Below are 144179 nucleotides of genomic sequence, written 5' to 3'. Positions count from 1 at the left end.
CCTGAATAAATAAAATACATTTTTACCACCTATTTGAAACTACATTTCTCTTCATCTTGCCAGGAAACCATCATTTCATCTTGAATAAGGATCATACTGCAATGACCCATGTGCTTGGCACATCTTGATTAAACTATTGTAATTCTCTATGTGTAAAATGAAGGCATCAAGGACACTTTGGCTTAAGCAAACCTCAATGACTTGCTTAGATGCAGAAAAATCAAGAATACGTGATACAAGACTTTGCATCTTCTGTCTTCCCATTTGGTTTCAGCTACTAAATCAAAGCCAAAATTTATCTTTAGCTCCTCTATTGGTTGAAGCAGACAAAACAATCTGCCTTTAATTCACACTCCATGAAGGCAACAATATATGCTCTCCTGAAACACTGCATTCACGTGCCACATATCCAGAGTTAAAGTATTGTGTTTGAAGCTTTTAACTATGGGGATGACATAGTGGAGGGGGAAATACTGAACCTAACCCTGGTCACTTTATACCACTCTGCAAAATGCTCATCTCTTTTTGCCTACCTCTAGTAACTGATCATACTCTTTCAGCTTCAATTCCCATAATGTCCACTTGGCCTCATTAGCACTGGTCCTCCACTTGATAAGGTAATTCCCTTCCTTTCATTTGCTAGTTGATCTATGCCTGCCTCTGTAACTTCCACTCCATGCTTCCAACAAAGTGGGTTGTTGCCCACGAGTTTATGCACTGATTTGTAGTTTTCAAGGTGCCACTGAACTCCTCATTGTCTATGGCAATATTTTAGAGTATTTGGGACCCAGGAACCTTTGAAATAGCTCAAATTATGGGGCATGTCCGCCCTGCTCACAAGCAGGGATTGCTGACTGTCCAACAAATTATATTTTCTTCTTACCTTAGTGCTCAAATGCTGTATGTAGGCAAAGTTCAATATCTTGTGGAGCACATGAGTATAGTCTTTACACCCACTTCAGTGGATGAATCAATGCTTATCCTGATCTGGTTCCAGCCAGCTGTCCTGAGGGATGCATATGTGTGTGGCTTTTTAAAGGGAGTTAGGCCCCTTAGTCCTGTTGGCCTATAGTCCAACAGAAGAACTACAGCTCAGTGAGGTGCTTGTAAGAACTGCTACTGTGAGAAGTTCCTGCCCAGCAGAGGCAGAGGGCATGTACATACTTAAACTAGGTTTCACTGAAGCAGGGTTAAGGTAGATAAGGGGTCAGGAGATTCAGAGCAGTGCATTTGCACTTGTGTATTATGGAGAAAAGCCCCCTGGGAACTCCATACATTTCAGGTCAGATTAATGAACACGAACAACACGTCTATATGTGTGGTTTCATAGTACACTTTTTTCTGCTACTACTTACAGGTTGGAGGAACCCAATTTTTGGCTTTCTCCATTTCCAAATTGGGGAAAATGTTAGTTAATAATTTCTATTCGTACTCCACCGATCACCATGAGATCTCTGTGCAGTTTACCTGGCTTGAATTAAAAGCAAAAATGCTTCCCTGATACAGGAAACTAATTCTTCATAACCCCCACAGCACCACAATTGTACAGGATGGAAGAAAAGGAAACCTTTGTTTTTGGATGAAAACCAATTTGTTCCTCTAACATGACCTCTTTGTCATCAGTCACTATGCGGTCAGTTTTTCAGGGATACTCTGACAACCAAATTATTATCACCAAGCACAGATGGACTTTCATTCGATTTAAAGCAGAGTATAGTACCTTTAAATAAATATCTCTCTGCTGCTTAACTGCAATGTCAGCATAAGACACACATCCAAATCCTAGTTTGGACTTAGATGTAGCATAGTTGACCATTAGCAAACCTCATGAATTAAACCTTCCTAAGTTTAGTAAAATAACTGACTGTAGAATTAGCTGAGAAGTTATTAAGATGAATGAAATCTGTCACATGCTTAATAATATAGTCTGTATTTTAGGTTATTAATTCATAAAGCATTAATACACATCTGCTAGTAATCTAGCCAACTACTGGATGTCACCTTTACTCTATTGAAACAGGAATAGTTCTTTAGAAGAACAAAACTTGTTTTTTTAAAATATCTCCGAGTCTTCACCAGCAGTAAATTTCAATTAATTTTCAGTTCCTTGTCTGTTCCGTAAGTGATGCACCATCCATCTGTAACCCAGGCTTCTTGTCAGTTGATTCATGTTTTCAAAGTAACACCTGTGTCTGAAGAAAATGTACCTCAGACACATACTAGTTCAGGATGCTTGGTTTACTGAAAGTATCTTGATCTGTCTAGTAAATGACCTATATTTGTACCTGGTATGAAGGGCCGGTGACCATTTTAATGTTATATTGTGAAACATATGCATTAACTTAATTGTATACATAATTGGAAAAATGGGCATCCCAATTCCCACTGATGTACAGAAATTTGTTCATAGCCCTGGCTATGAACATACACCCTTATAATCATTTATTGTAGGTACCCATCTTGTCAGCTAAATGACATAGCTTTAATGACCACTATGTCACTCTTGTAGAGCTGATAACCTATGTCATTTATAGTCTGAAAGCTTGGACTCCTAGCTTTAAAATGGCCTAAAGTCCTGAAACTGTTCCTTATTTGCTGAAGAGCAATTTACCTCCAAAGAGCCCCAGGATCATTGGTACCGATGTCCTATCCCAAAGTCCTACACAGAGTGCAACTTGGCTGAAGCCACGGACTGCATTTCAAATGTTTCTAATATAGGTGTTTCAGTAGTGCACACAGTACAGAATCCCAGGGCCAGGTTTTATCCATCAGAATCAATTTTGGACATTAAGGTCCTGTCTGCATAGTGTGGCAATGCATCATTTCTAAAGCACACTAATGTGTTGGGGATTACTTAGTCCACACAGATCTTGCTGTGGCTCGCTAAACTCACTCGTTAAGCACACAAGAATACTAGGGTATTTTTAGTGTGCACTGGCAGCAGGGTGTACACAAACAAATTAACATGCAACACATTAGTGCACTTTTTAGAAATCACACCATCTTAATACACATTCCCACACTCTGCAGACAAGTCCTAAGAAAATCTGATTAAGTTAATTGTCCCAGCATTTTACCACACATACCTCTGTTTGCTTCTACCCCACGCTCTTCATCTGATTCATAACCATTGTTAGGAACAAGAATTTCCTTAAACCAATTCTGTCACACCCCTTCAAGGTCTCAGGGGATGAGTTTCTGGTATGTTTCCAAAACCATTTATATAGCAGCATGGCCAATCACCATTCTCACCACTTCAACACCTTTCAGGCAGGTACATAAGTTGTCCTTTAGCTCTTTCTTAGGAATTCTTAGCTGTAACTCAGAAGAAGTGAGAAGATAGCTAGAGAGTTTAAATAGAGAAGCAACCCTCTGGAAGAACACCAGTTATTAAGTAACTACTCTACTTTTCAGAGTGGGCTTCTGCATATTCTACTTGTAGATTTAAGGTGCCTGCACTGTAAGTTTCACAACATAAAAGCCAAGTACAGAAAATCCATTCCATCAATCAACTATATTTTACAAAAATGGATTTCACTATATTAGATTTCTAGAATAATTCAAAAATTATTCATAAAAAGTAACTAACCATAATTTCTAAAAAATGTGAAATAATTCACTCTAAAAAATCTAAAACATTTCTGAAAGAAAGGGGGCAGAGGAAAATCACTACAAAGCACAAAAAAATTTAAAGTCAAGCTCTCAGGGTATGTCTACACTACCCCCCTAGTTCGAACTAGGGGGGGTAATGTAGTCATACGGAGTTGCAAATGAAGCCCGGGATTTGAATTTCCCAGGCTTCATTTGCATAAAGTCGGCTGGCGCCATTTTTAAATGCCGGCTAGGTCGGACCCCGTGCCGCGCGGCTACACGCGGCATGGACTAGCTAGTTCGGATTAGGCTTCCACGAGGCGTACCGCTAGTTCGGATAGGAAGCCTAATCCAAACTAGCTAGTCCGTGCCGCGTGTAGCCATGCAACACGGGGTCCGACCTAGCCGGCATTTAAAAATGGCGCCGGCCGGCTTTATGCAAATGAAGCCCGGGAAATTCAAATCCCGGGCTTCATTTGCAACTCCGTATGACTACATTACCCCCCCTAGTTTGAACTAGGGGGGTAGTGTAGACATACCCTCAGTGAAGTAGTTTGTATATGCTTCTATTTGATATACAAGGCTTTAGTCCAGATCTTGTATTGAACTTACTAAACACACAGTGGCTACGTCTAGACAGGCATGATTTTCTGCAAATGCTTTTAACAGAAAAGTTTTTCAGTTAAAAGCGTTTTCGGAAAAGAGTGTTTTCGGAAAAGAGCGTTTTCGGAAAAGTGAGCATTTTCGGAAAAAAGCACTTTTTGCGGAAAAGCGTCCATGCCATTCTAGACGCGGTTTTGCGCAAGAAAGCTCCGATCGCCATTTTCGTGATCGGGGCTTTTTTGCGCAAAACAATACTGTGTTGTTTACACTGGCCCTCTTGCGCAAAAGCATTTGATCAAGAGGGCTTTTGCCCGAGCAGGAGCAGCATAGTATTTCCGCAAGAACACTGACAATCTTACATGAGATCGTCAGTGTTCTTGTGGAATTCAAGCAGCCAGTGTAGACAGCTGGCAAGTTTTTCCGCAAAAGCAGTTTTTCCGCAAAAGTCTAGACGCAGCCACAATGTATAGAAGGAGATAACTTTTGGGGATCTGCTATATAGAGGAACATAATATTCTGATTTATAAAATATAAAAGTGACTGAATCACATAAGAAAGCCTGTTAAGGCTAACTTTTGGGGACAATTCAAAGTCTTTTCATTTTAATATTATATGCTTATTTAATAATAGAACAGGAAACTACACCAAAATATTTAAAATTGCAGTTTGTATGGCTGGGTTTTTATTATTCTGTAATCTTCTTCTAATGCTTTTCTTGTTCTCTATCTGTTTTGGAGGGGAGAAATTCACTCATATCCCATAACATGAACTTCTGCTAAAGCTCTGGTGAGAAGCAAATTGGAATTACTTCAAAGCTGGATGATTCTGAATCAGGAATGAGGTGTCTGGTAAAAACAATACCAGATGTTCCATACTATCATGTAAAAACTATAAAAATGGCTACTTATGCAAGAAAAACAAATTGTTCTGTCTACGCTAAGACAATCTGCCATTTTAATTAGTAAAATATCCCAGGGAAAAACCTAAAACAAATGGTAAATATGAATATGCCGGTGAAAGAGGCCATCAAATTGTCATTTGAGGTATATGCCAAATATACAAGAAGCAGCAGCAGCAACATTAGTTTGGTACCAGTTGCCAAAGGCCTAAATAGAAATAAGAAAGTGATCAACAGCAGCAGTAATACTGTGTGCCAGTATGTCTCCTGGTTAGATTTATATTTGATTGCTCTGATAAATCCTGTTCCTGAAATTAGATTGTGGCAGACATTTGATGTAACAACTAAATCTTTGTCTCAAAAGGCTGCATTTCTCTACTAACCCAAAGATGCTTTCAGCTAAAGAGTGCGGAGTGTGTACACAATGCATCTATCTACATTTTTTACTAAAGCCCAGAGCTGTCAGACCTGGTCTTGTGGATTCTTGTTTCCAAGGCTTCGTTTGAGCATCCACATGACATTCTAAAATCTGAATTTGCTATTGCTTAACCTCAAGCTCACACCTGTACTACACATCCATATTGCATTAAATAGCCATTCTGACTCAGATCTATAGCTTAAGCTGTATCCACATGGCAAAATGATAGGGCTTGACTCCAAGTCATAACAGATCTTGAGTTCCAACTTCTCACCAGCAGGGTCCTAGGACCTGAGTCCTGAGTGCCCCTACAGAAAGGGGGAAGGGCTTAGCCTCAAACTTGGCAGAGAGCCTGGATTTACTGTGCTAGGTAGACGTACCCAGAAGGAACAATCCTACTTTCCAACTAATGGAAATACAAATGCTGCCACTAACTTCTGGACAAAAACACTCCTATTGTCCATTCATTCATAGCTTGAAAAAGCAGAAGTTTGGATAAGTTTGCTGTACTTCAGCTGTTGATTATGGTGAAACAGGATGACTGAATTGTCAGTCACTGAAACTCTGCAGAAGATGACTGCTGTGGAAATACTATGAGTCTGAGTGAGAGCAGATGTGATTGGGGTGATCAGACGGTGAATGCAGCAGATGATTACACTGAGCATCCGAGGCTTGTGCATGGGCAGGCAACCTCCCTCTCTCAACCTCCACCATGGAATTGGTTCTCTCTGAAAGGAGTGGTTGGCTCAAGGACTTATGCAGTTCAGGTAAGTCTTGAAGATGTGTACTGGAAATGTAGGGTGATGGCATAGAAGAGGTTTATGTAAAGGACACATAAACATAGGCAAATTGCTATCTCACCAGTTCAGATGGTGTCCATGAACTGACTCATTCATTAGGCTAATTCATAGGGAGTATAAATACAAGATTAGAACACTTGCTGGTGTAAAACCAATGGGGACTATTCCGGTTTTTGGGAGCAATCATCATCCTAGCTTAGGAACAGTTCAATTTTCATTGTCTACAGCAAACTGTTAAAAGTAAATGAAGGATAACTTGGTTGTTTATATGTGCATGGAATAAAAAAAGCAAGAAGGTGAGTCTACACTTTTTTTAAAGCCGTTCTTTATTAGTCCATAGAATACTTTTGCTGAACAAAAATAGACTGATTTTCTTTACTATTTAGCTAAATAAAAGTTGTCCTAGAACCTTCATCAATGTTCTCTGAAATATTACAAGTTCGCCTATCTTGACCATACCTATTTAGTATCCTCCATTACTGACTTCTTCTTCTCAGTACTCAGAATTAGACAATGGAGAGGAAGTTAGAGGGACATAGAATTGATATGCCTGCCTTACAGAGAGTCCTCTCTCAGGAGCTGTTGAAGCATCACTGCTGCCCAATCCTATATAGGGCAAGGAGCTACTGAGAGCACCATATCACAAAGGTGCTTCTAGCGTATGGATTAAGTTTTGAGGTTTTTTTCCAAATGCAACCTGTTGAGCAGAAAATATCATCATGGAATTTTCAAACCTAGATATGTTTCCTGCACAACAAATAATGTTTTCTGTCTGCATTAGTTTAATGTTGCTTTTCCCTTCAGACTACAATTACCATTCTGTGAAACAATGACTGGTCTCCATAGTTATTCTGCAGCCTATATTTATGTAGAGATTTATCCAAAATGGGTATGTCTACACTACAAAGTTAATTCAAACTAACAGCCGTTAGTTCGAATTAACTTTAATAGGGACTACACATACAAACCGCTAGTTCGAACTTAATTCGAACTAGCGGACCGCTTAATTCGAACTAGGAAAACCTCATTCTACGAGGACTAATGCCTAGTTCGAATTAAGTAGTTCGAATTACGGGTTCTGTAGCCACTTAATTCGAACTAGTTGGAGGCTAGCCCTTCTCAGGTTGCCCTGGTGGCCACTCTGGGCCAAACCAGGGAAACTCTTCTGCCCTCCTTCCGGTCCCAGAGCCCTTTAAGGGCCACAGTCTGGCTACGGTGCCCGTGCCAGGTGCAAGCCTGCCAACACCCAGCCAGCAGACTCTGCACCTGGCACGGCATGAGCCAGCCACCTGCTGCTACCCAGCCCTCTGCCTCTTCCCAGGACCAGGCTGACGGCTCTCAGGAGCTTGCCCGGGGCTGCAAGAGGCAGGTGCCCACCTGGTCTAGTGTGGAGATCGTGCACATCATCGAGATTTGAGGGGAGGCCTCCAACGTCCACAATCTCCGCATTAGGCACAGGAAAGTGGCCATCTAGGGCAGGATAACTGCCAGCCTGGCCACCAAAGGCCACATGTGAACCCAGGAGCAAGTTTGCATGAAAATCAAGGTTGTCCAGTGAGACCCCTAACCCTGAGCCCTGAGCTTAGAACATAAGAACATACGAACGGCCGTACTGGGTCAGACCAAAGGTCCATCTAGCCCAGTAGCCTGTCTGCTGACAGCGACCAACACCAGCTACCCTGGAGGGGATGGAATGAAGACAATGACCAAGCCATTTGTCTCATGCCATCCCTCTCGAGCCTTCCACAAACAGAGGCCAGGGACACCATTCCTACCTCCTGGCTAATAGCACTCCCTGGACCCAACCTCTATGACTTTATCTAACTTCTCTTTAAACTCTGTTATAGTTCTAGCCTTCAAAGCCTTCTGTGGCAAGGAGTTCCACAGGCTGACTATTTGGTTTGTGAAGAAGAACTTTCTTCTATTAGTTTGAAGCCTGTTACCCATTCATTTCATTTGGTGTCCCCTAGTCCGTCTATTATGGGAACTAACGAAGAACTTTTCTTTATGCACCCTGTCCACACCACTCATGATTTTACAGTCCTCTATCATATCCCCCCTCAGTCTCCTCTTTTCTAAGCTGAAAAGTCCCAGTCTCTTTAGGCTCTCTTCATATGGGACCTGTTCCAAACCCCTAATCATTTTAGTTGTCCTTTTCTGAACCCTTTCCAAGGCCAAAACATCTCTTTTGAGGTGAGGAGACCACATCTGTACACAGTACTGAAGATATGGCATACCATAGCTTTATACTTCCTCTCCTTCTTCTTCCCCTGGCTTCCCCCTTCCAGCTCCCTCCTCCCAGGTTTCCGTTTCCCCTCTCCCACCCTCTCTCTTCCCCTCTCCCACCTCCTTTTCCCAGTCTCCCCAGAGGTTAATCCCTCCCCACAGTTTTGTTAAATAAAGAGTTTCTGGGGTGCCAGGGTGGCTGAGAGTGCTCCTTCTCTGCCACTGCCCTGTGCCCCTTCTCCAGGAGCAACCCCCCCTGCAATCCTGGCCACTGCGGGCAGTCTGTAGTGTGGCTGGGACAGAACAAACCCTCCCGGGGAGGGGACTTGCATCCCCTCCTTGCACTCCCCTATTCTGGCACAGTGGCCAGAGAATGCCATACCTGCATGAGCACTGCTCCGACGGTGGATCTCCGCATGCCCAACTGGTTTGCCACGGATCAGTAGCTATCCGGCATGGGGAGCTTCCAGTGGGCGATGGCCACACGCTTGTGGAGGGGGATGGCGGGCCTCATGTGCATGTCCCATCACTGCAGAGCAGGGGTGAGCCACTCACAGAGCTCGAGGAAGGTGTCCTTCTTCATCCTGAAGTTCTGGGTCCATTGTTGGTCTCCCCAGTGCTCCAGGGTGATGTGGTTCCACCAGTCATTGCTGGTGTCCAGATGCCAGATGCAGAGGGGCATGCTGACGTCCAGGTGCTGCTGCTGCTCCTGTATGGCCCCCAGGGGGGTCCGGAAGAGGGCCTGGGGGTTGGGATGCAGAAGATGCTGACAGGCAGTCTCCAGCAATTGCAGCCAGGCTGGCAGCAAGACATCCAAAATGAGCACCAGAGTGCCCAGGGGGCAGCTCTGGCTCCATGGTGCCGAGTGCTGTGGTGTCCTGAGTCAGGGCAACCAAGAGACAAAAATGCTTTGTTGTACATCAGCAAGGTAGGCAAGCAAGCAGGGAAAGCTGAGAACTGGCTGTTCGCGGGGGACCCTTTAAGCACAAGTCTCAAATAGCCTCAGACAGCAGCCACACAAAACAACTACTGACCTGATGCCGTGAAGGAACCAGTTTCAGTTGGCCTTAAATGTGATGCAGCGTCCAATCAGTGTGGATGTGCTATTTTGAAATAGCAAAACACTATTTTGAAATGCATTTTGTGTATAGATGTGTTATTTTGAGATATCTTATTTCTAATTAACTATTTTGAAATAACGCTGTAGTGTAAACATACCCTGAGGCTGTGTCTAGACTGGCCAGTTTTTCTGGAAAATCAGCCACTTGCCAGCTGTCTACACTGGCCACTTGAATTTCCGCAAAAGCACTGACGATCTCATGTAAGATTGTCAGTGTTCTTGCGGAAATACTATGCTGCTCCCTTTCAGGCAAAATTCCTTTTGCGCAAAACTTTTGCACAAAAGAGCCAGTGTAGACAGCTCAGCTTTGTTTTCCGCAAAAAAGCCCCGATTGCAAAAATGGCGATCGGGGCTTTTTTTCAGAAAAGCGTGTCTAGATTGGCACGGACGCTTTTCCGCAAAACGTGCTTTGCGGAAAAGCGTCCGTGCCAATCTAGACGCTCTGTTCCGAAAATGCTTTTAACGGAAAACTTTTCCATTAAAAGCATTTCCGGAAAATCATGCCAGTCTAGACATAGCCTTAGTGATTACATTCTGACCTACTCTGTGGGAAACCCAGGTTGAAAGTCTGTACACTGTCTGAGGGTATATCTACACTACCCGGCTAGTTCGAACTAGCGGGGTAATGTAGGCATACCGCAATTGCAAATGAAGCCCGGGATTTGAATTTCCCGGGCTTCATTTGCATAAGCGGGGCGCCGCCATTTTTAAATCCCCGCTGGTTCGAACCCCGTGCATGGGGTTCGAACCAGCGGGGATTTAAAAATGGCGGCGCCCCGCTTATGCAAATGAAGCCCGGGAAATTCAAATCCCGGGCTTCATTTGCAATTGCGGTATGCCTACATTACCCCGCTAGTTCGAACTAGCGGGGTAGTGTAGACATACCCTCAGAGAGTTTTTCAGGGAAGAAAATTTCTGCTCTGAATCAGGCACCAACTGAATTTCCAGAACCCTCTCCACCAGCCCACAGAGTGATGTGTATTCACAAGTTTGGGTTTTAGTCCGATTCAGAATTTTTAAAAAAATGTTGAAAGTTGCTTGTAAGCTTGAACCTGACCCTGTCACCAGCTCTACTCACAGACCTTTAGAACCAGAGATAATATTCTCTTCCAGCTTTCCAGAGAGGCATTGATTTTTAGCCTTGATTCACAAGATATTGGAAATTAAAGTGGTTCTTTCTTTTGTCATAACAAGTCCTGATCTTCACCCCAATATATATTCTTGATCAATTTGACCAATATTTGCAACCTTCAAAATTAATACTGCACTGGCAACTTTTATGTGTCTTCAGACCATTTGGTAGTAACTGTTTATTTTCCCTACTTTCTCTTCATCTGCATTCTATTATTTCTCTTATTATTGCCACCTGTATCATTTAATACTAGGGGACAGATTCCACAGCTAATGTCAGCTGGGGAAATAGGTAAATAACCTCTCACCTGTCTTTTCATTACTTCTTCAGAGGGTTTGCTCTCCTAAGTCTTCCCCCCCCTTCCTTTTTTGAAGGTTATCCTATAGAAATGGTAATATGTTTTGCTTGAGGGTATTTTGCAGAGTGATTTTTTTTTTGCACACTATTTTATTGTTTAATACCTCAGAGTACTCTGGTGTGGTACCTCAAATATCATACGACTTCATCTGAAAAAGTAAGGTCATGTTGTTCACACACAAGAATTTGGCCACAAATATTGTATGTGTCTTATCCTTTCATTTTTCAAGCCACTACAGAACACAGAGACAAACTGCAATGAAATGCCTGCCTTAGGATGGTGTACTCAAGTTGTTATCTCAAAGTCAGAGGAGCAGGCTTGTTTTACTTAGTATAAAATTATTCCCATCACTATTTTATTATCAGAATGGCTCTCACCAGATGTATCCTCCCCTCCTCACTTGTACCCTGAGTGTGAACAGTCCTGGGGTAAAGAGTCCATGGTTCAAATCCTATTTTTGGCAGAATGCTTTAGTCATCATCATCAGATCTTTATTAATCTCCTTGTGGAGTGTGGTAACCATGCAAATCCACTGATTAGTCCAGTTATCTGGAGGATCTGAATATTGTTTCTTTGAGCTGCATTTCAGCAGATAGATGGGCTGGCCACTGAGCCAGTCAATTTTGGCATACGGTTTCCTCAGTTTGAGGTCTTTTATGGTACATGTCAGGATTCTGCAACTTTAAGTATTGTGGCTATCTTGTGCTTCTCTGCTAATATGCATAATGAGGAAATGATTATCCAGCTTTATTCAAGCTTTCCTTCTATAAAGTCTTTGAAGCATCCTAATGTTAGATCAAGGCTCAATAAAAAAAGTCTTCATCATTGTGTAATGACTATCCATTCACACCTGTTAAAGATTTCACCCTAAGTGTTTTTTCTTCCTTCAGCTCACATTGTCATTTTGGGTATGTCTACACAGCAGCATTATTTCTGAATAACTAACATTATTCTGTAATAACAGAGAGTGTGTCTGCACTACAAGCCTTTATTCCAAAATCATGTTGAGCTGGAGGACTTCTTACTCTGATTTAGTTCATGAGGAGTAAGGGAAGTCGAAGGAAGACTCAGCACCTAAAGCCAAGTTAAGCCAAGTTAAACTATTTTGACTTAAGCTTCGCAATTGACGTAGCTGATGTTGTGTAGCTTAATTCGCCTTTAGCCCTGCTATGTAGACGTACCGTGTAATATTTAGAAACTCTGAAACATTCAAGCTTTTGAAACCTGCAGAATTTCTCCACCAACCACCTATCATTTAAAAATGCGTGTAATTTAATAACTTTTTTGTATTTAATCATCTGAACAGTGCTATCATATGTACAATGCTATAGCCATTCGTAATGTCAATAAAAGGCACATACACCATTTTTAAGCATGCTTGTTTTAGCTGTAAACATTGATTTAGCTGTAAACAATTCTCCTAGTTGTGCTTTTCAATCATAAAGTACTTTAGGGTAGATTAGATAGTTAGATGAGCCATTCAAGAGTCTCTTTTTCATTGCATACATAGTTTTTATACACAGTTGTCAGAGATACTCTACAGAAAAGCTCTACTTACTCTGGAGTGCAGCCAAATCTTGGGAACACAGTTCTTGATTATGTCATTTTCACTGAGAAGAGAACACTTCCTTTCATTTACTACATCTATATGATTTTTTTAAAAAAAACTAACATCTCTATTGTGATTTCAGTTTTATCCTACTGTCACTTCATGTGTTCATTCATACAAATGGAAAGCAGTGCTTCTGTATAAATGACAATATCCCAAACTAGAAACTGTACTCCATAAAATTAATAACTTAACATGGGACTGAGGACACAAGTAATAATTACAGATGTCTGCTAAATCAAATAAAGAAAGGACATTCAGACAAGGATATTAGTTGATAGAGTTTCAGTCTTGATCCTACCCTGTCTTTGTTTCACTTTTATAGAGTCTAGATAGCAATATGCTGGGTTCTGTAATCTCTCTGGATCATGCACTGGGTGAATCAGACACCTGTAAATACGTAGTGCAGAAGAGAAACAACAGCAAAGCTTCTGCATTAATAGAATTTCCTCCCAATTGTACGTGTGAGTCATACCATTAAAGCTAATTTCATTTTTCCCCTCTCCTTAATATAGCCTTTGGGGAGTTTTCTACAAGGCTACATTGCGAGAATAAACTGTTGAAATGAACAATATTTTCATCAAACTGACCTTGAAACTTTTTTGCTGTTCTCTCTCTCTCTTTTTTTTTTTTCAATTATACTTCTTTGCCCTTCCTGGTATGTCAGTCAGGACTTGAGAAGGGCTGCAGAGCTGAAATTTGAATCTAGATGTGGATTAGGTTTAGGCTAAGATTGTGTTTATTTATGTAGTCATAACAGATCTAGGGTATCTATTTCATGGTACAGTTTGTGAGCTGTTCTTGTTCGATGTTAGTGAAAATGAGGGAGGCCTCTTGATTGTGAAACTTCTGTAATGTCTGAATAAGACCCGGAGAATAGGTCTTAAATAAACTTAGAACCAAAATTGTAAGGGCAGGTATAGGCCTAGTATTTGAACTAGATCCTCTTCCTGAAATTTGCAGAGGGTTAGGTTTGAGGGTTTTCCTTCAATCTATAGTTTGGTTTATAAGTGGAAATGCCAGGAAATACTGATCTGAAAGAAACAAAGAACTGAAAGCCCCTCAGGAGAGCACACATGCAAAATATTGTATCACAATGGGAACAATAAAATGTTTGGATGCTTAGCTAAACAGTAACATCTGAAATTTAGAAGCTGTGTTACTGATGAATGCTATTTACCCATGACTGCATGACACCATGTGTCTGATGATCTTCATGTGTCTCACTAACTCCAACTCTCTCCAACCCAGGGCTACAGGGGCAAAGTAAATTTTCCTTGTTATGACTGTTCCTATCTGCTCTAGAGTGTGTTGGTGTGATGGAATCCCCAGAGTATGATATGGAACTATGAGACCACTGTGCCCCATTAAACCTCCAGCCTCTGCTGCCTTGTGGATACTTTGCTATTGATAAGCAGTAAACTCAACAGGAGCTGCAATCACTCAATCACACACCCAGCAAAGTTTCATGACTTATGAATTATACACAGGGAAACACCAGAAAATCCTCCTGCTTTGTATTTCAAAAATGTACAATCTTACACTAATCAAGACCTTTTTTGAACAATGTAAGCTCATTAATTAGTTTGCTGCTTTATCAAAGGATAATCTAAATACCCGTTTATTCCTCTTGTATTTAAGATCTTCAACTTGGCCAATGGTATGAAAGGGCCAATGGTAGGAAAACTGCTCCCATTACAAGAACTTTACTAGTTAGTTTGTCTAAAGATGAAACAATCAATTTATTAACTACAGAAAGATACAATTGAAGTAAGAATGGTAGGAATAAAGTCTCAGTTATGTAAGAAAATAAAAAGTCATTACACATTTTAAATCCTAAACTTTCAGACTATTTGAGATTTAAATCAAACAATTTCTCACCCCACTGAATGTTGCAGACAAATCACAGTTCTTAATACATAAGCTGAACTTCCTTCTTAGCCTAGGACCTGTCTCCCCTGTTCAAGTCTCTGTCTTCCCGACATTTTTGTTGCCTCCAGCACAGAGTGGGAGGAGAGAAATGGTTCCATGATGCCACTCTCCCTTTCTTTAATACTTTCAATTCATGTCTCTGGAACAATATTGGCCCAGACACATCCTGGTGGACCTTACTGAGTCAGAATTGAGCGATCCCCAATCTGTGGTGCTTGCACAACTGTCTTGAATTGAAGTGTCAATCTCATGTTTACGATTCTCTGCTTGTCAGTGGCTCAGGATGGTTGGTAATGCCTGAGTGTGGGTCTCATCTTTTGTTACCATTGGAGAGCTAGCTGCTGGAGTCTTCCGGACACACACATATTTAAAAAACAACTATATAGTAGAATATCATAACTCCATATACAAGGATGATACACTTTGACAGAACAATGAGTGTCATCACATCATGACTTTTCATAGGGTAACTTTACAAAGCACCTTTGTACACAAGATCATAATCCTACACAAACGTTGAGTATGTGGATTACAGGGTGCTATTTTAAGCATGTCACTGGGTGGGTCTAGATACAGACTGAAAGGAAAGTGCTTGTCACTATTGTGCTGTCAGTGACTCCCTTGCTGGCACTCAGAAAGTATGGAGGGAAGAAACCATTTGATTCAAATTCAAAGAAACTACCACCCCTGGCAGCAGAAGGTCAAGACAGAAAACTGAGTTCAGTGAAAAGCTAGGACTGGCTAGACAAGGAGACCAGAAATAAGTGCTAGATAAAATGGTGAGCTGGTAGGAAACTGGGACTGACAGGGTGAAAGGCCTAGGACAAGTTGAGGGAAGAGAAGACACTGAGGTTGGAGCAGCCCATGGAAGGATGGAGACTGGGGCTGAGAGTCAGTGGGGACAGAGAATGCAGGGAGGGTGGGGAACTGAAGACTCATGAGAAGGCAGGGAAGGGAACTGGGAGTTAATGGACAAGGAAACTAGGGAGGAGAAAGGGGAAGAAGTCTAGGGCTGGAAATGGTTGAGTCTGGGAAACAAGAGGAATTCAGAATAAGACTTACTGGGCAATACAACTGGGATGCGAAGAGGAAGCTTGAGGAGAATGGCACTGGGAAAAGGAGCAAGTAGAGGCAGTATTAGGACAGGGACCTGTTGGAAGGGACAGGGCAGAAGGTGTCAAGGTTGGATGGATTTGCAGAAAAGTCTGCATGCTCTCTTCAACAGCCTGGGATGAAACCCAAGATTCCTGAAGTCTGAACCCCAATATCTACATAGCACATTTGCAGCCCAGAAGCTTAAGCCTTACTAGCCCAACTCAGCGGACCTAATCAGATCATGTGTAACATGTACCCACAGTGCCTTCCAGGAGTACATCAAGCAATGGCCTAATGCCTGTTACGTATGTTTTCTCCTCCTCTCTGGTGTGTGCTGTGGAGATTTTGCATTAGAAAATTTACATAATATATTGGCTCACATCTTGCTCAGTTTGAGAAGAAAAGTCACAAATGCAGCTTTCACTTGGAGCAGCAGATGGGGAGATGGTGTTTAGATCCTGTGACAGAGTTCACTCCAGCTCTCTGAGGGTATGTCTACACTACAAAGTTAATCCAAACTAACAGCCGTTAGTTCGAATTAACTTTCATGGGCGCTACACATACAAACCGCTAGTTCGAACTTAATTCGAACTAGCGGAGCACTTAATTCAAACTAGATAAACCTCATTCTACAAGGATTAACGCCTAGTTCGAATTAAGTAGTTCGAATTAAGGGTTGTGTAGCCACTTAATTCGAACTAGTTGGAGGCTAGCCCTTCCCAGGTTGCCCTGGTGGCCACTCTGGGCCAAACCAGGGAAACTCTTCTGTCCCCCTCCCAGCCCCGGAGCCCTTAAAGGGCCACAGTCTGGCTACGGTGCTTGTGCCAGGTGCAAGCCTGCCAGCACCTAGAAAGCAGACCCTACACCTGGCACAGCATGAGCCAGCCACCCGCTGCCACCCAGCCCACCTCCTCTTCCCGGGATCAGGCTGGTGGCTCCCAGGAACCTGCCTGAGGCCGCAAGAGGTGGGCGCCTGCCTGGTCTAGTGCAGAGACCGTGGACCTTATCGAGGTTTGGGGGGAAGCCTCCACCATCCACAACCTCCGCACTAGGCACAGGAAAGTGGCCGTCTAGGGCAGGATAGCTGCCAGCCTGGCCACCAAAGGCCACATGTGAACCCAGGAGCAGGTTTGCATGAAAATCAAGGTGGTCCAGTGAGACCTCCGGCCCTGAGCTTAGAACATAAGAATGGCTGTACTGGGTCAGACCAAAGTTCCATCTAGCACAGTAGCCTGTCTGCCAACACCAGCTACCCCAGAGGGGATGGACCCAAGACAATGACCAAGCCAGTTGTTTCGTGCCATCCATTTCCACACACAGAGGCCAGGGACACCATTCCTACCCTCTGGCTAATAGCACTCCATGGACCCAACCTCCATGACTTTATCTAACTTCTCTTTAAACTCTGTTACAGTTCTAGCCTTCACAGCCTCCTGTTGCAAGGAGTCCCACAGGTTGACTATTTGGTTTGAGAAGAAGAACTTTCTTTTATTAGTTTGAAGCCTGCTACCCATTCATTTCATTTGGTGTCCTCAAGTCCGTATATTATGGGAACTAATGAAGAACTTTTCTTTATGCACCCTCTCCACACCACTCATGATTTTATAGTCCTCTATCATATCCCCCCTCAATCTCCTCTTTTCTAAGCTGAAAAATCCCAGTCTTTTTAGGCTCTCTTCATATGGGACCTGTTCTAAAGCCCTAATCATTTTAGTTGTCCTTTTCTGAACCCTTTCTAAGGCCAAAACATCTCTTTTGAGGTGAGGAGACCACATCTGTACACAGTACTGAAGATATGGTGTACCATAGTTTTATACTTCCTCTCCTTCTTCTTCCTCTGGCTTCCCCCTTCCAGCTCCCTCCTTCCAGGTTTCCCCTTCCCCTCTCCCACCCTCTCTCTTCCCCTCTCCCACCTCCTTTTTCCAGTCTCCCCAGAGGTTAATCCCCCCCAGTTTTGTTAAATAAAGAGAGTTTCTATTTTTGAACACACGAGTCCTTTATTTTTTACATCCGGAAGGGGGGCTAGGGAGGGGTAAGTGGAAGGAGGTGCGGGAGGAATGGGGCACAAGCCCCTGATGGGGAGGACTGGGGTGGCTCTGCAGGCTCCTCGGGGTGGAAGCTCTCCTGCAGGGTCTCCTGGATTATGACAGCTCCCTGATTGATCCCCCCCTGGATGGCAGCTTGTGGCAAGTGCAGCCGGGCTGATGGCCGAGTGCTGTGATGTGCCGAGTGTGGGCACTCAGGGCACTCCAAGCCAGGACTGCTTTGCTGTCCCTCATTGAGGTAGACAACCAAGAGGGGAACCCTAAGAACTGTCTGTCTGGGGTGGGGGTCGGGTCCCTTTAAACACAGCCCTCGGCTAGCCTGAGGCAGCAGCTCCACGCTCTAAGTCCTAACCGTATGCCCTGCCGGCACCTGTTCCAGCCAGCCTTAACTTCGGTTCAGGGTCCACTCAATGTGGACATACTAGTTCGAATTAGCAAAACGCTAATTCGAATTAGTTTTTAGGTCTAGATGCACTAGTTCAAATTAACTAATTTGAATTAAGTTAGTTCGAATTAGTGCTGTAGTGTAGACATACCCTGACTGACACTCCTACCTCACTACCCTCCTCTACCAGGAAATATCTATCTCCCATATGGATGAAATTTACTCATATTGTAGAAATTCCCATTGTAAGAGAGGTAAAATTATCAGACACTTTCTTCATCCACAGTTTGACATTTGTTAACTATCCTGGGCTCTGGCCATTGAAAATTTGGGAGATAGAGGTTGACACTGAATGGCTACGTCTACACTGGTATGATTTTGCGCAAAAGCGACCCTTTTGCAGAAAAACTTGCTGCCTGTCTACACTGGCTGCGAGTTCTTGAGCAAGAAAACTGATGTACTAATGTATGAAATCAGTGCTTCTTGCACAAGAACTATGATGCTCTCGCTCAGGAATAAGCCCTCTTGCGCAATTGTTCTTGCACAAGAGGCCAGTGTAGTCAGGCAACATGAATTTCTTGCGCAAGAAAGCCCAGTGGCTAAAATGGCCATCAGAGCTTTCTTGCGCAAGGGAGCGTCTACACGGGTATGGATGTTCTTGCTCAAAAGCACATCTCTTGTGCAACGACACATTCCAGTGTAGATGCTCTTTTCTGGAAGGCTACGTCTACACTGGCCCCTTTTTCGAAAGGGGCATGCTAATTTTCAACTTCAGAATCGGGAAATCCACGGGGGATTTAAATATCTCCCGCGGGATTTAAATAAAGATGTCCGCTGCTTTTTTTCCAGCTTTTCGATCTTCCTATTTCGAAGTAGGAATAAGAGATCCTCCGGAATAGGGCTTTATTCCGGAGGATCGGGCCAGTCTAGACACTTTTTTCCGGCTTTTCCCCAAGCCGGAAAAAAAGCAGCAGACATCTTTATTTAAATCCCCGCGGATTTCCCTATTCTGAAGTTGAAAATTAGCATGCCAGTGTAGACGTAGCCAAAGAGTTTTTGTACAAGAACTCTTTCGCAAAAGAGTTCTTGGGCAAAATCATGCCAGTGTAGATGTAGCCAATATGATTTGCGACATCAGTGAAGAGAGCAGAGAACAAGTTTGATGCATTTATATGTTTGCCTGTGTTGATGATGGGAAGTGCTGCAGTGCTCTGCACCAGCTGGAGTTTCCTAAGCACTGAAGGCTATGGTCAAATTGAGAGGTAACTTGGGTATAAATAACTGGGACAAGATGAAGCCTCCTAGCCAACCAGAGAAACTTAATCCCCTCCCCCACCCATGCAGACTCCTTTGCATGCAGACACACTAGCTCATGTGAGACTTACACTCTGAGTAGCCTGAAGCGGGCATAATTAAAACAGGGTGAAGATCATTTTAACTCACTGCCTTTAGGGAAGACTTGTCCTGTGTTTTACCCTTTCTGTGAACTTGTAAAGAAGCAATTAGTAGAATTTCACAATTGGGGACTAATTCCTCCCATAGCGTGAACGGCCTGAAGGGAAGGGCTATATACCAGTTGATTTGCTCCCAGTGAGTTAGAAGGAGATTAATGAGAGAAGTCCCATAGCATAATTACAAAATGTGGTGCCTGATCCTCTCAATTTCCATTGAATTCAGTGATAAAATGTTCAGGTCCATGTTCTACACGTATTTTCTCTTCTATCTTTAGAATTGTTATTTGATGTAGTTAAGTACTTCTGTCTTGAAAGCACGAGGTTCTGAACCATTTTTTGTTATTATTTTTTTAAAAACAGACTATTCTTCAAATGGGTTTTCTCAGGCTGTAAGTAGAGAGCAGCAGGACTTTAGTATTTGGTGTTCATTTAATTAAAATAGCAGTTTATTCTGAGCCTTAGAATTAATTACTTTTTGAATTGCTTCTCTGTTTTACTAACTCAGTGTTTAGCAGTTTTGCGACTGAATATCTGAACAGGAGTCTGTTCATTTTTAGAAAGCTGATGCAGAATATGTTGAGTAAGCTGATCTGTAATTGTCACATATAGATACGCACTATTCATCTTAAACATGAAAACCTCTGTGGAAATTTGCATTTGTGAGCTTTGACTGAAAGGTTGTTCAAAAGATCAAAATCAAAGCTAATTTAAACATTATTGTCCTAATGTTAATAAATTTTGCTCCAACAAGAACTTGAAATATAGCTGCTTATCCCTTCATAGACAAAGCAGTTTCCATTTTACAGAAAATATGTACTACAAAAGGAATCTTTGTACTACAGTAAATTTGGTTATAGAGACCGATTATAGCAGCTGTTTATCAAAGCAAGCATTTTAAATGAAAATTTATGAAAAGGTTTAATCATGTAACTACTCATTCATGTAAACAATATTCATAAAAGAATTATATGTATAGTTAATATCTTGGAGAGATTGCAACTACAACAAAACATTCAAATATCTTATTTCTGCAAAATATAATTTATGATGGCTTACCTTATTCAAAGCACCAAGTTTCATATCCGTTTCCTAAAAGCCTCATGTATGCAAAACAAGGCAAAATCTGCGTTAAATGAGAAGCTTGCTTTCTAGGCTGTTGTCTGAAAAATCCTTTCAACATGTACTATTCAGTAACAGCTCAAAAAGCTAAACCTCTTGTTAATGGGAAAACTATTAGCAATATTTTGTTTCACTAGTTTGCGTATAGCCTGTCTGTATACTTTGCTGCATATTTTGTTCCCTGGCACAAATAGTTGTCACTTAGAGTACTTCTACATAGCAACATTATTTTGAAATAACTAGCATTATTTCAAAATAACTTAGTCTGTGTCTAATAATGTTGAAATACTGTCAAACTGGAGCACTTCTTACTCCAACTCCTGTGACCCTCATTGTATGAGTAAGGGAAGCCAGAGGAAGACTGCTCTATTTTGAAATAAGTGCTGTGTGGATGCTCCCAATTTCAAAATAAGCTACGCAGTTGACATAGCTCAATTTGTGTAGCTTATTTTGAGTTAAGCCCCTCTGTGTAGAAGCATCCTTATGGTGAAAGTCAGGGTAAAACCAGAGTGAAAAGGTTTTTACGTTGGTTCAGTGGAGACAGGAAGAGGAAATGTGTTCCCTCTTCCTCTGCAAGAAAATGCAAGAGTTGAGGGAAGCTTCATGCTGTAACCCTATAGTCTATTTGTACCTATTTTGATGGGTCTGGTCCCATTGTAGCAACCCTATCATTTTCTTGGTAAACATGGTCATGGTGGACCACTCCATTGATAATCTCAATGCTAGCATCTGGAACTTCAAGGGACATCTGTCCAGACCACTGTGTGTGTGAGGCCCCCTTCACCTCACTCAGGGTGGCAAGTGTATATAATATTTAGTGATATCCAGAATGAGTTAATGATGAGTATGAGAGCTGTGGAATATGACTGGATGTAGTTTTTAAATCACTATGTAATAGTGACATATAAAATTCCTACTGCAAAACATTCATCCTCTTTTTTCCATGGTTGTTTTCCATGGTTGTTGAGTGTATTGTTCATGACTCAGAGCATTGTGTTGGAAAGGTTTTGTGATGAATAAGTAACATACTCAAGAAACATCCTTTAGGTTCTAACTAGCATAGAAGTGATTCCTTGTCACGTCTTTTGTCTTGTCACTTAAATGATTGTTACTTTAACCTGAAGAAAAGCATAAGTGTCCAATAAAATAGGGAATAGGAGAGATTTTCAAGTTATACTTTGTTACTTAAGGTGCTGCTTATTTCTGCATCAACAGAACAAATTAAATTCTCCATTTCAGAAGGGACTTACCACAATTAAGACCTGAATATATTAAAATATTTCCATTGTTACTGCTGCTCTCTCAGTCCAAATGAAGATTGCTTTGGCTGTTACATTTGACTGTTTCCTAAATTCACAAAACATGTAATATTACTCAAGCTTTAGACTGAATTTTGCTATGTTCGTGCAAACATCTTTACAAATCTCATATGGCCAGATATGCATCCCAAGTTAAGTACTGTCCAGAACTAATGCTAAATGTCTTTTCATTTGTATTTTATGGGATGAAAATTTTTGCAAGAAATACTATGGAAAATATTACTTTTTCCAGAGAATATTGTAAAAATTCTTATTACTGTTAAAAAAAAAAGGAAACATTTGTTCAGTCTTGGAACTTAGTTGTTTCCCATAAGTTCACAAAATTTCTGTAGCCCGTTACAGGACAAATTTAACTTTCATGATTTTGCTATTTCTACTGCAAATCCAGATTATTTATTTTGGGATCCTATTTTCTTAAATGCTACACACATAGTAAAAGATAATACCTGCCCAAGAAAGTCCAGCACTTCTATATTACAAGTTGATCCAATGAGTGATCTTTGTACATGTGCACCTCAGAATTTGACTGTACAACCTAAGGTGCAGAGGTGAGGTTTAAATTAGGATAAAATATAAAAAGTGACTGTGCCAAACAAATGTAGGAAGTTACAGGTAAGGAGGAAAGGACAAGGATAACACTGATAAGTGAAGACAGCAATGCATAAAGTTAAGGTTCCATGACCCTTTCTATTATCAGACCCTGTTTTTAAGAGCTTAGAACTTTGCCAGATCAGACATTCAACTGTTTGTGATGAATTTTCCATGTTTGGTGTTCACTGAAAGATGTATATATTTCTGGAAATTTTCAGCAAAAATGATACTCTCATGGGGGACTCTCAGAATGAGGTTGGGAAAGTCTTCATAGTAAGTTGGCAGGGGTAAGGTGCTCAGTTGCTCTGGCATCAGGAATATGTTTTTGCCAACTTTGTGAAATCTGGCTGTCAAGGCTGTTCCCCACTTGGGATGTTAGCATGTAACTGAATAGTGTAACTGCATCAAATTTTAGGGGTTACACGACTATTGGATAGTCCCCAGGGGTGGACTGGCAGTCAATGCCCTCCCTGACCCATGACTGGGGAGCTGCCTCTCTATCAGAGGCAGCAGCATGGGTTGGCAGGCAGGAGCCAGTCCACAATGGGAGCCGGTTTAAAAACCAGCTTCCTGCACAGACTGGCTCCTGTAAGCCACCCCACACTGTATCAGAGGCAGCAGCGTGAGGTGGCAACAGCTCCTGTCCATGGGGGTCCAAGATCCTTGTGGACAGAGGCTGCTCTGTGGGATGCCAGCAGCCTCTGTCCATGGGGAGCTCGGACCCCTCATGGATAGGGGCTGCTGACACAGCAGCCACCCCTGTCCTCTCCACCCCATGCTGCTATCTCTGATACAGCCAACAAGGGGGGGAGGGGGGCAAGCAGGTCTGCAGAGCCAGCACAAGTGGAGATCTGGCTTAAAAGCCAATGCCGCATGCCTGTTGACTTCCACCTGCCCCGTTCACCCTCAGCGCTGATACCTCTCTATCAGAAGCAGCAGCGGTGAGGTGGCAGGGGGTGGCAGGCAGATGAAACAGAGGCAGCAAGGGGGGGGGAGTGTGTGTATTCGACAGGATTAACCAATAAGCCAGGCTTATTGGTTAAACACGAAGTTGTCATTGACATCCCTATTCCCCACTAAGTAGCTTAGCGTGCAGAAGGTGGGGGCCTGCAAGAGACATTAAAATACCCTGCCACTAAAGGCTTCTGATTAAAAAAAAAAACTTCAACAAGTTTACAGATTCCTTGACTTTGGGTGGGTATACTGACACCACCCAAATGCCAAAACCCTTTGAGAACCCAAGAAGACGTCCTTGAGAATTTCTTTCTGTGGGGCAATTGCAAGCTTTTTAACCCTTCGTCATGAGAGAGCTTGAAAAAAAACCTGTAATTTCTTAATAGCTGACCATCCATCTCAGGCATGAACACAGAGAACCACCTACCTTCTAGGACAAAAGAATCAGATCATAGTCTTAAAAAGGTGAATTTATCAACAACACAAAGATGTATACTTCGTTGCTAGATGTTACAAAACAACTGAAAAAAAAACAGATTAAAGCACAGAGAATTGCTTCCCTGGGATTCAATGTAAAAGTTACAATGTATGGAGGGACACATGGGCTCATCACAGAGGAGTTTAACCAAACCCCAAAAGAAAGAATATAATGTGATCACATCTAACTAAACATTCCCTTTTCTCCTGTTTTAAACTCAGACAAAAGACTGAAGCAGGCAGAATCTGTTTCAATTCAGATCTCTCACTTTCTTCCCATTGGCTCTCCTGGCTTCTTGCCAAAACTCCATGGATACCCAGTGATTTTGAGTTTAACCCTTTCCAGGCAAGTTAGCTAACTGAATGCTGGGATGTCTAGAAAAGGGTAGTACCTTTCCCATCTATCACACTGGCCAAGTGATGCACCTCTGAATATCAAGAACAGTTACGCAAGAGGGCTTATTCTTGAGCAGGAGCGTCAGAGTTCTGGTGCAAGAAGCCCTGATTTTATATATTAGAACGTCAGTTTACTTGCTCAAGAACACACAGTCAGTGTAGACAGGCAGCAAGTTTTTGTGCAAGAGCAGCCGCTTTTGCTTAAGGTCGTGCCAGTGTAGACACAGCCATAATGAGGGAAATCATCAGGGTAATGTGGCTGGGTCTGCACTGACTGGACAGAGCTGTAAGTGGGGCATTTGAAGCGAGGTTGGATAAAAGACTTCTAGACTTCAACCTGCAGATCCTGAGGATGGTACCTTGCTCACAGGTTGTTTGTGTTATGGATTTTTCACTGTTTATGGGTGGTCTTGTGGGTTGATGCTTGCCTACTGTGATTAAACAGACTGTTTCTATCTCCGACTCAGTGCTTGGGAGAGGGGAAGAATTGCCTCTAAAGGCACCCAGCGGGTAGGTTGGAATTTCCTCAGTTTACTAAGGGGGGGGCTCGAGCCAGTTTTAGTCACCTTGTTGAAGGGACCCCCCTAGACATTGAACCCAGCCCTTCTGGTTGCCGACTGGCATCGGCCAAAGGGTTACATTTGAATAACACCAATATACTAATATTGGTGCTGTGGTGCATTTAATTTTTTCCTGGTATAAGGGGAGGAGGCACATTAGCTGAACAGGGCCATGTTACCTATCCACATGACCCTCTCCATTCCACATTATCTGGGAAATGGAGGACTGGGGGCAGTACAATTGCTGGAGGAGCTGCCACCACTCTGCCCCTTTCTCTACAGCCTCTCCCAGCAGGGAAAGCAGCAGAACCCCTGCCCCACACTAATACTTCCACAGTACTGTGTCTCCTCTGGCTGTGTACAATCACAACCCTGCCAGGGAACCGGGCTGGAATTCTGCTCCTTTGCCTGCTCGGAGGGGCAACAGAATGCAGGGGGAAAAGAGAAGAAAGTCAGAAGCTCCTCCAGCTGCCATACCACTCCCAGCTCTGTTCTTCTGATACAGCTCTGAGGATGGAGTAGGGACAGTACAATATCTTTCTGGGATGCTGTACTGGCTACAAATAACCTACTGGACCATACTGGCCACTTCCTTACCGGTACATTGTACCGGCTTACTTTCACCTCTGTATTGGTTTGTGGAAGACAAATGGGTGATCAAGTCTGGCATAATTAGAGTGCAAATGGAAAAATACATTAAATATGGTGGCTTATAGTCTAGCTAGATTTTTTAAATTAGCTTTTTAAAATAAAAGTTTCTGACTAAATTACAAAATCTCCTGTGTCCCTTCTCCTCTTCACACAATCAGGCCCAAGTCCTCATGTTCAAATCCTTCTTATCAAGAACAGGGAGAACTGAACTGGGCTGATTCAGCCTGGTGAATTCTCTAACCTGTGGGCAAAACACTAAATAGGAAGCTGCCTTTGACTCCACTGGTCATTTTGTGGTATTATATATGCTCCGAAACTGTCTACACAGCAGCATTATTTTGGAAAAAACACCACTTATTCCAAAATAACATAGTGTGTATCTACACAGTGAGCCCATTATTTCAAAATACTGGGCTTCTTACTCAGACTTCTGTTGTATGAGGAGCAAGGGAAGTAGGGGGAAGGTTGCTCTATTTCTAAATAACTGCTGTGTAGACTCTGCCAATAGTTGAAATAAGCTTTTTCGACTTATGCTACACGATGAGCATACCTCAAGTTGCGTATCTTATTTTGATACATGCTGTGTAGACATGCCCTGAGTGTCCTTTCTGGATTAGGCCAGGAGTGAGTGAGGTAGGATAACACCTAATTTATGGCTCCAGTGGTACTTAGCTCTGAGACAAACACCTGGGCTGTGTCTAGACTGCATTCCTTTTCCGTAAAAGGGATGCAAATTAGACACATCACGATTGCAAATGAAGCGGGGATTTAAATCCCCCCCGCTTCATTTGAATAAATATGGCTGCTGCTTTTTTCCGGCTCAGAGCTTTGCCGGAAAAAAGTGCCAGTCTAGACACGGATCTTGTGGAAAGAAAGCCTTTTCTGAAAGATCCCTTATTCCTCTTAAAATAAGGAGTCTTTCGGAAAAGGCTTTATTTTCTGAAAGATCCGCGTCTAGACTGGCTTTTTTCCAGCAAAGATCCGAGCCGGAAAAAAGCAGCAGCCGTGTTTATGCAAATGAAGCGGGGGGGATTTAAATCCCCGCTTCATTTGCAATTGCGATGTGTCTAATTTGCATTCCTTTTATGGAAAAGGGATGCAGTCTAGACACAGCCCTGGATACTTAGGCTGAGGTGTTGTATACATGATCAATGAGATAGGGGACTTTCATAGCAAAAATGAGAGATTTTAGAAGCCTCCAGAGTTGGGTGTCAGCTGAGCATAGATTTTGAGGCTCTCAGTGGCTTCTATGTTTTGGACATAAATTTATGAAGTGGGAATTAGGCACTTGAAATCCTTTTCTGAATTTGGTCCTCAGTACATTACAGGGTGAGTCCCTTCTACTCCATTCAAACACTCATTAAAATCAATAGAAAAGTTTGGGGTAAGAGGCTCATAGCCAGGCTGTGGGATATAAAGTGATTATGTAATGTTATGGTTATAAAAATAATACATTAAGCCACATGCAAATTAATGTATGAATCAAGAATGTATACTTTGGGCACATTGTTCATTTTTATACGCAAGATTTTAGTCTAAAGTAATACAACTCACCTAAAATTTTGTTATACCCGGGGGCTACACCTACACTGGCCTGATCTTGCGCAAAAACTCTTTAGCACAAGAGTTCTTGCATTAAAGTAGTTGCGCAAGAGAGCGTCTACATTGGCATGTGCTTTTGCGCAAGAGCATCCATGCCAGTGTAGATGCTCTCTTGCGCAAGAAAGCTCTAATGGCCATTTTAACCATAGGGCTTTCTTGCGCAAGAAATTCACGTTGTCTGTCTACACTGGCCTTTTCTGGAAGAGCTCTTGCGCAAGAGGGCTTATTCCTGAGTGGGAGCATCAGCGTTCTGGTGCAAGAAGCCCTGATTTTACACATTAGAACGTCAGTGTACTTGCTCAAGAACACGTGGCCAGTGTAGACAGGCAGCACGTTTTTGCGCAAGAGCGGCCATTTTTGTGTGAGATTGCACCAGTGTAGACACAGCCTAATATATTCCAATAGGGTCAAATCTCAGTGACCTTATTGAGGGTAAAAATTTCCATTTGAAATCAGTGGAGTTTTGGCAGGGAAAATTGTTCAAGATTTTTGTCCATACCAAGTTGCCCATGGGAAAATTTAAAATATATTATGGACTTCACTTTTGTCATAACTTTTTAAAAACCATGTAATTAATATTAAATGAGAATCCTCCCTTTTCCAGTTTGCTACTGAAACTTTATAGGTTGTTTAGACATTGGCTAATATAAATGCACTAGGCATTTATTATGTGAACTATTTGTATAAATAAAAGTTTGCATAGTGTGAGGTTTATGCTGGTCCAGTAAACCTACCACATTCCTTACCATACATATATTTATTTATTAGATTTTGCAGCTACAATCTACAAAATGTTAGCTAAAATATACAACCCAGAGGATGTAAAAGGTGAAAATTATCATGGCAACTTGAGGTTTACATCTAAAAATAGTCTACTCCAGCCAAAATTGATTTTTGCTAGCTTCTAATAATGGCACATCCATATACTTGCTTTTTCCTTCAACAGCTTCAATTTTTCAAAACTTATTTCTTGTAGAATCATGAAACGTATTTCACTGTAACCTCTAAGCTAATCACAGAATTCCTGAAATGAAAATACTGGTTGAGGAATAACCATGACTATCACATCATTGCTGTTAGTGTCCAAAACCCAGGCTCTCTACAGAGTGTTCTGGCTAATATGAATACACCCCATTCTGTAGGTGTTGTATGTTTCTCTCCTAAAAACTCCTTGAGGGCAGAGACTTTTTGGGGCACTCTTCATAGCATCCACACCAGGTGCTATATAACCATCAAGAAGCTAAGAGAGTTTTTAAACAGCAGACACCTGTGTGGCAGCGTAGAGAATGCATCTAGCAAGAGGGAGAGCATGGAAGCTGAGCGTTGTAAAATGTGACACAGCACATTTTCCCAGAACAGCAAAATCAGCTGTTTCGTGTCTGCTTGTACCTTAACCTTTTGTAAGTAATTATCGCTGGAAACTTAGCCATATGGATGTCTGCATTGGCCGCCTCTCCTGCAGGGCAATCTGCTTATGCACAACCTTATGACAGTATGTTTCTAAGCCCTCCCTTTTCCCTTCCGTTACATGTTGCTTCTCTGTGAAAGCAAGATCTTGCACATCTGCGTGAAGGAAGTTGATCCTCAGCTGACTCCAATACACGATGAGATTGATTGGGGAGGGAGAGCAGAGCGAGAGTGTAGCCCATTTGTTAACCGCTCCAAGCGCCTGCCGTCTTGGGTTTTGCCTCTGGTGAGAGGAATAACAAAAACCTGGGGAGTGTCAAGCGAACAATCTCCTTGCCAGTCTTATTCCTTAGCACAGAGTAGTTCGTTGAAATGCCGTGTGGCTGCTTGCTGAGCCCGCTTCACGCAGCAGGATTTGAAAACACACAGTCAGGCAAATGGATGGATTGATGGGCAAGCCTCTCGGCCAGGATTACTTCACACTCTTGTTGTGTAGCAAGCGGGAGCTGCCAGACTGCACATTTAACTCTCTGTGGCAGGGACTTGCCTGGCTCCGGGTCACACAGCAGAGCATCCCCGGGACAACTAGGAATATGAAGGGGGGGGGGGGGCAGAGAGGGGATCTTTGATACACCCAGGCTGGTTTGCTGGAAAATCACCAAGGTCTTCTTGCCAGTCACCTTTTGGGGCCTCCCAGCGGTGCGATTCAAAGATAACCCAGGGACCTGCGTTCCTAAACGCGATGGGGTTGTTTTCAGGAGTCAAGTCGGTCAGTCAGACGCCAGCAGTCAGATCGCTTTACCCTGCAACGCGTGCAGCCATCCAGTGTAAGGACAAGTAACTGTGCACCGTCACGCATTAGTCATTACCCCCCACCCGAATTGCATTTAAAAAAACCCCATAACAACTGGGAGGCAACTCATTTGGGGAATTAGCCACCCACCTTCTTCTGCAGGGCTGCTTACCAAGCAGAAGTGCAAAAAGCAACCTGCATGGGTCGTTTGAGAAGCCCCTGCAAATTGGCAGCGGTTGGAGACATAACGACGTTTGTATTTAATTAAGTCAAAACCCTCTTCTCTTCCCCCCGCCTCAGCTCAAACCCGACCCCCTGGCTGTTCAGGGGGGGTTCTGTCTTCTTTCTCTCCACTTTGCAGCTGGAGTAAGCGTGAGGGGCGCAGAAGAGAGGCTTTTGCTTTTGGCAATCACTGGGGGCTATGCGCGCTTTTTTCCTCTCTGATCTTGGCTATGCGGTGGTCAGGACTTTCCTCCGCCTCTCTTCCTCAGTCCCCCCTCCAACCCCGAAGGGAGAGAGGCGGAGGCGACATACGCTCCCTTTCCCTGCTTCGCGGCTGCAGCAGCAGCCGGTGCCGAGTCGGTGCAGCAGGACCAGGGGGTGGGAACTCCCCTCTCCTTCCCCACTTCGGACAAACACAGCTGTTGCCTGCCTACCTCCCTCCTCTCCCTCCTACGCGGGTGTCTTGAAGGTGCCAGGGAGGAGGCGACGGGGGCGCAGACTGGAGGTCCCTGGGTAAAAGGGGCTCGCGTTGCGGACTTCGCCCAGGGCTGCTGCGGTGGGAGCTCACAGCTACTGCCAGGACCAGGAGCGGGGGAGGAGACTGCAGTTCCTTCCCCCTCTTCCCTTGCATGCTCGTTTTTCTTTTTTCCCCCTCTCCTCTGCCTTAGTCTTCCTCTTCTCCAGATTTTCTCCCCCTCCCTTTTTTCTTTCCCCCAATATTTCTCTCGCCTCCCTCAGGGTGCTGTGTTGGGGGCTCAGAGCTAGCTGGGGAGGACGATCAGGAATGGGGGGTGGGCAGATTTCCCTGCTTGCCCGTGTGCTGATTGGAAGAGGCGATCGTGTCTGTGTCCGAAGGATTAACAGCTAAACTTTTATTTCTGCTTCTGTGCGCGCTCTCTGTGTAAGTAAATGGGGGAGCCTCCGCTTCAAGAGAGAACGCGGCTTGTTTCCTTTTTGCCAGCTGCAGCTGGTGGGGTGGGGAGCAAGGAAGATTTTCTGTAGGACATAAAAGTGCAGGAGAGGGGGAAAACCCCTCCTCTCCAAGAAGCTACAATCTCTTCCCCCTCCACCCACCCGTGGAATGCGTGGAAGAATCTCTGGGGTTTTCTTCTGCTCTTCACCCTGGACTGGAGGAGTGAGGGATCGCTCTCTGTCTAGCTAGCTCTCCAGCTAGCCCCGGGAGGATTTGAGCCGGTGCCCTGTGCTTTCAGCTGCTGGCTGCTCCTGCTTGAGACTATGCACCACGCAGAGAGGAGCTGCAAAAATGGATTTGCTCCATGTTAAGGGATTGCTTCTCTAATAAGGATTGCGTGGCCCACAAATATGACTAAATCCCCTGTTTGGTAAACCGCCCTGCCCCCTCCCCTTTGGGCTCCCTCCCCGCACCCCACCCCTTCAGAGGAGCCAGCCCGGGGAGCTGATGACGGACCCATTAATCCTTTCTTCAATGCATCAAAAGAGCCCAAAGGGCTGGGCAACGCTGGGCTCGCAGTCCTCCAGGAAATGCTTCGATCGGCTGTTGGTTTTGTATGAAACTGGTGATTAGGAGGGGGGGGGGGAGTGTTGAGCGAGCGAGCCCCCTCCTCGTTGGCTGCTGCCTCTTTCCTGGCCCCTTCTGATGTGCTCTTTGCCAGGTGCTTGTCCTACGGGCTCTTCCTCTGCTGCCTACCGCCGCCAGTTATGCAGACTCCCTATCGTCCTCCCCGGCTGCTGCTTTTGAGAGGCTTCAGAGATGATGGTGGTGTGGAGGAGGGTGGTTCTGGTGTGATGGGCTGGAGACGGTGGTGATCGTCTGGAGGAGAAAGGAAGGGCTCCTGCTACTCCCCTTCGCTGTGTGTATGTGTGTGGGCTTCAGTGTTTCTACTCCATCCTCTCCCCACCACTGGAAGTCCTCCCGTATCTAAATGGAATTAGTGGAGATCGAAGCCCCTTGTGTAAGGAACAGACATGATCCATGGGCGCAGTTTGTTTCACAGTAAGTATCTGCCCTGCTTGGCAGGGCAACAATTTTTTCCCTCCCTTTTTCCAACAGCACAGGTGGGGAGACATTGTAGGACGGTTAAAACCGGACCAACCGCTTCTAGGCGTGGGTTTAAACTTTCTCTCCCTCTCCCCCCAATGCAGTATAACTGAAAGAGGTGCAAGAAAGCAGCAGACACAGCTTGGAGTTTGCGGTGACACCTTCACTTGTTTATTGAGTTTGTGGTGATCGTGAGGGAGGAAGGACTTGACCTGTGATTACACAGAGCTGGGGTGCGAAACTAGCCGCTAAAGGGTGCCGTAGGGGACTGATGGATATTACCGGATAGACCATCTGTCGCTGTTTCAGTCTTGATTCAGATCTCTTTGCTTCTGGGATTCTCACCAGGGCTAATTCCGAGGCTTGGGCTTTCAACGCCCCTCCCCGCAGGGTCTTCCGACGCGGAGCTGAATTCTGCTCTTCTCCCAAATCACGCCGACGTTAATCCAGAGTGGCGCCGCCGATGTCAAGGGCATTACTCCGGATTAGCGCCGGTGTCAACGGAGATCTGCCGTTTGGCTCGAGTTTCAGGCGCAACTCGGAAGTTTACTTTCCTCCCCCCCCCCCCCCCCAGTAGCGCCCTAAAAGCAGCGCTCGGTATTAGGAGAGGTTTATTCTCGGTGCGAGGACGTGTCCTATGGGAGTTCGGAGAGCTCAGTGGACAGGAATCCTAGCCCTTGTTCTTGGTGAGGACTCGCTTCCCACGCTGCAGCGTTCTCCATCCCACCTCCATTCAGGTGGAGCGGGAGTCGGCTCTCGGGGAGCGCAGCTACGTGAAGGCGGCGAGCTGCGCACTGACAACGCTACGCATTCCGTAATAATGACCTGTCAGAACACAAGGGGAGTGAAGGAACGCGAGGAGATTTACACGGCTCCGGTTTAGCGAGTATCACAAGTATCCTCCGTACCGAGGCCATTTAAAACACGGTTGAGAATATCAGTGGGCCCTCTCCGGGAAGGAATGAACAAATACGCAAACTATCTTACCCATTACCAAGATAGCTTCCCCAATTATCACCTCTAATACCATTAGCTCACAGACGTCCCACTCTCCCCACCTCTAATATCATCAATTCAGACACTTACTTACCTTCCTTCCTCTCCCTCCCTGCATCCCCCTCCTGTTCTGAAATGTGATTTGTCCTTTTCATATGTGTTCATTTTTTTTAATTGTATCCTTTGGTATATATGGTTGTGACTATTTTCTTCCACTATTTGATCTGAGGAAGTGGGTCTGGCCCACGAAAGCTCATCATCTAATAAACCATCTTGTTAGACTTTAAAGTGCTACATTGTCCTGCATTTTGCTTCAGCTACCCCAGACTAACAGGGCTACATTTCTATCACTATTCTATGGCACAGTGTGACCATGGGGGGACCTGAAATTGGCATTTTCTCATTCCCGCCCCTGCCAAAAAAAGTGTGTGTAAAGGGTGATGATTTTCACTGAAGTATCTGAAACAATATCCCTTAATAATGTGTTAAAATATTCTTTACTTGGTTAGAGCTTAGATATCAAGCTACATTTTTTTTAGCAGCTGTTGGGGCCAAATGCTAAGCCTCTTCAAATATGGATGTATAATGGAATTGGTCTCAGATCCACAATCAGGAACTCAAATAAGCCTAATTACAGTTAGACTAGAAAATGGGGCTGGAGGATTGGGGGAGGAGAAATCAAGAAGGAATAAGGTAGATCTGCTATTTTTTTAAAAAAATCCCCAAACCTACATGATTTCTGAAAGGAAGTTGATATCCCCAAAACTCCCTGACTAGCAGTTTTGCCTGAGTAAAGCTTGCAAGATTGAGCTCGTCTTCTAGTTTTATTTATTTATTGTCTGTACTGCAATATCTGCACTTCTCCTGCAGTAAGAGAGGGGGAAAGGAATCAGGTTTTAAAGTGAATGTAATATGCAAAATATTGTTTGTAATCCAGTACACTTAAGTAAGAGAAAGATAAGCATATTCATCTTGAGATATTTCTGCACTGGCTAACATTCATTTGCTAGACAGATAAGTTATTGAGTCTTTGCCTTGAAGTTTTAATGGGCCAGCTTCCATAATTCTTTAAGTACTGAAGAAAGACATAGGTCTTTGTGGCAATATAAATATTTTTTGTGATGTTGGCTTTAAAACCCCCCAGTTTAGATTACTCAATGGGAGGTAAAGAGAGCAAGTATTTCTCTTGAACCAGTACAGTTGTGTTGGACACAGTGTCAGGATTAAGCAGTCTCCTTAAGCTTTTGTCTGTCTTTTAATTTCAAGTTTGTGTTATACAGTTTTATCATCCCAAACTGTAAGTATCACTCTCCATTTTGGAGCAATTTACTTAAGTGTATTAAAAAGTATTGTTTCTAATGGTTAGAATTGACAGCTGGGATTTAAGTGACCTGGATTCTCCTCTCATCTTTGCTACAATGTTCCTGGCAACCTGGGCTTGTCATCTGTCTTCTCTGTGGCTCAGTTCCTCCACCTATAAAGGGAGAATATTAATATTTAATAATGTGAGGTCCTCCAATGTAAGGTGCTAGTTATAAGGATAAAGTAGTGTCAAACATCTAGTAAGTGGTGTCTCCTGAGAGAGCTACAATGTTTCCTAGATTGGTGGGTTGAATTGAAGAGTATACTCCCTCTCCGTTGACTGATCAGTGGATTCCATTCTCTTTGTCTTTCAAACAGTATGTTAGTCAAATTTAGAAGATGCACATAGATTTAAAACAAGTAATACATAACAGCTGTCCCAGCAGAAAATACATTTACGCACATACCATTCAACCCTCACCTTCATGCAGTACTTGTTTTTTGCCCCAGTATGAATTGGGCCCCTCGTATGAATTCCCTGCCAGCGAATTCCTCCCATTTATCAGTGGAGGTAATAGGTTGAGTATCTATGATTGCAACTGCTGTGAATTTATGAGGATGGACAGAGAACTTCTGCAGTTGGTTTGGCAGTACAATACAAAATGAAAACCTTACACTCTCCATAGACAGATCATAGACAGAATTGCTATGTGCTTCCTCCATGGAACATTGCCTCAATGAATGAGCAGCTGCATTTGACACTAGCTTCAGATTCTTAATCTCATATACGTGTTGCAGTAAGGCTGTGGATGCCAGTGTCCGATCCATATCTGAAAAAAAGCTGCAGTTTTCTTGCAAAGTGCAAATGATGTATTTTTATTTTCCAACTTCTAGCTGTACAGCCAGTAGCTGATGGGGATCCTACAAGACAGCTGGCCAGGATAATTATGTGGATATGCTCTCAGTGCATTTTTTTTCTTCATCAATTCAGTCTCTGTTTGAGACTAAAAAAAAAAAAAGTTTAAACAAACTTCTGCAAGGCTTGTAATACACAACCTTTTCTGACCTAGAAATACAGATTTGGGTGTCATCAGGATACTGAAAGCACCATATACTGTGTTTTCTCTCCAACTCTCCTAATGGTTATACATTCTACATTGAGCACAAAAAGCGAGACAATAGACATCCATGTAGAACTCTATATGAAAGGGTTATTGGTGTAGATGGCATTTTTCCCAGTGCTATCAGGACAAAAAGGAAGCTATTCAAGAGCAACCCCTTTTTGAGTTTGCTGTGATCCATGAGTATATCAAAACGTTCTCATGGACAGCTGTATCAATGGCAGCTGATCTAAAATAATCAGGGTGGATACTCAATCTTTATTAATTACTGGGCTAGGAACCTGCGCAGTCTTTTTTGTATGGTGCCTGGGCTGAATGACATATGGATGCAGGTGGTAAAGACCTGAGTGTTACAGATATGATTGCTGTTCTCAAAAAAGTTACTCTCTCCCCTCTCCACGCTCTTCCCCCCCCCCACACACGATCCATGACAAGATAACTGTAGAGACTGTCAACATCAAGAGATCATTTCTTGTGACTGTTAAAACTCCTCTAAGAAAACTGTCACCTTGCTTTTCTGAAGGGCCATCCATTCTGATAATGGCTCCAGTATCTCCAGTCTAAAGTGCCATAGATTTAAGACTTAGCCTGCAACTTTTAGAAACTAGAGGAAGTATTTTGAAGATTAAACTCAAGAAATGAAAGACTCGGAAGATTTGATATGTCACCATGGATGCAGATATCTTGAACCAGCTTCTAGAAATTTTATCTGCCAAAAAAAAAGGAATATTCCTCACTGCAAGAAGCAATTCTCTCTGTAAGAGAGTTCAAATTAAACTGGATTTATGATTCTCACTCCCCACGTCACTCAGAACAATTCTTGTGCAGGGTTTTATGGATACTTTTGGTGGTGATGGAGAAATGTGTTTTTCTTCACTTCGTGCACATTAGTATTCAAACCCTTTGTAGGGCTGGCCCTAGGGAAAATGTCATCCTGGGAGAACTCCTGTTTTGGCTCCCCTGGGCCCTGTTACCTCCCCATTGCCTTGAACTTTCTTTAATGGCCTCACATCCCAGGCCCACTCTACCCTTAACTCTTGACCGCAGCGTCGTGGTTAGTCACCCATATTGCCCACTATAAGGCCAACCCTGTCTTTATACCTTAAGCTAATAAAGTGGATTTAGAGCAAGACTTGTGCCACCAACCCTTTATAACAGTCTGTATTGTCACTTTGTTCATAGCCATTACTCTACCTTTTTATTGATCCCAAATTTTGAGCATACCAAATAAATAAATATGGGCAACCCGGTGGCTTTTTGATTAATATTGATGGGGGCAGAAAGGGGGGGGGGAAGAACCCAAACATCATGAAATGTCTTTTCAAAGTATAGAGATGTCATATTTACTTAGACACTCCTATCAGGATAAATATGCTTACACTTGTAAATTGTAAACTCAGGTTTTTAGAAGTATCTTGTAATGCCACCACACAAGTCTGTTTTTGTATTGAGTCAGACATTGCTTTAATTGCAGGCAATAATCTCATGTTTTATATAACATATTTTTGCTTTTCAGTTGCAGCAAGTCTAATCATCCTACATCTGGCTGGGGCAACAAAGAAAGGAACAGGTATGTTATTTACAGGACATAACTGTCCAAAAATGGAGGGTGTTGATATTTAACTATTTCATAGTGTACTCATCTGTACATATTATTTTGCATCAAGGTGAACTGATGAAAATTAAAAAAAAAAGTTTTATAAATGTGCAGATAACTTTATAGGACCCAGTGCCTGATTTTTCAATGGAAGGCTATTCTGAGTGTGGATGACCCGTTTAAGCCCTTGGAGCCTAACTCTGTTCCCATTGAAGTCAATGGTAAAACTCCCATAGGCATCAATGGAAGCAGATTTAGACCCTTAATAGGAACATACTATCGTAAATAGCTATAAGTGTACTATAGACAAAAAAATGGTGTTTGTGATGTGATTCTTTTTTCCTGTTTTAAGTAGAAAAGCAAACGACTTCAGAAGGGCAGAAACCACTGCAGTGTGGAACTTGGACAAAATATGCAGAAGGAGGCATCTTCACTTCTCCCAACTATCCCAACAAGTATCCTCCTGACAGAGAGTGTGTCTACATTATAGAAGGTGAAAAACTAGTGACTCCCTTTTTACATTTTTTTTTTCTGTTTAGACTAACTGGTTTTCTCACAAACATCTTTTATCTCTCATACAACCTAGGAGTTTGTGTGTGATCATTCTAAACTTTTTGGAAAACATTTTTGATAGTTTGGTCAAAGAGGAGACCAGATTTAATGCAGCAGGGATTTTTTTTTTGTATCTTAAATTATTGCTTTGTGGGAAAGGTACTTGTTAGAGCATAAGTGGAATCTTGACGAAATTTAAAGCACACGGGTTGTCCATTGTTACTTAGGGTAACTCACTAAGAATGACTACAGTGTAGTTACGTAAATACACTCGGGAACTGACTGTACCTAAAATCAGTACCATCAAATTTAAACTTTCAAATGGATTTCTTTTAAATGGCTAAGTGAAAGAGTAAAAGAGAGGAGATTGAAGTCCTTAGACTTCAAATAGAAGCTTCTTAAGTATACTAAAACTGAATCGCAGAAGGTGCACATAAATAGGGAACCATGAAGGCGAGATTCAAAAGCAATCCAACATTACACTTTTTTATTTGGTTAAGGAGTTTCTGCAAACCAAACAGGTGCTTATTTTTAAAACTACAAAAAGTAAGGAAAAGTGATTCCAATAAAAAGGATTACATGCCATAGCAGATACCTTTGGCTACTCATTCTCCAATATCTCATTGTATCAAATCAACTGAGAAATTTACTCAAGTACTTTAGAATCCAGAAGTCTCAAAGCAATTAAGGACATTAAATACAAGCTACATTGTTTTTTGTTTTCTCCCTCTCAGACTTGGCTGCAATACTTGCAAATATTAGGTCTGGTAAAGGTAATAAAGATTGGGTATTGTCAGAGTTAACAATGCCAGAAAAAGTGACTACATGACCCCAGAAGGGGGAATATAAAGTCTGAGTCCTCCTGAGCCCTGCCACCATGGGTGTAGAAACCAAAGCCCAAGAGCTTCAGACTCATGCAGGGGGACTTGTAACCTGAACCCTGGCATTTAGTGCTGAAAGTCTTAGGCTTCAGCTTTGGTCTGGAGTGGTTGGTGTCAGGCAAATCTCTAAGCCAGCCCTGCTGACCCTCTTGAAACGCATCAGCAAACCATGCTGTGGTCCCAATCCACAATTGAAGAACTGCTGATCTAGATAGAAACACTTAGATATGAATGAAGTAACGTCGGGACAACTATGTAGATGCAGATGGGTTTCCAGTGAGATTTTCGAACCTACTGAGGTTTCCAGTGAGATTTTCAAACCTACCGAGGATACCATTGATTTCAATGAGGTTAGACATCTCTCTGCATACTTAAATTCATATGCACCTAAATGCTTTTAAACTTGGCCTGGAGATACTAGCAATATGCCATTTGATTAAAAAATTGTTACTGTATTAGGGGATTCAAGGGCAGCTAATGTTATCAATCTTTTTTAAACACGTAAGAGAAGGTGGGAGAGGTGTGTGTGTGTATCTGTGTGTATATATAATATAAAAAAATATTTGGACCAACATCTGTTGATGCAAGAGACAAGCTTTTGAGCTTTCTTAGAACTCTTCTTAAACCAGGTAGCAGAGCAGATCTTGGGAGCTCCAGACATCTGAATTTTTCTTTACCAGGAAAATTGATTAAAAACAAAAATTAGAAAACTATAAAATATCAAATTGAATATGATATGGGGACAGACAAGCACAATACCTATAAAGGAAAAACAGGGCTTTTTTGAAACTAGACTTGTCCTGCACAAGAATAGGTTAAGGAAACTATGCAGTCATGAAGTAACAGGTTAAGTTCTGTCAGGGATTAGAAATTGAGAGAAAGCATAAGCGTTAGGTCAATTTCCAACATGTAAAAGGCTATCATATTTTTTCCCATACTGTGATGTTTATGCTCCTAGAATTTGAGCTTCTTGCATACATTAATGAATGTATCCTCTACACCAGTTCCAGCCTTTTGATAGATCTTCTCCTCATTGGACCAAAGATGAATGGGACACTGTGCCATTTCTCAGCGTTACAAAGGATGCTTGTGGAAGAGATGAGAACAAAGTTCTTATACCTTACCACAAGACTATCTCTTTTTTTTTTCCTCTCTGAACAAAGGATTGGTCATTTGTTGTTTGAATATATTCATTTGGGGATCTGGACAATGGGACTGACAAAATATGCAGTTTACTTAAAATGATTTAGGATAATCAAAACTGTAGAAATGGGTTAAGAATTTGAGAAGCACGCTACTAAGGCAAATAGACTGCAGGATGCAGATGACATTTGATGTTGAGAGGTGCTGCAATATACAGAGTAAGGAATGATTTGAACTTGTGCAGATTTCTTGTCTAAACTAGCTGTAGTAACAAACAAAATACAAACCTAAGTGTCCTTGTATACAGTGTGCTTCAATTTTTTTTCTTATTATGAAACTATTGTTGTGGGGTTATTTTTAAACAAATATATCTGAATGCAAGGATATATATGGAATAAGAGGAGAGAAATTATTGAAACATTATATGAGATTACTGAATGGGGGAATCTTACTATCCCATGCTGTGCTGTGATCAATCTTGGTCTCTCTTGGGACCAGCATGGTTACAAAAACACTGCATGTAAGGGAAGGGGCGGGGGGTTCTGTCTGTGTGTGTTAAATGAAAGATGAATGTCTGGTTCACTTCTTAGTGCCATTTAAGCAGCATCCTTCATCTGTGATTGTCTATTCTGTGCAAGTATCTAAAATTTACAAATAGGATCTAGTAATGTAGAATTCTCATATTAGATCAGCCCACTGGTCCATCTTATTTGGTATCCTCTCCAACAGCAGAAACTTCTGACAACAGTATTGGAATCCCTATAACAATCACAAGGTATAAGGTTCAGATAGGCATTAGGTTCAGAAGCTTCAAGCTATCTCTGTGGGTGGTTTATGCCTTCATAGTCAAAGCACTTTCTTTACCTTTTATATTCTTATCCTATGTTATGTAACTTGTGACAATGAGTTTCATAGAATATAATATTCTGAAGTATTCATTGTGTAAAATAATACACAATGGGGCAATAAAACAACAGCACAAGTCCTGAAGCCTTTACTAAAGGCAAAATTTCCACTTACTCTTCAATGGGATTTAAGTGCTTCAGAATTTGTCTTGTGGTACTGAAATGATTTTATTTTACTATAAAAATGTAAAATAATGTAGCTCATTTAAAATGTGTGTCACACTTTAAGGACTGAAAATTTCTTTGATAAAGAATGTGTCCATAGTAGGTGCCATGATCGTGATCATGGGCACCTAAATGTTTGTGGGGAGTGTGTGGGTGTGGGTGGGAGGGGGATAGAATTCTGTTTGCAGAAGGCTCTTTAACCTTCAAAGACATAAGTTCCAACAAGTGAAAGCTGAAGCTACACAAATTCAGACTAAAACTGACATGCAATTATTTTAACAGTCAGGGTAATCATTAGAATAGTTAGGGATATGGTGGTTCGGCCATCACTAGAATTTTTTAAATCAATGTTGGATGCTTTCTAAAAGAGATGTTCTAGAAATTACAGCCTTGATGCAGGAATTCTGGCATCGAGGCCATGAGGTTCTAGAACCTGTGTTATGGAGGAAAATCAGAACTGCCATATCTGGCCATGAAAAATCTATTAATATGGACCTGATCTTGCCACTTTTATTGGGGAAAGAAAAATCAATGTGCTTATTAATTTCACATTGGGACAGATTCTGCACACAACTCTCACATGCACAGCTCCTGTTGGATAAAATTCACTCTTGGAAGTTACTGTATGTTTGCTTTTGTCAGCAATGAATTTCTCTTTGATTTCAACAGGAATTGTGCACATGGTGCAACTTCAAGGATGAAGTGTTTTATCTGTGTTAAATATATTCTGAGAGTGGCAGTCAAACATACAATACATTTCAACTTTTGTGCTGGAAGTGCAGAAACTTTTTATTCACATTTAGATCAATTCTATGATTAAATGCTTGCTTAATAAATAGGGAATGCTTGGAATCATTTTTATGAACTCGAATAAAGTTATCAAATCTTCCCATTTATATATTTTTGGATACTAATGTTGCTTGCATGTTTCATCTTATAATCAATACAAAATTAAAGGTCAATCTCTTGAGGCATCTGTCTTTTCAGAGATCATTAACTTTCTTACATTGTTTGTGTCAGATACAGGTAGTATGTCTGTATGTATATATTGTAGGGCTGTGATATTTCACTATAAAGAAAAGCTGTCTGCTTGAGTAACAATATAAGTGCATTTACACAGAATATTTCATGTGTTTTGTAGGATCTGAGCAACTGGAGATGTCAAGGATTAAGCAAATCCATTAGTCTTGCAGTAGCTCACAATTCAGGAGTAGATGTTTAGATCATTGTCTCACTTCCAGATAATCTGCTAAACAAAACAGATTTTTTTTTTTAAACTTCAGCTGTCAATTGCACAGACTAACAGCCTGCTCAGAATTAAAACCTTAATTATGTGTTTTGCTGCAACTGTTAGAACCAGTTAGCAACCAGTGTCTCTTCCCCCCCCCAGCAAATATATAACATCTAAAGACAGCACTTGTGTAAGCTAATTAGATTAAAAAGATGACAAGACATGTAAGCATTAAGTAGTCTTTCCATGTTGATAAAAGTCCCAGAAGAAAGATAATTATATAATTTTAAAGAATCTTTCTTAAGATGAGATACCAGAAGTATTTTTACTCCTATCCTCTGCCTTAATTATAAGCACAATTTTTATAGCCAACACAAGGCTTTACACATCAGTAAAAATTCCAGGATTTACCTTCCCACTAATGAATATCTCTTCTTGTACGTTATGGGGGAAAATATAAAATGATAGGTGTTACTGTGGCCTGCTTGGAAGCATAAGTGGACTCATTGTGTTATTGTGCAGCAAGCAAGGGAACAGGAAGGGCTTCATACCTAACTTGCTGTAAACAAAGAGGAAGTTTTGTAGAAATCAGTCTTGTATTTGCCTGCAGTATTTTACCAGAAGCAAGGATTTGGGCTGTGGCTTTTTCATTAGCAATAGCTATTTTTAGGAATACTTGAATCACTTGTTCTAGGGACATCAAACAATAAAAAAAAATTGTTTATGAAATCACACTATTAATATTTAAATATTTTTTATATTTTCAAATATTTATTTCACATAGAATACAAAGTGTACAGTATTCACTTTATATTCTGATTACAAATATTTGCATTGTAAAAAAGTGAAAATAAAATGTTTCAATTCAGCAGATACAAGAACTGATGTCCAATCTGTTTATCATGAAAGCTGAACTTACAAATGTAGACTTGTGTACAAAAACTGCATTCAGAAATAAAACATTGTAAAAGTTTAGTGCCTTAAGTCCTCTTGGTCCTACTTCTTGTTCTTCCAATTAATCAAATAAGTTTGATTACAATTTGCTTAATATTGTGCTGCCCGCTTAAACAGAATATTGTCAGATTTCGAGCTTTCACTTTAAACACAGTATCCAAGAAGACAATGCATTTTTAAAAGCAAAATATAATGTGGTCTGGAGCATCTAAAGGCCATATTATTCAGAAGACTTGGCTAGGGCCTCAGACCCCTTCCTAAAGTGGCATACCTTCTGCAAGAATTAGGGGTAATTGACCCCTCATGCTGCAGGGTGACCCTAGGGTGTACAAAGTGCTGCATCCCATATAGGGAAGGTGAAAGCTTTGTCCTCTCTTGTATTGGCTGTCAGGGTGATCCAGATGTAATAAGTGTGGTAGATGTTCCATCCTTAGTGCAGAACTCAGGGTGATTACAGTCCTTGCCTGACTACTCCCACAGGCAGTAAGGTGCTGTACAACTCTCTACGCAGAGTGACATACTCAGGCAAAAGAGTCTCAACCTGATTTAGAAATAAATAAAAGGAGAGAGAAATAAAAAAAATTCAAACCCTAAAACCATATTGATTTAAGATTCAGAATGCTGTTGTACAGAGCAAACTGAATTTTCCACTTCTTAGTCAAGCAGAGCTCCCATGGATGCCAATGGGAGTTTTAACTAAGTGCAAGGTGCAGGTCTGATTCTCACTTAGTCTCCCTTTATGCCACTTTGGCAGTGTAATTTACTTATCAATGACAAAGCGGTATAAAAAGGTCTTCGTATAAGTCAGAATCATCTCTGTGGCGTTTCTCTCTACGTGGAATAATCCCTGGAAATCAAGCAATGTTTGGTCAAGCATTTGTTTGACTATGAATCATCATTGGCAAGATTTCTCGTAGGCTGTATTGGCGTGATGAAGAGATAGGGTTCTCTATCACAGGCAGTTTAATTAAAAACAAACAATACATGAAATTAATGTCATGCTCCCAGAAGCAAAGGCAGAGGGCCCACATAGAGCCAGATTCTTGTCTTCCTTGGCACTGCTGATTAAGGAAATGCAGAAAGCTCTGTGCAACATGAATAAATGGCCCAACCTGAACTAACAATTCACTTTCAATTTTTGAAACAAGTCACTAGAAACTTGATAGTAATACATATGAAGTATATGGATAAAAGATATTGTTCAGCTCCTCCTTTTACATCACAATAAAGATAAGACCCATACACCAACTTAAAAATGCCAGGGCCTGATCTGGAAGTCCATAAATTGAGAGTTGATCTCCAGATATCTCCTTACATCCAACATTTACATGCAAAATATGGCCTCAGTTTTGCAAGGCTCTAATTACTCTCAACTGCTCTAGCATAACATTTAACAATTGATATAAAATCGACCTCATGTATTCAGTGGTAAAGATCTAAACTAAATTAATCTTTGATAAACAGAGTAACTTGAAAATATCACTAATTTAAATTTAGAAGATCTTTATCTTTGAAACTTTTATTCATAGTAATGAATAAAACATTCCTTATAGACTCTAGATTATAACATGATTGTGTTTTACTTCTTGTGTTTTCTCCTATTCACAGGTTATTTCTATCCCCATTACTTCCATCAACTATAAAAGCAGTTCTTTCTATGTAAAGAGATGGGCCCTGCTCTTGTTGACTCCACAGGATGAAAAAACAGGGATATGGGAGGGGGATAAGAGAAAGAAAGCTTCCAAAAAATCATTGTAAATTTGCCCTCTTGTTTTATACTTGTGTATCTATAATTAATAGCTTCTTGACTCTAAACTTCAAATTTGAACGTGGGTAAGGTTTTTTCAACTTTAAAATATGCTTTAAAATAAATGTGAAACCCATTTTAGATGAAAAATTTAAGTTAGTATATTTCACCATAAAGGGTTTCTCCTTAAATAACTTTGTCCTATATTTGAACTTTTTTCAGATTTTTTATTCAAGTAGATTTCCGTACATTTGTGCAATATTTATTCTTGTAGTCTCTCCTTTATGAAGAGCATTATCTCTCAAACTACTCTTATTGTCTGAGTTATCCCTTTGTATGTAATTTAGTGCGTTGTAGTTAGCATCCATTCTGAAATGAATAGTGAATGTTTCTCAGAAGCTCTCCCTTTTTAAATGACTGAAAAATGTCTGTGTAGGTTTTAGTTTTGCCACTTTTTTCTTACATTTTTTGTCACTCTAACATGCACTCTGCCAAAGGATAAAGGGGTGAGAGGATTCTGACCCCTATGTATCTCTGCATTTAGTTCCTGTACTTAAAATATGCACTCAATCCACAATTAGGCTCTAAAATTCTGATTGTGAAAAGTATGGTCATTCCTGCAAATATCCTTTTGACTTCAAAGAACTTTACCTATGTGTGCAATCTGGACATGACCCATTAAGAGGAATTTAATAAAATGGCTCTAGGAAATGTCTGATAGTTGAGGGTTCTCTAATCTACCAGAGGCATAGAAAGATCTAGCAGTTAGAAATCAACGCTGGAGAAATTCAAATTGAAAATAAGGCACACATTTTTTAATAGTGTAATTAACCATTGGAACAACTCCCCTAGATGGATTCTCTATCAAGTGCAATTTTTTATTTAAAAATTCTTTCTAAGAGTGATGCTGTAGTTCAAATCACAAGCTCTTTGACTTCATGTGCATATTACGGGGTGAAATTCTCTTGTCTTTAATGCAGGAGGTCAGACTGTCACAATGATCCCTACTGGCCTTAAAAAAATTGTTTAGTATCTTTTTTTTTTTTTATATAATCAACTCTCTGATCAAGTGATCTTTTTAAAGTATCTTCAAGATTTCCAGTAGCATATTGTTTGATTATTTAGTTAAGGTAACTAATTTTGCTTGCTGTTTGGGTGGTTTCATACATGATGTTTTCCTGTATTTAATGTTGTGTTTCAGGTGGTGCAATTATTTAAGGCCAACTTTTGTTTTAGGATTTATATACAGCCTCTCATTGACATCAGTATATCTGGGGACAGAATTTATCTGTAATGTCATACTCTAGTTCTAAAGAGAGAATTTCTCATTTTCACGTGCACTGAAACAAAAGTATATTTTCCTTAAGATTCCTGAAGAGAGATTGTTTCACCTTTTAATTGGATTCCTTCAGAATTTCTCTGAACTAGTTGTTGCCAAGTCCTATTTTGTTTTGCATCATGAATGGTTTTCTCAGCTTACTTAAAATAGTATTGAATATGCTTTTTCATAGGAAAATAATAGGTATGTAAGTTTAAGGTAGTGACATCTACAGAAGAAATTGCCATGTCTTTCAAATACTAAACAGAACCATTGGTTTAGGAAAAATATAATGACATGCAGGAAAAACTCATAATTTTTCAATACTATGGAAGTTAAAAAATATTAAGTTGTAACTCTAAATCTTTCTTTCCCCTCTAGCTGCCCCCAGACAATGTATTGAGCTACACTTTGATGAAAAATATTCTATAGAGCCTTCTTGGGAGTGTAAATTTGATCACATTGAAGTGCGAGATGGACCTTTTGGCTTTTCCCCAATCATCGGACGTTTCTGTGGACAGCAAAATCCACCTGTGATAAAATCTAGTGGTAGATTCCTGTGGATTAAATTTTTTGCTGATGGTGAGCTGGAATCGATGGGATTTTCTGCTCGATATAATTTCACACCTGGTGAGTACTACGTTTGGCAGAATGGTTTAATTTTTGTGGGTTTTTTTAATCGCTTGTTTTGGTAATAATGTATAATTGTGACATACTTTAATGTTTAATTGGAATATGTTTTTAATTTCAAAGAAAATATCAGCTTAGGTAAAATGATGCACAGGTTATCTATTTTTGCACCACTTTTTTTGACAAGTTATTTTTCAGTACATTTTTTACGCTTGCCACATAGTGAGTGGATGAACTCGTGTAACTGTAAAACATGCTGTTTTCAACAGAATACTAGTATAGGAAATCATTTAAATACTTTACAATGAAGGACATGGTTTATATTTGATTGTTACGCTGATTGAAGCTTTTACTTCAAAGTGATCAGCAATAAAATATTTTAATAAAAAAGGAATTGTCAGAAAATTACATTACTGCTTTTTCGCTTTGCTTTGTTGGAGAGGAACTACTATACCTTTGCTCGCTAGGGGAGAAAACTGGCAAATAGCAGCATGCATTCCAAAAGGAAATTTAAGTTCCAGTGAATAATGTGTTCAGTTAAGCATTCCAGTGAAAGACGTTTCCAAATCTCACTTACATTTATACAGCTATTACATTTTCTTTGCCAATCTGTCTATTAAACTTATTAGAGTAAATTCAAGATTTCTAGTTGTACTTCCAGTTAAATGTTGACTCAGATCACTACAATAAAAAGGTTGGTAGTGGGTTTTTTTTCAGCTACATTGTACTGCAATCTTTAGGATTTTATGGCATTCTATAGGGTATTTGACATATGGAGCAACAACTCCTATTTTAATATAGCTTTATCAGAGGGATTGTCAATTCTGTAACCAATGTTTCAGTTAAATTGTGTTGGTGCAGCAGTATTCTATCAGAGCATCAGCAAAAATCAGTCAAACACAAATTCCGCTTGCTTCCTTATTCCTATGGTACCACGGAATTCATAATTGCATGTAACTAAAGCAAGCAGGATTTAACTTCAATGAGCTCTACCCAGCTTTATCTGAAACAAGCCCAGGATATAACGTAAAATTAATAACTGGGTTTCAACTAGTATTAAACTGATGGGCATTGTCCACTTGTAGGGGGAAAGTATACCTATTGGACATGCATCTCACATGTACAATGGCAGTACTACTTATTGATGATGTCTGTGGGAAATTTTTCAGTAAGCTAGTGGCCATATATATCCATTGTTTTTCTATAAATTGTGAATAGAAAGAACAGAATAGAAAGAATATTTCTTGGGTAAAATATTACTGAAGATTAACATATGCTTCTATCTGAAAAGAGGATTAACTGTGAACTGTCAGTTGCTGAGATTCTGTGGGTTTCTCCAATATTCCCTTACCTCCATCTCAGAAAAAGTACTAAAATCTAGATCTCCATATTATTCATATTTCAAAGGGGCCATGGCACTTTGGTTGAAAAGGACAATGTTAGCACAATCCAAAACCTTTTTCCATCTAAAAACCTTCCCATCTTAACCCTCCGCCCCCTATAATTTTAGGTACCATGTTCTATCCTCATTCCTTTTCCACTAATGTGAGTTTATTTTCTGACTAAAGATCAATGCTAGTATATTGCTGTAGCAGCATATGTTTTCCAGACTTCAGGTGGAATAGCTTTTGTTGTTGTTATAGCCTTTTGTAGGAGGACTTAGAAAAAATAAGTGAGCTTTGGGAAGCCAGGTGATTGAATTGTGCCAGGATGAATTATACCTTTATTTAAAGTAATGTGTGTTGTCTTTATCACCCTTTGATTTGTGTATTGTGAAGGCTAGGGTTAACTGGATCCATAGTTGGTTATAACCCCTAAATCCCACCCTTTTTTAAAGTTATCGCTCCTGTGATAAAGACAAAGCTACATCTCTGGGTGAGGGGGGTGGGTGTGTGAGGTCTTCCTTATGTTATTAGATGGAAGACTGGGACTGAGAAAGGGAAGCAGAGACAGTCTCCTCAGGAACACAAGAGCAATACTGGTGAGGATCATAGACCCTCTGTTACCCACTTAGAGAGAATGAGGCTAGGATAATACTCATCCATAGTGCTGGCTTCCATGAAAGGTGATTTTTTTTTTCTCCCCTTCCCCCACTTCCTGTGTGTGAGGGCTCAGAGCTGGATTTCTGAAGATCTATATCCTCAATGTGTGGATGGGGAGAGGAACTTGGCAGTGCCACAATAAAGACTGACAACCCCCAAGGGAGTGTTGAGGGGGAGCAAAGGAAAGAGTGACTGGCTCATGTGCTTCTGTAAATTGTTTACCTGAGCTTTTAATGTCCTTGAAATTGCGCTCATCTTGGGCCATAAGAGTCTGACACTTGAGGTGGGGGGCGCGGGGGAAGTAAGATCAGAAAAATAACCTGACAGCAATGCTCTCTGTTTAAATCTTTGTTTTCTGCTGATTTGTTAGAGACACACTTGGAAAATAGTGGTACATAAAGAAATATAGGGGTTATAATGGACTGAAAATTGGATATGTGCTTACATTGTGGTTTGATGGCAAACACGGTAGATTCAATCAGAGCTTTGCATGCAGAGGCTTCACACAGTAATGAGAGGCTAAAATTTCTCTTTGTATCTGGATTGCCTGTACATTGCTACATTCTGTGCTGGTCATCTTGGTAACAAAACGATGCAGAGAAATTGAGGGGTATTTAGCAGCTTAAAACAAAGGTGATTATAACAGAGGGACAGATTTTATAAGAAAGATTTGAGAGAGAAATGTATTTAAGTTGATTAACAGACTAAACAGAAAACATAGCTGTTTTTATACTTGCTTGAAAGTTAGCATGAGGAGGAAGAGGAATTGATTAGGATGTCACAGGATGTATGACTAGGATAAAAGAGGTGATGTTAAGAAAAGAGAACTTAGGTTGAATATCAGGACAAAAAAAATGTGCAAATGCTAACATCTGTCAATCTTGGGAAATTATAGAAGTACCATTAGTTGAGAGATTTTTAAATCTAGGTTGGATGAAATACTGGAAAGGAAATGGTATTGAACAATCCTGGCAGAAGGATGGATTTACGAGTATTGGACCTTTTTTGTCTCCATCTTCTTTGATGAGAGAGAGAGAGAAAGCTGCCCTGCCCAGGAGGTATTTGGAAACCTACACTTTTATGCATAGACTCTTCTGGATTTGTGTAATATAAAGTCTTCTGTGCAAATTTTAGTAGGCTCTTAGGGATTTTATTCTTTAACGGGTTTTGCTGCTTTTCGTTTTTGGTAGGGAGAAGTGTTTTGGCATCTTGTGACAAATGATTCTATTGTCATACTATTTACAAGCAGTACAGTACTCTGAAATTATAAGTATAATGTAAGAATCTTTCAGCATGAAAAAAAATAGATATAATACAAATATGATTAGAAATACCTAAAGCTACCTGTATTTTTCTCATTAATAACTGGGAGCACTATTCAAATGACTGAATTTCATGAGTAAATTTTTTTTAAAGAAATAGTAAAGTAAAATGTGGATTGATAGTCATGTGTGCAGTCCCCTAGTTTTTTTTTATTTACTTTTGAAATTTCAGATAGTTGGGATTGAAAATAAGTGACACCACTTTTTTCTGTTAAATGTTTTATGACTACATTCTTGAGCAAACAGAATGCAAGATGGTTATACAAATGTTGCGGCATGTTGAGATATGTAAGGCATATTTTTAAATGTACCTATTCCGCACCTTCTTTAAAAATTTTCTATCTGCATAAGTTTAGGCATAACAAGAGCTCTTTGAATCAGTGAAGATATTTCTAATTCACAGGCCAGTGTTTTCACTCTTAAGTTTCATGGACAAAACTAATTCATCAAAACTGAATAATACTTTTTTACTCTATTTTTAGAGGTCCAAGCATTTGGAAGCTTCTGTTTTCTGTCACATTTTGATCTTAAGTCATGTTGGCTAGAAAAGGTCACATTTGGCAAGTCTCATGGTATTTCTTTTTTGCTGTTGTCTGATCATTCCCCAGGTGATTGGAATGATTGGAAGAAACAATTTCATCTGTTTTCTCAAGGCCCCTCAACATTAGGAAATTGACCTTTTGTTGAAGACATTTGTAAGAAATGGGTCCCTTGACTAAAAAGTCATGTCTCAACAATTGATTCTGTAATGGTGCACTTTGGTCAGTTTATACTAACAACTGAACTATTTTACGTGCTATTTTAGGGGTACCAGATGCTAACACGCATGCCTGAAAATGACACTGTTTCTTAGTGTGAAAAGATGCAGAGAAAAGATGAATTTATGTTGAGCTGTCTCAGGCCCTGCCTGTGTTTACCAGGGACTGATGCTGCCATTATCAATGCATCAAGGGTCAATTTAATGGTTATATCCACTAAATTTTCTGAAGAGCACTCTCTGGTTGACTCTGGCACTCCATCAGAGGAGAGCCATACAGTAAGTCCATGGGTGAGACTCCCATTGACTCAGCACAGTGTATATACCACTGTCAGTTGACCTAAGCTTTGTCAATACCAGCTACATTATTCACATAGGCTTACATTGGTAATGTAGGCAAGGCTTTACTTAGCTAGAATAGAATGGGTGTGGGTGTTTATTTTTTTTTATCCTAGTCTCTGATTCTTCAGGGGGCAGTGGCTTAAGATAACATGTTTTCTTCTCAGTCCCATCAGTTAGTAGAAACCATCTGCATTTTTATTTAGCCTCATTAATGTAAAGGTCAGTCGCACTTGAGTAGCACTTTGCAATTGCACCAGGTGTGCACCAGCATTCCCTGTAAGCTGTGTACTTGTGCGGCCACTTGGGAGAGATTCAAATGCCACCCAGCTCATTAGCAGAGTACCACAGTTAGGGGTTTTTTGTTTTTGTTTCTATTGATGGTATACATTTACACATGCCGCAGTGCAAATAAAATTTATTCCACACGTGGCTGGAAAAAAGTTAAAGGGAACATTGATGTGCATACATGTACCTATTTGGGATCATCTTGTTTAGAAAATCTTATTCCAGTAAGACCCATTAATAGCATGATGTTAACTGACTTATGGTCTAACAGCTAACTCCTATTATACCACAATGTAATTTCTTAATATAGACAACGCCTCTGTGAGCTGCAGTGTTTCGGACACTAAAATATAGCTAGTTTTACCAACCTAACATTCCAACATCTCTGCAGTTTCTCAACCAGCCCCTTTCTCCTCTCAAATATGGAGTTATCAGTCTCGCACAATTCTCTATACCAAAGTTAAATACTTTGATAAGACAAGCTACAGTGAATGTCAAGTTACAACAAAATAGTTTTAGACACCAGATCTCACTCTACACCTTGGGTGAAATCCTGGTGCCATTAAAGTCCATGGCAAAATTTAATCTTCAGTATGGCCAGAACTTCACCTTATGTCCAGCAGAGGCTGGATTTTCACCAACACATTTTACTGGCACCTTCTCTGGCCCCCTACCCCTTACTTTGAGTATTTTTCCTCCACATTTGTATTCAAGTCTATGCATGTCTGCATTTCTTTGGCTTTTTATTTTTAACTTTCTCTCAAAATAACCTTAAAACAATCAGGATATTTTTTTCAACGTGACCACTGTAGAGTTTGTGGGTTTTTCACAAGGGAATCTTTTAGTTATGAAGATCTCAGTAGTTTATTATAGATTCAGCTCAGCAGTTGTGAGTATGGTGTTAACTGCTGAGGTGGCTGTCTCATAACTGATGTAAGCTCCCCCTAGTGTTTTTGTTCAGCTAAGCTGGGTCCAGTCCTAAAAGCAAAACCTGGGCAGCTACTAATTCCAATTCAGTTTCTGGAGAAAGAAAGAACCATTATAAAGCCATGTGAACATGGATGAAACTGTCATTCACCAAGGGTTCACGATGAGTATGAAAATGTGGAAAATAGGTTAAGTGGAAACCAAACAATTTACTGAAAATCAGGGTCCACAAAAAAGTTTTCATGGGCAAAAAATGAATGTTTTAATATCACTTTAGAAGGATTTATGCTGCTGTAATGCACATAAATTCAAATAGTTACAAATAGCCTTTTTCAGATTACACATTTACAGAAGGACAACACACTACTTCAGTGTCCTTTAAACCTTATTTTGAGAGATTAAAAGGGGTATGGATGGATTAAAAGGGGTGATGGCTTTGCATATGGGAGTGAATTTCACTTTGGCGAATAAGGCATTTTGTATTTAGATGTTGTAATAAAAATCATGATTCAGCTGCAGAAAGTGTTCTCAAAATTCCGGATCAATCATGTACTATTCATTGAGTTCTGTAGTGTTGACCCGTATGTGAAACAGCTGCAAAATTGGGTCCTATGGCATTGCTAGCTGTAGATCATATATAGATACAGGACTAGATCAGCAGACCCTTTCATAGCCTTGTGGCAGCAGGCAGAAGCACACAGGAGAAGCCTCGCCTGTCACTAAAGCAAGTCCCAACGGTGGTTGAGTGGTGTTGCTGAAAATGCAAAGGGCCTATAGAACTACAAATTTCCACATTTTTTTAACTGGGTTTAAAAATAAAAACATGGGCATGGAAGCCACTGTTGTGATCAAACACCAAAGTGGTAGGTATTGCAGAAATACCTAAATCAGATGGGGAAGGTTATCTCATGGATAAGTAACTGGCTATAAGACAGGAAAGAGAGGATAGGAGTAAATTGTCAGATTTTTACAATGGAGAGGGGTAAATAGCGGGGGGTGTCTCAAGGATCTGTACTGAGACCAAGGCAGTTCAATATATTTATAAATGATCTGAAAAAAGGGTTAAACAGAAGTGGCAAAATTTACAGACAATACAAAATTACTCGAGAGCTTAAATCCAAAAGTGATTGCAAAGAGTTATGAAGGGATGTCTCAAAACTAAGTGAATAGTCAACAAAATAACAGATGAAATTCAGTGTTGATAAATGCAAAGTAATGTACATTGGAAATCATAATCCCAATTTTATTTTTATATATATATATATATATATATATAAAAAATAAATAAAAAAAATAAAATTTGGCATCTAAATTAGCAATGAAGAACAATCTTGGCATCATAGTGGATAATTCTCTGAAATTATCTGCTTAGTCTGTAGTGGCAGTCAAAAAAACTAACAACATAAGGAACCATTGGAAATAAAGATAAGACAGAAATGCCACTGCGTAAATGCATGGTACACCCACACCTTGAATACTGCTTTTCTGGCCACTCTATCTGAAAAAAGGATAGATTAGATTTGGAACAGACATAAAGAAAAGCAATAAGTACAATTGGGTTAAAATAAATGAGTACATGGATGATTTGGCTAATGTGGCCCTGACAGGGGTGTAACCCTGTGCTCTCAATGCTCCTAAGCCTCTGATTGCTGGATGCTGAGACTGCAGAGGACAGGATGGATCACTCAGATTGCCCCATTATTATCATTCCCTCTGAAACATCTGGCATCTGCAACTGTTGAAAGACAGGATAGTGGACTAGATGGACCACTGGTCTGATTCAGTATGTTAAGATTCATATACAGTATCACCAAAATTTTCCCCAACTTACAGAATAAAATAGAGCTTGCCCTACCGTATAGACTCATACTACCATGTTGTTTACAAAAGAATTGCATCCCTGTTCCTCAAAACAGCATGCTGACATTGCAAAAGAAAATAACTCTTGAATGAGATTAGCAATACATCTGAAAACACATCTGGCATCTTTAAAAACTTCCAATTTTAAGAATGAGCTGTGTGGGTACAGCAATGATCTGTCAGTGCATCAAAATATCATCATATTGCTCACCACATAAACTGCTTCTCTGATTATTTTTTTGAGGGGGGGGGGCAGGATTTGAGGAGAAGGGGAAGAAAGGGACAGCACTTGTAACCAGCTGCACAAATGTCAATAAAGTGCATAATAGCTAAACACAGTTTCCAAGGAGAGGAAGGCCTAAAACTAAACCTCAGATTTGAACAGCTCAGGGGCTTGTGGCAATTTTGATTTGTGAATCTGGACACACAGGTTAATGTTTGTCCATCTCTGTTTAAAAATCTTGTCTTTTCTCTCCTGTGCCTTCTCATTTTTCCTTCTAATATTTAATAAGCAGTTAAGACTGGTTTTACATGGACTGCATATATATCCCTTGACTGTCTGTGTTTTGTGGGTTTTTTTTTTTAAAAAGGCTTCTGAAAACACCTCGTTCTTAATAGCTATTTTCAGAGACTTAACGTGCACTAGCATAGTCATCCTGACTCAGGTAACTAGTTACCATTCCTGTTACCTCCCCTTTCTCCTCTTTAAAAGTCACTTCATTTCTTCTAAGACAATACTTTTAACCTAACATACAATTTAATAGATTATGAATACTCTTCAAAGTCACTTAGTTACAGCTCATGTCACTACCATATATGGCAAGATTTCCCTAATAGCCATTACCAGAACTCATTACTGGAACTAGCCCAAGATGCAAAGATTTTTGTAGCTTCATCCTGGTACTATGGGGAGTGTATGGTATTTCTACACTTAATGATGTGGATGCTTGCAATGAGTTTTCTGGAATTTGGACAGTTCTTCCTCCCCCATTTATCTGTTCTTTAAGAGGTTCATTTTTCTCTATGATGGCCTGTATCAACAAATAATCTCAGATGCCACTGAAGCTGTAAGTGAGGCTTGACAATTGACCTGGTTAAGTTAGGAGGCAGTGGGTTTGTATGTTCACTATGGTGTGGGTGTTTTTTTTGTTTTTTTTTTAATATCTGCTCATTTTTTCTTTTAGTTGCATTTGTAAATCTGGTATCTAACTCAAATACTTTGTTCATACATCTGTTTTGCATCTGTTTTTCCATTGACACAAACATGAGTTTCCTGCAATATCTTACTAAGATCTTGATTCAAGAAGATAGGGGCTATTGTGTGTATATGTGTGTGTGTATATATAGGTGGGAGATGAGAGATGAGCGTTCAAAAGACTATGCAGAAAATATTCCAGACAAGTATGGACTTTTTGAAAAGTAAGTATTTGTGTGGATTTTTCTGGGGAATCTTTACAAAGAGGTTAAGTCAACTTCCCCAACTCTGGTTATTCAAATACCTATCCTTTGAAAGCTATGCCCATAAGAGAGGGACACTGTTTATTACCTGGTACAGAAGGTCAGTCAAGATGAAGCTGTGTAAGATGTAACTGATCTGCCTACTGTGAGGCCAGGTGTACACTTACTGTTGTGATAGATGTAGTTCCTGTGGCATCTGAGATCTGTTGATACAGGCCGTCATGGTAACATAGCTACTGGTAACACACTAGTCTTAGCTTTCAAAGAAGAAGGGGTGGAGAAGGGGAATCTGTCTTGCTGTAGTATTCTGTAAGCTGGGCATCAGTACAGCCTGGTGGTTCCCACATCAGGAGGAAGTGAGGATGCGGGATCTCTACTAAAGAGAAGAGATATCTGGGAACTAGAAGCCTCAAGTGAGTGCACTTGGGGAATATGGAGGGGAAAATACAGGTGCAGTTACCCTGAAACTGACAATTTTTAAGAGCCAACAGGAATAGCTGTGGCTCCTTACTGTGGCGATGGGCCTTTTTTGACACTTTCCCCCCTCACTTTCAGTAGCTATACTATTGTTCTTAGTGCTCTGTGGCTGTTTTGATAAGGAAGTGATGTGTGCAAACTGTAGTGAGACTTAGGGGTGGAATTTTAAAAATTTTCTGAGAACAGAAGTCTCTTGCTGATATTTTGACTGCAGGCCTTTCTACACACACAGGTCATAATCACATCTATAAATTGGGATTAGCCACTGCTGAGTTGTTTGGTAGTATAGAAATCCCCAGTTACATATATTATTTTCTAAGTGTTCATTCCAGGCTGTATCTTGCCCTTTGCTCACATTTTTTCAGTATTTAGATGATTGCTAGTGAGCATTTTTGTTCAGCTTTATCCTTTAAAAGTATTGCCCTCACTAATTTATTCATTAAATAGCCTGTGTCTCAGTTATTAGCTGTGTGATATAGCTCTTTTGGGGATCCTTGCAAAAGCCTTTCTGTAAGGTGGCCTCTTTTAGTTTCAGTATGAAACACAACTAAATTTGGAAGCAGTAACAGTTAGGTACTTCATCACATGAATATCCTATTAATCAATCTCACTAATGTTGTTAGTGTGTGACTGCCTACTGACCTGTTGAAGCATTCTCTAAATGTAATTCTATCAACTTCAGTACATTTGAGTTCCCAAGGCTACTAAAGCCAAAGACCCAAATCATATTCACAGAAACTTTTAGTTGGACTTCAGTAGTGCCAAACCATTTTTAAACAAACTTTTCAAATGACTGGTAGGAGATTTTGATGTTTAGCCTGTTTCTCTCTCATATTTGCCCTATAACATAGTATATGTGCATCTTAGAGTCTTTAATATATTTAACCTCATAACAATGTTTCTTAATTTTCCATATGGGGACTTGAGAGACAACTAGTGACTTGCCCATGGTCAAACAGGAAATCTGTGAAAGAGCAGAAATCTGAACCCAAGGCCTCTTATGTACCTGGCTAGTGCCCTCACTACTAGAACATCCTTCCTCTCACCAAGCCTTTTCACTCTGTAAATTCAACTATAAGTTACTCAGACATACTCAAATTTAACTCAACATATATTAAGAGCAGGGAGTTAAGGTTGCAAGTACATTTTAGTAATGTGATCCCCTAGTCTGATTGCCTGAACATTTCAGGCCACAGAACCTCACCCAAACAACTTCTGTAATAGACCCATAATCTCAGGCTGAGTTTCTGTAAATCCTCAAATCCATGGGTCAGGAACACATCTGTACATGTTGAGGTCCATGGGGCGTGGCTCCACATGCTGCCTCTGTCCCATCGCTAACATTTTATTCCATAGTTGTCAGCCAGCCCATTGGCTCTGATGGCTAATGGGAGCTGTGTGTGTGGGGGGGGGGAGGCGGGAGCCTTCAGAGAGGCAACATGTCAGAGATAGAGCAGTGACTATCTCTGCCAGCAACAGCAGGGAGCCGCTTTGGGGAAACCACCAGAGGTGAGCCTCCCCCCTTGAATTTATTCCACCACTACTCCTACTCACAACAGCCCCTGGCCCACAGCTAGAGCCTGCCTCTTGGCGGCGATGTCCCAGTCAAGAGGCAGAGGAGATACTCCCTTCAGTGAGCGTTATCACAGGGTGGGTGTCGTGGTCACAGTGAGAAGTGAAACCCTGCCCCATTGAGAGACCCTTCTCCTCTAGTTCCAGTATCCTGTGATATGATGGGGCATGTCCCATGTAAGCCACTAATAGGGGAGAGGGCCAAGATGTGGAGTAAGCGAGGGTCCCTGGTCAGTGGGAAGTGCTCATCCTCCTCTACACACATGCTCCTTCTCCTCCTGCCTTCAAATGCACACACACAGGGAGAGGAATTCCCATAATCTCAAAGAGGTTTCCCGTGTTCTCCCAAGCACACATACCCTGGAAAGGACGTAAGCGTGCATAACTCCCCAAAAAGAATTTAAGAACAGGACATCATAATTATTAAACACTCAGTAACCTACAGTATGTAGCATTCTCTCTATATATCTGAAAAATACCCATAAAAAGTTGTTTGAAATAATTTTTCAAGCCATTCAGGATGCTGGCTTCCATGCAATTAATATTATTTTTGCCACCACTGTTCATATTTATGCTTTTACAATGTTCTAGTTACAGATTGTCAGAGTAAGAAAATAGTTTTATGAAATTATTGTAAATATTTTAAAATTATTCAGTATGCACATTATTCCAAAATTTAAGTTCAATCATGCATACTTTAGTGTGTTTGCATTTGCTATATTTATTACAAGAAGCTTATATTAATCAAAAGAAGGAAATCTATCAGACTTTTTTAAAATCCAGTTTTAAATGTGAAATTTGGTTGCCATATCTAACTCCCCAGCACATGTCTGCTTATGGGGCATGGGAAAAGGAGTAACTGCCCTGGGTCCTGGTGATTCAAAAAGGCCTAAGGCTCCTTGCCACTGCCACTGCAGTAGTGTGGTGGCTAGAGTCCTAGACCCTTTAAATCACCACCAGGGCTCTCCATGGCATTCTCCAGGGGCCCAAGAGATGCTGAATGGCTGGCAGGGGGAGGTTAACACCAATCTCACCCTTCCACCCATGATCACGCCCTTACAGGGAGCACAGACCTTGGCCCTGCCCCACCAAGCCCAGGGACTCAGCAATTCTGCCGGCCCCACTGCCAACACAATTTAACCCTTACTAGTCTAACTATTTACATTACGTTTTTTTCTGCCTGAAAACTGCATTTTAATAAACTTCAACTCTAATACAGACAGAATTATAGATGAGGCAAATTAAACAAGTTATATTATAACAGTACAATCATTGCATACAATTTTAGTATAATACAACAGCATAGTACTAGTCCATATGTGACTCCAAAAATATAATTCTCACCATGTAGTCAGTTATTTAAGGATTTATTTTCTCCTCTAAACTCAGCAATCACTTGTTGAAAAGTACAGATATTACCATAATTGAACTAATACAATGCCACTGGGCAGTTATTTTAGGGGACAATTCTATAGCCATTGAATTCAGTGAATTTTGTCCTTAACAGCAATGGATGCAGGATTAGGACTTCCACTGAATGTATCTGAACTGTGTGTGTGTGTGTGTGTGTGTGTGTGTGTGTGTGTGTGTGTGTGTGTGTGTGTGTGTGTTATAGAATAACCGAAAAATAACCACTTGATATGAACATGAAAATTCATGTCCAATATATTCCTTATTTAAAGAAAATGACGACAAGGCATACTATTTAAACAAGAACAATAAACAGAAGTAAAAATAATGTTCTGGATAGCTTGTTTTAGGATAAATATTTATTTCAATGCTCACTACCACAAAAAAAATTGACACTGGTGGTGAGTGGTTCAAAAACACTAAAGTGAGTTATTTATTATCGTTAGTTAGCTAGATAGTTACTGAATTTTTTCCCAGTGTGGAAAATTCTGCACTATTTTACAGTTTTTATGATGACTGAAAGACATAATGCTCCACCAACGTCTGTCATTAAGTCTGGTAATTTTGTCAAGTGTCCATCATGCAATATGATAGCACCTATCCCTGACTAGTACTCAGTCGGGACGTGTGAGAAAAAAATTTCAAGTCTATACTTGTAATCGGGCAGAGTTAGAACTTGAGTATATAGTCATTCCGGCTGAGCACACTAACCACTGAGTTATTTTTTCAAACTGTTATCAACAGTGCTTTAAAAAAAAAAAGGTGCTGGTACTCCAGGGGAAAAGTTGTTGAGCTCTGACTGGAGGTGCTGGTATTGCATCTGGAGGTGCTGGTACTGAGTACCGGACAGTACTGTCACAAAAAAGCACTGGTTGTCAAAGATAATGACACCAAACATTAAACTCGCAGCAAAACTTGCCTAAATCCTTCACTCTGCCCTTTGAGGCCCCATTGCCAAATCAGAAAATCAATTGTTATAATTTAACACACAGTCTAGAAAGACATTTTTACATGCCTGAGGATAAAACCAAGAAACAGTCACTTAAGCTTGTAACAACAAAGTAACTAAATCTGGCTGATTAGTAAGCACTTGAGCATGTGCTTAATATAAGACACCTGCCTAACTCTCAGTGATGTCACTGCAATTTAGCACATTATTGACACATTTAGCACAGGTTTAAGTGCTCTGAAGAATAGGATAAATTATAAAATTGGAATTCATTAAATTCTAAAAATACCAATTAAATTAATTAGAATTATTTGTTTTAAATTAACAGCCAAATTGTGAAAATATTTTTGCCTCTGAGAATTCCGCTATCATTTCTTCAACAGTATTTATCAAATAATTTTTCTTATGACTTATATAAATCACATGGGTTTAGGTTGGACATCAGGAAAAACTTCCTGCCTGTCAGGGTGGTTAAACAATGGGATAAATTGCCTAGGGAAGACTGTGGAATCTCCATCATTGGGGATATTTAAGAGCAGGTTAGACAGACACCTGTCAGGGATGATGTCTAGACAGTGGTTGGTCCTGCCGTGCGGGCAGGGGACTGGACTCAATAACCTCTAGAGGTCCCTTCCAGTTTAAGTGTTCTATGATTCTATGCATACCCATGCTATATTTACCTTTTCATTCACAACCGTACATTAATTCAGTCTTGTTGTACTTAATCATTAATCCCCAGCTTTTCCATATTCTCATGTACAGATTATTCTGTGTATGAGGGCAAACTGAATTTTCTTGGTGGATGAATCATCAGTTACTGATTTGTCTTTGTGCTATACTTCTTGTAGAAAATCTAGCCTTTGAAAGACATCTCCGAATTCTCTGTGCAATCTATGTGCAAGTAGATGACATTTACAACAACAGTATTTATAGCTAAATTCAATTACTAAGTTTTTTAGTCCTAGCACAGTTAGGACATCAGCTTTAATTATTTGTTGAAATAAGTAGTATTTATTAGAGCAGCAGTTTGTATTTATTTGCCCTTGTGCTGGAATTTGATAGTTTCACTACAAGTAAGGTTTTCTGTCAACTTTAAACATTATTTCCTTATCTTTGGTAATATCTGCTTTTTTTCCGTAATATTGCATTGCCGGTTGAGATTTTTAAAATTGGAATGGATAAAGCATCTGAGTAGATGGAACTGTAAGGAACATTCATTTGTTTACAATGGTATGTCTATATAGCAAATTTATTTCAAAATAACTTTACTAGCGTCTACACAGACAACCAGCTATTTCGAAATACATTCAAAATAGCGGAGCGCTTATTTCAAATTTTGTAAGCCTCATTCCACAAGGAATAACACCAAAATCAAAATTGCTATTTCAAAATAAGTGCTGTGTAGACATTTATTTTGAAATAGGGAGCCTCCAGCCTTCCCAGAGTGCCCTGGTGGCCACTCCAGCCTCAACCAAGAACACTTCTCTCCCTCCCCCTCCACCGGAGTCCTTAAAGGGGTAGACTCTGGCCACAGTGCCTATGCCAGCTCCAAGCCTGCCAGCCCAGAGTCATCAGTCACTGCCCCTGACCCAGTGGCCCCAAAACATGAGCCAGCAAGCCATTGTCAGCCAGCCCTCCCCTGCTCCCCAGGAGCAGTGTGCCAGCTCCCAGGAGCTTGCCAGGGTGCCTTCCTGGTCCAAGGTGGAGACCATGGACCTTATTCAGGTTGGGGGGAAGTCCCCAATGTCCATAATCTCCACACTACATGGAGGAACGTGGCCGTCTATGGCAGGATAGCTGCCATCCTGGCCACCAAAGGCCACATGCGAACCCCGGAGCAGGTTCGCATGAAAATCAAGTTGGTCCGGCGAGACCCCCAACCCTGAGCCCTGAGCTTCCCTTCCCCCTTCTTCCCCTTGCTTCCTCTTTCCTCCTCCCAGGTTTCCCCCTCCCCTTTCCCACCCTCTCTTCTCCCCTCTCCCGCCTCCTTTCCCCAGTCTCACCAGAGTTTCATCCTCCCCCACCCAGTTTTGTTAAATAGAGAGTCTGTGTTCATGAAAATGTGTATTTTATTTGACATCAGGAAGGGCTAAGTGAAAAGACGTGAGGGAGGAATGAGGCACAAGCCCCCAGTGGGGCAGACCAGGGAGGCTCTTAGTGCTCCTCAGGGTGGAAGCTCTCCCTCAGGGCCTCCTAGATACTGACAGTCCCCCAATGGACCTCCCAGATGGCAGCCTGCAGAAAGTGCAGGCAGGCTCGCAGCAATGCATCCAAGAGAAGCACCAGTGTGTCTAGGGGCTCCATGTGTACTGCTGTGGTGTTCTGAGTGAGGGCAACCAGAGCACGCAGAGAAAAAATGCTTTGCTGTCCCTCATCAAGGTAGGCAAGCAAGCAGGAAAACCTGAGAACTGGCTGTCCGGGGAGGTCCCTTTAATCACAGACCTCAGATAGCCTCAGGCAGCAGCCACACACAATAAATTTTGACCTGGAGCCCTGCCAGAACTGATTTCGGCTCGCCTTAAATGCGATTCAGAGTCCACTCAGTGTGGATGCGCTATTTCAAAATAGCAAAATGCTATTTCGAAATGCATTTTGTGTGTTGACATGCTATTTTGAAATAACGCTGTTGTGTAGACATACCCCAAGAGAATGGGCTGGATGACCTATTATAATTTACTTGTTTATCATTTACTACATAGTACACACAGTTCTTGTGCTCAGCATTGTACAAACATCCATGAAGACATGATCCTTTCTCCATTTATTTTTTATCTATATCATTTATATAATCGTAGAAGTCTAACTTTTTTTTTATTTGGATCTTTTGGTTATAGAAAAAATCTTTAGTTTGTTAGCAATTACAGAGTGTAAGTTTTAAACTAAATATCATGAAGATTCCTTGTGTCCTCCTAATGCCTTCTTTCAGTATTTTTGTAGCTAGTTCTACTAATTCAAATCATGGGTGTAGAGAAGCATGGCTGAGGCCCAGGAAATTCACTGGTTGCAAAGTGCATTGTGCAGGTTTCCAGATGTGCAGGTTGGAACCAGTGAGGCCAAATTTTTTCTTTGATATAAGTTAGTAAAACCAAGTTGGACCTACATTCAGTCAAGCTGAATTTGGTCCTGTATCTTTTCTATTGATATAGAACAATTTGATAACATAATTTTAAAAAATCAATGAATATGTTTATAAAATCATGAGTTTTATGAAGCTTTGAGTCATTGTGACAGGTATAAAATTCACGATGACATGTTCACTGTTTGAGTAGTGAATGCAACACATTTGAAAGCAATAATATAGTACCTATTTATACCAGGCTTGAATTTGACTCACAGGAAAGCTTTTCTTAAAAAAAACAAAGAATCCAAAGCCCTGCAGGGATGGATGAATGAAAAAAACCATTTATCTACAAATCCATTTTATGTGCTTAATGCTCATCATTTCTTCTTTGAGTGGTCCTTCCAATCTGACTACAAAGTGAGCTGATGTTTGTATTTGTATAGTACATTGCTATAGCAATTAATACAGAACCTTTCATTCAAAATATTCCTGTGGTGTGAATATAAACCCTGAACTATAACTGTCAAGAGCATTAGACTTGCTTGCAGAGAGCCATTCTTTAGGAATAAATCTTCATTTAATGTTAAAATGCATACCGTAATCAATACAGCAAATATTTGCTACCTCTTTAAAGTGTGTCAGGATCTTCAGATTCATTAGGCTACAATGACTGGACTTAATTATATGAAATTTGTACTGTTTTCATTATAGTCTAGAATTCAAATGGAAAGAAGTATCTTAGTGTTTGTGCTAGAATTCATTTGTTGGTGAAAATTAAACTTCAGTGAGAAGGTAATGAAATTCCTATGAAAACTTCAAAGGTGTAAGCAATTTTAAAAAATGTTCATGACCAGCATTTTAAAAAGACTGCTTCAGAAATCATTACATGTTAAAGATTTAGCAAGATTATGTGAATACTTTGACAGTTCAAGTCTAGATCTAATACCTTGTATGGCCTTGCATTGAGTTTTTTGAATTCCTGGACAATATTATAAAAATTGTACTGCCAAGGAATCCTAAAGAACTAGGATTTTTAAAAAATCACCGTCAAGCATCTATTATTAAAAATCCTTACTAATATGACAAAAGCAGGCAGTGTAAAATGTATTATTCTAGTCACATATCAGTCCCTTAGATGACACTGAAAAGACAGGAGATGTTGTGTAACAGGACTTACAAACATCATTTGCCAGATGTTATCTAGTAGTTGAAGCTCCAGAGGCAATGTTATCAGATCTGCTGGTTGCAGCATGTGAGTTAAGAAAAGATTGTATGATACTATTACTACATGGATTCCTCCCCCCCTCCCCCCCCCCCTTTTTTTACTGTATTTATTTTATTTCCAATACTTGACAATTAAGAAAGGGAATAGACACAATTTTCTGGAAAAGTTTTTGTTCTAGAATTCCTATAATACAGATTTCATTATAGGGATTAGATAATCAGGTACTACTAGTACTGACCATAAACTTGAATATAAAGCTTTATTTCCAAAGATTCTAATTTAACATTTATATGAAAAGTGTTTCTGGATGAGGGTGGCTTAGTAGTTTAAATACCAGATTTGGATAATTAGAATCTCTTGATTCTATAATAAAATTATTGATAATATTGAATACATATTTAGATGTAACATAGATTTGTGTATCTGGCAGTTCCATTATAATGTTTATATATGAATCAGCAGCTTGTGAAATGCTTTAAAATTAAATGGGTTTAAAATGTGAAATATTATTACTAGAGCTTTAAATGACTTTTGGATCAAGTTAGGGAAAAATCCGGTTGTTTGGCAGTCAAAATCCTGAGCAGGTCAAGTGAAATTTAATTTATTGCCTTCCCACTGGAAGCTGCTGACCTACACTTAAAACTCCTGACTACATTGACAGACTAAAATGTTTGACCTCATGCTGAAAATGAAAACTGGCTTTCTTCCTCAGTTTCCTTGTAAACACAACCAAAACAGCAATTTGCCTGTCCAATCCACCACTTCATTAAACTTATTCTTTGTTTCTATTTGGCCAGTTGAGTTCTATATAATATTTGGTGAAGAGTCACATACAACTATGAATGCATTTTTTTTCCCAAAGGGCAATATTGGGCCATAATTGCCATTTAAAGTGTTTTCAATGGAACTGAAATGAAAGATCAGTTTTCATTTTCAGTCTTGGGTTGGTTACACCAATCCAGCAATTCCTAAATCCAGGTTCAGTTCTGGGTTGATCCTGATTTCACTGAAATTACTTTTTGACTTCAATGGGAACAAGAGAATCCCTAAACCAGCAGCTTCTGAGAGAGAGGTAGCACACTGAAACAGTTCGATTGTAAACAATCATTTGTCTACCCCTGCCAGAGGGGATGGCCACCAAAGTTTAAAATATTGGTATTTGCATTTCTAAAAACATTTAAAACTGTTTTTCAAGTTGTGATTTAAGGGGCTCCGGAGGTCCATTGCGGGAGGGACGTCAAAGGATACCGTTTGAGAACTAGGAAATGGGGGTGCTGGGTTTCTGTCGGGTCCAGGAAATGTTATTGTTCTAATAAAGTGGGCTACAGGATGTAAAGGGTGAAGAACCCTCAATTAAAAAATCCACTTAATTTTTTAAAATGCAGCTATTACAGCAGAAAGTTATAGTATAGGTCTATTTTCCTGTTTATGCAAACATATATCTTCCACTGGTACTAATGAGAGTTGCTCACACTATTATTTTATTACTCAAGCAGCAGGCAAATTGTACTTTGTGCAGGTATAAATTATTTTTATATTAGCAAAATATGTAGTGATATATGCCATAGGCATAAGCATATCAGATAAATGAAAGGAAAAGATTTCACACGTTAGACCAAAAACCCCGTTTTTTAAATTTTTATTTTCTTTTTAATTTAGTTGGATGTTCTCTTGTTTCAGTATTGTGAAAGCTGCCACTATGTATGTTCTATAATGATAAAGAAATTGTAGTGGTTGAATTAAAAAAAAATTTGATTCTAGATAATTAACCTAACATTAAGATGTACTGTAATAAACTGGCTAATGTGCTAATAGATTTTGGTAAGTTCCTGAAGGACAGTCCTATCCTTTTTCTTTTTTATCCTGTTACAATTCTCACTGTCATAAGGAAGTGTGGTTTATTCCTTGTTTACAATGATCATGATTTTATAGACCTCTATCATATTCCCCTCTCCACTTTGTCATCTCTTTTCCAAGCTGAAAAGACACAGTTTTATGAATTTCTCCTATATGGAAGGTGTTCCTTACCTCTAATCATTTTTGTTGCCTTTTTCTATCTCTTTTCTTATTCCAGTATCTATTTTTTGAGATGGGCAAAATAGATCTGCATGCAGTATTCAATATATGGGACTATCATGGATTTATATAGAGACAGTGGATATTTTCTGTGTCATTATCTATCACTTTCCTAATAATTCCAAATATTGTTAGCTTTTTTTTTTTTTGAGTACTGCTGCACATTGAGTGGATCTTTACTTTTCTTGAGAGCTATCACCAAGGACTCCAAGATCATTCTTGAGTGGTAACAGATAATTTAGACCCCCACCACCATTTTTTATGTGCAGTTGGGAGTATGTTGTTCAATATGCATTAGTTTGCATTTATCAACATTAAATTTCATCTGCATTTTGCTGTCCAGTCACTTGGTTTTGAGATCCCTTTGTAACTCTATGTTCTGGCTACGTCTACATTGGCAAGATCTTGCGCAAATACTCTAACGCAAGAGTTCTTGCGTCAAAGTATTTGTGCAAGAGAGCGTCTACACTGGAATGTGCCTTTGCGCAAGAGATGTGCTTTTGTGCAATAACATCCGTGCCAGTGTAAATGCTCTCTTGAGCAAGAAAGCTCCAATGGCCATTTTAGCCATTGGGCTTTCTTGTGCAAGAAATTTTCTTGCACAAGAACAGTTGTGCAAGAGGGCTTATTCCTGAGCGGGAGCATCATAGCTCTTGCACAAGAAGCACTAATTTTACATATTAGAATGTCAGTGTTCTTGCGCAAGAACTTCCCATCAGCGTAGACAGGCAGCATGTTTTTGCACAAAAGCAACCATTTTGGTGCAAGATTGTGCCAGTGTAGACACAGCCTCTGGCTACCATGAGTAGTTTTGTATTTCCAATATACTGTTTTACAAAATTATGATAAATTCACACTTCTTAATGCCATAATTATTGGTAAGGAGACTATTGCCACCTTGCTTTGGTAATGTTAATCTGTTTTGTGGTTGTACTTTGTATTCTCACAAGTAAAGTTCATAAGAAGAACTCAAGCAGATGTAAGATGATTTACACAATCTCCTGGAAGATAAGAGTTAAATACCTTGTTGCTGTGAGCTGGAATGAGGTAAAACTATTCCAAGTACCAGTTTGTTCCACCTTATGCTGAACAGAGAAAGTAGTACATGAGAATAGAAATGAGAAGAGACTCATTTTCCTATACCTTAAGAATTTTTGGGATTCCATAAAATGTCCCTGTTCTTAACCAGACATGAAACTGAAAATTTCAGATTTTCATGGACTAGCGCAGCAAATCAAAACACAAAGTGTTGGTCAATCAACATAAGAGTTATGGAGTTTAATGGCTGAAGGCACACCCAGAAAATCTGGTCTGAGCTGTCTATCACTGGTCACCCCACCACAAACAAGCTGCATGCTAAACACAACAACCAAAATTATGCCAAAATAATAGAAAACTCGGGAGAGGGATATATTATGTGCCACAGGTAGAAAATAAGATGGACCGAGGCACTTGAAGGCTCCCTGTGAAGTCTGGGAAATGCGTACATTAGTTATACACAGATAAATGTAACAAAAGACCTGCATCCACACAATTTAGAGGAAGAAGAAGCTTTGATCACTATCAGCCTGCCTGATGTGAAGTTCCTTCCCAACCCCAAATATGGCAATCAGAGACAAAATCAATAAATGGTCTGGTATCACTTTATAGACTAACAAAACATATAGATGGTATCATGAGCTTTCGTGGGTACAGCCCACTTCTTCAGATGACAGGAGTTTTCTCTCTAGAGATGGTCAGAGAGACCTTATTCATGTGAACAAAAACCAGCCAGTCAGGCATGAGAGAGAAGGCTTTTTGCCACCTAAGAGCTTTGGCCCATCTGTCCAATGTCCTATCTCAAGCTGTGGCCACCGTTGAGATGATCTTTTTTTCCTTTTGATAGTTATGAAATATTTTCTTTTGAATGTGACCTTTGTTCCTCTTTTGACAATGCGAATAAAGATTCCAAATTAAAAAAGTTATTCTGAATGAAAATACTGCAACTGTTCATTTAGAAAATAGCTAAATGAATTCTGAAACCTTTTTCAACTTTTTTTTTGTTAAGTCATGTGGTCTGTTGAAATGGACTCTCTTCAGCCAATAATTTGTTTTGACAACTTGTCAGTTGTCAGTGAAAAGGCATTTTGTAAACAAAAAAATTTGCAAAAGATCTCTTCCTTATAGTTTGTGGAAACACTTCTGTGCTCTTGTTCAGTGCCTGGGGCTTTTTAAGCTTTGAGGAGAAATGCTAGAGAACTGCTGCTGCAGGGCCTTCCCATCACCAAATGATTTCAAGCAGAAATCGATGCAATAGCAGAATGCTTTATGCACAATCACCAGGGAAACTGTGCAGTTTTGGAGAAAGTTGTACTGCCACAGATACTGGAATTTAAATGCAGAGGATAGGGGTCTCCCTGCAGATATTTCTGGAGTTGGTGAAAATGCATTTCTTTTCCTATCTGGTCTGGCTAAACCTTCCTTCCACAAAATGCAAAAGACACAGAGTTTGAAAACTAAAGGTAAACTCATGGAGTTCAGTAGCTGCATTTGTCTTTTCTACTAAGAGATTGTGTTTGTGAGGAAAGCATTTGCATCTCAGTGAAGTAGAAGAAGTCTAGACCTCTTCATCTATGCATGTGCAAATTTCCAGATAGACAGTAAAACCACATTTCCTGTGATTACAAAAGTTTTTGTTGTAAGAGTTCTACTATGCAGTATGTCTGATAGTTCATTGTGCAGTTGTTGGATTTCAAAAAATTAATTAACAAGCATCACATAGAGTGCCTTCAGGTCCATAGGTTTTTAGGAGTTATGGAATCTTCACCATTTAGCTTGCTTCTAGATTAAGAGCAATGTCTATTTTAATTGTCTTGTCGCAAACCAGTTCTTCTAGTCAAATACACAGAGAGGAATTGGAATTACAATTCATCCACAAATTCAGTTCTCACTTTGATCATCATCTCCTCAATCAGGACAATGAATGACTGGGACCTTACCAACCTAACATTCAATAAAGGTGCCAAGAGCTCTGTGTGGATTCTTGTGTTAATACCCTTTCATCCTTATCTGCTTCCTTTTAACTATCCAATCTTCAGGTGTTTATAGGCACCAGTTCTGCCTACTTGTTTTTCCCTTTGATATTTTCATTCCCTCTGCTCCTTGTTTCCCATACCCTTCTCTTTATCCTCCCCCCCCCATCTCCCTTCTCCCCTATATATTTTGGGTCTGCACATCCTAAACTCATAACTCCGGTTATCTGAAGAAGTGGGCTGTGCCCATGAAAGCTCATGATACCATCTACATGTTTTGTTAGTCTATAAAGTGCTACCAGACCTTTTGTTGTTTTTTAAGTTTATCCTGTACAGACTAACTCGGCTACCTCCTGCAGCTATTTGAATCTACTCTGCTGTAAATTGTGGTGTCATATGATGTGGCAAATATATATCTTTACGGAAATTATTATCAGGGTAGTTAAACATGTATGGGATCCCTTGAAGTGTTTTCAATTGCAGCCTTCACTTGAGATCAAAAGTTCATTGCGGGTTGCTCTGCTGTGACCAACTGAGGTTAGAATAAAGGAACATTCAAGGCTGGTGTCTGCATTTGTGGAGACTTAGTGGAATAGTGCATGTGTGTTCCTATTAAAGTAGGGGAAGAAAACTGTGAGAAGCCCCAAATCAAGCTATTTGATCTGAGGAAGTGGGTCTGGCCCACGAAAGCTCATCATCTAATAAACCATCTTGTTAGTCTTTAAAGTGCTACATAGTCCTGTATTTTGTTTTGATTCCTTTGGAGACTCTGTTTTTGCCATAGAGCTCATAGTTGGCATGAAGTTGTTCTTATTCCACACTAGATGGCACTGGAGCATCAACAGGAAGCATCTCACTGGCATTTTAGTTTGTCTCTGCTGGGGTCATTGGTAATCCGTAGACCCGGCTTTGCCATTTGAACCCACTCAGATCATCAAAAATATGCTTAGCTATTCTAAACTGTTAAATTGGACTAATTATTTTCATCTGTAGCCCTTCAAAGGAATTGTGATGAATTTATGGTGTGTGCTGTTTATAGGTTCTTATTAATGTTATCTATAGTCCTAAATCCTTCCCTGTATCAGACAATTGGGAGAGAGCCATTTCCTTCCAATAAGTAACCAAACAAGGTCCCATCAGTAAGTTACTAGCAGTATGGAAGTGGCTCCAGTGCCAAAGTGTGCACCATGTCCCTGGGAATTTGATCTACAATCTAGGGCAAGTGCCCAGATGTCAGTCCAATTAACCTTTGTTCTGCTACCACCAGTACATGCTAGACTTTGGCAGCACTCCCGAGCAAATTGATCCATCTGAGTGAAACCATGCCTAGCAGCTGCCTATGGCAAACTACCTTGTGTCATCTATCCTTTATTGTAGGATGTCTTGTGCTGGACATGTGTAATTCACACATCATTTGGGTGAGGTTCACTGTCCCATGTAGCGGCACTTATTGTCTCTCTCACTGTAAGGAGTCTAAGTTTGCTCTACAGTCCTAGATGAGGGTAAGATGACCTTTAGCGCAGGCTGTAGAGCCTCATACACAGAGTCCCAGGAGTCCCAGGTTCTGACCCACCTGTCAGTTATATAGGCAGGCATCAATGAACCACTATTATCACCCCAACCATGCCCTTTTCTTAGGGAAACTTAGAGCTTTTTCCCTTAAGCGAAGGAGTCGAATCTTGAGCCCTGTTGGTTCTGGGATATTAGAATGCTGAAGGTACAAAGCTCATCCATTCTCCATAATATACTTCATATAACACCATTCAGATATGGTTGTATAAGGCCTTTGCAGTTGTCTAACACTCTCCCAGGTCAAGTTCAGAGTCCATTACAGGACACCTGTGGAGTGGGAAGTTATCTTGAAGAGGTGCTCAGTATGTTTGCTGCCTCCCCACTATCCACACATGGGTGACTTGCTCCCCTGTTGATTGCCAGTCAGGGATGTTTGGCTCCAAGAGTTATCTATTAGGTCAGGTCTGATCTACACGTAACACTGTAGCTAAATTGCTACTTCACTTAGAAATGTGAAAAATGTTCACACCCTACATGGCACAGCTTGGATGACCAATCCCCTCTGTAGATGCAGCTAGGTCAAGGAGAGAATTATTCCGTAGAGCTCCCTATTCTTCAGAGAGGTCAGTGAGGTACGTGAATGGAAACCTCCCTTCTGCCAGTAAATGAAGCATCACTGCCACAGAGGCACAGCTGAAGTACCATTGTTGTAACATAGACATACAGATCTTTGAAGTAGAGGGAGCTTGGTTCTGGGCCCCCCGAAAGGGTGGGGGCGTGGCAGAGCTCAGGGCAATCAGTCCTCACTGCTGGGTCCGGCAGTGCTTTACAGGGCCTGGTGCTCTGGCTGCCACTGCTGCTGTGGTGGCAGCCAAGAGTGCTGGGCTCTCTTAAAGGGCCAGGCTCTGGGACAACTGCCCCCTTTGCCTCACCAGTCAGCAGCCCAGGGCACACCTCCCCGTAATTTTTAGCATGTTCGTACAGTGGGACCCTAGACTTCGTCCCCTTTCCTTCCTCGCAGTAGCCTGAGGGCGTGATCTTACTGCCCCTGCAGTCTGCTCTGCACTGGGTCCTCATGGAATTATTCAGCTTCCCATGGCTCCCCTTTAAGAAGCTACATCTAACTAGGCCAGCATACAGGAAGCTAAGACACTGTACACACACACAAAAGATTAAACACCGGCATGCAATTACCAGCTCCAATGATTTTAGACATTTTCCAGGGCTTCTGTTGAAGAGAATCATAGAAATGTGGGGCTGGAAGAGATATGCAGAGGTCATCAAGTACAGCCCCTTGTGCTGAGGTAGGACTTAGTAAACATGTTACATGACATGTAAAATCCAACAAGAACATCCAACCTGTTCTTAAAAACCTCCAGGGATGGAGATTCTACAACCTCCCTTGGAAACCTACTTCAGTTCCTAATTACTCAAAAGTTAGATTTTTTTTTTTTTTTTGCTAATTGCTAAGTCTCTCTTGCTGCAGATTAAGCCCTTACTACTTTTCTTATTGTCAGTGGATATGGAGAAGAGCTGATCACAGTCCTCTTTATAGAAGCCCTTAACATATTTGAAGATTGTTGTCAAGTTCTCCTTGCTCATTTTTTCCCAAAACTAAACATGCCCTTTTAACCTTTCCTCACAGACCAGATTTTCTAACCTTTTCATCATTTTTGTTGCTCTCTAATTAATCTACATCTTTCCCTAAACCCTGGCACCAAGGATTAGTACCACAGTATTCCACCTAAAGCCTTACCATTGTACCTGTTACAGCCCGTGTCTTTGCTTTTAATGCACCCCAGGTTATTAGCCTTTTTTTTTCTTGCAACATTCTTGACTCGTTCAGTTTATGATCCACTGTCATCCCTGGTTTCTTTCAAGCAGTACCACTATTTAACTGGCTATTCACCATTTTGTGCTTGTGTGTTTGACTTTTTCCTTCCTAAGTGTGGCACTTGACACTTGTATTTATTGAATTTCATCCTTTTGAATTAAGACTACATTTCTCATTTGTCAAGGTTGTTTGGAATTCTGACCCTCAGTCTTCCAAAGCACTTGCAGCCACTCCCAGTTTTGTGATATGTGCAAATTTTATAGGCATACTCATCACTTCATTATCCAAATAATTAATAAAAATATTGATAAGTACTAGACCCAAGACTGATTCTTGTTGGAACCCCAGTAGATGCACCCTCTAAGCCTAACAGCAAATCAATGAGAACTATTTTTTTCATTAGTTTTTAGACAAGTTTTGCACTCACCTTTATGATTTCATCTAAACCACATTTCCTTGGTTTGTGTATGAGTGTGTCATGTGGGACTGTGTCGAAAGCCTTACTAAAGTCTAGAGAGGTTACACTCAACCACTAGAACAGTAAACATGTAAAAAAAAAAAGTCAAGTCGGTTTGGTATTAATTGTTCTTGACAAACCTATGCTGCCTATTCCTTATAATGCTATTATTCTCTAAGGGTATGTCTACACAGCAGTGTTATGTTGGAATAACTGACGTTGTTTCAAAATAACATAGTGCATGTCCACACAGGAAGCCATTATTTCAACATAATATTGAGATGGAGGACTTTTTATTCTGACTCTTGTCACCCTCATTTCACGAGGCGTAAGGGGAGTCAAAGGAAGAGTGTTCTTCCTTCGACTTCCTACTGTGTAGACAGCACCAAAAGCTGAATTAAACTATTTCGACTTCAACTATGTCAATTGTGTAGCTGAGGTTGTGTAGCTTAATTCGACTTTTGTCCTGCTGTGTAAATGTATCCAAAGGGTGCACAAGCTGTTTTTTAAGTATTGCTTCTAGTATCATTTTCCAGGGATCATTGTAGGCTGACTGGTCTGTAATGCCCCAGATGTTCTTTGTTCCTCCTTTTAAAGATGCATACAATATTTGCCCTTCTCAAATCCTCTGGGACCTCACCTGTCCTCCCTGAGTTCTCAAAGAGAATTGTAGCAGTTCTGAGATTGCTTCAGGTAATTCAGGTAGTTCCATAAGTACTCTAAATGAAATCTTGGCATTGAAGCATGACTATACAACTTCAAAACATGAAACACCAATAACAGTCAAAATTTGGATTTAAGTGATTTTTTTAAATTTAGTGTGGGTAGTTAGTTGCTTCACTTACAGGAGTTTCTCTTGTTGTATAGGTTAATCCCCTTATTTGTGCAATTCACAAAAGAGATGTTTTCTTTTCAGGGCTATATATGAATTGCTTCTGAGATTGCTTTAGTGTGTGTTCAGTTGTCCCTTTTAAAATCTTCTGAATGGCATCAGTTTTACAGGCTGTTGTCTTGCAATATTTTCTTTGAATCCTCAAATGCCAAGTGACAACCACATGAAATAACTTTAAAATAACCCACTAGTCTATATTAAATTGTGCAAGCTCTGATTTTTACATAGGAGAATTTCTATTGGAGAGTGTGGAACAGATTACATGTGTTGGAAATAGTTCTTTTGAAAATTATGGAATAAGATTACTCTTAAAATTAAGTGCTAGCCGTTTGCATATTGAGTTCCTATTTTGTGCCCTGTGTGTGTGCATATTTAAAATTTGCTCTCTGAAAAGTTCCATAATAGACAAGTACATGTAAGTACTAGAATTTTTTACTAGCTGCTTGGTAGAAAGCTAGAATACTTATTTATTATCAATTTTTTCAACCAGGGAGAAATGAAATGGTTATTGTCAGCACATGATTTAATGAGTAAAATGGAATGGTTTCCTTATTTATCATTAACAGCCTACTATTTCCACATGGAGAAACTAGATGATATGGTTTATTTACCTTTTAAAAAATGAACAAATTGGTAAATTTTTATTTATATGCAAGTGATAACCCAACTAACAACTTTAGTAAGTTTCTGCTCTTCCTTGAGTAGTTCCTTGATGGAATCTAATGTTATGATGCTTGTTGTCATGAGTGATGTCTCCTTTGTGACTTTTTTTTATGTAAAACTTTTCTTGTAGTCCAGCACAATAGATAAATATCTAGAGCAGGCATCATGGAATCTGTGTTGTGAGCTCATTCAGAAGTTAAATTTGGCATATTTTGTACTTCATGGAAAAAATTGACTTGATACAGAATTATTTTGGAGAGTTTGATTTGCATCTCTCTAATGTGACATAATAGTTTTACATTTTTGTTGCAGAATTGTCCATAAGATTGTCGCCTTATAGTCTGAAACTTGTTGAAGTTTGAAACTGCAAAGTTGCCAATGTATCACACTCTTATGAAGTACTGTGTATGTGTGTGACATCCACTTAAGTCAGGAGGAGTTGAGGACACTTGGCACTGCCTAGGATTTGTCTCTTGATTTATTTTATTATGAATAAGAGAGTGAATCAGTCATCATTCTTTCCATATATATTTGATTTGTAGTAGTTCATTTAATTGTGAAATGGGCTGAAACACCATTCACTTTACAAATGCTTATACACCTCTGTTCTTTCAGAAACCATTGCTGCTCCAGTGATTACTCAATTCTATCCTTTTAAAGCAAACCCAGTATGCTACAAATCCTTCCATTTATAGATCAAATGCATTCCTGCACCTTTCCATGGAGCTACTCTATGCTATATCCCTTCTAGAGATTCCCTCAGTTACTTTCTGATGCTCTCCAGTTTCCCTTAGAGGTTCCTCTGTCCTGTTCTTCTCCCTTGTTGTGCCTCCTGGATTTACTCATTGTTTCCTCCATCTGCAAGCAACAGCATGTTTGTTACCACTCAGAAGATCTGGCAACTCAATATATAAATAACTTAACAAAGGTTCTTCTCTGCTTTACTCTGAGCAGAGCTAATAACGAACAGCACCATCTGTTTTATTAAATCATAAACAGCAGCCTTCAAATATAAACCATTTAGTGTGATATTTAAAAACAAACAATAAATCTGCTAGCTATGGGTTTTCAAATAACAAACTGTTTGAACATGGTTTACATTTCAGCATCGTTTATAATGTGTAACTTCTATTCTGTGTTGTTGCTTTATTTATTATGTATTTGTGCCTCAGATGTTTATAGTTAATGGAGCTGATGTGAAGTAGCATCTGGGCACCTTAGTTTTTCTTTAATCTCAAGATCAAGCCTCATTATTTTGCTCCAGAAAAGCTACAGAAGGGCACATCTTTCAAAAGTCCTCTGCATTCACATCTCCAGTATAAGTCCAGGGGAGCTGCAAATCTTCAGCATCTCGAAATCAAGCTCAAGGAACTTCCACATGAGTTGATTTAAAATTTAGAACAAGTGAGCCTGTACTCTGGCTCTGATTGGACTTGATACAAGAATTACTGGATGAAATTACTGGGCCTGTGTGCTATGCAACAGATCAGGACAGATGATCATAATGGTCCATTCTGGCCTTAAAATTCTATAAGCCAGTGAAAGAAGAAATAAGTAAGACACAGGAGAAAGTCATCTAAGGAAACAGCATGTGGGGTGAGTTTTAAATCAAGAGACTACAGCAGAAGTGTCATACTTTATCTTGATCTGTGCTAGTCTCTTCCAGTTGAGTCATTTTTTTTTAAAAGGGTAGTTTCATTTTCTAGTTGAAAATCTTCACAGAATCTTTGATCAAAGTACAGAATTTTTCCAACTCTACTTCTGTCTAGGGCTTACAGATGGAAACCTTTGTTTTCTAGTGTGTCATCATATATTTTGTATTCCTTCATGTGATACTTTATCCTCAGGAAATTGTCCCCACTTTCCTCTTATCCCCACTTAAAAGTTCTGGGACAATCCAGAGGAGGGTTGAGAGAGGCTGTGAAGGACCTATACTCAGCAAAAGTAAACCACGGCCACAATGACCCTCTTCCTTCTGGAAGCATCTATGGCAATCCTCAGGCACAGTGTGTGTGGGGGGTATGAAGGGTCTGACTCTTGGGGTGTGTCTAGACTACATGCCTCCTTCGACGGAGGCATGTAGATTAGCCAGATCGGAAGAGGGAAATGAAGCCGCGATTAAAATAATCGCGGCTTCATTTAAATTTAAATGGCTGCCCCGATCTGCCGATCAGCTGTTTGTCGGCAGATCGGGGGAGTCTGGACGCGATGCCCCGACAAAGAAGCCTTTCTTCATCAACACAGGTAAACCTGGTTTCACGAGGCTTACCTGTGTCGATGAAGAAAGGCTTCTTTGTCGGGGCATCGCGTCCAGACTCCCCCGATCTGCCGACAAACAGCTGATCGGCAGATCGGGGCAGCCATTTAAATTTAAATGAAGCCGCGATTATTTTAATCGCGGCTTCATTTCCCTCTTCCGATCTGGCTAATCTACATGCCTCCGTCGAAGGAGGCATGTAGTCTAGACACACCCTTGCTAACTGAAGACAAGAAATTGATGAGGCTGTGCTAGGCACTTGTACTGAACTGACTTATTTAAATCTTATTATGAATATTCCAAATAACACCTCCCCCCTTTGAGATTAAAATGAATACAACCACCTGCACCTGAGTCCACACTCTGTCTGAGACAGGGACAATAGGGAGGCTGTTGATTTAGAGCCTCTCAGTTCAAGAGCAAGATGCCTCTGCATAAGGGGTGGATGTAATTTTCTTCGACAAGGATTTGTGCATCAGAGTCCATCTTTGCCAGGCCCTTGCCATTTCTCTCTCCTGCCCACATCACTATCCCCTCCCCTTACATTGTGAGGGGGCGTCTGTAGCAGGAGATGACAGAGCCCCCTCTACTACTCAGGAGTTCCCTGGCAAAGGAAGAATTCTCTACTGTTCTTCTCCAGGCAGAATGTGACACACATGCAACACGAAGTGGTCTGAAAGATGAGAATCCCACCCATGAAGATTTAAAAGCAGCTATTAGAGAAAACTGAATGACTGCATTGTACATCGGACTCTATGATTTGTATGTTAATTTGAGTTGGTAGTTGAATTAAATATATTCCAGTTATATAAATGTCTTGCTATCAGCTATAGGCATTGATATGAAAATTCATTAACTAGCACATCTAATTAAGTTTAGCATTGTTCTGTAAAATGTCTTCTGCTTAACAATTAATGCTGGTTGTCTGCTCAGATATGTCTGTGCAATCCCTTTAGTTTATGGGCATTTACCTACGATTATATTCTGAAACATCAAAATATAATTGGAGAGAACACAAATGCATACAAAGCAAAATATGCAGTTTCACAAGGTGTTTTTACAGATTTAATTTTTAAAGCCAATATATCATTACTGGATCAGTTAACTAAACATTCTTTCTTGTTGTGCTTGTATTGCTTGACTAGGCCTAGTTGAGATGGAATTGCAGAAATTTTGCTCCATTTCCATGTTTCTGAAGATGTTTCATGCTTTTGATACAATGAGACAATGAAAATCTGAGACAATGTAATAGAATCTTTCAAATACACTAACTCATTGGACCAAACTCTCCCATGGCTTATATCTTGAACTATCCCAATCAAGTCTGGGCAAATCCTGAGTCAGAATTCTGAAAAGTCCAGAAGTCATTGAAATGGGTTTCCTATAAGTATTTTTCATCAATATGAGACCAAATCTTATGAATTTTGACAAAAATAACAAAACCAGCTGCTTCTTTTTTCTTGTTTTTCTTTCTCAGGAAGATAGAGACAGCCTCTGGAAAGCTGGAACATGCATATCAAGGAGAATGATGATGCAAGATACACTATTCCTAAGCAGTGACTAATCTAATCTAATCTAATCTCAAGAGATCATCTTCTCTTGAAATATTTTAGTCCCTTTTACATATCAGTTTTGGGCTTCTCTTCAACAGCATCATCTTACTGTGCCAAACTTTGTGATATGTTGATTTGCATAATGTGATACCTGTCTACTGGGAAACAGAGCGAAGACCAACCTTGTTTCACATAAGTCATGTACTTGGCTAGGAATAGGATACAAAGTGTCTCTGAAATTTGAAAGTCATGTGTGTGTTTGCACTAAAACAGCAGGCTGCATTTATATTTGTTAACTTTCTTCACTGAATGTAGTCTCTGGAAAAATGGTATGGCATGTATGAAAGGGCCGATTTTTTTTGTTTGGTTTTGGTTTTTTTTGGCCAAAACAGTGCAGTAGTTGAGCCACTATCAACTAGGGTTGCAGATCATTCAGATATCCTAAACTATTGTGTAAGGTCTTCTAGCCATGGTGACTGTGTTGTGCAAGGATTTGTGAAATAGATAAGGGGATTTGGCATGGAACATATGGAGAGAGAACCACTTGCATGTGATTGCTGCATCAAAACCTCAAAAGGATGGCTGTCTGATGCTCCTGCCCCCTATTATATCCTGAAAAAAATCTTTTATTCAGTGCTAAGAGATGGGTCTGGAGACCAAGAAAATTATGACCATAGCAAATTTGCATGATGGAAAATAAGAGTTTAATAGTAAAATATTGCATATTATCAATTGTTGCTGTGGCCTTTAAAAGTTTTGGGGAAATGTGTGTAATTATTTTTCCACAGTTGCTCGCAATGTTCTAATGAAAATTCGCTCAGTGTTATAACTGAAGTATTGAACTAGACTAATTTTCTCTTTCTAAATTTTTAAGATCCAGACTTTAAGGACTTGGGAGTTTTGAAACCGTTGCCAGGTTGGTATGTTAGATATTTCATAAAACGTAGAGGCCTTTGCCTCCTGCTGTAGAAAATATTTTTTGCTTGCTGTTCAGGTTTCATTATTATGGTATTTTGTTGTTCAGTTTGTGAGTTTGAGATGGGAGGACCTGAAGGAATTGTGGAATCTGTGCAAATTGTGAAGGAAGGAAAAGCTTCTGACACGGAAGCAGTTGACTGTAAATGGTACATCCGAGCACCACCACGATCCAAGGTCAGTCTTCCATCTCCTTCTGGTTTGACACTTAATAAAAGTATGGGGTATATTTCTTTGCACACATGGGTCTGCCTTAGCAATTTTGCAGTGTTGAACTTTTAAACTATTTTCCTTCAGTGTTGGAGGGTAATTTGTCACTTTGCTGTCAAGTAACCTTCATTTACTATAAATAACTATGGGGATAGAATAATGGGTAATTTTCTTCAACACATCTTTACTCCTAGCTTTAAAAAATCAGAAGATCTCATTACCTGTGATGTGATGTATCCCTTCATTTTCCATATTTCACTCCCGATCTTCATGTTGACATTAAGATCACGTGTCTAGTATATGTAATGCTTAAAAATATGCTGCCAAATTTAATAATATCTTCTGTTTGTCATCCTGGAAATTAATGAAAACAGAACCTGATGTGGACAGTAAATTCATATCATTAGTCTAAGCCCTGAGAGCAAGCCGTTGATGAATAGACTCCCCATTCTTATTTTTTTCCACCATGGTTATCCATTTTCCTTGTCATTGTGTTTCAAATAGATTACAGCCCATCCCCGACTTACGAACAAGTTATGTTCCAAGCACTTGGTCGTAACTCAATGTGTTTGTAAGTTGGACCTGATTCATTTCAATGGGACCACGCTGTTCGTAAGTGCAGATAACCATTCATAAGTCAGGGTTGTGCTTAATGGGAGGCCGGTTGTAAGAGTTGGTGGTCGAACGTCGATGTGTTTGTAAGTCAGGGACCGGTTGTATAACAAAGTGATGGTTTCCCTTAATCTAAAAGTCCTTTTCTTTTGGCTTTATTGGAAAGTGTCATTTGTCCAAGACCAGCCTAGTACAGCAGAGTAATTTGTTCAGATAAATAGTTTATTCACCTAGTTCGATTAAAACTATTCAGAAACTGAGATTAAATTTAACTAATCATTTTGATCAGTAATTTTTTTCAGACTGTTTTTGAGATGAAACATCTTGACTTTGTTTCAAGCCAATGTTTCATTTTGAAAATTAGATTTACTTAAAAAAAAAAAAAACCACACAAATAAAACCCAAAGGGTCAAAATGAAAATGAAACACAAATAATAGTATTAAAAAATTTCAGGTTTTGGTTATGGTTTCAGCCACCAAGTGAAAAATACACTATTGTGCAGCTTTACTCATCAAGATTAATCACTTAGGGTACGTCTAGACTACAGGGTTTTGTCGACAGAAGTTGTGTCGACAGATACTGTCGACAAAGCTTCTGTCAACAAAGAGCGTCTAGACTACGGGTGTGTCTAGACTACAGAGTTTTGTCGACAAAAGTGGACTTTTGTCGACAAAACTATACCTGCGTCTACACTACCGCTGAGTTCTGTCGACATAACGTCGACAGAACTCAGCAGTTTTGTCGACGCTGGTAAACCTCATTTTACGAGGCATAACGCCTTTTCTCGACAGAGTTCTGTCGACAGAAGGTGTTATTGCATCTAGGGTTGTGTCTAGACTACAGGGTTTTGTCGACAAAGCAGCTTGCTTTATCGACAGAACTGAATGTAGTCTAGACGCTCTTTGTCGACAGAAGCTTTGTCGATAGTATCTGTCGACACAACTTCTGTCGACAAAACCCTGTAGTCTAGACGTACCCTACATTCAGTTCTGTCGACAAAGCAAGCTGCTTTGTCAACAAAACCCTGTAGTCTAGACACACCCTCTCAGATAGCACACCATTTCTCTTCTCTTCTTGAGTGGAGTAGCTTTGTGCTCCTCGCCTATTTTCATACACATCTTCAAAAGGCTGCACAGCAGTCGATGTTCAGTAGGAACTGCATCAGAGTCTAGGCTTTACCAACTAGTCTGTGTGCACACCAACTTTGGAAAGCTGAGAGAGAAACCAGTGTACAATATTACAGAGCAGCTGCATGTGCCTTGCAACTGTATGTGTCTATTATAATATTTCCCATTCAGCCCCCAAAAGGAAAAGTTGTCATGAGTATTGCATAACATTAGATGACTGATCTCTTGTTAATGAAAGTTTAGAGGAAATGCTGAATAGTTGTGTGGCAAAGGATGAGGTAGGTTTATTGCAAATACCTCCTTTCAGCTCCTATTTATTAGGTTATTTTCATGTAATTTCAATATAACTACCAACTTTCCATTAAATAGATGGGATTTCCAGTTTGCTAGATGTTGAATGTGTACAATGAAAACAATTATTGCACCATAGTGCAAAATTAGTTGTTGATGCATGTATCAGAAAAAAAAAAGTGTTTTCCTAATTCTGGGCTGCTTCTGAGCTGGCATAGCCTGAAGAATAAGTTAGGGCAGCTCCCAGTGGTGTTCTGATTTACAGCAGCTTGTACAGATTGCCTTTATTCTGTTCCACAGTTCAGAATAGCTAAAATGTAAAGTGTTGAAGCCATTCACCCCTACCCGTCTTTGGTCTGTTCCTATTCCACTGACTGTTCAGGAGGGTGGCTTAGGCTCACCTACGTTACCCGTCACCTTACAGCAGGAGGGCAAGATATACAGGATTTTGAAGTCCGGTCCAGAGTGAAAGGAGTTTCTTTTCACATGCATTATTTTTGGCAGCTAAACAAATCCTTTATTATGTGCTTTGTTTGGTGCCTTATAAAGAACTGATTCTCTGCACACATGTATTGACAGTTATTCTGGAAAATGGTTTGAAGCTTTTTCCTAACCTGCCTAATCAATCACATTGTCAGCCCAAACCTTTGGTGAAAGATTAAAATAGAATTCATCAAAAGTGATTCACAGTAAGGAGATTATAATCTGACTGTTTTACTGAAATTATATATTATTCATAGTTTACAATCTAACTTTTCCTTTAATATATTCAGTCATGGCTTTCTGTTACTTTCAAATTTTAAATAAAAAATAGTTCTATTTACCCAGCATAGCTTTTTCATTATTATGATAAAAATACAAACCTTAAAGGTGACAAGACAATTATTTAAATCATAATGCGATCAGGGGATATAAATTATATATGCCACAGCAGCAGTGAAGCTTTGTCATTTTTGTTGCTAATAGCATTGGCATTTGCAGTGACATCTCAAAGCACTGTAAAAACAAACTCTCTAAAGCTGTGCTGGTGTGTTTTCCCTGACTCCAATGTTATATGGAGTTTGTGGTTTGCCAAAAAGGATTCAACTGAAGTTTTCCACATTTGTGTCAGGAAAAAGGAGATACAGTGGTTATGCAGTTAAATGAGAGAGACCACAAAATGCTAAATATAGCCATGTGCAAGTGCTTTCTTAATATATTAGCAACACAGTTATTCCACATTGGGAGTTATGCCGCTGATTTCAAAGACCTGAACAGAGGCTAGAAGAGGGCATTACATTCATTTTAAAGGACTCCATTAACTTATATATGAAAGTTTCTTATGTATCGGTATTACAAATAGCACTTACAATCACAGTAAATGAGATTAGAAAAATAAGAAAAATTCCTCTCATTTTCAGTTGAATCACTTTAAGCCTGACCCAAAGTTCAGGAAAATCAATAAATATCTTCCTGCTGACTTCAATGAGTTTTCAATCCTATTATGAGTTCGCACAGTCAGTTTTACTCTTTTTTTTCCCGATATATTCTGTTTTCTAGTCCGCATCCAGAGTTTGTGTGGGTGTTTGACATATCATCAGGTTAAAGTAAAATAGGAATATGTAATCATGAAACTACACAAATTGGCAAAGGCAAGCTAGAGCAATATAGTATTTAAAATTACGTTTAGCTTTCTTTAAAAATATATTGACCAGATAGCTAGTTGTCAGAGACCTTTTAATTGTAATTCAGTTTTTAATAATACACTAAACTCAAGTATTGGTCTTGTGAAGCACCGTGGGACTGATCCAAATCCAACTGATGTCCAAAGAAAGGCACCAAATGATTTCAGTGAGCTTTTGATCAAGCCTGGGTTTCCTCATATGAAGTTCTGAAAGCATTGAACTCCTGTGACAATCAGAGTTGAGAACACATGGAAATTTGCAGAGTCTGATCTCCCTTGGCTTTAATATACAAATCTCATTTTGTCGTTGGAATGCTGCTACTTTCTTGTTCTGGGCTGCCATGGTGTTTTAACCTAAATATTTGAATCCAATGCATCAGTGTTGCTTTCTGACAGATCTGTGTTTACTATGCCAAACCGTACTCACAGCTATACTAGTAATGCTATAGCTGAAGTCCTGTGAATGAAAACAGAATTTGGACTAGCAAATATGTCATTTATGAACATAAGATTGTTGGCTTATTTGAAAACTGTGAGGTAAAATCCACATGATCACCCTTTTTTGTTGCTTGTTTGCTGCTACATTAAGCTACTTTCAGAAACTGGCTCCTTTTTTTTTTTTTTTTATAATGGTAAAGGATGTCAGGCTATTGGAGATCTTTAAAGCAAAAGCCTACAGAAATAAAGAGGAACCTGTGAAGTGAACGCATACAGCTAATGGATCAAGAAATTGCACTGATTGCTACAACATATTATGAGACTGGTACTATGTAAAAGTGATGAAAATGACCCCTGATTTATTTTGTCATGAATTATAGCTGTTAACTCTAAATACTGAAGGGCACTCACTGGGACTTTCTTTTACCTAATTGGGAAAAAAGTAGAAAAATTATAGTCTTACTGGGATTATAGTCTGGAAGCTACTCTGTAGTTGTATGGGGTTTTTTTGTTTGTTCGTTTTTTGGGGGGGGGGTTGTTTTGGTTTTTTTTGAAGGGGGTATGAAGTTGGCAAGAAAGATTCAGCCATACTTTTAGATGCTCACTCTTTCTGGAAAGTGAAGTTGGGGGATAATCATAGTTGTTAACTACACTGATGTGATAAAGGCACTCTGGGCTTCCATATCAGAGACCCACATGTGAGAGTGGATCTGTACGCTTCACTTTCTTGAGAACTGTGATATTGGTAAACCACTGCTTGCAGTCCTTAGCAGAGGATTTTGGTGACCCTGCTCACCACACATCTGCCAGCCAGATCATTGTATGTGGTTGGCTCCGACCTCAGGAAAAGCCAGGTATTTTGCTAACCCCTCCTTAATGATAACTGATAACCGCAATTCCCGTCTAAGGTGGAGGATCATAAGAAAGTAAGACAAACATGTAAATCACCATCCAGAGCAGGAGATTATGCAGGTCAAGCACTAGAGCAAGACAAGCACTGGGGGGGGGAAGGGTTGTGCTACAATTTCTGTGGTGTTCTGCCTTTCACACAGGAGTTGACCAATGTGCTCTATTCAGTAGAATGTGATAGACTGTACTCCAGAGCCATCAGTACTGAAGTGTCATGGCTCTGTCTACATCCAATCTACCAAATTTTTTTCAGTTTTGCTTTGGCCAGGGGCATATGCTTCTTTCCAGAGCATATGGGCTGCTATTGTTGAAAACCCCTGCACAACCAGGGAAGAAGGGGAAAGAATTCCTGTTTGTCTCTCCCTGTTTCACAGGAATGTCTAGGAGCCATTCTCAATCTGGCCCTTAAGAGTAGTGGTAGTCCATGATTCATATGTCCTCTACTGATGGCTTCAACAGCTCTGGCTGGGTGCTTGCTGGAGACTCTGTTGCTTGTTTCCAGCTTCTCCTATAGATGTACTGAGAATTCCTAGCAAATGGAAGCCTTGTAAAAGATTATTGGATATGAAGTAATCTGCACCAGTGGTTAATAGTATTTTTGAAGTGGAGAAGAGGAATTATGAGTGATTGTGAGGACTGGAATCCCCACTAGGACTAGAGAAACCAGCTATCAGCAACAGAGGAACATCTGAGGTAGTTGGGAGAGAGAGGAAGGAGGAGGAGAATGGTGAGGATGTGAGGGAAAAGAGGTTGAGGTATTTTGGCAACATTTCAGTGCGGGAGAAAGGAACCAGGGAAAGAGTTGAACAGAACAGATAGGGAGGTGAAAGTAAAAGCAAAATGCAGACAGATTAACTTTTTAGAAATATACTTACTATGGATATTTTTAATTATTTACTTTTCCATGTAACATAAACTTACATGGGTAAAATCCACTTCATGTGATGTAAGTCTCTAAGTGCCACAGGACTTACACAGTGAGGTGGCAGGCTGTTAAATAGTGCCCCTTCATTCTAAGCAATAGGAGTTTTGAAATTTGTGTCATGAAATCTAGATTCCTCCATATTGTCTGGGAGGAGTTATGCTTATATGCTATCACAAAGCCACAAAAATAGAGACCATGTGCTCTTCCCCTTCTGTCTTTTCAATGCAAGAACTATTTGAAACTCAGATATTTCTTTTGTGCAGGAAGTTCATTGGGAAGAGAATTGAGGCTGATTGCTAAATAATTTGGGGGGGGGGGTGTATTTGTTTCAAAATAAAGATGCAGTTTTGGGATATGTTCAACCATTGGGTTCAAATACATGTATATTTCACTATTTCTTTTCTACTGTATGTCTAGCTTTCTTTATTTGTTTTTCTAAATTGTGCTGATTATTGTATGTTCTAGTTGTATATTATGTGATTGCCTAACCTCTAATTTACTTTCTGTAATCCTATTATGTTTCATCTTGCTTTGATTTATAAGCAAACACTCTCAAATCAGTAACATGACTTTTCCTATTGGAGGTCATATAGATTTTAATTGAGAATAAGTTTCCATTAATGATGCATAAGCTAATCCATTGAATTTGTTAGCCCCGGTGATTATTTCAGTTACGTTTGATAAGATGGCTTAAAATTCCAGAGAGATTTTTTTTTAAATCTTAAAACACTATAAAGATTTAATAATGTCTCTGAAATGCTGTTGGTTTCATCCCTGTTGACTTTACGATAAGGGCTTTGTTGAAAAAGAGTGAGATGGTAGCCAGACTGCTTGAGGAAACATGAAAAGATTAATGTTTGGGTTCTGAATGGCTTCTAGATTCTCACTTCCTGAGTCAGTGGAGCTTAGCCATGTCACAAGAATGACACACATTGACTCTCTGGAGGGAGCTGCAAGTATTTGCCTTATTATTCTCTCGGCTGGGTGAGTAATTGAAGAATATTGTGTCTGTACAGGAAGAAGTTTCTGACCTGTCATCCAGCTGAATGATTAGAAGATACACTTGCCTCTCATAAAAGGGATACATTTAGACTTTAAATTGGAAGCAGGGGGTCTCAGCATAGGGAAGTAAAGGCCTCATCTGGACTCAACTTTAAAACAAGGCAAAATGGTGATTAAGACTAAGCAGTGCTCAGTTACTGTATTAATTCAAAAACAATAAAAGTAGTCTTTTGTCACTTTTAATAGCAAAAAAAGACAGTGATCTGATTATAGTTAAAATTTTGGATTGTTGGTTTTTTTTGTTTGTTTTTTGGCCACAGGGGAAAGTGCTGTTTAGTTGTTTCTCTTTTGGTTTACACATTTCTCCCTTTTTTATTGCTGTTTTGTAGATCTATTTACGCTTCTTGGACTATGAAATGCAGAATTCTAATGAATGCAAAAGGAATTTTGTGGCTGTCTATGATGGAAGTAGCTCAGTGGAGGATTTAAAAGCTAAATTTTGTAGCACTGTTGCTAATGATGTGATGCTGCGTACAGGTCTTGGGGTAATCCGCATGTGGGCAGATGAAGGCAGTCGAAACAGCCGATTCCAGATGCTCTTCACATCTTTCCAAGAACGTAAGACTCCAAACACTTTATTTTTCAATGTCAGCTGATACAAGTCTCATAAACTGTTAATGACACTTTCTTCATACAGAGTAAGAACTTAACAAACTAATAAAATCACAAACAATGTTGTTATTCCATACGTTACACCGTTTGGTGATATGTGAGGCAGTGGTTAAAGGGGTGTGACCTTGGACCAGTCTTTTAACCATTATCTACCCCAGTTTTCATTTCTTTAAGATAAAGGTGATCAAACTCAGAGTTTTTGGTGAAGCTTAATGACTGACTATTTGCTTTGTGACCTTAAGATGAAAAGAACTGGAAAATTGTAGTATTATTATTTTATCCCTAGAGGATGTGTATGTATTATCAAGAAGGTACATCCTAGCCAGTTGAGCAAGGAATGATAGTTTAAATCCTTTGAATGAATTTTTAGTAACCGTAGAAATCAACCAGAAACTGACGTTATGGTTTATAAAAGATACAAAAACTTAAATTTGATTAGTATTCATTTTGGACAACCTGTTGTTGGGTTCTTTTAATCCATAGAATAAAAACAGCAACAACTCTTGCACTCAGATCAGGAGGAAAGAGTTGCCTTTGAAGGTAACAAAAGACAATCATTTTCAAATAGATTCAAAGACAGCAGCATTGCCAGCTACCAAAAATAGGTCTGAAAGGGACTTGGATAGACCATCTAGCCCAGTCCCTGTACTCATGGTAGGAGTAACTATTATCTAGACCAGTCCTAACATCAATGATTAATTTAAACCAATTGTGATAAGAGCATATATGTTTGTTTAATGAAAATAACAATATAGGTTTTTTTAGGGAAGGACTGCTTTTTATTTATAAATGATAATTCATGTTGATTTTTAAACATATAATCTTCATTGCGGTGCATCTCACATTTGATGTGCAGCACACACAGTAATAAGTGCCCCGGGGAGGAAGGGTAGGTAAAACCAATATAGCAATAACTTATAGCTGGATAGCCAGAGTTCCATAAATTAAAAAAAAAAATTAGTGGAAAGCCATCAATGAGTAGAATGTATGCATAATTCAATCAAATACATTTTTCATCTGTATTCTATATGAACCTTACGATGAAGCAAAGAGACTGTGGAGGTGAGCCTTTGTAATGCCTTAATTTGACTCTGATTAAAATTTCTGATACTCTACTGGCTTGCCACTGTGTTTGTCACATTTCTCTCACGTTGCAGCTGTAAGGGTAGTTTGTGTTCCTCCTGTCTATAAATCAACCCTGTGTCTAAAATAGAGAGAGATTCCTTTGAGATGATACTGCTCTTTGCTTTGTTTCCATGGCTGGAGAAGCCTTGAATATTCAAGGTCTGATTCATCTGTTTCATTGGGGGGGAGGGAGAAAAAAAATCTTTGTTACCTTAGAAACAGAGAAATAGGCACCAAGGATTCATTGCCTCTAAAAGACTGAAGAGTAATGCATACAATCATAAACTTATGACCAAGATTTGAGCAAGTGCTGTATATGTTTACACAGCTTTGAAATTCAGTCTTACACAGAAAAAAACTATTTTTTAAAAATCTGTATTCCTTGAAACCTGGAAACAGTTCTGTGAACCTGACTCAGCCAAAAAAGAAGAAAAAGGAAAACAAACAAAAAACCCATATCCAATAACAACTGATGAGTAACCATTTCAAAATGAACAATAGGTATCGGGTGCTAAACCATAATCTGTCAGGATGGTTCATAATTTTTCCATGCCATACTAATTGGTCAGATTCTTCTAAACTATCACTGACAAGTTAAAATGTTATCACACATTAAAGGCTAAATTCATGTATACTATGCCAGTTGTCCACAGATGGTTATGTACATAAAATATTATTGTGTCTGAGATCAAAGTTAAATCAGTTGTCTAATATGCCAACGATAAGACACAACAGGTAGGGAGTGAAAAGTCTGGTGTTTAGTGGCACATCGAAATGATGAGATCTTCCCCTTGAGAGGAGAAGATTTGCAGCGTTCCCTGTCACACATCTTTCAGAAACATAAAGGACAGAGAAAAGGAATCCTAAAGACTAGGAGCTGTGAGACTAACTAGGAAATAGCTGCTCTGTTCATTTATTGTTGCTGCCAAGTAGCACAGTTACACATATATAGCCTCCCAAGTTCCATTTCTTAATGTACAATGTTCATGCTTGGGAATACGTATTCTGATGGTGTTCATTTTTATTGAGCAATACCTTGTGCAGTGGCAGAGGCCCTGATGGTTTTCAAGTAGCAGGAGAGTTTTTCTGCCTCATTTTCTCATTAAAATCTATTCATTAGGCACAGTAGCTCTCTGGGTACTGGGCATTAATTCAAGGTAGAGAAATCCAAAAGAAGACTTAGCCTACATGCTGTTTAAGTATCTGTGTTCCAGGATGGGTGCATATGTGTAAATAAAATAAGTTTATGGTTAGAATATACAATTCTACACCACTGATTTCACCTTCAGTAGAAAGTTGTTCTGCTAGACTCTGGACTTCTGCTGTTGCTGTGCAGAGGAATGATATTGGTATCACTGGTCAGACACTGATCTGAAGTAAGGGTGACAGTATCATACAAAGTGTCTAAATTGATTCTACCAACAAAACTGAATAACTGAAACAATAGCAGAGTATAGTAGCGTTTCAGTATTAACTAAGTGGAATCATCATCTGTACCAAATATCGCTGAGTTTTGTCCATTTAAGCTCTGTTAAATTCATCTAACTATAGTACCATTCCCATTTTGTATTCTCTCAAACTATAACCACATTTTAAAATGCCCTTTTACCATGCACTGGTAGTTCTTCATTTCTTTGTATAATAGTGACTATAGCCTACTTTGAATATAAATTTTAAATTATATTTAAAATCAGAATAGTAGGAAGATACAGAAAGGGTGAGAGAGGAAAAAAAATATTAGTTTGGATGGCCAGGTGAAATTTGAAAAATTATTCTTCCCTAAACTATCCATATAAATACTACAGGTGTTTCCTTCCCCACTTACTGATTGTTCACTTCACCTACCTGAACTGTGACAGTCATCTCCAGCCTGATTAATGACCGGCATACTATCTACAGCCCCTTCAGTGAGCTTGCTTCTAGACATGCCTCTACTTTAACCTAAAAGCAGACTCTCAGAACCTGAATCTGTGGATAAGAGAAAATCCCTATGTGTGCACTACATAGAAGATGTTCATTCTATCACTTCTGACAGCTGTTTATTAGTACTCTGTCCCTCTATCCATAATCCTGAGGGCACTGAACACGCCTTCTAATGAGGGGATCTCCTTCATCCTTCATATCATTCTTTCACTTCCCTTTACCACAACCCTGAGCTAAAAAAAAGATTGCACTGAGCTCTTTAGAAGTCCTTTTATGCTTGGCTGTGTTAAAGGGAGGCTTTACAATTCTTCCTAGCTTCCTTTCCTAAATCCAAACATTTTCTGATAGTGGAATATAGGACCAGATTTGTTTACACAGTATAACCAGCTAAATTTATCCTTTCTGCCCAAGGAGGATCGCCCGGTGTAAAGGCAATCCTCCTATGGGATGTGATCACAGAATACTAGAACTTTAAGGAACCTCAAGAAGTCATCAAGTCCGGTCCCCTCCCCTCATGACCAAGCACCGACTAGATAATCCCTGATAGACATCTAACCTGCTCTTTAATATTCCCAGTGATGAAAATTCCTAAACCCCCCGAGGCAATTTATTCTAGTGTTTTATCACCCTGACAGTTAGGAAGTTTTTCCTTATGTCCAACCTAAACCTTCCTAGGACAAGACGCATTGGGCTTAAATTTCAATTATCATCAGAGGCCAAGGAGAACAATTTTTCTCCCTTCTTCTTTAACAGTGTCATATTGTTGACTCTCATTTAGCTTATGGTCCACTATACTCCCTAGATCTCTTTCTGCAGTACTCGTTCCTAGACAGTTGCTTCCCATTCTGAATGTGTGAAACTGATTGTTCCTTGCTACATGGGGGACTCTATCCTCCCTAGGAGTTGCAACCCCTCCCAGTTTGGTATCATCTGCAAATTTAATAAGAATACTCTCTATGCCAATATCTACATTGTTGATGAAGATATTGAACAGATCTGGTCCCACAACAGACCACTGTGAAACCCCGCTTGTTATGCCCTTCCAGCATGACTACAACCATTAATAACTACTCTTTGAGACTGGTTATCGAGCCAGTTATGCACCCACCTCATAGTGACACCGCAGAGACATTAATATTTTTGTTTTATTATGTTAGTTCCTAACCAAGCCTGTGTTGAGTACCGTACATACATGTATTAAGAAAAGTATCTGCCCTGAAGAACTTAGTGGTAAATAGACATGCTGCTACTCATGCCTCATTGGCATAGTTGAAGAAAAAGGGAGCATTTAGGACATACATTGCCATACTGATCCCCACCTGATTTTTGGCCCTGTAGGAACATTTTGTAGCTACCATAAGAAAGAGGATCTCTTGGATGGCTTTAACACAGAGCAGGGTGATTTGACCCTACTTCACAGAGCTATACCAGGATTGGGGATAAATTAAATGACTTTTGTATGCATCATCTCGAGCTACACTCAGAGCAAAACAACCAAACCCCAGAAGCCAAATAATTCAACTTGGGGAAAAAATCATATTTCATGATCTGGACCAAATATGTGTGTCTTTCCATATTGGGCTGCTGAAGTTTGGGTTACTAGTTATACCAGGGGTGGGCAATAAGTTTTGAAGTGGGGGTCTGCTTCAAAATTTTGAAAGTGGTCTTGGGCTGCTGTGATAGGGCAGAGCCTTTAAATAGAAGGAGTTTAATGGGCTCGCACCTCCCCTGAGATTCCCAGGCAATGCGTTATTGGTGTACCCAGATCTGCGAGCCCTTTCAGTTCCTGATATTTAAAGGGCTCGCACCTTAGCAGCCATCTGGAAGGCATAAGCCCTTTAAATAGAAGCAGTTGAAAGGGCTCACAGCTCTCAGCCCACCTCTAACACCTAGCCTGAGAGACTCAGGGGAAGTGGGACCCCTTTCAACTCCTGCTATTTAAAGGGCTCTCAGCTTCCCCACCGCTGCTAATGTGTTGCCTGGCAGTTCTTCAGTAAGGAGGAGTGGGGAATAAACAGTCCCAATTGATCTATAACAGGGCTACTCAGCTTTGGAAGACCTGGGGGCCACAATGATACTCACAGCACATGCCGAGGGCTGCAACTTAAGTGTGGTTGTATAGACATGCAAATATCTGTAAACATCTTTTCACACTGACTGGCATGAATACAAATTTTAAGCATTAGGCCATGGTGCCAGACCCAAACATGGCCAGTGTGAGCCAGTCAGCACACCTCAGGCTCTGCCCACAAGGATAAGTAGCCAGCACTTCCCACAATGCCACAGTGCTCCCGGTACTTTCTCCCTGGGGGCTAGAAATGCCAACACCCTGTATCCATCTGTTCCAGCCAGCCTGTCCGCTTGCATCTTTCAGTGCTTACCCCGCCTGGGAGAGGACTTGCCATTGTGGAGTGTGGTCCCAGTGGAGGCCATGTTCAAAGGATCCCATCCACAGGCCGCATGTTAAGCCCCATGTAAATCCAAACCGCACCGCACGCCACAAACAAACAAGATGCAGGCCGCATGTTGAGTAGCTCTGGTGTACATATTAAAATATTAGTAACTTGCACGTAGTGCAGTGATTTATTTGATTCTCACGGGGTTTGTGTGAGATGTGAACTCACTCCCCAACATCCCAACTGCTTTGGTTAGAAGTGGAGAATAAAGTCACTAGCCCACCTTCTAGGGCTTCATTTCTGCCACAGAGATCAGCCTAGTGATCAGCACCTAGGTTTGAGTACCTGAGCATGAGCATCCCCGCTGCAAAACACTGCCATTATTGCTATTACCATTGGAAAAGGCCATTTGTTTTCTACATGTTACTGTGTCTCAGAGCATATCCCATGACTCTTCTGACTCTTTTCCAGTCGGCTCTCAGTTGGAAGAGAACTAGTTGGTCTGTCCTTCAAGAGAATTGTGTAAAGACCCTGGAGGATAGTTGGCTCTTGAGTGATTTAGTCTTCATCCTCACCACAAAGTGGGTGAGTTCTAGCCTGAGTTAAAGTAGAGCCCAGATTCTAATCCACATCCCCAGCCAACCCAGTAGTAAAGCACCTCCCAACTTGGGTCCGAGGGTTCTCTGTGTTTATGGTTAGGAGGGAGGTTTGAGCTAGAACCGAGGTAAGAGTCTGGGTTAACTGCGTAGTAAAGAAATGTCCTAGAAGAAGAGCTGTGTTGGGGAGTGGAAAGGGGGAGCGCTTCTCTACTGCTGTTTCTGAAGACAGCATACCTTTTTAGAGTTCACTAACTGGTAACTGAGCTCAGCTAGGGTATGGAGCTCTGGTATCACCTGCTTGGTGACAAGTCAGGATTTGATCTTTTATACAAATATTTGGACATTGCTGCATAATAGTGTTTGCTTTTAATGCCCAGAATAGCCACGTAAGCTTACAGAATTTTGGTAAAAGTAAATAAAGTAGTATATCATCACTTAAGTTCCACACAGACATCAAATATAGTTTATACTGGATGTAAATAAGTGGGTATCATTCATTCTTTTGGGGGCTATAGCAGAGATTTGGACTATTCCTGAATCTTAGTTGTTTGAATTATATTTAAAACACATCTTGCTGAGAGAGGACTGTTTGGTTTACTGTATCTATAGATAAAAGCAGCAAATTATGCTGCCTTTCATTTGTTTTGTATTTTATAATTTGGGCATATGGAATGATTCTCAATTAGAGCTCTACAAAAATAATTTGACCTTTGATTTATTTGTTGAAAGCTGTAGTTTCATGTTACCCAAAATTTAAGAATTTGACACAAATATACTGAATAGACTTTGGGGGAAAACATCAGAGAACATTCAAAAGGGACCTGGGTTCTATTTGCAAAAAGAGGAAGATGTGTCTGATTTGGAATAAAGATTTGAAGTTGGGTATCCAACTTGGCAGATGATGCCCCCAAACACAAGGCTTTCAGAGGAGAATATCCTGTATATATGGGGGCTTTAGTCCTCGTCCCTAACAAATGCTCTAAGAAGAAACATTTTTTTCCCAGTGCGGTCACCCAGTTACTTCAATGTATTCTCAGTGTAGAATGTGGTTTTAGATCCTTTGGTGTTAGTGCACCATCTTGTGTCCAAAATTTTCAGTCGTTGAGAGGATGTAAATCAATCAGAAAGCAAAGATTATCTATTTTTTGTAGCATGGCATACAGGTATGATTTTGTTACTATTCAACAGTTTTCTTTGAAAACCAGACTACCATAGTCACACCCAACTTAGAAGTCTGCCATGAGAGACTCCTGTTTGGTCTAGAATTTTGCAGGGGCATTTGTAGAGCTGTGTGGAGAAGCTTGTGCTGTGTTGTTTTTTTCACATTACCAGTGGAATCAAAATCTACTTCTTGTGAGCCTGGCTGGTCTATATCTCGATGGATGGAACCTATTCCATTCTAGCCTCCATGTTTCTCACTTCTTTTTTTTTTCCAATTTATTTAAAATTCTGCTAGTAGAAAGCACTATTTTCTCTGTTGATCTTACCATTTCCTCTCTGATCCTTGAATGTCTTCATTTTTTTACTATTTCATCCTATAAACAATTTTTCTCATTCCCTTTCCAGCCTTGCCTACATCTCACCTGTCACTTCTACTTAACTTCTGCCCCCACTCCATGCTCTCATCTCTAATGCTTCTTTTATCTCCTCCCAGCAGTGCCGGCACTTTTTATTCCTCCATTTACCTGGCTCTCTCACTTCAAACTGCCTCTGTTTCTGTGCATTGTGACATCACATTTTTTTTTCAAATCACTCCTTAGATTTCCCTAATGTGGGTTTGATTTTTTTTTTCCCATCGCTAATCTCCTCTGTGGGAGATTATTATGACCCCAATAGCCAGGATTTACAGAGCCTTGGAGAAGACATAGAAATCCAAGTTGCTCTAGTCTACATGTTGGGAGAAAAAAATACTGCTTTAGACCTTTCTCTCCATGCTCTGACTTTTCTCTCATGGGTTTTGATCATTCTAATAAGCTGTCCCTCCTTCCCTTTCCTGTTTTGTTCTCTCCCCATCTATTCTTTTTGGTCCTCTTTCCCTATGTTCTTCCTCCTCCTTATCCATATCCACATACTGTGTCCTCAGGCCTCTCGTGTCATTCCCCACCCCCCTTAGGTATAAGCTCTTAGAAGCAGAGACTTCATATATATACAATGTATAGCTCCCAGTACAAGAGAGTCCATTGTTCTGATTGGGACCTCTGGTTGATGCTATAATGAATATATCTAATAGTGACTCAGATGGGGGCAACTGTTCAGTATCCCACTCCCTCACACTCCAAATGGCTCCACACAGCAGCAGAACACCTGACTGCTGCAGTAACAGTTGCCTGCTGATGAGATGTGTGTGTCTTTACTCTGCTACTACAATATAGTCTCTCTCTATTGCTGTTCTCAAGCCTGATGATCACTTGTTGTAGCATTTGTTTGGTGTAGAGCATAAACCTTATAACCAACTTAAAACTCAGCCAGGAGCCATGGCAAGATTGAGAGTGTTTTTCTCAGCCTTTTGAGCAAATAGGTCTGAGATTTTAGCAAAGCTTCTCTGGTCTGTTGGTTTTCTGTAGTAGTTAAATGAAATCCAGCTATTTTCAGTGTCACTGATCTTTGGTTTTGTAATGTTGTGTTTCTATTCCAAATGCAAACTGACATGGGAGGGGAACATTCAAAGATTCAAACAGAAGACTTGTTCCTCCAACCTCTGGAGTACCTGAGAGCCAAATATGTCAAGTTTTCACCCAAATATACTTTGACATGTATTGCACATTTAACTCTACCAATTTACAGGTTTTTTTTTTTTTTAAAGAACAACATAATAGTGAAAACAAGGAGAGGGGAAGTCTGAGGGTAAACATGAAGGAAATTTTAAAATCATGAAGGTGATATCATAAAAATACTTATTTATGATCAGACAGATGCATGCTGATGCTTTTTAAAAGGCATATGTAGCTAATGGAGCATACCTGCTCAGTTGGAGCCATTAAAACTGTTTGGGTAATTAAGTGACTTTTGGTATATGTACCAAAATTCAAAATGCACATTAAATCTATTGTATTCCATTGGGCAACTGTATTTTTTTTGAGAAATGTGCAAGTTTTGATAACATGTATTATTTGCGTAACATACCAGAACAGTTCTGAAGAACCCATAACAGTCAGTTATGGAAATCTGCAGTTACGTACCTTTTTTAAAAAGTGGATTTCTTTGATGTGTTACAGCAGTGTTTCCCAAATGATGTTCTGCAGAACCCTGGGTTCTGTGAAGTGAAAATAAGGGTTCTGCAAGAAAATTCCATTACAATAAGTTTATGATTTTTTTAAAAAAAATCATAATTAATATTTGAGCATTTATGAATTTTATTGAAAGCAATTTTCATTTGTGTTTCCCACTATAAGTGTCCCTGTATAATGCCAGATTAGCCAGAGAGTGGGGACGATGATGTCTGTCAGTGGTGTAATCGCTTGTTATATACCACTGTAAATTTCCATACTCACTCTGAGGGAGCGTGATCACGTGAGTGACTGAATATGAATACACTAGCGCCGCGTCGGACAAAGTCAAAGCTTCAGCTCTCAAACCAGTTGCTTGTATGGGAGTGTGCAGGCAATGTTCTCACGAATACTTTCCTTCAGTGTAGTCGTGTGATTTCTTGTATTTAAATATTTAACTGTGACACACATAAATTAACTTTGATAGATTAATCTATGTGCAATTAAACTAAATATTGACCTTGTTTAGCATTTCTTTATTATTATCCTAACTTATTTGTGGTCTACTTTTTCAGCTCCATGTATAAGACTGTTATTAGGGGTTCTGCAAAATTCTTTCAACTTTAAAAGGTTTCCATGGCCAAATAAAATTGGGGAACACTGCGCTACAGGGAGCCATGAAGTTCCACAATATAAATCAGTGGTGGGTAACTGGCAAACCATTGGGGTTCTGTGTGACCCATGAAACATTGTTCACTGCTACCAACATTCAGGATTGTTAGATTCTGTTGGTTTCCAGCTACATAGATTTTTTTCCCTACTGATATTACTAAAGTGACACACATGTAAAGCAAGTGAACGTGAACTGAAGTGCATGCCATTTGAGAGCCAGGTGTGCTCTCTGCAGTCAATCAAAGCACTGTTATAGTTCAACTGGCACACCCCCTCACAAATTCTAGGTACACCAGCACAGATGGAGTAGTTTTGCTATCCTGGGATCTTATCTTGGTTACAACAATCTTGCATCCCACCCAGAGGAAGAGAGCCACTCATATGGTCCACTGAATAGCCTGGGTTGCCCATTACTGGTGTAAATACTTTGTACTGTTCTGTGTTTGCAAATCTGCAACTGCTCTAAAATGTCTGTCTCAGTGCTAGGCATATGTGTGATCAGAAGTCCTACTTTTAAAAAAAAATGCATAGGACACATGCTTACATGAGAACAGCAGTTGATTTGTAAAGTCATTGAGACCATCACAATCCTTTTAGATTAATCAAGGTGATTAGTTCATGTAACAACTTCCAGCTGTTTTTAAGCAAAATCTTTCAAGTTCTATGAGCGAAATTGGCTGAAACCAGTGTTTTTATATTGATTTTACTGTGATATAACTGAACAGTTACCATTAAAAATGCTAAAAAGTCATTTGAATTGATTCTAAAGATTGGTTAAAAGAACCACTACTGAAGTGACCCTTAAATATATGTAGCATTAAATTGTATATATAGCATAAATGTATATGTAACTTTAACTAGATTTAGCATTTTAATTTTATTATTTTAACCCATTTTGAAGGAGAATTCTTACCAGCCTAATATGTGAGGATTTTCAGCAGTTATTGAACAGCATATTTGACTCATAAGGATGTACAATTCTGATTGATGGCATTGATTTTGCATATGTAGACTGATAATATAGGGCCTTCAGAACAACTCTCATTCTGAGGCTTTGGTAGAATTGACTAACCAATTAGCCCATCATAAGACGGGATTTTCAGGTCTCTCCTCCACGTTGGTCTTCTCTCCTGAGCCTCTGGTCTCTCGCTCCATCTCTCTCTCTCTCTCCTCCTCCTCCTACTGCCTCCCCCCATCTCTCTCTCAGCTCTCCACCTCCTCCTGGCTCGCTCTCTCTCTGTGTCTCTCTTTCTCTTCTCCTCCCCCTCCTGCCTGTCACTCGTGTGACTGTGGAGCCCAAACGGTTGCTTGCATCCCTTGCTCCCACGTGGCGACCTGGCTGAACAACGCCATGGCGGGAGGCGAAGGGGGGTGGGGCGGTGACATTCACGGCCAGGGGGTGGGACCTGGAGCTGCTGTCACGCCGCACGTCACCACCCCGCCCCTCTTCCCCTCCCACCGTGGCACTTGGCTGACTTCTGTGACGCTCAGCTGGGCCACCGCGGGGGAGCAAGCGGCTGTTTGGGCCCTGCACTCCTCATGCAGCATGGGCCGCCCAGAGGGAATAGCCAGCATTCAGGCAACAGCGCGCACCAGAGGGAACAGCCAGCATTTCGGCGTTAGACTCTCAGACACTGGGCTACTATATATATGATTCCACAAACCTCTGCACCTTAGAGGCAACTATGCAGTCTTTTTCTTGGAGCTTTATAATCTTGGGTCACATGATATCAGAAGGGTGAATGTGTGTACTCCTTTCTTCTCATTTAGTGTATTGTCTCCCGTAGAATTTGTATGTTCAGATGCTAGTAATATGACTCAAATAAGTACATATGTAGCACAGTCTCTTAATTTATTAACACCACTGTTTTATCTAGAATTGGTTTCTATACATTCTAAACTGAAATATTTGTTAGAATAAAAAAAAAAACTGGGCAACAATCCCATCCATCTTAAACTGGAGAGGAACTCGGTGTGTCACATTAGTATGCTGTGTGTGATTTGAGAGTTGAGTGGTACAACTAATATAATAAAGAATTACTGCTTCTGAGGAACCTCTGTCATGAAGCTAATTGCTGCTTAAGATGATATTGTTCCTAGATGTGCTTAGTTTTGAAAGGTGAGTGATCTACTGCTTAATATTTGTTTTCCTTTTTTGTTTGTTTTTAGCCCCCTGTGAAGCCAATGCATTTTTTTGCCATAGTAATATGTGTATTAATAATACATTGGTCTGCAATGGACTTCAGAACTGTGTGTATCCTTGGGATGAGAACCACTGTAAAGGTAATTTATCAGTATATAAAATTGGAATTGCCACGATATTTAACTCTGTAGGGAACAGTATGATTATACTCAGTGACTTATTAACCTATGTACTAGATGGGTTAAGGCTTGAAGCAAGAGCAAATGAGGAACAGCATTTAGCAGGCAACCAAGAAACAGAAAAAGATTAAAAACATTGGTGAACTTGCACAACACATTTTCCATTTTTCTTTACTTTTCACTTGGCTATATAGGTTCTGACCTATGGGCTGGATCTCTGATTGCTTGGGTTCTGTGTCTTCTGCTTTCTTGCGTATAAGTGTGGTTTCATCTAGTTTTCAACTTTAGAATCCTTATCGGAGAACTGTCCGGTAATGAGGCAGGAGGTGGGGCATAAAGATATATTTGCTCTTATATGAAGTGGACTAAGAGGCAAAAAGAAGGTTTAGACCAACACTAGTTACTTTGACATCAGTGTGGATAGCTGGGGAATGATTTCATGTTTGAAATAAGTTTTCCAGTGGTGATGCTTGGTGTTCATAACAGCACCGCTGAAATCCCATGTACGGCAGGACTAATTCTGTATCTAGCAGCCAAATCCATGTATAATCAATCTCCCAGTCAAGTTGAAATGTAGAGAATAACTACAGGACTGCAGGCATGATGTCTGTGTCATGGAGAGATATTGGCACTCCTGATCAGATGGGGGCACTGGTTTCCAGGTAGCTTATGTCAGATTCCCTGTACTTTTCAAAAACATCAGTATTTGTTTTCCTCAGAAAAAAATGGCTTAACTGTCTTTCGAGGCTGTAGACACCATTTGCTTATTCTGTCACAGCAGATTTGTTCCTGGAAACATGGGATAAGCCAAATTTAGGAACCAATCAAGCAAGGCAGGGGAAGGGGGGAGGAAATGTGGTGGCTTAATAGTCAGCTTATAAGTCCACTGAAGTCTGTAAAATCCTCTGACAAGCAGGGAAAGAGAATAAAACATAAATGAACTCATACCAGTAAAGAACACAATGAAGCACTTAAAGGGAGTAATATTCCTTGTATAATAGAAGCTGGGTTACAGTTGAGGAAAAGATTTATTTCTTTTCTTTTTTCTTTGTAAATTAAAAAAGAAAAAGTGGGGTGGGAGACCCCCACATCTCCTTTTACATTCTACAATGAATCTCATACCCTGCTATTGTCCAAGTGCTATGCTAAAGTGGTACCACTACCACTAAGGCATGGTTTCTATTTATTCCTCTTCATATTCCTTACTAGAGAAGCATATTTGCTGGCTCCAGTAAACTAATAGGCTGATTGCTGTACTGCAGGTTTTTTGTTTTTTGGGGTGGTTGTTTCTTTTTTTTGAGACTTCTGCCTGGTTTACATCAGGCAGCTGATGGACCTTGGAATCCATCTACAGTAGCATTCCAGTGGGGGTGAAGCAGCATGTTACATACAGTGCGGGCCTCGAGAGAGTCCCTGCAAGCCAAACAGTGGGTGTCACTGATTCTTAGTGAAGTGCCTTTTGATGTTGAAGTAACGCCAATGTGTTATTCATTAGTGTGACTGTAAAATCTAAATATTATTAACAATTTCCCATTTGCAAAGGTCCTGGTACTGAAAGATGAAATACTCTTTCAACTCCCATTGGACTCCATCATTGGCACACCCATGTACCCTGTAAATTAGGAAGCAAACCATGGGGAAATGTATTGAAAAGGAGGATGAAATTAAATTCCCTGTCTAAGATTTCACTGAACATTTTTAAAACTGGGACAGCTATTTTAGCAAGCAAGGAGAATTTCTCTTTCCCCCCTATATTAACAATGAGCAAGATTGATACTTGGGAAGCTACAGTAGAGTATGGATAGTGCATAGGATCAGTCTTTGAGTTTTTGCCCAGTGGTGTTCTGAAGGATCATATTCATTAACCTGGTTCTATGCCTTACTGGACTTAAATGAAATAGTGGCCAATTAGAGGACTTCCCCTTGAAATCTTATTTTGAATAACTCCTCTGTTTTCTCCTGATTCATCCCAGTCTTTGAATACACTCAGCTCAGGAGTTGAGAGAAGTTCCAAGTGCAAAAGGAATATTTATTTTAAAATCCCAATACACTGTTTCTCCTTTCACAGATCTCATTTTGAACTACATAAATCAAGTGAGGGGACATGAAAGTAGAACAGAAGTGCTGTGTAGTGAACTGGGGATTTGTTTTGGAATGAAACCAAAGACAATTTTTAAAAACTAAACTAGCCTTTCATCTCTTGTAGTTTGGTTACATACTGATTATCGCTTGGCGAATGGGAAAGGTGGTGGTATCTGTATGTGATTTCCGGGGATGGGTGGGGTGGCAACAGCCACTGTGGACCCCTGGGCAAGAAGTGGAGGGGTTCTGTTCTCCCCAGAAGATGTGGGGCCTTGGGTAGGGCAGGGAGCAACCAGCCCTCAGCGCTGCCCAGAGAGTGGCATGCTATGGCCCCTCCCTTAGAGACACCGAGAACACATCATGCAGGGTTTGGGTGGTGATTTAAAGGGCTCAGGGCTTTGGCTGCTAGCGCTGCTGCAGTAGCAGTGGGAGGAGCCCTAGGCCCCTTTGAATCACCGGGCCTCCAAGCAGTTTCCTTCTTTTCACTTTCCCTGTCAGTTGGACTAGTGATTTCTTCAGCTTGTATTAATATCACTTTGTAATTGTTTTTACAAAATTGCTTCTGTAAACTCCAACACAGAATAGCAACAACTTTATGCTAAGCATCAAAACCCTCATGGTTGTGTTTATTTTTTAATCAGCTTTTAATGCTGTGCTTTTCTTCTGTTACACAGAAAAAAGAAAGGCTAACCTTTTGGACCAACTTACCAATACCAGTGGGACTATAATTGGGGTGACCTCTTGCATTGTGATCATCCTCATTATTATCTCTGTTGTAGTACAGATCAAACAACCTCGTAAAAAATTTGTCCAAAGGAAAACAGACTTTGATCAAACAGTATTCCAAGAGGTGTTTGAGCCTCCTCATTATGAGTTATGTACTCTTAGAGGGACAGGGGCTGCAGCTGACCTTGCAGATGTTGCAGATGACTTTGAAAATTATCATAAACTGCGGAGATCATCTTCAAAATGCATTCATGACCATCACTGTGGATCACAACTGTCTAGCACTAAGGGCAGCCGTAGTAACCTCAGCACAAGAGATGCTTCTATCTTGACAGAAATACAACCCCAGCCTGTAAAGCCCCTCATCCAGCCCACGAACAGGAGAAATATCCTTGTCATGAAGCATAGCTACTCACAAGATGCTGCAGATGCGTGTGAGATAGATGAAATTGAAGAGGTACCAACTACAAGTCACAGGCTGTCAAGACATGATAAAGCTGTCCAGCGGTCAGTATCAATAGATTTTTGATGAAGACTATTGCATAAGGACTTGATTGCCCCTAAAATATTATTTTGATCATTTTTTCTTTATGCATTTTAAATAGATTACGACATTATATTTTCTCCTGTGTTTTTTTCCTTTCTCCTCTCTTTCTTCGATCCACCTTCTCCTTTCCTGAAGTGCCTCACCCCTGTTTGTTCATTTGTTCTTTCATTCTTTTACTTACACACACACACACACACACACACACACACACACACCCTCAGTTAGGGTTGGGTACAATTTTTACTAAGCCAAAGAATTTTTTTTATATAAAATCTAATTTTTTGAAAGAACTACATGCATGTGGTTTCCTTACAGCTGTCAGGTGGTCTTGAATGGTGTCCATAATCCATGATCAGAGTAATTGGTAAAAACAATCTGTAGATCTATTTTGGTGCATGATAGACCAATGCAAAACACTTGAGAGATAAGGAAACACTCGTTCTTATGAAATACTATTTTCTAAAAAGTGAATAACAATATTTTCATAATATTACAATATTCTGTGATTAGCCATGATATCGCTGTTTGTCATATTAATCTCTCTATCTCACACTTAGAATGAGACATTTCAGTGCTTATAGAATATTCTTATATATTTACATATAAAAATGTTGAAAAGAGTCTAGTCAATGAAAAAAATAAAGTCTGGCATTTTTTAAATACAGAAACTATTTTTTTTACTGTGTCTTGCATCTTGAATGCCTGTAAATAAGTATGATTAAAAGTTTGCCAGTAAAAAAGAAAAACAAACACTTATGAATGACTTATTTGGAAAAGAGCACTCAGAAACATTTTATATGTATTTGTGTTTTGCCTTGCATACATTATTTTTGTGCTTTTGTGTTTTACATGCCCTATGTGTATTTATTTTTTGCACATTTAAGCTAAGTCTCTTAAAATTCTGCAGTTATTTTAATCTAGTTGCATGCCATTGTAAATGACTTGGTACTATTGGTACAATTTGATCAAACTATTGAGATATATCCTTTTTATTAAGTGTATATATGCATATATTTCTTTTTTTTCTATGCAAACATTATTATGTTGAATGAAATAGCCATAACATTCCAGGTTCTGCCTCATTGGGTCTCTAAGCAAACATGAGTCTGAGTACAACACTACTAGGGTCTAAAAGGCAAACTCAAGGTAAGTCAACATACATGACTGTCACATGAATCATCTGTTACATTCCATTATATATTGTTTCAAACATTTTCAAATAAAAGTTTTCAAGGCATAGGTTAGCTAGCTAAAAACTTTGCCATAGAGAGTGTCAGTTTTATAGAGATAATTGAAAATTGCAGCTGATTGTTTTAATATGAACATAACATTTCTATTAAAATTATTATACTTGATAGCTTTGTAAAATCTCACTGTTAAAAATGATCTGCATTTTAAGCACAGTATAAAGACAGATGCTTTGCATGGATGTTTCATTTTTCATTTATGACAAATGTATTTTAAAAGTCCTATCATGTTATACAGAATGTAAAGCCTGGCAGCCTAGCTAGTTTTAGATATCAAGAAATGAAGCTATCTGTTCTCAGTTCACTTGAGTCATTCAACAGTGTTGTGTGTGACAAGGCAGAATTCTGTTAGGTTTGGGAATCAGTAGTGTCATTTTAATATTTATCATTTACAAGTCATTTTACTTGTCATTTACTAGGTTATACATTTGCATTTAATTTGTTACTACCACCATTTATTTGAATAAATATCATCTCAACTTTCATAATGAAGTTCTAGCTAGATCAAAGGCTATGCATATATGTCTTGTATATAATTGTTATCCATATGTTTTATAAGTGTATATATCTGTTTTGTAGGGAGAAAATGCATTAACACTTTAGTTTTATATAGTTATGTAAACATACTTGTCTACCTATATTTTCCTTTACAGGGAACAATATTTTAATTGTGTTTTGTTTTCAGAGAAGAACTATTTACACAAACATGGGGACTGTGAAAGGAAAAATCTATAGTGAAATATTTCAACTGACTGGGGAAAAAGTGGATATATTTCTAAATTCATTCCACTGCCTTTATCCAAACCTAAGAGTGACAGACATTTCTTACTTCCTCAGCAAGATAGTCCCATTGCACAATAACATGTTTCTTTTCTAATTTGGTTGCTGGCCACCAAGTGCTCCTTAGTTTTTAAATACATTTTGAGATTTACTGGAAACTTGAAGAAGAAATTAGTTCCTGGATGAAACTATCCTAGCTTTATTTTTTATGTTAGTGTTATTTCAGTGGATATGTTGTATGTCTTTATCAGCTTGTCTATTGTGTGATATGTAAAAGAAGATGATTTTACATTGAACTTTTGTTATATGTACATTGTTTTCATTATATAGACTGCTTGAGAATAGTTCGCTCCTGAGTGATTTTGAACATGCTCCAATGAAATGTGAAAGTATGGACCATGGAAACACCAGCTAGAGGTTTTATGGACTCTGATCATCTGTTCTCATACCATGATAAAGTTCAGCAAACTGAATTGAGTAAAATTACTAGATGGCAATAAGATTCTAATTGTTATCATTACTGACCATTTTTCTTTTTTCCTCTCCTACCCCTTTTTAAAATTTGGTTACAAAGTAAGAGACCCAGTTTCAGGTACAATTTATTTACATGAGGTATTTAGCCATTCATAATAATTTCAATAGAAATGTTTGTTTGGAAATGCATCTAGCAAAATGACTGAAATTGACCACTGAGAAAATTAATCTGCATGTATGTTACGGAATATTTGAGTTGAGAAAAATCCCTTTTATTACATACATTGTAAAAAGCATGCATTCACAATTACTGCTGTTACTGTTCTATTTTTTGTGTCATATGCTTGCTACTTGTAACTTTTTATATAAAGATACATAAAACAATGTATAATAATTTTTACCTTGAGTTTTAAAATAATGTTTTCATTTAGTGAAACAAAACAACCTTACACAGAAATTTACCAAATCTTTCTACAAGGTTATACTCAATATTCAGCTATCTGGAACTGAATATCTAATCTAACTAAACAAATATCTTAGTCACCCTCTCCCACCAACATTTCACCCTTTATAATATATTAAAAGGGTGTTATATACATGGATTATTAAATATAATATTTACATATGATATAGTTTATTGAAATAAATATTTTCATAAGTAACTAATAATGAAATGAAACATTGTTTCAGCAATGTCAAAATGTTTCATTTCATTATTTCCCTTAAAAATTTGTCAAAATCAACACGTCCTCATAAAAAGCTTAGATTTTTGACAAAAATTCTGTCTCAAACATTTCAATCACTTCTACATACAGCATTCACAAGTACGACACAAACAGCAGCAGTGAAGAATCACCTATACTTGTCTATTAATACTTTAAAAGGTGCTAAGTGAAGGTTAGAATTACTTGTGAACTTGAAACTTGTTCCGTGTGAACTTGACTAAGGGCTGGACTATATTAATAAAGTTGCATCTGTATGACTAAATAGATCTCTAACTGATCTAATTGAAGTGGTGTAAAACCCTAATCTAGATGCATTTAACCTAGTTTCAACTTCACGGTAAATTAGTTTGTTTAACTCTAGCTCTCAGAGGACATGTCCTCATTACCTGCCAGATCAACTGGCAGTAATCAATCTAGCAGGGGTCAATGTTTTGCCTCTAGTATAGACACGATAAATCAACAGCTGAACATTTTCCCTTTGACTGCAGTACTCCACCAGAATGAGAAGCCTAGATGGGGTTGATAGGAGAACATCAGCTGTCAGCTTACCACAGTGAAGATACTGTGATAACTAGTTTTGAGTTTGTTTACTTCAGCTACATTTTTCATATGGATGAAGTCGTGTGACTTAACTGCCCATGGTAGTGTAAAGTAGGCCTGATATAACTTATACTGACATAAACAAGGGTTAAACAAATTTTTTGTTTTTACATTTTAGGTTTGATCTAGTTTTTACTACATCAATTTAGTTAACTCGGTACAGTTTTTCTAATATAAACATGATCTCAGCTAATCTTGCTTATTTCTCATGGAGTTTTTTGTACCAAGTGGAATTTCAGTAATGTTGAGGGTATTTTATTTTGGTTTGGTTTGCTATGGGGCATTGTACTTTGACTTTTAGGTGGTAGTGTCAATCAGTCACCCCTTTTAATGCATTTCTCCAGCCCACAGAATGTGTCCATAGAATCTCAGCTCTCATTAAAATAAAGGAAGTCACTAATAAAGAAGGAAGTTTCTAGGGCTCATGGTTGCAATGAAGGCAATCCAAGGAGAAGCAAGGTGTAAATGAAGTCCATCTGATTCCCTTTTCCTTGAAATGCTTAACAATAGCTCTGAGAACTATAACTGTCCCAGACTCCATGAATATCGTTGGGGTGTTATCTCTACAGCCAAACAGTGATGTGTTAAATTACAAATAATTATTTCAGTGCCAAATATTGTAGTGGCTGGAACAGATATCAAGTTGAGTTGGGGGGAGTTCAGAAAAGAAAATATGGAGAGAGGTAAAGTGGAGAGATGGGGAACATACAGAAGGACAATGGAGGGAAGGGTAGGCTGGGTAACTACAGCAGGTTTTTGGAGAGACCTGCATAAGTGTCACTCACTTCCTGACACAAGCAGATGAACACACTAGTAACTGTCTAAAGTTGTTGTTCAACACAGAAAGAAATACAACGTTCTGAACATTTCAAAACTGTGTCTAGGTCGTCTTCTGTTGTGCTTTGCAGAATCACTACCTTGCAAACAAGAATTGGGTCGTCAGTTTTTTTGTTTTCTTGTCCTTCTTTACATTGTAGGTCCCTGTTGACACCCCAGAACTTCCCAGCTAAAGTAGCAAAAAATCAAGAGTTTTCTGTGTTATCAAGGATCTTATAAAAATGTACAGTACAGAATTTTGTACTTCAAAAGTTCCCATCGGACTTCTACTCAAGTCATTCTCCTCACCTTCCTCAGACATCCTACAAATTGGGATCAGCTTTCCTACTTACTCTCCACTGCTCACAGAATTCCCTTTCTGATCATTGCCTTGTTGTCGTCAGCATAACTTACATGCACGTTTTCTCCTCTTGCTACCCCATCATTCATATCTTTGCTATCTTGTATCTTGTCTGCTGCTACCTCCTTCCATCTTGATTCTCAGATGCAGTTTTGTTCCTCTCATGTCACTTCAGAATTCTGCTGCTTAACCTTACCCTGTGTATAAACTGCAATGCAATACCAAGTTGTTGGCCTGGCCTTATCTTCATCAGTGATGCCAGTCTTCATCATCCATTAGATCAATATTTCCACAAGTTCCTTCGTGTTTTCTCCTATGCTGAATTTTGCAATTGGCAGTAGCTCCCCATAAAAATCTGCAAAGCCACTACTGGAACCTCTTTCACAGGCTTTCTTAAAACTTGCCTCCAATGGGAAGCCACAGAACAATTGACCATGACTAGGGAATGGACATACTGTTAGTGCTATTTAACTATGATATTGTCATGCTTAGTACAATAATTTGGCCCTATTTTTGGACTGTTTGTTTCCATCTCTTGATTCTCATTATAGCTTTACAGAGTAAGTCCTTTAAGTCTGGGAATGTCTTTTTAACTGTATGAACTGTGTCTACCAGTTTGTGACTGGGGCCCACAGAGGCTACTACAATATATAATAAATGTAAACCCATTTGTTAACCCACTTTCCATTTGAGGTTATTGAGAAAAGGAGTTGCCATATCCGACAGCAGTCCTGGGTCTGTAGCGGGGGAAGCTGAAACTGCTTAACCCAAATCAGCACCGTGCTGGAGGGGGTGGATGAGAAGCAAGGGAGTCAACTTCTAGTAGCAGGAGGAGAGGCAGCTTCTGACACACCCTCCCCCAATTTTTTCTCTGCAGCCTAGGAGAGGGAACCTTTCTACATACCCCCTTTTGTTCCTAAGCAAGAGGAGTCCAGCTAACGTGAAGTGCTCAACTTCATTAGGAATGAGCCTTCTTAACAAGTCGGTCCTCAAAATTTCAGTTGCCAAAGACAGAGTAGCCAACTCCCTCCCTTCCCATGTCCAAGAAATCATTGGCAACAAATTAGAACCAGCAGCTTCCCAGGAAAGTCAGCCTGCCCAAACCTGGGCAAGAGAGAGGCAGACTTCTCTAGTTGGAGGGAGATTGCCAGTCTCACCCATTAGGCCTCCCTTGTGCCAGAAGTCAAACCACGCAAGGGCCTGCTTTGCTCCAGAGATTGGGACATTACAACTGTACGTACTGCCTTGGCAACACTTAGGTAGCTAAGAAAATATCTGAGGTAAGTGAAAAGATCTGGTCAGCATGTGCACAGTCACCTAAAGGCTTGGATGTAGTTGAAGCCCCAGGGGTACTGGAACAATTTGTTCAGTGGAGGTACTGAGAGCCATTGAACAAAACTGCAAACCTGAAATATGATGGAAATCTCTTTAAGCCAGGGGGATGTGGCAGTACCCGGTTCTGGCACCTATAACCAGCTGTCCCACACACACTGGCAATGTCCCTGTCTGCAACACTTGTTCAAATGTATTGTTCAACAGTCAGACCTATTAAGCTCCAACACAAGGGACAGTGAATATGAATGACAGGTGAAAGAAGGGAAACCGTTTCCTGTCTCTGCTGTGCATCATTGCTTATGTCGTCTGTTAGGATATGAATGAAAAGCAGCAGTATTGTTGCTGCCATTACAGTGGAAACTTTGTTTCCTTAAGAGAAGAATCTGGATCAAAAACATCACCTTGTCTGTTCCTTCCAATTTTTGCTCCAGCCTCTACATTCTACTGTGTAAATGAAGAACAATCTAACAGCAGCATCTTCACACAGAAACAAACAAAAACCTCCAAAGCACTTGCAAACCATGACAGCCTGTAAAAGAGTATAGGTAGTCCCTCCCCAAACCCTCACTTTCTGGTCTGGCAACATCTGTGGTCTAATCGTGGATGTTCCTTTATCAGAGAGCCCGGGGAGCCTAGTGACAGGAGAGCCAGCAGTGTAGGCTGGGGTCTGAGCCCTCAGCAGCACAGGGCCAAGGCCAGAACCCCCGGAGTTCAGGGCCAAGGCTGGGCTGGGCTGGAGCCAGAGCCCGTGGCAGCCTGATTAGGGCTGGTGGCAGCCTAGCAGCAGCCCAACTGGGGCTTGCCATGGGGGTAGGTGTAGTTTGACAGCAGGGGAGGTAGTAGAGACATGAGCACTGAATGGCAACAGCCTGGGGATCTGGTGGCAGGGGTTTTGCCCTGTTCTGGAAAATTTCCTCATTTGGGACCAGTCAGTTCTAGCAGCTGAAACTCAGTTCATCAGATGCATGAAATGAAAGACAACGAAACAGATGATAGGGGTATGGAAATGGGAGTGTTACATGACAGCTAATCCAATCAGGGTATATATGGATAAGAAGGTGAGACTAGCTAACGTGGAAAATTACTTATGGTAATGAGAGAACCATTCCAAGATCCTATTCAGACCCATTCTGATGGTGTCAAATTTACATATAAGTTCCTGCTCACCAGTTTCACAGTTTTTAAGTTGCTGGGGGGGTTGTTTGTGTTTTGTTTGTTTATTTTGGGTTTTTCCTAGAGGATTCAAACTTTCAAGTCTGTAACTGTGTGTCCAGAGAGGTTAAAATGTTCTCCCACTGATTTTTATATGTTATCATTCTTGATTTCTGATTTGAGTCCACTTATTCTCTTGTGTAGAAACAGTCCAGTTTATCCTGTGTCTATGGCAGAGGGGCATTGCTGCTACCTGATGGCATATATCACATTAGTAGATGCACAGGTGAATGAGCCTTTGATGGTATAACTGATATGGTAAGGTCCTGTGATGATGTCACTAGGGTAGATTTATTGACAGAGTTGGTAACAGTGTATTGTAGGGATTGGTTCCTGGGTTAGTGTTTCTGTTGGGAGGGGGTCTGGTTGGTAGTTGAGTATATCTCAGGTGGGAGAATGTCTGTAAGTGAGGATTGGAATGCCTCCCAAACTCTTTAAGAGCAATGGATTGTCATCTAGAATATGTTGTAGATCCTTGATGGTTTTTCTTTAGAATTCTTGAGGTTTCTCTGGACATTGTAGATTTTTTCCTTTCTAGGACTCTCAGAAATCGTTATAGTGCCTGATCATTATAGTGCCCACGACAGCAAATAGTTAATTAACCCATCTAGTTTGGGCCCTGCCTTTGACAGTAACATGTGCCAGATGCAGATGAAGTGTATAAACCTTCATGTTGGATATTAAGTAATATTAAATAGCTTTTCTCCAATAGGGAAAATATGAACACTTTGTATAAACCAATTTTAGCAGTATAGCTAAAAATCCTGAAGTTTCAGTCTGTCAGCCTAATTCTGTAGATATGCTTGTACCATGAGAAAACAACCCCATCATCCCAGGCTACAGGAAAGAAGCAGGAAGAAATAGCTGCACCACCTAAAGAGAACAATGACAAAGAAAGGAAATGTATTGGTTGGGAAGAGCCCCCCAAAAAAGTGGTAAGTAATGAATTCAGGTGCACGTGTGCGTGTTCTCTCTCTCTCTCTTTCTCTTAGCAGTGTGTTCACACAAAATAACGGTTTTTGATCCTATTAAAATCATTTCAAAACTCTTACTGAATAAATTGGGAGAAATTTTGGGCCCAACCAGTCCGTTGGATTCTGAACCTTCCACTTATCCTTTTGTTAAAACTGATCCTCTGATGTGGACAGCACTTTGGGTACGTCTAGACTACAGGCTTCTGTCAACAGAAGTTTTGTCGACAGATACTGTCGACAAAACTTCTGTCGACAAAGAGCGTCTACACTACATTCAGTTCTGTCGACAAAGCAAGTTGCTTTGTCGACATGGTAGTGTAGACGCAAAGGACAGTTTACATGCAATAACACCTTCTGTCGACAGAAACTCTGTTGACCGAAGGCGTTATGCCTCGTAAAATGAGGTTTACCAGCGTCGACAAAACTGCTGAGTTCTGTCAATGTTATGTCGACAGAACTCAGCAGTAGTGTGGACGCAGGTATAGTTTTGTCGACAAAAGTCCACTTTTGTCAACAAAACCCTGTAGTCTAGACACACCCTTTCTGTAAAATGCTGGGCACTCCTGCATTTCTCAGCACCTCACAGAATCCGCTTCTTTACACCAAAAAACAAATTTCAATAAACTTAGTTTTGATTGTAAACACTATAGGGCAAGAACCATCAATTTGTCCTGTATTTGGACAATGCCTATGAGATCAGGGTTATAAGCAATGGCCTGGGATCTTAGATGCTACCACAGTACACCCAATAAATAATATAATTTCCGAAAGGGAATTTCAGAAGAGTTGCCATGCAGCTAACTCTGCCATCAAAATCATGACTGGTATGGAACAAGGGAATGAAGTATTGTTCTTTAGTCCTTCCCATAACACAAGGACTAGGGGTCAACAAATTAAATTGCTGCAGGTTTAAAAAAAATAAAAGGAAGTATTTCTTCACAGAACATATAGTCTACCTGCCAAACTTCTTGCCAGAGGATGTGGCGAAGTCCAAGAGTATAAAACTCGGTTCAAAGAAGAGCTAGACAAAGTCATAGGGGATAGGGTCCATCAATGGCTTTTATCATTCCTGCCCATCCTGGCTGTCTATAGCTTCTGTTTGTCAGAAGATGGGAATGGGTGACTAGGTATTGATCACTTGCTGATTACTGTTCTGTTCATTCCCTCTGAAGCATCTGGCATTGGCCAATGTTGAAAGACATGAAACTAGGCTACATGGACTTTGGCCTGATATCCAGTATGGCCATTCATTTGTTCTTATCACATAGTTCATAAAACTGAGCTGGGGAAAGGTGAGGTACATTATACCACTGTTTAAGCAGGTACATGTGGACTGTGCAAGTGTAACTAGTGGGTGTGCATATCAGGGATGAGCGCACAGTGCAGCTAACACGTGGCCCGTGTTGAGTGCATGGTACGCTGCGCGATGAGCCATTTTGCAAATGCCATTGTGAAGCGCAGAGTAATTTTATATTTAAAAATAAGATGGTATTCAAAACTAAAGTTTGAGCAAGGATATTTGTTATAAATCTCCTGATAGACCATTCATATACTAGAGATACTGTGAATGCCTAATGCCCTTCAATTTGTAGTGTTATAATTTTGTAGTTTTCAATTAAAATTCGGAGCATATGTTCATTCATTGGAACTTGTCAGCTTTATACCATGGCATGCATTCTATTATACACTGTTTACAGTGAGTGAAGGTATTATCCAGTGGGATTTTACTGCTCAACCACAGAGACACATAAATATTGGAGCTTAATATTCTGTCACTCCCTGTGCATGCCTCCAGGACACATGAGCTCCTTAATATGAAAACACAAGTTTGCATCTGCCAGAGAGCAATAAAATGCCATCCAATCATTGCAAACATTAAATAGGCCCACGCCAGTGCTGCAAGTGGTTGGATTGAAACTACCCACCGAAGTTGGACTAGAGATGCAAAAGAAGGCTTACATCCATTTCCAGGTATTTTCCATCAGATATTGCAACATGTATTTCATCTGCTGGGATAAAGAACATAACTTAAAAGGACTTACCAGTCCAGTTGTTGAGGATATAGTTCTCATCTTGTTCAGAAAAAAATCTTATCCAATTACAATGGAGTAATATTGGGAAACCATCTGTTATATAGCACTGAGATTTAATACAACTAGCATTGATTGTCTTTTGTCATTGTTTTTTTTCTAACCAGTCCCACTTATTTATAATAGCTTCCTAGCACATGGTGGTTGAGCAGGGCTTCAAGAAACATATACGCAGATAGGGAATTTTCTTTCTTTCTTGGGTGTGCAGAATGAGCTTGGTATTAGAGAACATGAGCACCAGTTGAAATTCATAGGCTCTTTTGGGTGTTCAGCACTTCTCAAAATCAGAGGCTTACTATGAATTGGGTTATCAGACCCAAACAGTGAAATTTTTCAAAGCCAACTATGGGTGATGCTCAGCTCTGAAAATTTTCTTCAAGTTCTGGTTGCCCAAAAGCAACACAGGATAAAAAATGAGTGGTCAAGTGGCAACATTACCAAAGCATCACTACTGCTGTAAAGTGTGTTCTGATCCCCCTTTTTAACTAGCACAGCCCTATCCCACATTTAAGATAGTGCCAAACATTGCATCAATTGTCAGTTATGCCATTCCTAAGAAGTACAAACACTTCCCTTACTGCAGATGTGAGAGAAGGACTGATGCAGGAATGGTAATATGGTCCTAACTTGTAAGAGCAGGTACAACCAGCACCTCTTCATAGACTAAATGACAGGATCATATGGATCACCACTCTCAAAATGTAAAGAAACAGCTGGTAAGAGGCCATGCCAGGAGAAGAATGGAGAGGGACCAGGGAGCCCCAAGACAATTCTGTTGGGGAAGAGAAAATGAAGGTCTCTTAGAGGTGGCTTCTTTGTGGAGAGGAGGAGTAAAGCTATCCCCAAAGGGATAGTCAATCTTAGATTTTAGGTGGGAGGGTTCCAAAGCTCTGGCTCTTGCCTGAGCCCAGAAATCTACACAGTAATGAAAAAGCCCAGCAGCCAGAGTCCTGAGAGCTGTGGGATTTTTTCTGCTGTGTAGATGTTCTATACTCTGTATGGCTGCCAGGCCAGGAGAGAGTAGGATTGGTGGCAATACAATAATTAAAATAGTCAATGATTTTTAACCATATAATAAAATGCAGATTATCAAAGTCCAGTGCTACTTAAGGATTGAAACATTTTTATTGTCTTTTCTAGAGCACAGCATCTCCTGAATGTGTCAAACTCTTTTATTCCACACACACAGGATAATTTGATCTGGAAAAAGAAAAAAAGATAAAAAGTAGCAGCTGACCTTTGTAATTTTACATGTAAAATACAAATTAGATTTTCAATGATGTCGTATTCTAAAATGCAAATAATAATAGTGCATAAATAAAAATGAAAATCTCAAAATGAACATTTAGAATCTTGCACAATGAAAATAGTGAACATTTTTCACTTGGTTTGATTTTTATCTGCTGGAATGGTCATCAAAACAGACCTTTTTCAATGTCAAATAACATAACTGTCATAAGAAATAGTTTTGAGGAAAAAATACAAGTTTTATTTAAAACTGCTACTGCAAATTCTGTAACTGCTTTGTTTTGCTCAGACTATAGCACTCTTAAGCAAAGTCACATATAAAATTCTCAGCATTCATTTTGTCCAACAAGGATCTGATACTTAAAGCCGGATTCACCTGATCAGTGCTGATGATTTGTAGGATAAGTTGGCTGAGCACATGATGCCGGATCAGACTCCCACTGCATCATAGAAATGTAGGGCTGGAAGGGAGCTCAAAGGAGTCAAGTCATTCATCCTCCAGGGTCATATTTTTAAGAACTCATTTAGGTGACATGACCATGGCTTTTACCATGCATAATAGACTGTGGATAGGCTAATCTTATTTATTCTTTCAAATTACAGAATGTAAATGAATTTTTAAACTTTTCCCCAGAGAATATTGTACTTTGTTCCTGACAAAACATCTGTCTTGCAAATGATAGGATTACATTGTGTCACTCTTTTGTCTTAATTTTGTTTCAAAAATTGTTTAATTCAAATTGATTCATTTGAACAAAGATGATTACTCCACAGTGATGACAGCCAAGATAAATACATTTGGAGCCAAACTGTAGCTTTAGTCACTACTTCTGCTTCTCTCCATCTGCAGGTTCAATATCCTCACCACTGCATGTGGGGTGGGGACTTTGCACCTGCAGAGGAAGATATGCAGGAAAAAGGCTGCTGTGACCCATGGGAAGGCAAATCTAGGAGCATCAGCTACTGCAGCCTGAAACTCCATGCAGTTTATGCTTCCTAAACATAAGTCTTTCATACCCTAGCCTGGTGGTGGGCAATCTGTGGCCAATGGGCCATATGCAGACCATCAGGTTCTATGTGTGGCCCATGAGATATTTTGTTTACTGCTGCCCATGCACAGGGTTGCCAGATTCCACTGGTTTGCATCCATGTAGGTTTTTTTTCCCTGATGGTATTAATAAAGTGCCATACACATAAAACAAGAGCATGTAGATGAATGTCCTAAACCCCAGGCTACTAGCTATTGTAAGTTCATGTACTCTCAGTCTTTTCTGTTGAAGCTGTTTTCCTTTGGTGCAGGGAATATTTGAGTACAGGCAGTCCCTGACTTACGTGGATCCGACTTACGTCGGATCCGCAGTTACGAACGGGGCTCGCCCCGGAGGACACAGACTGCGGGACCTCGCGGTCCTGCCGCCCTTGTACTCCGGGGCTTTCTCCGTGTCTCCCTGGTCTGCAGACCAGGAAGACACGGAGCAAAGCCGCGGAGGGGCAGCGGCTGAATCTGGACGCCAGTTCCGACTTGCATACAGATTCAACTTAAGAACAAACCTACAGTCCCTATCTTGTACGTAACCCGGGGACTGCCTGTAATTCTAAAATGTGAAAGACACTGATAGCATTTGTGTTCCCTTTTAAAGCACTCACCTGAAAGAGGGGATTTAAATTCACATCCTCTACCTCCCAGGTGAGTGCTTTATTTGCCAGGCTATAAATCACTCTCATTCACCTTCTCTCTCCTTGGTCTCATGTTACTGTGTTTATGTAAAGTGGAACATCTTCAAAGGAGAGATTCAGAGCCAAATGGGGTGGGGAGTTGGGTTCAAGTCCTTGCTCTGGTGTGGAGATTCAACCATGGGGGGTCTCACATCTAATCACTGGACTAAGGTTACAAGGGTGTGTGTGTGTGTGTGTGTGTGTGTGTGTGTGTGTGTGTGTGTGTGTGTGTGTAAGTGTAATCACGTTACCAAAACAAGACACTGCACTGCACTTGCAACTACATTTGGGGAGAGGATGAGAGAACAAACAACATATGACATGGGTAATGGGCTCTTGGAAGGCACAGAGATACTGCTGAGAGGTGTGTGGTAAATTAAAACCTATATTGAACAGAATAGATAGGCAGTAGTTTTTGCATAGTATATAACCTAGGTACTGATCCTGCAAAGCTTCATTTGTTACCCCCATGATCTTTATTCGGTACATTCCCTCACCTGAGATTTGTTCTGTAACCAATTTTTACTGGCAAAGTGCAATTCTACTGCTTTTTATCTGAGGTAAAAATATCTGTAATACATATGAACTGGAAATTCAGGTTAATGAGGAACAGCAATGTCACCAGAGTAATTTTTTAAATTTATTATTATTTTAATTATGTAGTGTGATTTGTCTGTTACTTTAACTCTTTTCTAGCAAATAAATGGTGAAGTGGTTTTTGTCTATTCACTTTTTGCATGTATTGACCACTGCAATTTTAATGTAAAGAACCTCAGAAAATGTAAGTTTTAAATTCTAATCTGCCTATCATCTGTATAAATGTTTCAGGACATTGATGAAGGATTTCTCCTGTCATGTACTGTGCCAGTGGTCTGAAATCCTATAAATTCAATACACAAATCTCATTGTACATCTAGTTATCTTAACTGAATTTGTCTTGCTCTGGTCTGGGCTGGAAAAAGCAAACAAAATAATTACACTACCTTTAATGATATAAAGAGTAACAACATGCACCATTTCACCCATCTATAGCACCTAGCCATGTATTTTCATAACAAGAATGAATATTAACAGATGTACATGACAGCAAGTCCAATTCTTTATAAGAAAGTAACCACTGAATGCTTTCACAAGTGCCTGATTTATATTGCAGTATCTGACTTCATGGCTATGTTCACTGATCTCTCTAGGTCCTATGGGGGGACATGAGTTGTTTCTCTGAAAGTGTAAATTTTGTTGTTAAACATTGAATTATTTAGAAGTGCTGCTGCTGCTACCTTGGCTTAAATGTTAAGAGTCTTGAAAATAGCTTAAAATACAGATTGAGACAGAACAGCCACACTTTGCAGTGCATGGAGGCACTGGTCTTTACAGTATTATCCCTGAAGGATTGCAATGAAGTCAAATTAATTAGTGCATGAAAAGTGTTTAAAATTCTAAGCTATTAGTGTGGCACAGGTTAAGAAAACTAATTCTCCAGTGCAACAGAGTGTCTATTAAGTCCTGGCCAGCAGAAATGTTCAGGTGGCTGACGGCTAGGTACATTTTTACTATTCCTAATCAGAAAAAGCACTGGATTATTTGGATGGGGAGAAGTTTTCTATTTCTTGTGTTTCATTGAGCACATCTCATTGGTTTTGATCTGGACTGGCTGATTTTAAAGCAGTATCACTCACTGAGGTTGTAGATTTCTGGAGAACCTTGTGATAAGGGAATTGGAGTCTTTCAACACTTGGCTAGTAGAAAGAAGTGGGGTTGATAGATTAAGGTTTCCTAATGAGGCTTTCATTATTTTACTAGCTGGCATGTGGTGTTTCCCCACACTGGCTCTTTAAGAGCTAAAACCCAGCCCTGGGAGAAGGCTGAGAGAGTGGAGCCTGCAGCTGAGGCAGATGTAATCATAATGGCTCCTGGAGGAAAGGAACAGACACACTCTTGCTCTAGCTGGGGAGCAGAAGGGACCTGGCTGCCAGTGAAGCTGGAGGCTTCCTGAGACTGAGGTTAGGCTATGTCTAGATTGCAGGCTTCTTTCGGAAGAAGCTCTTCCAAAAGAGAGCGTCTACACAGCAAAAGCACATTGAAACAGTGATCTGCTTTTTCGAAAGATAGCGTCCATTCAGTGTGGATGCTATCTCACATTTAAGCTGTGACTACTATGGACCAAGTGGCCACCAGGACACCTGTGCTTTTTCCTCATTCCTCTTCTTTCGAAAGAACTCCCCCATCCAGACATGTCTTTTTCCAAAAGGCATCTTTTGGAAAAAGACTTCTTCATCATAGAATGAGGATTACTAATGTCAGGAAAACCCCTCTGTTTTTCGATTTTTCTTTTGGAAGAATATGATTGCAGTGTGGACATAATTGAAGTTTTTTTGGAAAAATGGCTATTTTTCCAAAAAAAATCTGTAGTGTAGCCATACCCAGAGTTGTACTGGGAAAAGGCAGGTAGAGCTTGGGAGCTCTGGCCTGATACCACTCCCCCAGGCTGCAGGGCCTGAGGCAAGGCCTGAGTGTGCTAAGGCTGAAGGGAAGTAGCAAGGATAGGAAAATGCAGAAGGTCCACACCCTCTTGTGGATGATGAGTGGCCATTTCAGACTGCAGTTTGCCCCTGAGGTAAGGGGCTAGATGATGACTGGAGGTGGGTCACTGAGGCAAGGTGGATATCAAGGAGGAAAGGGCACTGTGGGCAGGACGGGACACGAGGCTGAACCAAAAGATGATCTGCAACAGAGGCTGAGACACTGACCAGCGAAGTCAGTGACACTGAGGCAGGAGTGCTGATTCCCTGAGTGACCAGCAGGAGGCACTGTGGGGTGCCTCTGAAGGAGCTGTCTCTTGAATCTAATGTCCTCACCAATTGTTATGTCTGTTATGTCCTTAATGTGGAAACTGAAAAAAGAAAACAAAGCCAGTAAGCAACAGCAAAGCAAATTAATGGCTTTTATGCAAGCAAATCTATGTGAATCCTGCATCTGTTCCATTGATCAGGATGTAAACTACATGCAGCTCAGTGTTGTTGTCATCAGACCCGGATGGTGTGAGGCTATTGGTTTTCCCACTGCTTTGCAGGACTTCAACTTGGATGAGACAGAGACGGTGATATCTTAATCCAGGCAAGACTGCGGGGATAGGGGCATACTGAAAAATGTTTCTACCCAGTGGAAGGGACAGCCACTGTGTGGGCAAGGTGTGTGGATGAGGGGCTGGTTCCATGCCCCCTAGAAGAGTCAGGGCCTCAGGCAGAAAGAGCAGAGTAAGGGCAGCAAGCCCCCCAGCCCAAAGACCCACACGGAGTGGCACTCCAGTGGCAATTCAAAGGGGGTTGGGGCTCTGCCTGTCGCTGCGGCTGTAGCAGCAGTGGCAGACAGGAGACCCAGGTCCCAGGGCAATTGTCCCCTTTGTCTCCCTCTGTCAGCAGGCCAGTTCCTACCCTCATTTACGAAGCAAGTGTGCATTTTAGAGTGGCTTTGATATCCTCCTCTATTCAGGAAACTAAAATGGACTTAGTGACCAAGAATTCTGTTTTTATATGCAGATAAGACATGGCTATGTATCTCAGATCTGGGCCTCAAAGCAGATATTCTTGCTTATGTGGCCTTTCAATTGGGTTATATGGTATATAACTATGTCAGCTAGTGCAGCATAAATCTGTGTGCCTGCTTGGATGAGTTAGCCTTTGCAAGCACATTACAGCAATTTGTCACCATCTGTAGTTTGTGTGTAGGTGGGGGACAGTATTTTGCCTCAGGGAGCAAGATAACTTTGCATAAATTTTCTTCCTTTCACTCATACACACCACAGGAGGGGGAGAGAGAAAAAAAAATCCAATGCCACAGACATAAAACTGAATCGCTGAGAAAAAAGCCTTGGACTAGACTGAGTGTCATGTCAATCTTTCCCCTGGCTGAAGAGGAAGATCAGCAGTCTATAGCACTTCTTCTTAAGCACAACCTGGTATGTTATGGTGACTAAACTTTGAATTGCAAAGTGATTCTTAGCACACTTTCTGGAGGAGATCACCTTTCTTGTCTTTGCTCTTTCACTTCTAAAAGGTACAAGCGAAGTGAGAATAGCTGCAATGCAATCCTTCCCGTCAGAGTGCCTCTCTGCTGCCTAATAAAAGTTTGCCTAAATAAAAGACCATACGTCCTGTTAGAGTGCACTTCAGAATCTATGTATGTTCATCCCTTGTCTTAGGTATGTCTACACCACACAATTAGGTTGAATGTATTGAGGTTGACATTAGCATCTGGTTTTATAAAGTGGAAGGTGCGTGTCCTTATTATGGACCAGTCAACAGAGTGCATCCTCACTGCCATGGCTGGGAGTAGCCATCCCACAGTTCCTGCCATTCATCTGAATTCTGGGTTAGGCGCCCAACTCCTGCTAGGACAAAAACCTTGTCCCGTGTGGTTCTGGGTATATGTCGTCAGACTCCCACAATGCACGTACGTCCTCGTTCCTTGAATTTCAAGGTAGTTATGCAGCTATGGGACAATGAGCAGTGGCTGTAAAACTTTTACATGCATAAGGCCACATTTATGGAACTTTGCAAATTGCTTTCTCCTGTCCTGAACTGAAGCAGTACCAAAATGCTTCTCAGCCATCAAAGCTGGTCTCGAGTGGCAATAGCCCTGTGGAAGCTTACAGTACCAGTCTGCTACTAGTCAGTTGGGAATCAATTTGGAGTGAGTAAATCTACAGTGGGGGTTGCTGTGATCCAAATAGCCAGTGCTGCTAATTCAAACTCAAAATAATTGGCCTCCAGAGGCCTCTCGCAGCTGCACTTGTGGCTACTCTAGCCACACCTGCCAGCTCCGCTCCAGGCTGCTAGAGAAAGGCTTGTGGCACATGGCCAGATTGGAAAGCCCCATGCCACACAGCATCAGCTGATTGAGCCATGGCAGACCCCATCACTCTTCTGAGCCCCCCTCTCCCGGCTGCCAGCACTCCCACAGCACCCTCTCCTGCCACTGACCAGGGATGCAGGAGATCACCAACCTGGATTGGTGCGGAGATCCTGGATTTCATTAAGGACTGGGGCAAGGACACCAACATCCAGGATTTCCTCACCGGAAAGCAATATGCCAATGTTTATGGCAAGCTGGGTAGCTGGCCACCAGCCTAGCTGAAAGAGGCCACACCTGGACTCTCAACCAGATGAAAATAAAGAGCTTTGGCAAACCTACAACAAGGTCAGGGAGCAGAGTGGACACTCTGGGGTGGCACCATACACGTGCTGCTACTATGAGCAGCTTGATGCCATCCTCAGAGGAGGGCCAGTCACCCTACCCCCCAACTCTGTCATCATCAAGTCTGGCTTGGACATGCCCAACATCAGCCTCCACGAGGGTGGGGTTGTAGACAAGGGGAAGGCAGTGGCTAGCCAGGCAATCATGTCTACCAACTAGGACCTGCTACTCACTCTGGAGCCAGTCCTTCCCCCTGCCCCAGGATATCTCCCAGGCATTGGAAAAACCTGGGAAAGGCACTTCAGGTGAGTTCTATAACTTTCCCTATACACATGTGGGAGCAGTTGGTGGGCTGTGAGAGGCTGTGTGTTCCTTGCTTGGCCTACTCAACCCGGGAGTCGCACAACAGCCTGTGCATGTGGGTGCACATGGATTGCCAGTCTGGAGTGCTCAGCCCCATGGCTCTCTCACACAGGACTCCCTCAGTCCTTCTCACAAGGTTCCTACAAAGCCCTGCCTTATTCTGGCCTCTATGGTAGGACACCTTCACATGACAAGCCACCACTAAGGAGGCTGGGGCCATGGCACAAGGTCATGCCTGCTCCCAGGCAGCATCCGCTCCCAGTCAAGCGCAGCGATGCAGAATTTTCCTGGTGCTGAGGCTTCATGGACTCATATCTTGCTGCCTAAGTAAATAGCATTTAGTAAATTTGGGCTCAAAGGCAGCAAGATTTGTATGCTGTGTTACTTTAAATCTAAGATTTGGCAAATGATATCTCTGGGGTACTTTCAGTGTCCCAGAGGTCTGGAATATGAGCTGCAAATGTGTATGATTGGGGTACTTTATATTGATAAGCTGCAGCTTTGTATTTAGCATGAATAAGTTTGTCTCAAAGCTTCTGTATCCAAATCTGGTAACTGCGAGTATAAATGGCTAATTAAGTGCATTTTATATCTGGCTTGTTTATGTAATGAAGTTATTTGTGCATCAAATATGCATGAAAATTGGTCTATATACCTATAATACATGTTCAAATATAATCTTCATAATTCCAAATATTGTAGATTCATTGTCTTAATTTAACACTAACTAAAATAAAAGCTGAGCAATCAGTGAAAATCAAAGGATGAATAAAAGAGCAGCACTTAATTGATGGTCTTCTAATCTCATTTGATCACCTCTATTAATCTTGTCCTACTATTCATTCATTTGCCATCTTCACTGGTGGCCCAATGTAATTTACATTAGTAAACTGTGATTGTCTCTGTCAGAGCTGTGATTGTCTGTCTGTACCATAGCTACATACATTTTTATCAATTGCTGCCTATGTTATAACTTCTAGTGAATGCCACATGAATTGTAAGTTGTGCAATTCGTTTTGTAAAATGTACATAGTCTTTTCTTCAAATCTCCTCTATGCAACTGGAATTCTTCTGGTTTTAATGAAGTCAGTGAAAGTTTTGCCATTGTCTACAGTGGGGCACTTATTTCAGAGCTAATATGTAAGCCAGCTGAAGGCCACAGCACCTCTGTTTATATTTGTAATTGGCACAATACAGAGTCTTGGCTTAGGGAGTGGAGCGTAAAGCTCTGCTCTTCTTTGGGTGCAGACAGTACATTTTGATATCTTGACCTGAATAAATGTAATAAATCTGAGTGTGATGGATCCAGAATAAACTTTGAAATATACAGCCAAGTTATGTGTTCAGACAGGCTATGTCTAGACTACATTCTATTTTCGAAAGAGGACATGTATATTCCATGGGAATTTGCATATACTCTTCCGATCTCACTTTCGAAAGCAGATCTTTCGAAAGTGAAAGTAGTCTGGATGCGTTTTTTGGGGGAAAAAACTCTTTTTTGAAAGAAGAAGAAAAAAAAAAAGCTCTTCCTTAAAAAATGAGGTGTACGAGGGTTTTTTTTGAAAGGTTTTTCCCCCCAAAAAATGCGTGCAGGCTACTTTGACTTTTGAAAGATCTGCTTTCAAAAGTGAGATTGGAAGAAGATATGCAAATTCCCACAGAATTTGCATGTCTTCTTTCGAAAATGGAAAGTAGTTTAGACTTATCCACAGAGAGCAGGGGGTAGAAGGCTGCAAGATTTCCCACAGAGTTATTGCAAACTTTGCAATCATTGGGCACAATCTATGTCTAGTGCTTGCCTGAATGAAGGGCTTGCTTCATTCTTGTAACACTTTGAGAGTCAGACATCTTTAAAGAGAACTGTGTTATCACCATGGATCCTCTCCACTCAGCACCGGTGACTGACCCAAGCTGTCCAGGCACAAGAAATGCATGCACCTGAGAGCATGTTGAGTAAACATTAAAATTTATTAGCTAAATAGGTTACTAATATTGTTTGAGTTCCACAGAAAAATAATGAAAAATAATAGCTCTGTGGTCTTGTGCGGTAGAGCTAATTATGCATACTAACATTTGGTGCAGTTCTGTGCCAGATCTTATTTGTTCTGCAAAAAATCTATCTTGTATTTGGGCCCTGTCTAAATTGCTGTATAAGTAATATTTATAAATTAATGGTGATTGGAACAAAACGGATGATTAAATGAGGCAAATTCTTTGAGTGGGTTTTACTACTATAAAAAACACAAGGAAATAAAAGCAGTTGACTTCAATTTTTAAAAGCATTTCAATGATACATAGTCCAATTGATTGTCTTCAGAGAAAATCATTCTATGCTAGCATTTATTTTTCTGGGGTTTTGTTTTTCTTCTTCTCCTCTTACCATTCTTCTGCAGTCTAGCATACCCTTTTTATCAGCATAAATGAAATTTAGGAGGATGCCCCATTGTTTTTGCATTAAGCTTAGAAATACCATTTGCAGTAGGCACTTTAGGAATTGGGTTTTATGGGCCAATGCTGGGATACCATTTCTAAGTATAATGTACACTTCCCATTCCCTCTTTGCATCCCTATGCTTGCTTCCTCTTCTTTGTCATATCAAGTGTAAGTTATTTCTCATAACTTTCAAGGCCTTTCACAGCCTTTTGCCACCATATTTATCATCTCCCAGTCTGTTCTGAAAGGTTGATTCCCACCTTCCATCTGCCCATAATGCCACTTATCAAATTTTCAAACAAGCACCTTTGCACTTTTTCCCCCATGCTGAACCTCACTCTTGGGGGGTACTTTCCATAAATATCTACAAAGACACTCATTTGCTCCTCTTCAAATTCCTCCTAAAATCTCTCCTTTGCCAAAAAGCATATGAAAAACTTAACAAGGATTAAGTAGATGGTGTGTTGAGCCTACTGCCTCTCAAGTTGACCAATATTCTCATTACTTCCTTGTGCTTCCCTGTAAGTCACTTTGAATCCATTTGTTGTCTCTTGTCTTTGTACTTAGATTGTAAGCTCCTTGGATCAGGGACTCTCTTGTTGTTTTGTGAGTGTGAAGTATCTAACCCAATTGTATCCTTTACAGGACTAGGGTCCTAAGAGCAGCAATGATATATCCTATTAATCCAAAAAAGAAAAATAAATGGCATATTCTCAATGAACCAACATCTTTACCAGGTTAGGGAAATTTAACTTGACAGTTAAATGTGATCATGAGGCATTTCATTTCCCTAAGAATGACTTTAATGAATATCTGTTATAAGTTTCTGATCATACATGAGGACCCAGAACTATTCAATCCCTCTGTTAACCCTTTGGCTGAGACAGAGAGTGCTTTCTAGAGCTTCAACTGTACGTCATCCCCTGCCACACTGGTTTGTCCACCATATCAGCAAACTCCTTGTGGCTCTGCCAGTTTTACCCTTGTCTTGATGGTACGATTAAATGAACTCCTATTCTGTCTCTTGGCATTCTCCAGTTCCTCTCACTGGACACTCACAGAAAATGGCCAACTCCGCTGTCTCCAAAGAGACAAGACATACACAAGCCTCCTTGTTCAACTGAGGATGCTCACTTGAGTGTAATAGCATTGAGACGAATTTATAACAGAACAGGAATAAGTTTATTAATAAAGAAAATAGATTTAAGTGATTTTAAGGAAGAGAAAGAGAGAGGGTCTGGTGACAAAGAACATAAGAATATTACACTTTTTAGAGAATAGCATTTAACTTTAGTAAGTTACGGTCTTTGCCTAGGCAGCTTTCCCACTGGCATCAAACTGTCTGCATCTCCAACCTCTCAGGCAGGAGGCTCTAGAATTTACAGAATCCAGGGCACTGACCACTCATTGTCCCCTTCTATCGTCCATGCAGAAATGTAGCTTTGAAAAGTAAACTCCAACAAGGTTCCTCTATCCTGCTGCATATTATTCAGTGTGCAGGCATCGACACTCTTATTCATCCTAGTACATTTGCTTTCATGATTGGCTTGATCATTGTGCTTACTTTAGATGCAAATATACTTTCCCTGCCCTATGCTTGTAATCAAGCCATGCTCTTTTTCTTCTCTCCCTCCCATTTAGCTTGATCACTACAGACAGGTAAATTCATATTCCTTCATTTATACCAGGCCTTTTTTTTTAATCAACTGCCTTCAAAACATTTTAAGAACATATTCCCAGAATACATGTATAACTCTTGATACACAATACATATATATACTACACAATGATATCCATGACCAATGTGTCACCATTTAGCCTATAATACCTTACAAGACTGTCTGGCTAAATATTCCGACAGCAGTTTATTGGGAGCACTGAGTTTGTCAGACTTTCTGACATTTATTTTCATATTGGGCACATATACAGTATAAAGAAGGATGAATGAACTTGTTATAAGCATTTAATCCTAAATAAAACCAAAAAAGACTTGGGTATACGAGTGCTTAACTTCAAATCTGTTTTATTGATGATTAGCTAGAACTACTTCTAAGGATCAGTTTGTGCTTTCTAATTTTCCACAATTTCATCTAACTGATGGAACAATACAATCAAGGAAGAATTGTGATTTTGTACTGAGGTTATAAAGGAGTCATGAAAAGAATGCTGATTCAATAATATATTCAAGCACCATTTACTTTGGGAGGAGGGTTTGCAATAAAAACAATTGCTATTTTATTTAATTAAAAGACACATCTTTTGATGTTGGAATATAATGTGCTAAATTTCCAGCTCCTTGCCAGGCAGAAATCAGTTTTCTGCTAATTTAAATATTGAGTGTCTCCAAGCAGAATTTAACTTTTTTTTTCGGTAGGGAATATAGCCATAAAATATCTTTTATACAATTAAATCTCTTTATCATGGTTATTTACTGCTTTAGCAAGGTACAAATGTAAATCTTAATATTTCAGTCCAACAACACGATTTGTATATTCTGGAAAAATGGGCAAGAAGAGACATAATATCTTTGGGGAATGGCTCTGATTGACCATATCGTCCAAAAAGCAAAAGAAAATGATCGGTGATGTGCTTAATGATAGTCAACTAATTTATCGTTAAATCTAGTAAAGCTCTTTTTCAGAAAGCAATTGATCATGGCAACTTTGGATACTCCTGCATACAAGATGATACTTACAAAGAGAGAAGATCATCAAGGCATTGTGATGCTTGTATGTCTTCATGTTCCTAAAAGGATAATAGTGTATTGTCAAAAATGTAGTAAGGGGCTTCATCTAACTTTTCTAGCTTTATATGGCCATGCTTCCTTTTTTGTCATCCTTCCCCCAAATCCACTGATTACAAACCTTGCTTCCCCTTAGGTTTTAAACAATGGATCTCCAAAGACAGATCACACTTAGTTACAATTAGACAAAAAATGCTGCTCTTGTTACATTGAACAATGTTCTTGGTAACTAAGGAGCTGTATAAAGGAGTTAAGCAACTGTACAGAGAAACACAATCTAAGATGATAATGTAAAAAGTAGGGCTGTCAAGTGATTAAAAAATTAATCGTGATTAATGGTGCATGTTTCCCCTTCGAAATGCTGCGGCAGCGTTTCAAAGCATCAGTGCTGAGGAAGCCCCGGATCAGCTGGAGTCCTCAGCTGACCCAAGGCTCAATGCAGCTGCCTCTTTGAAACACAGTGGTGGCATTTCAAAGAGACAGCACTGCGGGAGCCTGGGATCAGCAGGAGTCCCCACCTGACCCCGGACTCCATGCAGCATTGCCCCTTGGAAGCACCGGAGCGGCACTTCAAAGGGGCAGCAAAATGTGGAGCCAGGGATCAGCTGGGCACTCCAGCTGATCCCAGGCTCCTCATTGCTGCCCCTTTGAAGTGCTGCTCTGGTGCCTCAAAGAGGCAGTGCAATGTTGAGCTGGGGATCAGCTGGAGTGCCCAGCTGATCCCCTTCTTTACATAGCCCTGCCCCTTTGAAGTGCCACTCTGGTGCTTCAAAGGAGCAGCACTGCACAGAACCCAGGGTCATCTGGGGACTCCAGCTGATCCCAGTCTCCTAATGCATTGCCCCTTTGAAGTGCCAGAGTGGCACTTCAAAGGGGCAACGCAGCATTAACGCTTGTAATTAACACATTAATCTTGCCCTGCATTAATCACAGGCATTAACGCAGAAAAATTGACAGCCCTAGTAAAAAGAGAACAGTTACCAGTTAAAAGAATGATACCAGTTATAAATTTTCACTGTTGTGCAGAAAACATACTTTAAGGCTAAAATACTAATTTTCTAAAGGGAGGCACCTGCATGAACTTCACATCTGCATAGAGTCAAAGTGACAACAGTGGGACTCTAGGCAGATGCATTCTTTTGTAGAATTGCCCTGCCACAGTGGGCATATTGTGGGTTGAACTAAGTGTGGTTCCATAAAGCTCTATAAATGACAACATTGCCCTGACTGGTTTTATTTTGTTGTTGTAGCTTTGTTTCTAGCTGTGATATGGTTAACTACTGGCAGATCAGTGTTGCTATTGGAAAGTAATTGGAGAACATGATAGGATAGCAGGATTTGTGCTGAGGTGGTTGAATAAAAAATATAATTTCCTGGCTTCATCATGGGTTTTTTTTATCGTTGCTTCATCATATGCTTGGAAGAATACACTGCATTACTGAATTATATATACCATAATAACTGAACTGTATTGAAAGCACTTTAATTCTTTGGCCTTCTTAAATCTATTTTGTTATAAGAATTGTGTTTAACTGTCACATGACATAAAAGGGAAAAAAATTAATCGAAGGAGGGACTGTTGAAAATCTGCTATGTTTTATTTTCTCCTTCTGTCCCTGGGATTCTTTTAGGGCTCTATCAGGTCATCTAAATTCATTGTCAAATGGTGTTATGCATGTATATAAAATGATTTAAACTCTTGGCCAGTTACATTAAGGATTTTGTAGTTAATAGCTATCAGTTATTGGAATGGATGGAAGCAAGGAACTAAAGACATATTACATGAAATAGCTGTAACCCCGCTTAGGAAACACATGTCCTGGGCAATAGTTCTATATCTATATAGTTTAAGATTTAGTAGCGGGCAAAAAGAGAAAAGTGGGCTAAGGTATAAATTAGACGACTTCACAGAACTGTAAGAGAGGTTAACGGGGTGTAACATTCCTCTTTTAAAAGGCATTTCTTAATATTTTCTACCATTTGCTTGATTTAAAAGTCACACCCACATTGACAGAGTCTAAGGGTAGCTGAACATAATGGGATCAAATATAAGGGATCTCACATATATCATTTTAAATAGCATTATTTAACTACCCCCAGTATCTCCAGTTTCAGCTGGAATGCACAATCTCAGGAAGTTCAAAGTTACTTTGTTTCTGGCAATTCTGGCAGCAGTTTTGCTGCTAAGTGATTTGATCCTTTGATTTATACCTATACTATTGGGTTGGCTTCAGGGAGGTTGCAAAGGAATAATTGAGACCATAATTTAGCCATCTGTCTTCCGATTAGGGCTACAATGAATGATGAATACAATAGCACGATGAGCCAGATCCTGTAGTGACTTATTCCTTGTGCATTTTGATTGGAATCTATACATGATGAAACAAAAGAAAATAAACTTGTTTATGCTTTATGATTTCAAATTATGCAACAGATAAAGAATAAAAATTCTTTTTTTGATAAATGCAAAACTAAGTACAAAAAATCACATGCAACCACCTTTCCCCGCATACAAGATCAAAATATTATTACTTGAAAGAAAAACATCCAACCCTCTTGATAATGTTTTAATGTGACAACATTTTATAGAAAGTAATAGCCTAACAGCCAAGAACAGAAGCAAGAGAATTCTAAACCAGAAAAAAATGAAAACAAACTCCCTAAACTATTGCCCTTATGAAGAGATTAATGAACATACTCAAATGGGCATACTCTGGGTACTCCCATTGACTTAATCATAATATGTAAATGTAGGCATGTAGAGGTGCAGGATCATGCACTGTAGTAGTTCAATCTAAAATGTTATGCTGAAGTCTTGCAATACAGATCTACTCACATGTAATTCAGCACAACATTTAAGAGAAATGGACAAGGAGTTGAGGTTGCACAGGCTTCTGGCTTCTTGCATGTCCCAACATGTCAATATACCTCTAGAAAACGTAATAATATAAGATAACTGGAGGAAAAATAAAGCCCCGATCCTGCAAATTCTTACATCCTGGTTTTACTTCATTTATGGCAGTAACTAATAGGACTAGTAGCTTGTAAAGATAGATATATGCATGAGTGTTTGAAGGACTGGTGCCTATGTTATGAATACTTCTAAGAGAGAGCAAGCCTGAAACTTTAAGAAATATTGTTTTTTTCCCAAGAACATCTTTGTAATCAAGAAATATAATTTGTATAGATATATACTTCAGTGATGATGATTTCATCCCTGTTAGCAGAGTGTATTATCTGTGGTTATTCCATGCCAAACAAATAGAAACCCCATAATTTTTCTGTGTAAGACATTGTAGTCAGGATTAAATGAGCATATTCCTGTTTTGTGTATGGTAGGTAGGAAATGTGTCTCATCTCAACACATAGGTTGGTGGGTGAGCCTGCATTCCCCAGGCATGTGTTACATTAAAATTCTTCCATTCTCTTATCGTTCAAGAACAGCTGTCTGGTAAAAATTGCATATTGTGTTGATTGAGCTCATTTATATTTTGAACCATGTTTATATCTATCGGCACAGAATTCTGTAACTTCTCCTCTTCAGTTTTACTTCAACAGTATTAAATATAACTCATGTTGTTCATTTCCTATTAAGTAACAGATGTTATGTTAAGCTATTCTTTTCAACATAAAAATGCACTCAATTGACATTAAAGTATGGTCTAAAAAATGACCCTAAAATGCTGTTGAGTTCCATGTTTGTTGTTTCTCAGTGATATTCAACTCAAATCAAGGTTGAACTGCTATATTTGTAAGTTAAAAGATGGCTTTTCTGACTGCCAATGCTTGCAAATTCAGTCTGGGTTGTGGGAATCAAGCTGGGTTTTTATGGTTTTGGTAATCCGGAGGTCTTTCTTTGCTTAAATGGCAATGTGGGAATACAAGTAGGAGGAGTTTATCATTTTGTGCAAAAGAAAGGGCCGGAAAAAGGCTGGAAACAGAGAAATCTTAGAAACTAAGTCAGAGCTGGTTAGAAAATAGTATTTTCATCCTGCAGAAAATCCACCATTTAAAAAAAAATCTTTAATCAGTATGAAAAATTGAAGTGCCAAAATATTTTTCAGAATGGGAATTCTGAAATATTTTGATTTGTGAGCAATGCAGTTACGCTAACAAAATATTTCATTGTGATGCTGTTGAAATATTACAACATAAAGCTTTAATATATTTTATAGTTATACATAAACATTAATTATGAGTAACTGTAAACATTAAAAACATTAACAACTGGCTCAAAACAAAATGAAAAAAGTTGACACTATATACCCTGGTTTTATTTTAATTCACTCTGAACATTTTCTGTTGGAAATGTTGAAATAGCAAATGTTGTGAAATATTTTTTGAAGTATCACTAGGTGGAAAACTTTTCTGTTCAACCATTTTTTTTTTACTATTCTAAAAGTTAGAAGGCCTTATCAGTTTTAGTTCAATGCCAAAATTAATATTAGAAATTCCTTCCTTTTATTTTGGGCCCCTTTCTTTATATTCGCTATAAATGCTAAGTGCATTGGGAGAGATTTACTTGAACTAAGGATGTTAAGTATTGGCTGACTAATTGACTCTGTGATGCATTTTTGCATCGACTATTCAATTAATCGATAGGGCAGCTCCGCCTTTGAAGTGTAGCAACAGCCCTAGGGCTTCAAAGGTGAAAGCGCCTCATGGAGCCCGGGGACAGCTATCTGATCCTGGGCTCCACGCGATGCTGCCTCTTAGGCTCCCCGCAGCGTTTCAGATGCCAGGCTTCCCATGGCGTTTCAGAGTGGCAGCATTGTGTGGAGCCCAGGATCAGCTGGGGACTTTGCAGCTGATCCTGGGCTCCACTCAGTACTGCCTTTTAAAACACCATGAGGAGACTGATGCTGGGCTCCCTGCAGCATTTCAAAGCAGGAGCACCACATGCATCCTGGGGTCTGGCCCTAGGCTTCAAGCGGCACTGCCACTTTGAATTACCCCCTCTGCCCTCCCTCCCCCTTGCTGCCTCTTTCTGATAGAGGCAGCAAGGAGGAGGGGGAACGACTAGTTGACTATCCTGTTGACAATTTGATACACATTTGCTTATTGGATAGTTGACTAGTCCTTCACATCCCTAACTTGAACATAGCAGGAGTAGAGCAGAGTGCCTAGGGAGGTTGTGGAAACTCCTTCGCTTTAGGTTTTCAAAAGGAGGCTGGATAGCCATCTGTCTCATATGGTTTAGAGTCAGACAAAACAAATCCTGGATCTTGGCAGGGGGGTAGATTAGTGCTGATGTTATTTCGAAATAGTGTCCACGCTCACTGGATGCTGAATCACATTTAAGGCCACCGAGAAGCACTTCAGGCAGGGCATCAGGACAGCACTCATTTAGCAGCTTCCTGAGTCTATCTGAGGCTGGAGCTCAAAGGGAACCCCCTGTACAGTCGTGTGTCAGGGTCCTCTCTTTTGCCTACCTCCTCGAGGGATAGCAAAGTCTTTTAGCTGCCTGCTCTTGTTGCCGTTCAGGACATCACAGCACTTCTGCCATGGAGCCGGACCTGCCTGCAGGTAGTTGACAGCTGTTGGACCCCATGCTGCACCTTCTGCTGCAGTTTCTGCAGGCTGCCCTTGTGGCTATGCAGGAACAGGACTCCCACCTCATTGAGTGGCACCTCTTCACCTCTCTCCACGTGCTGCTCATGCAGCATGACCTCTCCCACCCTTCCTGTACACCATACACCACCGCTTCTGGAGACTGGACACTAGTTCCGACTGGTGGGACTGGATTATCATAGAGCAGTGGGATGACCAGCAGAGGCTCCAGAACTTCTGCATTCAGAAGGACACGTTAGTGGAACTCTGCCAGTGGCTTGCCCCGGCCCTCACACACCAGGACACCTACATGTGACCAGCCATCCCCCTCTAGAAGCAGGTCGTCATTGCTACCTGGAAACTCACTATGCCAGACATTTACCACTCCATAGGGAGCCCGTTTGGCATGAGGAGATCAACCGTCGGGGTTGTGGCCATGCAGGTATGGCGTTCTCGTGCAATTGATCCAGGAGGTCAGTGAACTGCTGGAATGGGGTTCCCCAGGGAAGGAGCAAAGCCCTGATGGAGGATGGGATAAGTAGGGTATTGGTCCTGGTGTGTCCATGGGGGGAGGGGACTTTGGGACTTCCTGAGGGCCCTGGCAATCCTGTGATTCACTGTCTCCTCCTACAGGTTGAAAGGGCCATCAACCCCAACCTGCCATGCAGGCTCATCCTTCCAGGCAATGTGGACCCCATCATCACCACATTTGCTGCCATGAGCTTCCCCAACTGTGGGGTGGGGGTCATTGATGGTGTCCACATCCCCATCCAGGGCCCCAACCATCAGGCTTCCAAATACATCAACCGGAAGGGGTATTTTTCCATCATCTTGCAGGCAATTGTGGACCATGGTGGCTGGTTCATGAACATCAATGTTGGGTGGTCAAGGAAGGCGTATGACACCTGCGTCTTCCGCAACTCCAGCCTCTACAAGAAGATGCATGTTGGCAGTTTTTTACCCAGAATGAACTGTCAGGGTCAGGGACATGGACATGCTGATGTGTATTATGGGGGATGCAGCCTACCCTTTGCTCCCATGGCTGATGAAGCCCTACACTGGACACCTGGACCAAAGCAAAGAACATTTCAATGCCAGGCTCATCAGGAGCCACGTGGTAGTGGAGGGCGCCTTTGGGTGTCTGAAAGGGAGGTTCCATTGTCTCCTCACCCGCCATGAGTTCGGCAGGTGGAACATCCACCAAGTGGTGGCAGCCTGTTGTATCCTGCACAATATATGCAAAAATAAGGGGGAAACGTTCCCGGGTGCAGGCCAAGCAGCTCACAAGGGCCTTTGAGCAGCCACACATGGCTGCCATCTAGCAGGACCATTCGGGGGCTGTATGCATCCGAGAGGCCCTCAGGGAGAGTTTCACACAAGGACCCCAGTGATACTCTCCCTGAGGCCTCCTCACAAGGGGCCAGTGCATTACCGCAGTGTGCCTTTCCTCCCACACTCCTCCTTTCCCCTTCTGTTCCCCTTTTGACACAATAAAGCAGAGCTTTTGTTTTCGAACCAAGAAACTCTTTTTTTTTTTTGTTTGTTTAGGGATAATTGGAAAATAACCTGGGAGGGGGAGGAGGAAGAAGAAAGGGGGAGGAAAGGAAAGAGAGGCTCAAGGATTGGGCTGGGAGTGGTGACTGCCTAGAGTGGTGCCACTTCGTCATGTGCAGGGCCCTCAGCAGTCACAGTGAGGGGCTGAGGGAGAAGCCGGAGGGGCAGGAGCAGCCAGAAGCTGTGCATGTGGTCTGGGCCTGCTGAAAGAGCTCCTGCCAGGTGGTGCAGTGTAGCTCCATGTCTGCCTTCAAAGACCACTGAAGGGCACACTGGGCGGTGATGTGCTCCTGCTCCTTTCTGGCTTGCCCGTGATGGTGGCTCCCACAGGTTTGGGAGGCTGTCACAGGAGGTGTAGCAGGTGCCTCACTCACGGCTGGCCCAGCTGTGAAGAACAACAAGATGGGCAGTGATCCCAACAGACAGCCTAGCCCTCATCTCTGAGCCGATACCGTAAGGTCTCAGGTCAGATGAGTTCTTGGAGCAAGGCCCTCACTGGCCTAGGCAGCAGGCCCCTTCTTGCAGCAGCACAGATGTCCCCAGGGGGAGCAGCGCTACTCCCATGTCCCAGGGACAAGTACACTTGGGAAGGTGCCAGGCAGGCCAGGAGCCTATGAGTGGGAGAGGGGGGATGGGGAGGCTCAGCTTCCCTCTGTGCCACACACACATCAGGACTGGCAGTGGCAGAGTCCTTCAGGGAGGAGACTTGTAGCCCTGCTCGCTGGAGAAGAGGGAAGGTGTCGGGGGGGCAGGGCGTGTGAGTGGCAGACGCCACTTGCCAGGACGTATGTTGCTGGGGTCCCCTCTAAAGTCTCTTCCTTGCCCTTCTGGCAGGCCCCCAGGCAGGGGACCAGTGTCCTCCGCCTCACTACACTGGCCTGGGAGCAGATGCTGCCCTCAGAGTGTGGGCATGCCCGTGTGATGTGTGGAGCACTGCTGTGTGTGCATCTGTGCCTCCATCCTCCCTAGTACTGGCCTGTAGTGGGAAAGTGTTCCACAATGAGGTTGGGAATAAGGCAGGTCTCTCCAGAACCTCTGTGAGCAGGAGTGGCAAGATTCCTGAGCAGCTGCCTCAATGCAGCTGTATGTTCTGGACTGCTGTGCCATGTGCACAGGCTGCTGTACAATCCCCAGGCTGAGAAGGCTGGGTGAGGAATGCAAAGCCCCTTGCCACCCACTGCCCCCACATTTGTCCAGGGAAAGTGTCAATGCTTGTTTTATTTCAAAATAACGCTGCTGTCTAGACATGCCCTAAATGACCCTTTTGGTCCCTTCTAACCCTATGATTCTATTCTAAGCTCCCCTTAAAATTTCAAGTGTTCATTCTTCCAAACTACTTTTGTAGGGGAGGAAATCAACTCTAAGCAGAAGTTGGCAAAAACTGAAAAAAAAAGAAATCACACAATGATTCTGCTTTACAAAGTGTAACAGAGACATCTAATGGCAAAAAAAGGGAACTTTATGTTTATAGGAAAGAGTCAGAGTCCTTTTGAACAAACAAACAAAAATCCTTTCAATGAAGTCTCAAGATAGATATTCTCATCTGAAGAGTATTTTATGACAAAGCCTATGTTTGTTTAAGTATCATGTATGAGTGTAACATATTTAGATGTGGAAATGATTTGCATATTGTCAGTGTTTAGTGAGAGCTAATGACTAAACTCATGTTTTATTGGTTTACATTTTCCTGTTCCAATTAGCCAGTGCTAACTTCTAATTGCCTTTACTTCTATGTGTATACGTCATCACCACAAGAGGGCTCAAATAATGTGTAGCTCAGGGGAAAATAAATATCTTCTCTTCCCTTTGGACTGTTGTATCTCACAGGGATTACTTTAGTATAATACAGCCCAGAATATACTCAATTTAAATAAAAACTAAAATCAATACATGACAGCATTGCATGTGAATGTCATTGATGTGATGGGTCAATTACAGGCTTAAATTAATATAAATGGCATAGTCTCTGTAATTTGAAGACTTAAATCCTGAGTTCAGGACATCAGTAACTCAGCTGTAGTTTAGGATTTATTTTAGGAATAGATGGGTGAGATTCTGTGGCTGATATACAGGACAGATGTAGATGATCACAATGGTCCCTTCTGACCTTAACTCTGAGGCCACATCTAGACTACAGAAAAGATCAATATTGTGGCGGTCAATTTTCTGGCATTTGATTTTTTCAGGTCTACCAAAGACCTGCTAAATCAAACATTGAGGGTGTCCTGATTGATGCTGGAGCTCCTACTCCTCACAAGGAGTAAGGGAAATTGATGAGAGAATTTTCCCCCTCAACCTCCTGCTGTGAGGATGGCCCCAAAGCTCAGTTTAAGGTATGTCAACTCCAGTCACATTTTTTATGTAGCTGGACTTGTGTACCTTAAGCCAACCTTGAGGTATAGTGTAGAGCTGGTCTGACTCTGGGACTACATGCCCTGATTTATTGTAACCATAATAGTATTTCCCAGGAAGAATTTACCAAGATCTCTGAACATTCTCAAATGGCCTATTACCTTGCTGAATGCTACACCAGTTCATACCATTCATGTGCCACATTGCTAACTGATGAGAATCAAACCCAAAGAGCCATGTGTAAGATCCATATATATCCTAGGACTATAAATGGAAATCTACCCATTGTCATTTCCCAAAAGATCACAGATGCACCATGGTTTGTGTATAAAAACATAAATAGAATAGAAATGTATAATGGGCCCTGAACGAGGCTCATGTAAAATTCCGTGATACCACCATTGAATCATAGAACTGGAAGTAATCTCAAGAGGTCATCAAATCCATCCCCATGCAGCATTATAACTTAATAGTCAGAAGATGAATGATGTAACAGGCTGCACAATCCACAATTATAGCATCACATTCTCAACAATAAGCTTATGACCCAGCCATAAGCATTGAAGTTACTTTGTATCACACTGCTGATGAACAAAGCTCCAATAATCATCCATAAGAGAATCATACGTCTTCTGGGAGATCCTTCAGGGGTGTGGTTCAAGGAAATGGAAACATCCGGGGCATTCCTGCACTCCAGCAATGCCTGACTGCTTTTTCAGCCTCTTCTGGCATCCTGTGCAATTTAGAGCCATTGTGCTATGTGGTCCTTGGCTGCAACCGAGAATCTGGGCTCTAATTCAAACATCAAGCTATCATGGAAACATACTTAAATAGCTGTACGTAATGCCTGAGGGTAGTGTCATTGCAATCAGTTGGGTCCACTTTGTTCCCCCAGATGTTTTACAATTAGGTCAATTAATGGCAATTAGCCAAGATGCCCTGGGATGTGTTCCCATGCTATGCTGGTCAGAAGCTGGGAGTGGATGACAGAGAAAAGATCACTTGATGAGCAGGGCTCAAGTTACAGCCCCTGTTGCCCAGGGCTGAAGCTCTTGAGATTTGCTTTTGGTCCCTGGCCAAGAGCAGCACGACTCAGGCAGGCTCAAGCTTTGGTCTCCTTTCCTGGGGATTATAGTCAGGAAGGGGTCATGGTAAAATGAAGTTTGAGAACATCTGATCTAGATAATACTCAGCCCTGGCTCAAGTGCAGGGCACTCTTCCAGTCCTACAGTTCTGTGTTTAGGTTTGGAAGTGCCATTGTGTGGCTCCTTCACTCTGGGCTTTGGACAGTAATTATCAGACTGCTCACCCCATTTGGCTCTTCGGTACAGTGTTTTTTACACTTTTTCCAAGTGATCATGTCAAGTGCTCAAGGCATTGGGTGACTCTTTTGACACTTCAGTAGTTGATGTTTCAAGCATAGATATGTTTTTCTTGTGGTCTTGCATGAAACATATGGGAGCCAGATTGCACCTGTCACAAGATGCCAACCCATATCCTAGGGTGGCAGGAAGATCTATCCCTTGTGCAACTGCATTGCTGTGAAGCTAATAGGGATAGACACATGCCTTTAACATATTTAAAATAAGCACATCAGGACATTGCAGTGGTTAAATGGGGGGGAAGGACCACATCAGTGAGAAATGTGGTCATGCTATACCCACCTCACAATTCAACCATGGCACACTACTCTGCTGGCAACAATAGCAACAGCACTGGTTCGATAGGTTGTTACAGGAGGGAGGACCTGACCGATGCTGTCATGACATTGTCACAATGCGGAGATCAGATATTGAGGCAATGTTGGTTATGGGGATGTGAATGAAATGGGACAACAAAAAGGACTCCCCTTTTCTAAAAGGATCTATGGACTCTTAAAAGGGCCCAGCTGCTGAAACATGCATGGGAGAGAGCCGCAGATGTTAGGCTGCTCTTGCCCCTACCATACAGTTGGGCAGGGAGAAATTTAGTCTTTCCTCCACTGACACAACATGAATGCTGGAAACCAGGCTGTGAAACAAACAATCTTGCTCCTGGGGCTATGCAGCAATATATTGCCTAACTGGGGCTGGACTGTAGGTGAAAACACAACCCAAAGTGAAAGTGGTCACCTATCAATAGAACTTTTAAAATAAATCTTAGAATGGTAGAGCCAGGCTACAACTCTCTAGCAATCTCTGTGCTTTTAGGATAATTGTGTGTGCTCTTTTCGTGTGCTGCCACAGCTCTCCACAAACAGCTGGCACTGCAGATCTCCTACTACAATGGGGAATGTGGGGTTAGTTCAATGTAGAAAAAATGTTAAATAGATTTTAGATGGTGAGAGTCCTAATTCAGGAATTAGTAGGTGCAGTTTCCTGTATTTTACAAGATGTTATGATTTGTCTAAATAAAAATTAACCTTCCCACACAAAAACATCCTTTCTTTATACTACAATATTGGTCCATTAGCAAGTAATGTCCTGCCATATTATCAGTAGAGTTTCACCAACCTCCCTGGCTCCATATGCATCTGCATCATATTTCTTAGCAGTCACATGTACAAATACAGAAAAAATTCCCCTCCCCTGCAAATACCTGGTATGAAGATTGTTCAAAATCCCTCAGAAAATGTACCCCTGTCCAACCCACTAATGAAAGCAAACCAAGTTATTTTTCTCCATCTCTGAAGGAAAACTACATTCTCTATGTATGTGATAGGGATTAAAGAACACTACTTGACCCAGGTAGCCCTACTCCTTTAGTTGTAGAGCACACTACAACTGGAGAAGTTGTTGAAAAGGGAGCATCTCTGCACCAGAAGGGGAAAGATTTGGGAAGGAAACAGACTTACCTTGGAGACTGCTGGACAAAAGCACTAGAGAAGCCTTTCCAAGAGAAATAGGGGTGTATGTTGAGCCTGGTTGGGGCTGAAAGTTTAGTTGTCTTTATTTTTTTTCTTTTTCTTTTATTCTGGACTTAAAGCTTGGGGAGAGAAGCATTGGTAAGAAGTGACCCAGGGAGAACCCTCAGATGTTTACTTTCATAGGGTCCTAGATTGAAGCCTGGTGGAGTGTCTAAAAATCTTGAAAGTGGTTTTCATGTATACTGAGAACTGCAGTCATTTTCAGTTGTTTATGATACAGTGACTTGTTCATAAAGTTATCTCTGTATGAAGGAATGGATTTTTAATTATTTTACTTCTGTAATTATTTGTTAAAAGCATGTACACATTGTAATAGATGTGAATGGCACTTTAGGCCACTTAAGAGGACAGGAGCTTGCACCTTATTTTTATCTTAATTGCTTTCCATGTCATTGAGATACAATAAAAAAATTCTTAGAATAATGGTAAGGTTGCCATGTTAAGCACTCAAAAGCATACTTAGAATGTGACAATAGTTTATAGCAGAAATGGTACAAGTGACAACATTGGAATAACCAAATTAAAACTCTGCAAAGCTCAGTACAGAGTAAGCTGGAATTCATATAAACCAGGGGTGTCCAAACTTTTTCAAAGAGGGCCAGATCTGAAGAAGTGAACATGCGTGAGGGCCGACCATTTTGCCTGACATTCTTTGAACCATTAAAATTAAATGCAAATTAACTATTTTATGCAGTTTATTGCAAACGGCATACTTTTCATTTCGTCACATGGATGACAAATTTAAACAGGTGTTAAATCACTCTGCCTTTCATATCTGAAGGCCAGATGAAAAAGAAAATCCAGGAAGCTGAAATATATGTCAGGAACATTGTAAAGTACATTACATATTATCAACTTTTAAGTTCAAAAAATATGAACAGGAACATAACACCAACTATACATGTTGTGTCCAAATATATTTATAACTGATTTAGACCAACTGACATTAACTGAGATTTTACAATGTATTCATCTCAATTGAAAAAAAAACTTGCCTACACTAATGTGAAGGGTGAAACTGAGATCTGGACTGCAGCACAGGAGAGCGCAGGGCACGCTGGCCTCACGGCGGCACGGGGGCAGGGCGAACCCGCAGCCAAGCGGGGGAGCGGGGCTGCGGACGTGCCCTACAGTGCTGGGTCTAGTACTGCGGCGGCGGCGGCAGCGCGGCCCGAAGCGGCGTGCTGCGCTGCGCGCGCCAGTTGAAAAGAACACCGGGGAGCCGGGAGAAGCGGGGGCCGTATTAAATCCGACCGCGGGCCGCAATTGGCCCGCGGGCCGGACTTTGGACATGCCTGATATAAACCTTCAGGTGCTAATGCAAAATTGATTTGAACCTCCAAACCTAGTTCTTCCATGTCATGCTTCTCTGCAATAGTCCCTCTCTTCCCTATCCTTCATGCTCTGAAGAAAGCCTGGTTGAGGCTGAAGGTTTAATTATCTTCATCCTTTCTTTTTATCTTATTCTGGACTTGGAGCTTGAGGGAGAGAAGCAAATGATAAGAAGTTACCCATGAAGGGCTCAGAGGGCACAGTACTGTGCCCCCCATACACTAGTCTTCTTAGGGTCCTGAGTTGGAGCATCTGTGACTAGTTGCTAGCTTCCCATTTCTCTGAACACATGATTTCTCCTGGGGAAGCAATGCCTCTCTAGATGATCCTTCAGTTGCACGTTGATCTGATGGAGGTCATTCTCTTCTCATCGGGTGATGCTCTTGATGGTGTTGGCTTGGAAGCTCACTGTCCTGTTCTTGTCATAGTAGCAAGTTAGATGGTGTTAGAATCCAGTAACCACTCTATTTATGCTCTGCATCTTAGTTACTTTCCTTGAATCTGCCCCAATATTTACATCCCAGGTGGCATTTTTTTCTCTGAAATCCCTGCATCAAATCAAATGAGCTAGAGAATGTTAGCAGAGTGGTGAGCACTTGAGTTAAAAATACAGAAGCAGGCCCAAACCTCAAGAAAGCATTTTGCTATTCATGAGAACTGCTGCAAGCAGAGAAAGTTATAGGAAAGTAATCTTTATTAAGCATGATGAATAGCCAATGCTATATGTTGATGTTTTTACAGTGTGAGAGGAACAGCAGGTTGTTCTCTCCCTGTCGGCTTTCTTGAACTCTCTTTCTTGGCCCACTGAAGTCAGTCATTCCTGAAACCTGACCCAGTTTGTGTAGTTCCACCCATCATACTACAGCAAGGTTGAATTTGAGCTGCATTAGTGTGGCCTAGTTATGGGCACTACCACACAATTAGAATTACTGCTTCTGCCATGTTGGCTCTGGGCAGGGAGCACAAGTTGCCTGACCTTGCCCCAAAGAGGACTTCCCAGAAGAATGGTTGTGCGTACTTTGTGAATAATCATATTGTTCCCTGCCTTCTTCCTCCTACCCCCAAATCCTTTCATGAGTGGAGTATGATTTCCCGGAACACTGTGCAAATATAAACATGTTCCTGGGTAAATGAGGCAAATGGTCACAGAACATCTGGGTAAGAGAGACTTACCAAATGTCATACAATCATATTCCTGATGAGGACATGGTTCAATATTCGTATTTGTCCTTATTTTGCCTAGATTGGTTCACTCCACTCTATTTAAAATGGGATGAAAGAATGTTTTCCATGTATTTTTTATAACCGAATTAGCAATTTCATACATATAGACAATGTGTGCCTGTTGTGTATGTGTATGGGTGTGGGTGTGTATAACACAATGTAAGACAGGCTTTAGCTTATATGAGTTTGTAAGTAAGTATATTGTGTATTTTATGCCAACAGCCACATAATGGGCCATATCCTCAACAAGTATAAATTAGTTCTAGATAACTCTCTTTCAATATAGTTATATTGCAGTGGTTCCCAGTCTTTTTGATACTGGGGACCAGTAAACCCATTCACAAGCTTTTGGAGGACTGGTAACATTTAATTTCATATTTGCATATTCATTAAGTAAATGATGACTATGCAAATAAATTGTTTCTGGTCCTCCAAAAGCCCCCAGTGCCAACTTTAGCAAAGTTTTTGATATGGTCTCCCACAGTATTCTTGCCAGAAAGTTAAGGAAGTAAAGAGACTGGGAAAAGAGGAGACTAAGGGGTGAATATGATAGAGGTCTATAAAATCGTGAGTGGTGTGGAGAAAGTGAATAAGGAAAAGTTATTTACTTGTTCCCATAATATAAGAACTAGGGGCCACCAAATGAAACTAATGGGCAGCAGGTTTAAAACAAATAAAAGGAAGTTCTTCTTCACACAGTGCATAGTCAATCTGTGGAACTCCTTCCCTGAGGCGGTTGTGAAGGTTAGGACTATAACAGGGTTTAAAAGAGAACTAGATAAATTCATGGAGGTTAAGTCCATAAATGGCTATTAGCCACTATGGGTAAGGAATGGTGACCCCAGCCTCTGTTCGTCAGAGGGTGGAGATGGATGGCAGGAGAGAGATTGCTTGATTATTACCTGTTTGATTCACCCCCTCTGGGGCACCTGATATTGGCCACTGTCGGCAGACAGGATACTGGGCTGGATGGACTTTTGGTCTGACCCAGTATGGCCATTCTTATGTTCTTATGGATTGGATAAATGGACTGTAAGAGGGATAGAAAGCTAGCTAGTCTGTCGGGCCCAGGGTTTCCCAAAATTTATATAATTGGAACCTGGTTTTTTTCAGTACTTTTTTTGCGGCCCAAAAATATAAACGCATATAAACTGGGTTGAGAAGGAGGTGCGGGCTCTGGGGTGTGAATGAGGGATTTAGGTGTAGAAAAGTGAGAGATGCAAGCTCTGGGAGGGAATTTGGATGAAGGAGGACATGGAGAAAGGGATGCTTGCTCGGTGAGGGAACTCCAGGCTGGGGAGTGTTGGGCTCAGGTGGAGGGTTGAGGTGCTAAGCAAGCCAGAGGCTTGTGGATGTAAGGGTGCAGGTGTTTGGGGATGTGAGAGGCTCAGGACAGGGGGTTTCAGTGTATAAAAGACTCAGATTTGGAGTAGGGGTGGGGAGTACAGTAGTGTTATGGTGCTGTGGCCAGATGACAACTTGGCTTGTTGGCCAGGTTTTCCTTTTTAAATAAAATATTGTTAAACACATGGGCTGTGTCTAGACTGGCCAGTTTTTACGGAAAATCATCCGCTTTTCAGGAAAAACTTGCCAGCTGTCTACACTGGCCGCTTGAATTTCTGCAAAAGCACTGACTTCCTACTGTAAGAAATCAGTGCTTCTTGCAGAAATACTATTCACCTCCCGTTCAGGCAAAAGTCCCTTTTGTGCAAAGGTTTTGCGGAAAAAGGCCAGCAAAAATGGTGATCAGGGCTTTTTTGTGGAAAAGCATGTCTGATTGACACGGATGCTTTTCCGCAAAAAGTGCTTTTGCGGAAGAGCGTCCGTGCCAATCTAGACACTCTGTTCCGAAAATGCTTTTAACGGAAAACTTTTCCATTAAAAGCATTTCCGGAAAATTATGCCAATGCAGCCAAAAGGTTTCAGCATTTTCTTTATTTATGAGAGCTGCGGGGAACCTGTTTAGAGTCAGGTGTCACTGGCCCACAGAAAAGTCAGTCGAGGCCTCACAAGTGAGATACAAAAACACAACCCCTCAAACCTCACTAATGTGGCCCCAACTGTGCTTGTGGGTGCTGGGGCAGGGTGCCTAGGGGTGCTGGGGCAGGGGACAGGGTGCGAATGGGTGCTGGGGTGGAGTGCTTGTTGGGGTCGGGGGGGGGAGGGAACAGGGACCAATACCTGGGGATCCTGCAGCTCCACGCCAAGGCCCAGGAAGTGCACGGGCTACTCTCCCATCACCCAAACAGTGGCGTGGTACCTGAAAGG

The 144179-nt window shown here is 40.5% G+C and overlaps 1 protein-coding gene and 1 long non-coding RNA gene across 5 annotated transcripts; both read left to right on the top strand.

Moving 5' to 3' along the window:
* The first annotated feature begins 28162 nt into the window (after positions 1-28162).
* NETO1 (neuropilin and tolloid like 1) lies at positions 28163-105213 on the top strand. Of its 4 annotated transcripts, none has more exons than XM_014572696.4 (11): positions 28166-31732; positions 36713-36766; positions 37146-37286; positions 46071-46319; positions 79136-79177; positions 79286-79413; positions 86804-87032; positions 99177-99290; positions 102086-102644; positions 103756-103830; positions 105042-105213. In XM_014572696.4, the coding sequence occupies exons 1-10, from the start codon at positions 31705-31707 to the stop codon at positions 103814-103816; spliced, it is 1605 nt and encodes a 534-aa protein (XP_014428182.1). In that variant the 5' UTR covers positions 28166-31704; the 3' UTR covers positions 103817-103830; positions 105042-105213. The 4 variants fall into 4 exon arrangements, with proteins under 4 accessions (XP_075777166.2, XP_025039606.3, XP_014428182.1 ...); XM_075921053.2 differs by having other exon boundaries at positions 28167-31732; positions 37149-37286; XM_075921051.2 differs by lacking the exon at positions 103756-103830 and having other exon boundaries at positions 28163-31732.
* Positions 75999-78915, top strand: LOC149525308 (uncharacterized). The gene is made up of 3 exons (XR_016348805.1): positions 75999-76047; positions 77349-77470; positions 78186-78915. It is a non-coding gene; the product is annotated as an uncharacterized LOC149525308 (long non-coding RNA).
* Positions 105214-144179: the final 38966 nt, after the last annotated feature.

The sequence above is a fragment of the Pelodiscus sinensis genome, chromosome 2, assembly GCF_052426305.1.
Source record: "Pelodiscus sinensis isolate ZL-2025 chromosome 2, ASM5242630v1, whole genome shotgun sequence".
Taxonomy (NCBI): domain Eukaryota; kingdom Metazoa; phylum Chordata; order Testudines; family Trionychidae; genus Pelodiscus; species Pelodiscus sinensis.
Note: the sequence above shows the minus strand (reverse complement) of the source record. Positions and strands in the feature narration are given on the sequence as shown.

Coding starts and splice junctions, on each gene's coding strand:
- NETO1 (XM_075921051.2), top strand. CDS start 31,705: ATGATCCATGGGCGCAGTTTGTTTCACA. Junction 31,733..36,712: donor TGGGCGCAGTTTGTTTCACA/GTAAGTATCTGC, acceptor TTTGCTTTTCAG/TTGCAGCAAGTCTAATCATC. Junction 79,178..79,285: donor AGTTTTGAAACCGTTGCCAG/GTTGGTATGTTA, acceptor TTTGTTGTTCAG/TTTGTGAGTTTGAGATGGGA.